The sequence below is a fragment of the Protomyctophum parallelum genome (assembly GCF_964188405.1).
Source record: "Protomyctophum parallelum genome assembly, chromosome: 11".
Taxonomy (NCBI): Eukaryota; Metazoa; Chordata; class Actinopteri; order Myctophiformes; family Myctophidae; genus Protomyctophum; species Protomyctophum parallelum.
Genome location: NC_139707.1, coordinates 39,267,829 through 39,412,007, shown reverse-complemented (window position 1 = coordinate 39,412,007; position 144,179 = coordinate 39,267,829). Strand labels below are relative to the sequence as shown.

The 144,179-nt window shown below is 43.6% G+C and overlaps 4 protein-coding genes across 5 annotated transcripts in view; 1 reads left to right on the top strand and 3 right to left on the bottom strand.

Moving 5' to 3' along the window:
- Positions 1 to 12,988, bottom strand: part of ndp (norrin cystine knot growth factor NDP) — a 27,108-nt gene extending 14,120 nt beyond the window's left edge. The window contains exon 1 of the mRNA XM_083776321.1: positions 12,895 to 12,988. The gene's annotated coding sequence lies outside the window, so the exon portion shown is untranslated. The remainder of the gene's footprint in view (positions 1 to 12,894) is intronic.
- A 9,228-nt stretch (positions 12,989 to 22,216) lies between these two features.
- efhc2 (EF-hand domain (C-terminal) containing 2) lies at positions 22,217 to 40,357 on the bottom strand (the record flags this gene model as incomplete). The annotated part of the gene is made up of 15 exons (XM_083776796.1): positions 22,217 to 22,345; positions 24,450 to 24,549; positions 27,968 to 28,060; positions 30,401 to 30,595; positions 31,802 to 31,935; positions 32,565 to 32,761; positions 34,801 to 34,943; positions 35,076 to 35,241; positions 36,674 to 36,812; positions 36,991 to 37,101; positions 38,007 to 38,258; positions 38,365 to 38,588; positions 38,815 to 38,965; positions 39,535 to 39,723; positions 40,316 to 40,357. 15 exons carry the CDS (start codon positions 40,355 to 40,357, stop codon positions 22,217 to 22,219), a joined length of 2,265 nt encoding a protein of 754 aa, XP_083632922.1.
- A 520-nt stretch (positions 40,358 to 40,877) lies between these two features.
- fundc1 (FUN14 domain containing 1) lies at positions 40,878 to 47,290 on the bottom strand. Of its 2 annotated transcripts, XM_083777560.1 has the most exons (6): positions 47,200 to 47,290; positions 46,642 to 46,801; positions 46,057 to 46,132; positions 44,483 to 44,611; positions 42,945 to 43,019; positions 40,878 to 41,754 (listed from the first exon to the last, which is right to left on the bottom strand). In XM_083777560.1, the coding sequence occupies exons 1-6, from the start codon at positions 47,216 to 47,218 to the stop codon at positions 41,677 to 41,679; spliced, it is 537 nt and encodes a 178-aa protein (XP_083633686.1). In that variant the 5' UTR covers positions 47,219 to 47,290; the 3' UTR covers positions 40,878 to 41,676. The 2 variants fall into 2 exon arrangements, with proteins under 2 accessions (XP_083633686.1, XP_083633687.1); XM_083777561.1 differs by lacking the exon at positions 42,945 to 43,019 and having other exon boundaries at positions 47,200 to 47,289.
- A 2,118-nt stretch (positions 47,291 to 49,408) lies between these two features.
- On the top strand, positions 49,409 to 121,126 carry kdm6a (lysine (K)-specific demethylase 6A). The gene is made up of 31 exons (XM_083776795.1): positions 49,409 to 49,884; positions 50,027 to 50,090; positions 59,853 to 59,961; positions 60,252 to 60,301; positions 64,054 to 64,112; positions 66,057 to 66,101; positions 70,108 to 70,228; positions 74,099 to 74,153; positions 74,875 to 74,909; positions 82,365 to 82,458; positions 90,284 to 90,410; positions 93,236 to 93,334; positions 94,131 to 94,350; positions 94,955 to 95,089; positions 97,595 to 97,681; positions 98,017 to 98,100; positions 98,737 to 98,844; positions 99,480 to 99,986; positions 100,799 to 101,775; positions 104,166 to 104,295; positions 104,705 to 104,810; positions 107,376 to 107,581; positions 109,435 to 109,487; positions 110,510 to 110,584; positions 112,684 to 112,832; positions 113,562 to 113,676; positions 114,348 to 114,535; positions 115,544 to 115,685; positions 116,781 to 116,907; positions 118,939 to 119,109; positions 120,008 to 121,126. The coding sequence occupies exons 1-31, from the start codon at positions 49,715 to 49,717 to the stop codon at positions 120,032 to 120,034; spliced, it is 4,635 nt and encodes a 1,544-aa protein (XP_083632921.1). The 5' UTR covers positions 49,409 to 49,714; the 3' UTR covers positions 120,035 to 121,126.
- Positions 121,127 to 144,179: the final 23,053 nt, after the last annotated feature.

Genomic DNA, 144,179 nt, shown 5'->3' with positions numbered 1-144,179 from the left:
TATTATATTTAAACACATTTCCAGACAACAATCATTCAGCGCAATAATGCAATCTCACAAAGACAGGCAGTGTGCAACAACGAAGCATAGACAATAGAGAATACAGAATAGACTAAAGGTATAATTCCTTTCCAAATTCTGCGCCAACTTTATTGCAACACCACCTATCCTAGCTGGGCATAGGATCACGCTGCGGTACGTTGTGAGCTTGTAGATCTGTTATTTTTGTCACATCCGGTACACATTAGCTATAGGCTGCAATCACGCTGCGCGTTTGGCGAAAAAACTACTTATGCTACATATTTCGTGTAATATTATACCTATTTTGGAAAATGTTTTTATTAACTAAGATCAATGGCCAAAAACAATGCATATCCAAATACTTTTTCTAGGACCTTTGATAAATTCTGGAAAATGTTTTTTCCATGGAATCTCATGACCGTGGGAACCCTGAGACCTGTTTGTAACCTATACGTTTCTTATACCTTTCAATCCTGGAGCTTTGTGTCTATAGAATAAGGCGTTTTTTTAGTATCTGTCTCAGGTCTAAATGGGTTAATGTGCAACATTAAGTGCTTGTCCTGGTGGGAGTTCAAATATATTTGAGAAAAGTCCCATTGTGATGTGATGTGTGACTGTGTGTGCTGCCCTACCGGTATTCAAAAACCTCACATATCCCTTTCTCTCAAAATGTGTGCTGTGTACTGTACAATACATGCTATACATTACAAAACATCCAATCAGAGTCATACACTGTAATATTCCAACATTGACCTAATTCATGAATAGAAAATGTCCATGTAAACAGCATTTTCTGATTAATACGTGGAGTAATTTTTCAAGGTATAGTTGGATTAATGAAGGGGATTTCATACATGTACTGTAATTGAATAATGACTATCTGCGTTTTTGCAGCATTATGCAACACATACAGTATTGCTCCTTGACAACACATGTTCTACCTCCCAGCTTGAAATCATGCCGTAACTTCTGTTGCACATCTAATGTAACCCTTATTAATGGACCCATCGCTAAGAAGCCCCACCAACTCCACTCTCAAGCTGTATGCTTTTCACCAGGACAATATGCAGACCACAGCCATCTTACCATATAAGTGCTAACAAGGTGCAACTTCCCATTGGCAAGTCCATTCATACATAATTGCAGCTGTACGAAAAGCTTGAATTATTCTCTTTCTATCCTCAAAGTGTTTGTTTAATACAAATCCACTGTAGACATTCTTTTTCTATTAGTGTTGCCGTTTGGAAGTGCTCGTTAGATATCACTCAACTGCCCTGCGTACACCACCTGTTTTGAATTGCAGGAGGCAGCAGGACATGAAAACGAGTGCTTCCAAACTCTGATGGCAAGATGGCCGCGGCCTGCAAATGGTATGTTAAATGATGGGATTTCTCTGTATAAATAATCAATCATTTCATTAGCAAGAGCGATCAAAATGCCTTCTAAATCTAGCAACGAGTCCTGCAGTAAGCTATGCACTGGAAAAAATGTGCATGCCATTATTTCAATAAACTAGAAATATAAGAGAAAATGTTAGAGGGAGAAACAGTATCCAACTCAATCATCCGACAGGAGTTTTCATGTAATGCACGGTAAGACTCCGGCGATTAGTATTATTGCCATGACCTGGGTGGGTGAGTCGCGTCATTTTCCAGACATTAGTTCATCAACACAGCCATGCAAAATAACACTGACAGCTATGATGAGGTGATGGAAGCTTGCCAGAGCATATGCCAGCTTAGTCGCTATAAACTATTTGGATTGGCATTGGACAATCGCTTGTTTTGGGGTGAGGTTCAGCGAAGGGTCCATTGTACAATATTTGCACAGCATATGGGCACTTTAGGTATTGGCACTTTATTCCTTTGCACAGTTTTATTTTGCACAGATTTTATTGTTGATTGAATACATTTTAGCTGAATATTTTGAATTGTGTTTCGTGTCTTTGTTGAGCTGGCCACTCAGCTAATTAGTTCCACCTGTGTGGGCAGCCATGTTAGGTGGTAATCAGGGGGCGGATGTAATGTGTATAATGGGAATGAGTGCAATTGGCCATATGCAGATCACGTTCATCTTGCCAGGAAGGTGGTAACTAGGTGCAATTTTCCATTGACATCCAAACAGAAAAGTTGTATCTGATTGTATTAAACAACGTCAAACTCACCAACATGGCAGGTGATTATATTTCTAAGCGTTGGAGTATATGGAAGTGCTTGATGGATATCACTTAACGGCCCTGTAGCACCTGTTTCGAATTTGCACATAATGCAGGAGGCAGCAGGACGTTGCTTTACTGATAATGAGCGCTTCCAAACTCTGTCTGACACAAAAATAATCATCTTCAAGGAATTTCTTGACAGGAATAGCTCATAACATGTGGATTTTGTTTTTAATGAAACAAACACTTTGCAGATAGAAAGAGCATAATTCAAACTTTTCGTACAGCTGCAATGTTGGTGAGTTTGACGTTGTTTAATACAATCAGATAGGACATTTCTGTTTAGATGATTGGTCTGTCAATGGGAAATTGCTCTAGTTACCACCTTGTTGACCAGATGGACACGGTCTGCATATGGTCAATAGACCATATTCACACCATGTTGGCATTTTGTATCGAAAAAGCAGGGTGGCAAAAGGGTGGCATTTCATTAATGTAATGACAAGATGGCAAACTGTGTCAATAATTATGATCTATATATAGAGATTTAAGTGTAATGTTGAGTGACGATTGGAAGTTTAACAGATTACGATAAATTCTGCTATTCTGTCCAGTATAATTGGGCTGGACCAAGTCGGGATAGCAAAAGGGGGTTGTGACATGTGTTTTAGTCAGAGTTGCTTATGCTTTGTTGTAGTAGTGAGGAAGGAGTACTGTACTTGTGGGGCTTAAGGGTATTTATTTATTCATGGTGTATTTATTTATGTATTTATTGTATGCTTTATCCAGGTTTAGAAATAATTCACCCCAGAGTGGTAGTCCACACTGGCTCATTACTATAGAGCGTCGCAGTCCCGCCCCCTACCAGGGCCCAGGAAATGATTCCCCGTTCATTTTCCTCATAGACATTTCAAAAAGTATTTTTTAAAGACTTTTTAAGCCTCGTACAAAGCCAACTCGAGTTGTGACAAATCATGACAAGAAAAAAAAAATTGGGGCCGAACAAATAATTAGAAAGAAGAAAAAGACGGCAGGTTACAACACTTTTTTGTTGTTGTTTTTCTTCTTTGCAATTATTTGTTTGGTCCAAAATAGTTTGTTGTCATGATTTGTCACAACTCGAGTTGGCTTTGTACGACGCTTAAAAGGTCTTTAAAAAAATACTTTTTGAAATGTCTATGGGAAAAATGCATTGGGAATTATTTCCTGGGCCTGGCGTCGTCATGAAAGGCTGCCACTTTGCCAGTTGAGTTGATTTGAGTCTGTTGAGGGTGAATTAAGAGCTACATGTGGTGTTCTTGTCTGTTTTGTATTTTCTATGGTGAATAAATACACCTTCTGGTTGCAACCTACAAGGCTTATAGGCCTCTGTCTGTACTAATTCCAGAAGAACTGAGGGACACAGCCAGGAATGAGTTATCACAACGTGTCCAAAGCGTGTCCTATACCCAAAAGGCCCCCCATTATATTAATGTAAGGAAGTTAAGGCCTGAGTTATACTTGGTTGCGTGCTGTGTCGCGCACAGGAAATAGCAGATGTTGTATGGCTATTTGCAGTGCGCAACACCGGCGAGCTACAAAGTATAAGAACACCCATAAGAGGACCCTGAGGCACGTTTTGTCCAACATGGCAATGAGGGAGGCCCGTCTCGACTCCTACCTACCTCAGAGTTCCCCAGTGATGGATGTAGATTTACAGGAGAAGAGGTTCAGTCAGGCATTTATTTAGCCTCCTAAATTATCGGGTGTTGGTATTTAGCACCCTACATACCTATTAGGCTATAGGCAGCCAGTAGAAGCTGTTCTTAATGCCAAATCATGGGCCAACACATATCACAGTCTTAACTAGAACAATGTCTATGGAGAGCTGTGTTATTTAATGGCTGAATGTTACAATTTGTTTTCTACGTTAAAAAAAGAAAACTTTGCATACATACTGTAGGTATAGCTTATTGTGGGGCCAGCAATGATTACCACAACACATGACTATAGAGATAATGTGTACCAATTGGAGTAATATAAAATAATAATGTAAAAAATGGTCCGCCATGGTGGAGGTGGATGTGATGGTCCGCCTGGTGGAGGTGGATGTGAATGGTCCGCCTGGTGGAGGTGGATGTGAATGGTCCGCCTGGTGGAGGTGGATGTGAATGGTCCGCCTGGTGGAGGAGGATGTGATGGTCCGCCTGGTGGAGGTGGATGTGATGGTCCGCCTGGTGGAGGTGGATGTGATGGTCCGCCTGGTGGAGGTGGATGTGATGGTCCGCCTGGTGGAGGTGGATGTGAATGGTCCGCCTGGTGGAGGTGGATGTAATGGTCCGCCTGGTGGAGGTGGATGTGAATGGTCCGCCTGGTGGAGGTGGATGTGATGGTCCGCCTGGTGGAGGTGGATGTGATGGTCCGCCTGGTGGAGGTGGATGTGATGGTCCGCCTGGTGGAGGTGGATGTGATGGTCCGCCTGGTGGAGGTGGATGTGAAAGATTTGGGGCTGAGGTTATTCCTTGGCCTCCAGGGAGTGTGCACTGTGCATCATGGTCCAACGTGCCGGAGATTAGCTGCTCACAGAAATCGGCCTGTTATAGCACCACCATGAGGCTGATTTAAAACAAATTGCACAATATTTGGACAAAATCTGTATGAATAACATTATATTATATATGAATAACAAGATTTGTTTAGCAAAAATTGGCCACCTGAAACATTTGGGTTCGTTTCAGTTTCACGCTGATCGGTCTAACGGAACCGGAGATTAGCTGCTCATAGACGGATGACACACACGTGCGCGCGCGCACAGACAAGGACGGACGGACGGACGGACGGGGGCGAAAACATAGCCTCAGCAACGCTGAGACAATTAAAAGATATGTCATTATGGCTCAATATAAGACGACATATCAGATGACATGACTAAATCAAATATTGCACATTCTACTACATTTGGTGAGCTGCAACCTGGCTTGAGAATATTCCGGGAGACGTGCAGGCATACAACCACACTACAATCCCTCCTTTCCTTACATATACTGCATGTACAACCACAATACAATCCCTCCTTTCCTTACATACTGTACAACCACAATACAATCCCTCCTTTCCTTACATACTGTACAACCACAATACAATCCCTCCTTTCCTTACATACTGTACAACCACAATACAATCCCTCCTTTCCTTACATACTGTACAACCACAATACAATCCCTCCTTTCCTTACATACTGTATCACATTCCCTCTGGTTTGGAGGTTGTAGTTATGAGAAGGTAAAACAGAGCTTTGGTGTGTGCAGACATTATGCTGTGTTTCCCAATTCCCATGCAGGTGATGGCAGGCTTGCACGCACGCACGCACGGTCCCACGCACTTACTATTATTTTATTTTTCCTCTTATTTTTAACGAGTGTTAACTTCCCTCTGCGGTTCATGCTTATACTGGGGTGCTGCTATATCAACTGAATGTCCTTCAGGATAAATACAGGTCTGTCTGTGTATCTACAGTACCTGTACCAGTGTACCAGTATCAACACACGCACACACACACACACACACACACACACACGCACGCACACACACACACACACACACACACACACACACACACACACACACACACACACACACACACACACACACACACACACACACACACACAATCATTCACTCAAGTGCTGTCCAGAGGCAATACACAATCACGACTATATGCAAACCGATTACAATAATTGTAATCGGCTTGCAATTGTCGTAATCGCGATAATTACAATATTATTTTCACTCTCACTCTCTCGCTCACACGCGTCACAGACAGACTTTCACACGGAGGGTAACACACGGCATTGATGGAGGGATTGGCATGTGTGAGAACTTCTGAGTAGTAATGAAAACAAGGTCAAATGCAAGCCGTGCAATGCCAAGTTGTCCTATCACAAATCAACAACAATGCACACGCATTTGAAGCATCCAACACAGATGCCTAAAGAGAGTTCACAACAGCTGTCCAACCATATGGTTGCGTCACGCGTCAGGTGAAAACACAGCGCCAATCACATAAAAAGTATACACGGAAAACATGGCCCTGTCCCGTAAAACGTTATACCGCTCGTTTGATCTGTACAAAAGCTTAAAGGAGCACTTCACTCATCTTCATAAAATTGGTTCTCATGAATGCTCTCAGAAACCTGTCTTCTCGCTCTGTGTCTCAGAGGAGGGCTGTGGACAGTTCAGAAACCTGTCTACTCACTCTGCGTCTCAGAGGAGGGATGAGGACAGTTCAGAAACCTGTCTACTCGCTCTGTGTCTCAGAGGAGGGATGAGGACAGTTCAGAAACCTGTCTACTCGCTCTGTGTCTCAGAGGAGGGATGAGGACAGTTCAGAAACCTGTCTTCTCGCTCTGTGTCTCAGAGGAGGGATGAGGACAGTTCAGAAACCTGTCTACTCGCTCTGTGTCTCAGAGGAGGGCTGTGGACAGTTCAGAAACCTGTCTACTCGCTCTGTGTCTCAGAGGAGGGATGAGGACAGTTCAGAAACCTGTCTTCTCGCTCTGTGTCTCAGAGGAGGGATGAGGACAGTTCAGAAACCTGTCTACTCGCTCTGTGTCTCAGAGGAGGGCTGTGGACAGTTCAGAAACCTGTCTTCTCGCTCTGTGTCTCAGAGGAGGGATGAGGACAGTTCAGAAACCTGTCTTCTCGCTCTGTGTCTCAGAGGAGGGATGAGGACAGTTCAGAAACCTGTCTACTCGCTCTGTGTCTCAGAGGAGGGATGATGACAGTTCAGAAACCTGTCTTCTCGCTCTGTGTCTCAAAGGAGGGATGAGGACAGTTCAGAAACCTGTCTTCTCGCTCTGTGTCTCAGAGGAGGGATGAGGACAGTTCAGAAACCTGTCTACTCGCTCTGTGTCTCAGAGGAGGGCCGTGGACAGTTCTGAAACGTGCCTATCAGTGACAGTGACTTATATAATCAGAATTGTTTGATGACCTTACTGTAGTAGTAGTATGTGAAGATGAGATTGAAAATGGGTGAAGTCGAGTGTTCCTTTAATCAACTGACCCAAAGCTGTCTCTATATAACCACAGATGCACGGACAGTACTTATATTTTTTGATTGATTGCAGGCCAGCTGAGCCAATCAACATTATGACGGATTATTCTGACCCCGGCCGTTAATAATACAATAATGTGTCGTTGTGCATGCATGGCACACAACATTAAAGACGAAGGGCAAGACTCACCCGAGTATAACCTTGGTGAGTAGGATGAACCGAGGCCGTGCCAATTTCTCTATGAATTATATTGCTCATTAGCTGAAGCAAAATGACAGGATTGCTGCAGTGGCTATGATGAACTATGTGTGCATGTGTTTTTCGAGCTGTTGATGCACAATCTTTGCTGTGCAAGGCACGTGCTGTTATGTCGTTTTCTCATTTATCTGTTGTAGTCGTCAGATCATCATCAAACATAAACACCTATAAATAGTCCATCCGTCCGTCTGTCCGTCGTTAAGAAAAGTACCCTAAAAGAAAGTGGGATCTTTCACAGACCAATACAGACTATAGCAGAGGAACTGTACTGCACTGTATGTGTTCACTGTTTGAGAGTGATTGTAATTGTTAAGGCAAACACATCAACAACACATCGCTGCGTGCCCCGGTTGTTTGAGCCAAAGTGCAACTCCTCCAACTGTTGCAGCCATATGTTGTGTGTCAATAATATCTCTTTCATACCAAGTTTAGATGCACAATAGGTGGGCTGCATCTATGCTATATACTGTATATATAAATACCCCCTGCCCACCTCACATATATGTATGGGTTTCTGTTTCCACGCACGCACGCACCATACAGCCAGTAACACGCCCTGAGGGCAAGAAGCGACCGTGTGCACGCATCTGCCTGGGTGACGGCAGACGGCAGACTGCTGGCGATTTGGCATGGAGGGTCAGAACAACATATGAATGAATCCTGTACTGGCCATATATGGAGCGTGTCTTGAGTGTACAGGGTTTGATGAGGTCAGATCAACATATGGAATGTCAGAACAGGTCAGCTCCATATATGGAGATCTAAGGGTTTGAGGTCATATGTAGAGTTGCTGGCCGGCTCCATATATGCAGATCTATAGGTGATGATCCAGTCTTCTCCATGTATGGTTATCCAGGGTTTGATGAGGTCAGTGTCGTGATCTTCATATATGGAGATGGCCTTATATGGTTGTGATGTCACGAGGTGTGGCCATATATGGAGGCGTGACCATATATGGTGGCGTGATGTCATGAGGTGTGACCATGGAGGCTTAGGGTGACTAAGAAACTGACGGACGGGCGGACGGACGGACGGACGGACGGGAGATGCAGGTTTTCATAGTAAATGCGACCTATAGGTCACAACAGGTCGTCCTATTGAGAGGTAGAGCAGGTCGTCCCATGATCCATGGGTCGGTGGTTCGAATCCCGGCTCCTCCTGTCCACATGTCGAAGTGTCCTTGGGCAAGACACTGAACCCTACACCTATACAGTCCCTCCAATGAGTCGTTCGGTGCTAGCTTGCCGCCATTGGTGTGCGAATGTGGGAAGTGAGGACGCTGGCGTCGACTGTTCGCTTCTTCACCTCCTATAATGTATCAATGAATGAACCATTGTAAAGCGCTTTGAGCACTTGGAAAAGCGCTATTAAAAATGCAATTCATTTTCAAATCCTCCTGTTTTCATTTGTAACTCAGAGAGAGTATATAATGGACCCAAATGGAACCTTTACGGATGCATTGGGTTATACATTTGGTCACTCTCTGACTTACACGATGATGAGGACTATACTGCCCAGCGTAGCCAAGGCGTTCACGTGGCCGCTCTGCTGGTGCGTGACTGAGCGGAAGCATTGCTGGGACGCTGGTTTGGTGTGGTCTCTGGAGGGGGGGGACGACGACTGGGAGACAGATCTCTGGTATGGTTGTCTATGGGGGGGGTGGGCAGGGATCTCTGGTGTGGTTGTCTATGGGGGGGGGGGTGGGCAGGGACTGCTGCAGGGAGACAGATCTCTGGAGGGATCTTCCACATTGCATGGCAGCTGAGTCCACAGTTGTTGCCCGTTGGGACAGCCAGGCAGGCCTTAGCTGTCTGCATAGGGCGGCGGTGGCGGCCCCCCCCAACCCCCCAACCCCCCACCCCACCCCGACATCAGACGAGGAGAGGAGTCGGGGGGGGACGACGACTGACTGGCAGGTATATAGCGGTGCGTCACTGAGTCTGCGAAATATGTTTTGTGCTTTTATAGATCGATGCTCATGAATATCTTTCTCCTCTTCCCTCTGCTCATTAGTATTCATTATTCGCTCTCGCTCTCTACCTCTACGTCGTCTACCTCTCTCTGCCCAGAGGTTACGTCATTGCTTTCTGTTTGTCGCCTCCCCCCTCCTCCATCTCACCTCCCTCCATTGTTTCACCAGCTTTTAATAAACTAAAGGGCAGATTCCTGACGGGAGAGCGGGAGGGGGACACACGCACGCACAGTGTCGCACACACACGCGCACACGCACACCCACACACACGCGCACACTCAGACACACACGCACGCACACACACACACACACAGACCTGCAACACAACACACAGACCGCTTGGCATACCAAGTACCAAGCTGACCACTGTCGATGTGTGCTGGCGCCAAACCCCCAAAACACACGCACGCATTCGCACACACACGCGCGTGCACACACACACACACACACACACACACACACACACACACACACACACACGCACATGCACACACACACACACACACACACACACACACACACGCACACACACACCCCGTCTCTTTCCTTCTGCTGTTATTTAAGCCTAAACCTACATAATACTTCGTCACCAAAAATAACGTATTTTCTGTTGTTTGGGGGCGAGCGACACCGCCGTGCAGTGGAGTATATAAACGAGGCTTCGCGCTCTCCACACGCCGGCCTACTAAAAGCTAAGCTCCCCACTAAATATACCCCGCCTGGTAAAGATAAGACAAACAGCGTGGATTTGAGGGCAGTCCGCAGCCAATGACAGGCAGCCATGTGAGCCCGGGCTAAGCTTATGTTAGCTTTACAATTTGGGCTTCTCAGAAACACAGACAGAGAGAGAGAGAGAGAGAGAGAGAGAGAAAGCACACAGATGACACACACACATATAGTATGTTACACATTTCTGCATTATAATTTGTGAGTCTGTGCATTTCTTCTACTTATATATACCTCCGTGTCTGCCTGTTATGTCTATACCGTGTGTCTGACCTGTTCACATCATGGCGTTAACCTTGCTTTGATGCACAGACCTCCTCATCTCCATAGCTCAGTTGTTAAGTCTCTCACACACACACACACACACACGCACACGCACACACGCACGTCGCACACGCACACACACACGTGAGTGCCGCACACACACTTTTCCAATTAAGCCCTGCCACCAATCTCCTCTCCTCTCTTTACGCCACTCTGCACTGCTCTATATCCACATCAGAGTAGATGACAGGAGGGGGAACACATTGCCCCCGAGAGCTATTTCTTAACTTATATACACTCCGTCACACAATGGCGATATACTCTCTGAAAACAGCAGATCTACAAGCCTGCACTGTCATGAGGTATATATAGTCAAGCCTCTATTATTAGGTTATAACCACAAAGAGCCTTATAGCATGTAAAAATCAGGGAGGTGATTGAGGATTCTCTTTTCTTCTTTTTTTTTGTATCACACTGGAGCAGGTTTTCCTTTGGGGCATGTGCTATGGCGCAGATATCTGTCACGCTAAAGACATGTCTACGTGGTCACTGGTCGGTGGCCCTGGCCGGTGCGTGCGGAGCATCCATTTGTCAGGAGCGCAGCATTCCTGCGGCGCTGAGAGACACTGCTGTGAACTGCCTATCGCTAGTTTCAACACCCACCAAATAAATACACGCATGCACAGCGGCCTCTATGTGAGCGAGACGGAGACGAATATGAGAACAGATGCACACAGACATGCGGGTTGACGCGCACACACTCACGCACGCACGCACGCACGCACGCACGCACGCACGCACGCACGCACTTGAAACAAACCTCAATCCAGTCTTCCCCCCCTAAACAATACAAGGGTGATCAAACTTTTTTTGTTGTTGCTTGTTTCTGTTTCTCATCTGTTGTCACATTGGCTTCTATATAGTGGAGATATATCTGGACAGGGATGTCTGCATCACTTGGTCTCTCTCTCTCTCTCTCCCTCCTTCTCTGTGTCAAGAACTCTGTCACTGGCACCTCCTCCTCCAGGTCTCTCCTCGACTCTGCATCTCACACGTCTCAGTTTCATTCTGTTTCTTCTATTTATTGTTTCCTTTGGTCCGCGTCCTCTTATGGATTTTATCGTTCCAACCTCCCCCCACGCTCTCTCTCTCTCTCTCTCTCTCTCTCTCTCTCTCTCTCTCTCTCTCTCTCTCGTTATCCAGAAACTCGTTACACTCACTTCATTTTTCACTCAAACACCTTCTCTCTATCCTCTTCCGTCTATATTGCCATCCACCCACCCTCCCTCACAGACAGAAAGACACACACACACACACGCACGGACGCGCACACAGTCACACACAGACGCACGCTCTTTTTCTCCTGCAGTTAGTTGGATGGAGGTGGCGCTCGTCTCTCACTTCGACCTACCACAGAGTCCATTACATCTGTCATCATCTCCTTCCAGCATAAACCAGCAGCCTCGGGGTCTGACAGAACAAGAACAGCCCCCCTCGTACACTACACGCATGCACATACACACACATGCCTCCATACACACACACACACACACACACGCACACACACACACACACACACGCCTGCAGTTATCAACGCAGTTACTAACCCATGCATTTATTACGTGTTCACATAGGCACAGGCATGCACAGTGCACGTCTAATATCTCTCATATACACAACTGCTCTTAATCTCTGTTTCAACCAAAGGCTCTGTCTTTCCAAACTGTGGCTGTCAGACCCTATAAGTCTATATACCACACAGCCAACACAAACACGTTGCCTTTCTTCTAATCTACACATTATTCTGTCTTGATCACAACCACTCGCAGCAGAGAAAAAATACCTTCAGTGAAGGAGGAAGGTGTGCATATATAGATGGACAAGGACAAGCATATTATAGACGGTCAGGTGGACCCTTCTTGTTAAGATGAGCAGAACTCAAAACTCAGCAGTATAGACTCTCACTGCTTTGACAAATATGACATGATAGCTGACCACATGCTCTCATATTCATCTCCATTCAAATATTAACATCATCCACGTCACAACCTATAGTAATTGAATCTTGAAGCGTGCAACATGCATGCCCCGAATAAAATAATTACATCCAGCCGAATAAAACGTTGGATGATGTCAGCTTCAAAGCAACACACATGGTCTACACTGAGAATAACCGCGGTGACGACGAGTGACCGCAATACATTTTGAGGAAAAGAAATTAGGAAGAAAAAAAAAAAGACAAGAAAAAAAGACAAATATCCCAGCAAACAGGTGGGCGTGCACAGTGACATCCAGAAGGTTCATTTAACTCCGCCATGTGTCAAAGGTGAGCTAAATGAGCGCCCTGGGTTTGACTACATGTGTACTGTATATACAGGAGAGTCCAGGTGCACTATAGATCCTTGCATGGGTGCAGGTTGGCAGTCAAGAGGAGAAGATGCAGGGGTTCCTTGAGGTCCTACCTTGAGCAACTCCAGCACAGCAAGATGACCAGTTGGAGAACGGACGGTCTTCGCCCACCCAGCCAGGCCCGGCCGGGGGGGTGGGGGGTGTGGGGGGGGGGGGGGTGGGTGGGGGTGAGGGAGGGAGGGAGGGGGGGGGAGTCTGCAACGCGCACTCACAGACACATGTATAGCATCGGATAGGATAGCCCCCCCTCTCTCTGCTCAAACTCTTGTTTTCTCCAAAGCCTCTTGTCTCTCTGTCTGTGTATACCAGTTCACTCACACACGTGCAACTGCTGTGTACTGACTGATTGTCTGAGCTCTGCTCTCCCTTCCTCTGTCTTGCTCTGTTTCACGCACCCCCTCCTCTCTCTCTCTCTCTCTCTCTCTCTCTCTCTCTCTCTCTCCACTAAACTCTATATACTCTCTTTCACAGTACTCTCTCTGTATCTCTCTTTTCCCCTCCCCTCCCCTTCCTCGACTCCCTGTCTCACACAGTCCCACTCCCTCTATTTAAGAGGAGGAAACTCTTGCTAGAAAACAGAGAGGGCTGAATGCATTGCCTCTTTGCCTCTGAGGATGGCTGTCGGATGTGAATCGTGACACAGCAGTCATATATCATGGACATGCACACATGCACACAAACAGGCACGCACACACAAACAGGCACGCACGCACGCACGCACGCACACGCACGCACGCACGCACGCACGCACGCACGCACACACACACACACAAACAAACACATTAATTTCCTATATTCGTCATGCGCACACATACACACACAGACACACACATACACACACACCTGTGTGTGTTGACACACAGACGCACACAGACAGACACACACATTGTTATTTTCTATATTCTGTCTGTCTCTCGCTCTCACATGGACTCGCACACGCACGCGTGCACACAGTCACGCACACACTCTCTCTCTCATACACACACACACACACACACACACGCGCGCGCGCGCGCGCGACGCGCGCGCGCGCGCGCACACACACAAACACCAGCTGACGCAGTGACACGATCCACAGCAGCAAATGGGAATTCCAGCCCTGCACTCTCTGCTGTGGAGAGAGAGCTGACCAAACGCTGTGGCTACTTTTACGAGGTCAGCGTTATAAAACTGTTAGCGGATTTAGTTTATTTAAAAACAAACATGTCCCCCCCCCCCCCTCCCCCCTCCTGTCCCTTCCTCTTCACGCGCTTTCACCTACTAGGGGATGGGGGGGGGGGTCAAGGGTCATCGGGGGAGGGGGGGTGATGGGTATAGAGGAAGGGACAGAGGTGAGAGGAGGGGATAACTCACCTCAGCCCACGAGGGAGAAGAAACCTCCCTCCTCCTTGCACTGGACCGTGAAGTTCATAAAAGAAAATTAAATATGAATATAATCTTTTGTACATGAATCATAAGAGAGATTTATGTTACATTTCCGGCTTCGGAGGCTGAGAAAGCATCTGGGACGAGACAAATCACTTCATTATAGAGGAAGGCCACTGGGCCTGTGAGCGACTTATCTTGTCGCTGAGCGTCTATTAGGAAGGCACGGGGATCACGTTGGAACCCAGAGGATATATATTACAGCCTTTAATTAAATTTCACAAACGGACAGAACAGTCCTTGGAAAAAAACGCACGAAAAGGGCTTCAGGGCCAAAAAAGAATGTTTTGTCTGCGCGATCATTGGAGCGCCTCGACTAGTTCAGCCATTTGTAGCAATAGCAGCAACGATTATATTTTGCCTTTTGTGTGTAAAACAATTAAGAGCAACTTTGTTGACATGCCCCGGGGGGTAAGTCGATGCGGCCCCATGTGTCTGTGTGTTGTGAAAATAGGAAAACCAGATAAATAGCTCCAAACTATAATGACCTCACCTATCCTAGCTCTATTGGCACCTTATGAAGAGAGACAGAGACCCTCCAGACATACAGGGGAAACACTGTATAAGAAATGGAAAGCTAATATTGAGGGAGGCATCATTGATATACCGCTGTGAGACAATTGCTGCCATACCTTTCTCTTAGGCTTACATGACTGCTGCCAAATTGTGACAATATGTATATATTACATTCAGCATTACCCCCCCCAGTATCTCTGGAATGTCAGCAGCCTTTTTGGAAAGTCTAGAGCAGTTTGAGTTACCACGATGATCAATGCTATATCACAAACTGGCAACCGACGATGGCAACGCCGGCGTAATCCCCTAATTGAGGTGTGGACGGAGTCCAAGGAGAGAGAGTGAGAGGAACAAGACAGAGCCAGACAAATATGTCATGCCATCTCACACTGCTTTAGTATCACAGTAGACTCGTTCCCTTTCAACATCGTTCACACAGACGGAGGGAGAGAGAGAGAGAGAGAGAGAGAGAGAGAGGACATGGGGGAAAGGGGTGGGTGAGACGTGTCACTGTGTGAACTCATGTATTTTTCCCAAAACCTGATTTCTCGACAATAGGCCTGTCAGGCAGCGTGAGAATAACAATGAGGCCGATGCCAAAATATGGTGAAAAAGAAAAACCTGAGCCGTGTGTGGCTGACAGCATACAGATTATGCTTAGATACTCGCTCACTATAGTCACTATTAGCATGCACACATACACACGTGCGCACACGCACATGCACACGCACACCCACGCACGCACCCCACAAACTCACACACCCTGGTATGTGGAGTCGAAACTCTCGGGGGAAATAAGGAAAGCAAGCTGCACCGCACTAAGTAGGGCTTAGTGGGTCAAGAGTTTAAGCAACACAATTACCTGCAAGACCTCGGATGACCCCCCCAAATTTCTCACCTTCTGTTCCCTCCCTCACACATGGACACACACACACACACACACACGCACGCACACACACACACACACACACACACACACACACACACACACACACACACACACACAAGACACACACCTTCGACAGAGGCGATTTACAACCACCAGTGGGTGGAAAGATATCCACCGACAACAGATGCCTTGAGAGAGAGAGAGTGCACAGTTTGTATTTTGGTAACACTTTGGAACCGTTTTAAATGATCGCCCCAGTGAATAGCGTCAAATTAATAGGTAATAACTCACCGGGACGGCATCGGAGAGTGTCTCTCCTTGGCTTCCCCCGGCATGTGTTCAACATGCGAGGTGGTGACAGAGACTAAATGGCTTCAGACGATGTATCATAATATCACATTAAGAAAATGGGCCTGCAAAAACCCAAATGCGAATCCCATATGCTAGGACCTCCAGGGAGACGATAGGGGGGGTTGAACAGGCAGAGAGGATGAGGAGGAAAAGAGCGGAGCTAGGGAGATATATTGAGCAGAAAGAGGAGATATATCGAGATTGGCTGATATATTACCTCAACAGCAGCTTTCTGACAAAGCACAACTTGTAAAAGTGCCTTAGCAGAGGCTGGGGTCTTTAAACGTCCGACAATAAAAGAAAAAAAAGTATAAGGCTTTGTCATGTTGGGCCTGTTGACAAGGACCGGGTTATTACTATTACAGATTTACAACAGACTACTCTTGTTTCTCAGCCCTTTTCATCCAAAATAATATCCTTGTACTCCCCCCATGTTATTGACGACGACTTAGAGTCAGTTTAGTGTAGCTCACAACAGGCCTGTGGCTGTTCACGTGAGGGAAGACAAGAGGGCTCAACAGAGGCCCAGGTACGTTGTATACATCTTGTTACATCAGCATAGCCAGGGAATATAAGCTTTATTTCGCTTTATAGTTTTTATAGTTCGCTTTATTGTGAACTATACACATAGCAATTGAAATTGGTCATTTTTGCCTGTCCCTCCTGGGGGGGGGGGGGGGGGGGGGGGGGGGGGAGGCTGCAGTGCCTTGTTCATAAACACAAGTATCTTTCTGTTTTCTTTTTGTGTTTTCTTTTGTGTTTGGTTGTTTGTTTGTTTTTTTTTCTTTTGTTTTCATGTTTTCTTTTAGTTTTCTCTCTCTTCTGTTTGTTTCTCTGTCTGTTTTATGTCCCCCACTCCCCCCCCCCCCCTGGGATAGGCACAATAAGCCATTGGCTTCAGCCTAAACCTTTTTGGTCTCCAAAAAGAAAAAGAAAAAAATAATACATGTAATGTAATGTTTTTGCTTTTTGACCAAAATAAAACTGAACTGAACTGAACTTTGGAAGAGTAGCAGCCTCAATGGCAATATAGGTATGCACTATATGCACGTGACATCATCATACCTGGAAGTTATGCGGGAACGCCTAACTGAGTGGCAATGTATGGGCATCGACAGCCCATACATCCAAACAGAAAAGTCCTATCTGATTGTATTAAGGAACGTTAAACAACGTTAAACTCGACTTGACAGCGGGAGCTATAAGCAGCTAAACCGTGCCTCACTGCCACCCAGAGCAGAGCTCCTGTAGTTGTCCACTCTATATCGACGGAGCCCCACCTGGCCTTCAGGCCGCCACGCTACATGTCCCCCACGGGCGGCCATGACGAGACAGAGATGTGACTGGACACGACAGCATGGCCATGAGTCATCACCTCATCAGAATGGGATTAACAGGCCCGAAGGTCACATAGCAGCTCCCTCCTCTCCTCCTGAGTCACGCAACACATCATCAGCCCCACAGGCTAGCATTCCCTTAAACAAGCTATGTGCATCTAGCTAAAATAAGACAATGGTATAAATGCTAGTAATGCTAACATACGGTATTCAGTTTTTTTTTTTTTACAAAAGCCTGCTCTGGCTATATACCTTTCATAAAGAGTTAAATGTTTTCATCTGTGTATTATTAACTGAACTCATTTGCTCTCCTCTTCAGTCGGAAGCCTGTTTTAGACCCGCATTATGCCGTGAGAGCCACGGGAGATTGACTGACGATGCAAGGACACGTTCAGTCTTCATTTATGTGATTGATTTCCAGCCTTATTTCAAGGTACATGAAAAAAAAGGGAAGTGGGGCTATAATTTTGGGAGATTTATGTGGACCGGCGTGCATGGAGAAAAACAGGCGTATTCGCCCCTGAAAATGGGCTCCGCCGGGAAGCTCCAAAACTCCAACAAAAATAGTCCCATAGTTCTAATTTACAGCCGGTGTAGAATAACTTCTCTTTTCTCTTTTAACCAGGTAGAATAATGTCTCGGCGGCTGCCAAAGACAACCAGGTCTCTGATGAGTGTACCAGGCATGGACTCTCGATCTGGACTGCTGGGGGAACATACACTCTAGTCGGTACATGTGTACGAACGAGATCGGCCTCTTAGGCAGAAGGAGTAAATGGATGATGTCTGCTGAGGGACTGAGATGGCTGATATCAAAGCAAACGGAGCACATTTCAGAAGCATGGGACACTGTGTTTGTATGTGTGTGTGTGTGTGTGTGTGTGCGTGCGTGCGTGTGTGTGTGTGTGTGTGTGTGTGCGTGTGTGTGTGCGTGCGTGTGTGTGCGTGTGTGCGCGTGTGCCTGTGGCGGACCACCGAGATGAGAGCTGGTGATCTTTAACACTCATATACTGTACACACACACGCACGCACGCTTGCGCGTGTATATAGTTGTATGTGTGCGCACGCCCACATAAAACTGCATAAGCACGCGCACATACACACAGTATACAGCTGCATAAGCGCACGCATGAACATACAACTGCATAAGCATGTGCACAGCATGTGCACACACGGACACGCTCACACCCACCCACCCACCCACCCACCCACCCACACACACACACACACACACACACACACACACACACACACACACACCCACCCACCCACACACCCACACACACACACACACACACACACACAGACAGGCATAAGCATACACATATACACACACACACACACAGCCATGTGCCGGTTATATTTCAGCGTGTGGAACGAGAACAGCAGCCCTTGCTGCAACTGGATGGGGGATTAGTAGAGGCGGAAAATCCGGAAATACAGAAGGATAATGGAGAGAAAGTGAAAGATTCGGAGAATAAGACAAAAAAAGGGCCCGGGCTGGAAGATACAGAGAGAGAGAGAGAGGGGGGGGGGGGGGGTAGAGAGAGAGGGGGGAGAGAGAGAGAGCGAGAGAGAGACTAACTGTTTCCCCATGTGCACCTGGGGCAGTGGCTGACCCTGTAAAGCGGGGGTCTACTACTCTACGCCTTAGCCCTCTCTCTCTCTCTCTCTCTCTCTCGCCTCTCTCCCTCCACCCGTATATACTCTCTCGGTGCCAATGCCCATAGGCACCGAGGAATCACTGGAATGACTGAGGGAGAGCCAGAGCCAGAAAACAGTCTGCTAAACTCTCCTCGTCTCTCTATGGAAGTGCCTTTTAAACAGGAGACCTACAGTATACACTACATTATTACAGCCCCGGCCGTACAGAGAAGACTCAGCACAAGCGCAGCTCAATCTGTCCTCCTCCAGCCTCCCCGAGGGACCATCAGCAGTATACGCAGTACGGTCCATCTTCAGATAAGGCAGCCGACAGTATAGGCCACGAGCCCTTTGTCTTACTGGGCCTACTGTGGCGTTTCGGCACTATTGAACCAATTTGACACGGATCATACATTGTTCATATAAAGCTGCATGTCATATCCTCGCCTGACTCGGAGACATGACAATAAATTGCTATAAGAACCTTCAGCTTTGCTCGAGAGTATGAACAACACGGGCCTGCAGCGTTGTTGATCCTCCAGGGAGAACATGCTCAGAGGGAAAATGTGAACACACGTTTCCCCCCATGATATGATGAGTGTATGATGATCTGCAGGTTATGGATTTTGTTGTCTTGAGGAAAGCGAGGGAGACAGCCAGTAAACAGACACACTTCCCCTCTTGTTCTCGGATGTCTCTAACGGTTTAGGACTTTATAGATTAGCTGTGACATGCATCGGACATGCAATTCGTGTGTGCGCTCGTGTGTCTCTGTCACACACACACACACACACACACACACACACACACACACACACCCCCAGCACACACACTTCCACACGTGTGTGTGAGTGAGTGAGTGAGTGAGTGAATGAGAGAGTGAGTGACACAAGATCCTTGTAATCCCAGAGACATTTAAGACCTTCCTGCATATCATCTTTTACAGCGCTGTAGTGGTGAGCAGAACAGCGGTATAAAGTGGAACCGATATAGGATGGAGAGGCAGAAGAGAGTCTTTTGCAGCGCTGAGACTCCCACATACTCTGTCTCCCTCATCCGGGGAGAACGCCAGGCGAAGAACAACACTGCGTGCTGTGATGAGGCTAAGCTGGACACATTAACAAGGAGACTGATTTGTTTATTTGCTCATTTTTTTACCATCTCCCCCCTTTCTCCTAAAATACAAAATGTTATACGGACTACGGTTCACATGCACGTCATGTGTGGAGACTGGAGAGACATACCAAATGTTGCGTTCCAATTCAAATGGCGCGTGACAACGTCGCCGTTCTTTCAGAGTTCAACCACAGTTGCTCAAGTGCCACATGCCATGACTGGGCACAATGTGGGAACCCGCGGGTTGCGTGAGAAAGACAGATATAGAGAAGGGAAAAGGACATGCAGACAAAGATGAGAGGGGGAACCAAGGAGACACAGAAAGAGGGATAGAAAGAGAAAGATACGCGCACGCACACGCACACACACACACACACACACACACACACACACACAAAAACAATTCTCCATCTACACGCCCATTGTCCTTCCGTGTTTCAGAAGGCATAAAAGGCTAAGTATGTGCTGTTGTGCTCGCTCGGGGAAAGCTCCCCTATGCCCTTACTCCTGCACCACCATAGCATCTATGTCACTCGGTGACCATGTGGCGGGTCGTGACTCCGGAGGCTAATATTTTAGTATGTGTGAAAGCAGACGGCGAGGACCTGATAATGCCAGCAATGATGTCATGCACTCTTTCTGTTGCCCTGTGGTGTGAAGGGGAAGAGGCACTGGGGGAGAATGTGAGGGAGAGAGAGAGAGAGAGTGAGTGACTGTGTGTGTGTGTGTGTGTGTGTGTGTGTGTGTGTGTACGTGGGTGTACGTATGGTGGTTGATTATCAAATGTTTGAGTTATCCCCAGAACAGCATTTGAGATGGAGGCTCGGATTACACGTGGCGCCCCAACCTGAGCAACCTGTGTCTTTTTATACTCGTAATGACACACACACATACACACACGCACGCACACACGCACGTTGCACACGCATGTCGCACACGCACGCACGCATGCACGCACGCACACACACACACACACACACACACACACACACACACACACACACTAATTCAAGGTGTGTGGGAAACGATGTGTTTCCCATATACGTTTGACCCTTCACCTCCGAGAAGTGTCCAAGTGTTCAAAACCATCCCAACCCTCATCCTTTATGTTCCACTGTTTAAAACAGAAACCAACATAACGACCACACTGACCACAGTAAGACTCTCCCAGGATTTCAACGGAGAGCAGCAGTAAGAAATTGTGACAGGCTTACTAGAGAATTTTCTCCATTTTAATCGCTTACATTCCCATTTGCATTTTACGCCAAAGCCTGTCAGGCTGCGCTGGAACAGCTTATAAAAATATATTCTCCAAGGTATGAGGTATTATATAAAGGGCTCTTTTGCTCTAGACACGCGTTGCAGATATTTTTCGGTGTCAGTATTGCTTATCGCCTGGCCGGGGTCTTCAGAGCTGCGTGCTGACTGACAGTGGAGCTGGCTCCCGTCTTGTTGGTGGATTTAGCCAGGGTATACAGTCATTCTGTACACTCATGCATTCTGAAGGCAATTTCCTCTCTTATCAAGCTAAAACCACGGGGCTGGGGGATACAGTGCACACTGCGCTGCAATCATAACGTGTGTGCGTGCCTGTCTGCCTGGAGCTGAAATATGGTTCTGCTTTAACGCCTCATATCTTTTACTGTGTCTCTGAGGGTTTCACGCAGATTCATGTCCGCACACACACACACATGCGCGAGCGCACACTCACTCACGCACGCACGCACACACACACACACACACACACACACACACACACACACACACACACACACTCACACACACACACACACACACACACACACACACACACACACACACACCTAAACGGTCCCTCCAGCTTTTCACATTCCAGCTTTATGTGTCTTTGTTTTACACAAATTTCCAGGGGCGGAACCGAAATCAAAACACAGACGTCGCCTTTCCAATGCAACCACGTGTTCTTTAATTTAGGATAAATATTGTTCGTGTGAGTGAGTGTGTGGGTGGCGACGTGGCGTGGCGTGGGAGCGGCGGGGTTGTGTTTTGAAGAGTCAGCGTGACATTCACCTCCCCTCTGCGTATAGCTCTCTGTCGAGATGGTTGACGGTGCTGAAGGCTACTGTGGGGGGTCAGTGACGTTGTTGGGGGGACGACGGCTGAACGTGTCCTCCAGCAAAATGGAGAAGTTGACGTTCTTCACAGCAGGTCCCTTATTGGCCTCGTCACCGCTCCAGCCCACGTTGACCTTGGAGACACGCAGAGGAACACACAGCTTTCACTGTTTATTATTATTATGAGTCTGGATGGATGTACAGTTTGTACACTCTAGTATACCCAGACTCTCTCTCTCACACAACACAACAGGAAAGAACACTCGTATACGGACGTGTACACTACTGCACACATGGTCCTGGATATGCCATGGGAAGAACAACTCACAAATGTTGGCCACTATGTATTTATAATGCTTCCATTTTACACTTACTACTACTACTCACATAGCCCCTGTAGTAGCCCCTACGCCCTACCTACCTTCTATCTCCATGTAACAAGTAAGACGCGCAAGCGCGGGAAGCCAACGCAGCTCGTAAATTGCAAAAACAACTATTAGAATAAATTGCCGTGGGGGGTACTGCGCCCGGGTGCGTTTGTAATTGACTAATAAATTCATTAATAATCATTAATGTGTGAAATCGAAAGAAGGGCTTCGTTACGCCCTCCATATTCATATGGTCAATGCCTGTGTGAAAAGTGGGAGTGATTGGTGCAGGCAGTAAGGAGCTACGGCAGTGTTTCTGACACACACACACACAGACACACACACACACACAGACACACACTCAGACATTGTTAGAATTATAGTATGATTATATAGTATGGGTTTGTTTGCATGACCAAAGTTGAGAAACCACTGTTGACGTAGAGATGAATAATAAAAGGTGAACAGAGGTCTAGAATTGTGAATTTCATGGCTCACCTTTTTATTGGTCGTTCGACAAAGCATTCATAATGGTTTGTCAAAAGATAATGAAACTCGACGCCACAATATTGGGGTATTTACATATTTGAAGAGATAAACAACAACATAGTTCTCCGTAACTTGAGATAACAATTCACACGTGTAGTTAGGGTTTAACACTGTTTAACACTGTAGTTGAGGTATTTATGAATTTCATGAACTGAAAATAAAACACAGAAAACAGTCTGGAATGAACAACAAGAGAGGAGAACAATGTGTTTATAGGAATTAGAGCGGGCCAATCAAACCAACACAGTTTGGGATATGTACTGTATGTCAGTGCTGCATGTGCTTTCACTGTTCTTCTGTATTTCCACGGATATCGTTGAGGAAGCCAGAGTAGTTGATGGCAGACCGACGCATTGGTTTGGGCATAGGACCGTGAGAGGGAGAGAGCAGCTGGAAACCAGTGAGGAAATAAGAACATTTAGAGAGCTGAGAAAGAAGTGTGGTGCATGCAAATCTGCACTGATCTCATTAAATGACGGTTGACCCAGTATGAAATGCTCAGGACTGAAATCCGTCCCCAGGACTGAGAACTTTGAGCCCTGCACACACACACACACACACACACACATTCCCTCATCTTGTGCCAATGCCTCTCTCCCGCATTTGCCATCTCTGCATCGTGTGTGTCCCGGTCACCTGTTTCTGTTTAGCTCATGGCACGCTAAATCAGCGTTACATAGTAAACACACAGACCTGGGAGAGGAGATCAGAGGGACTCTTGTTCTGTTTTCTCCTGCCCGTCTTGTCTCAGGTCATTTTCCCTGACCAAAGTGACCATTAAATTGCTTCACTTGTCTATTCAACTGATGGTTCACTCTTGAAAGAAATCAGCTCACCCTTATGGCCATGGGTTTTCAATTATATTTCAGCAATGTTCAGTTCCCACCTATACACACTATCAAGTCATGCTTTCAGCTTATTTCACTGTCAACTTTAGTTTTTTAAATTTTCTCTCTAACATTACTTCAGTTCTATAAGTAGCCTTGCCGAGCCATGAGGCCCATAGGGCAGGAGCCTATCTCCTGTTTCTGTAGCGTGAGGCAGCTTGATGTACAAGTACACCCCCTGGACATGACGCTAGTATGTCGCAGGGACTTACCCCCAATCCAACCCTTGATGCTGAGTGTCAAGCAGGGAGGCACTGGGTCTCATTTTGACAGTCTTTGGTATGACCCGGCCGGGGATTGAACCCCGACCTCCCAGTCTCAGGGCGGACACTCTAACCACAAGGCCACTGAGCTGGTACTTCAGTTCTATGGCTATTCAAAAATGTCGTGCATGAGAGTACGTCGCTCTCCATTTTAGTCTCTGACTTTCTCACCTTCAGGATTTCATCAGGCAGGACCGGGGGAGCAGGATTCTCCCTCCAATTGATGCCAGCCAAGAAGGCGTGGTAGCCAATCTCTTCTCCATCTGTGTACCTGTACAGCAAATATGTATCCAGATTACACACCGAACATACTGTAAACATTATTCGTATAGTATTCCCATGACATTTATTCATTCATTCAACCTTCATTTTCTCGGATATTTCTAAATACATTGTAATACATCTCGAATACATTGAGGGCAGGGCCCTCATGCTTTACAAAAGATTACAAAAGGCACAAGTATAAAAACATTTTCAAGGTACAATAATGCTGTAAATGTTTATGTTCACTCTCCTCCCAGTTCTGTACAACTGTATAAATGAGTGTGCTTATCAATAAACAGAATTTAAAAAAAAAGAGTATAAAACAACAAAACAATAAGACACCTTAATTAAAACTATAACAATTTAACATTAATGAGCAGGTTTCTAAATGGCCCCATTGAATCAAAGAGTTGATTTTTAAAGTGCGTGAAAACTCATTCCAGGTTGAGGGAGTGCTAAAATGTTTTGCCATATATTGGCCAAACAGGTGATTGCAGTCAAATAGCAATCATTAAAGGACAACTTTAGTTTTTTTCAACCAAGGTTCATGTTTTAGGTTGTTATTAGAGAAAGTAAAAGATGAGTGTACATTTTTTTTTCATTTGCTGCTTTCTTTCGTTTTAGGGATTTCAGCTCTTTTTGACAGGGGGGCGGGGGAATTCGAGCATGGGGCTAAATATGTATTTTTTTACCAAATTTTATGGCGATTTATTTTTGTATTATTTACTAAAGTCCTAATAAACCCCAGGAAATTACATCTGGCCACAGCAGATCACAGGATCTACTGAATGTGAAGGTAGCCTACTGGGGGAAGGCTTATACTGTGTGTATAGGCTCAATATGTCAGTTTGTCACATTCAATAGATCCTGTGATCTTTTGTGGCCAGATGTAATTTCTTGGGGTTTATTAGGACTATAGTAAATAATAAAAATAATAAATCACCATAATATTTTGTAAAAAAAATACATATTTAGCCCCATGCTCGAATGCCCCCGCCCCTGTCAAAAACTGCTAAAATCGCAAAAACGAAAGAAAGCAGCAAATGAAAGAAAATTAACACTCATCTTTTACTTTCTCTAATAACAATCTAAAACAATCCAAAAAAACTAAAGTTGTCCTTTAAATGACAACCATGTCCAATGAGATGTGCCAAATTGTACGGCAAAACACATCATGAGAATACAAAGAATAGATGAAGACAGACAAATACAAAAAAAGAAAAAAAGAAAGGTCTGGAGAGTCAAATGTTTTCCTCAAACAGTGACAGCTGGGAAGCTGCAACCATGTAAAGGAGTTTATGTAGGCCTATTTGTCATAATGAAGGGTTTTAGTTTAGTCATGCTATGTACAGTAATTGCTGGTTTACAGGCCCCCTTCCAAGAAGAGTATCTGTATCTACATGGAGCTGATCTGACTTAAAAGGCAAACTGCTTCAATTGATTTATTATCCAGCTCAAGCTGTATCTATGTGTGTGTAGTGTTCAGTATTTTGTGTTTTTCTATGAAATACTGCGTTTTATGTTTGTTGTTTGTTGTCATTTGTGTCTGTAAGGCCCCTTTATAAATGAGAAGATATATCTCAAGGGGCTATCCTTTCAATAAATCAAACTTTTAATTCAAAGGAATAAAAATGCAGAGCGGAAAACACTAAGGGTTAACAGAATGGCTGTGTAATATGGCGAGGTTGGCAGCCAGCAGCAGCACCTACAGTACAGTGTTATCAGCCAACTCCCTCCCCACAGCGTCAGGAAATCCCAGCAGGACTAGCATTTCATTTGCTGGGCTCAGTTCCTCGTGGATTGTAAAGGGAATGTATTTATTCAAATAAAGTTTACTCTCTGCCATGCGTTGTATTTCTGTCCTTTCAGTTCACACCTTATAAGATTTCAACCACGGACTATAGTGCATGATATTCACCTACATTGACTGATCTTTCAATTCTGTTTATTTGTGTATCATTTTAATTTATACCTCAATAGTTACTTTTCTTTTACCTTCCATTGTGCCTGTGTTTCCTCATTTTGTTACAACCGTGAGTGAACACGATACAGTACATTTCCTGTGTTGCCATATGCTATTGTAAAACTGCGAAAACAGCCAGCACACAATACATGTCCATTTCACATGCAACCGTCCATGGAGAGGAAAATTAACTGTGAAAAGGACTTTTATTGTGTGCTGGCTGTTTTCTCAGTGATATTTATTTTTTATTTAACCTTTATTTAACCAGTACAATCACATTGAGACTGCGTCTCTTTTACAAGTGGGAACTGGCCAAGAGGCAGAAATAAAAATTACACTTCAATACCACATCGTCAATGTTACATTTTGAACCAGCAAATAGAACATCCATAATACACCTTAAAGTACCTATGCATAAATACAACAAGTCACCTGTCCTACTTTTTAGTAGCAGGGCAAAATACACCATATACACAATCTACACGATCTGAGCCGATATAATAAATATATAGGCATGAACATAGGCTAGTACATATCCACACATGTGCAGGTGTTGGACTGTACATCAAAGATGATCCTTTTGAAACTTCTCAAGGGAACTTTCAAAGCCAATTTTAGTCTGGACTGTAGATCATTCCACGACCAAGGGCCAAAGAAGGCCAGACATTTTTTACCCCCCCCCCCCCCCCCCTCGGTATTGTTGACACCTTGAGACGTTTGTATGATCTTTGTATGATCTCGTTCTGCTTTCTCTCAGCCAATGCTATTGTACCTATACTGGCTCATGCCAGTAGGAGGCGCACCCCCTGTCCAACACCCTGCGCTGAGAGGTGAGACAAAGATCGCCCTCCCCCACCCTGCTTGGAACCCTCCCCCAAACACGGCCAGTTGTGTTTTGCGCCTGATGCACCGTATTGGAATCGAACACCCAAGGGCCCTGTTATATGCAGAGATGTCTTATTTCCAGATCAGACTCCATGCCGGTGGACAGGTACTTTATCCGTGCGCTGAAGAACCTTTTTTATGACCGAAATAAACTAAGAGCCTGTATATAATTATTGAATATATTTTCATACTGTATGTATGTGAGATGGAGGGTGACTGATTTAAGCAGTCACACCTGGCCTGAGTCAAACTAGAACTGGACTCAGAGCTGGGTGTGGCTGCGCACCTGTTGTGCATCATGGACTTGATCAAGGCACAACAGGATAAATCAGTCATCTCCACAAACACTCAGGAGATAGCCTCTGTCCGGACAGTGGAGAGATCGCCTCTCCTGTGTAAAATAATATTATTTTACAGTGCCAAGGCCAAGGCCAAGGCCAGGTGTGACTGCTTAAATCAGTCACCCTCCATCTCACAATGTATAAATAATATCTGCAAGAATATACACATGCATGACATGCACACGCACGCACGCACGCACGCACGCACGCACGCACGCACAATGATGTTCTCTTACTTCTCAAGCAGGGCTCTGAGCAGGTCATTGGGCAGAGGGAGCTGGAAAGCTTTACAGATGGTTCTGGTGTCCTTGTTGGACAAACGGCCAGTCCTGGAGACACAGGGAGAGATGGGAGAAAGGTATTCAACATCAGGGGAAAGACTGAAGAGAACCACGAGTCAGTCAGTATACCCAGGCTTCAAGTGAGGCCCCACAAAAAAATGTGTATTTTAATAAGCCTTGAAGGACTGACATGCCGTGCGATATGTGGACTGTGTGGAGGGATAAGGATGGACATTGGGTATTGCTGACAGAGAAATATTTTTGTTTTTGGGTATTGCTGACAGAGAAATATTTTTGTTTTCTGAAGGCTTTTCTTTTTCTTTTTTTTTGTATTTTATGATTTATTTTGATCAGTCAGTGTAGAGAGACAGGAACCCAAGGGCAGAGTGAGGAGAGACATGCGGAACGAGACAGGGTCAGATTCGAACAAGGGTCCTCACAAGGAGCATATGTTAGTGTTAGTGAACAGACCATATGCAAAGCCACCAGGGACCCCATGCAGACATTTTTGTTTTGATTTGATTTGATTTAATTTGTTTGTTTTCTTTGCCCATTTTGGTTTTGATTTGTGGCTTTTGTGTTGTGGTTTTGTCTTCGTCTGTGATCATCATGTGTTGAAAACAATAAATAACGTGTTAATTACAATTTACAATTTAGGCATTTAGCAGACGCTCTTAATCCAGAGCGATTTACATTAAGCAAGAACAAAAAAGCATGGGAATACATCACATAAAAAGCATTTATCATGAAACACTTATAAAGAAATCACCACTGCCACATGTCTGAAATACAATTAGCGGTCTATCACTTTGCCTACGGCACTTTCAAACGTAAGGATTTAGTTTAGCTCGGTTTATTTGCACAATAGTAGAATGCAAAGCAATAAACTGAGACATTGATTGACACAGGGGTGAAAAATGGGTTACAAAATCGTGGGATAAAAAATAAAATAAAATAAAAAAAGAAAGAGACATTGAAGGGGCTTTGGATGTTTAGTGGTTAATTGGAGTAGTCAGCTGTAGAGTGGGTTTTTTTTTTTTTTGTATTTATGGACATATCCTGATGATTCTTTGAAGATTTTGTTTAGTGTTTCTGCTGCCATGTGGGTGTGGGGGGAAAATATATGTGAATAATTGCTTTGAAGAAAGAAAAAGAACACGATAAAACCATACAGCAAAGGAAATCGTTCACAGAGGCACTTCCTCTGTTCACAAAGGGAAATAAAATCACACCTGTGTGAAGTGAGGGGTGCTAATATATTAAAGTCTAAAACTCATGTTGATTAGTTGATGTAATGGTGATGCAAACCAAACGGTGTCAAAACAAACATTAAATTCTCTTTATTGTTAATGGCATTTAATGTTTGTGTTAGGGACAAGATGACGTGAATCTTCCCTTCATTGTCAATGGCGTTTTTAAAACAAACATTGAACTAAAAATATACATTAAATCTGTATATAGGAGGGGCTAGCTCAAAAAGGGATTAAAACAAGTCGAGACAAACGGAGACAAAAAAGAGACAAAACATGAACCAAAACAACAAAGTGAGAGACGGAGACACAACGGAATTGGATAATAAGATCACAACAGTTTTCCACTGTCATGTGCATGGGTTTGGGGCTCATTCTTTGTCATGCCATCTTCACTACGGGGAGGGAGAGAGGAGACCGCTGCCGAAAAGCTCCAGCAAACTTGTCTACACGCGGCCAGATAAACACGCCATGCTGCTTGACCCCCTTGCACCGTGAACCATCCATTTACCCAAGTCCCTCTTAATCCCCCCCAGCTCAACTGTGTGCGTGTGTGTGTGTGCGTGTGTGCGTGCGTGCGTGCACATGTGTGTGTGTGACTGTGTGTGAATGTGTGCAGTGGTGGTGAAGGAGGGTATGTGAAAGTGAATGATTGGGGTGTGAGAAAGAGAGATAATAAAAGAAAGAAAGAATTAAAGACAGAAAGAAAGAAAGATAAATTGTGTGTGTGTGTGTGTGTGTGTGTGTGTGTGTGTGTGTGTGTGTGTGTGTGTGTGTGTGTGTGTGTGTGTGTGTGCTTGCGTGCGTGCGTGCAGAACCTGGCCTGCAGAACTACACGCCATACAGGTCTTTGTGGGATCATCTGGTTCCAATGCTCCACTTTCACACTGCTGGAACAAATCGCTCTTCTGAGATATGGGGCCGCTGGACGCACGATTGATGGCTGACTGTGACATTATCTGTCTGTGTGTGCATGTGTGGGAGTGGGACATTTGTGCATGTGTGTGTGTGTGTGAGCACCTGATGGTGTGTGCATGTGTTGTTGCTGTTGCTCGACGTTGCTGATTGCCAGTATGAACCTGAATCTTCTTTATCCTATCGTGTGTATTTGCTTGTGAGTTTACAACCACCTATATACCTTTGTCTGTCCTCCTGGATGAAGGCTCTGGCCATGTCAGGGAACTTCTCAAAGTGCTTCTTCTTGAGGTAGTCCTGCGCCACCGCGAGCATGGAGCCCACGTCCACCTCGGGCTGCTCTCGTACCGAGAAACAGCGGCCTAGCATCATCACCTCATGCTCCGATAGAGCACACTCCATGCCAACCAGCAGGCCCCTTTCATGCACAAACACACACACACACACACACACACACACACACACACACACACACACACACACACACACACACACAGGCAAAGTGATGAACACACAAAGATATTATTGCCCATGTCTCATTCGATATCATCGCTCACATCCTACTACAAATGAGTCGCTCCCATATATATACACATGATCATATACTGTATAGGCATAGCGGTCGGATCCGGCTCTAGACAACTCTGTATATGTCACTTCTTGTCCCTTTTATGCCCATATATGGAGATTGCTGATGTCACCAGGGGGCCTATTTCACTAAACTTGTATTATTAACTAATCCAGGATTTAAGCCAAAACCAGGCTTGTTAAATCCTGGTCTGTACAGCCTGGTATTCCGTTCCACTAAAGCCAAGCGAGGCTTAGAATGGGCGGATTTGGCGAGCCAGGATCATCAAGCCTGGCTAAATGCACAGCCTGGCCCTTTCTCACTAGACCCATTCGGTAGAACACAGATTTACTGATCCTTCTTCTTCGCGGGGTATTATGGCATCCTGAATAGTTGCATTGCTGCCCCCTTCTGTATATCTCAGTATCTTTAATCTATTGCAGATTTACCGATACAAGGACTTAAGCTTCTAAAATAAATACTGCTGCTGTAATTAAAGAGAGAAAATATTCTCAATAGTGGATAGACTGAATGATTAACTACCCCAAAAACATAGTCTACATTTTACCACTACTCTTAGCTTAAAACTTCAATGAAATCGCCATAAGAAACAGAATTCTTAATATTGTAAGCATAATATTATTGTAGCATTGTGATATTTGGCCATAGCTCCCTATATTCCTCAGCTACATTTGGGGAAGGGGGTTGTTGCCCAGACAGTGGCCAGACTGGTGAACCGTGGGTCATGGCATGGGTTCAATAGTGGGTGAAATGGGTAATTCACTTTTACAAAAAGAAAATAATATAATATAATAATTCTTCTTAAACACTTGCACCACCACCTATTCTGGGGGAACATTCACCAAAAGTAGCTGATCTACAAGCTCACAAGCTGTCATGATGAGGTTGTGCAGTCTATATTTTGGTTCTTTGATTTTGTATATATGCTTAAATTAGTCCTTTAATGCATAAGCCATAATAATTGAATAAGTGCATTTAGATGGAAAATACATCATGAATTTTCCCGCATAGGTTTCAGTAACATACAGTACATACCTAAAGGGCTCATATGGGATGATACCAGTGTTGTTGGGGTCACTGAGAGACAGGAACTGCCTGATTTCTGTCTGCTTATCCTCCGAGATGGAGTGCAGTTTACTTAGGATTGTGCCGATGTTGGCCCTGGGGAACTACACACAGAGAGAGACACATATACAAATAATTATGCTTCACACCTCAGTCACATTATACACCATAGACCGAACCATGAGAAAAGGTGGCACTTTAGTGGTGTCACACCTGATGAAGTGCCACTGAGAAGGCACCTAACCTCAGTGCATACTGTATGTCTACTAGTGCATATGAGTCGGGACCCATTTGTGGGTCCCCTTGGTTTTTGTTTTCCTACATTTGGTTAATTACCGGTATTATTATTTTAAAACAATTTAAAAAAACATTCCCAAAAAAGCAAAACCTTTCATGAAATAATAACAAAATCTTTGTCGCAACAGTGACAAAGCAACAGCGACAGCTCGTAGATCTGCTATTTTCACTAGTTTGGGTCCTGGTCGAATATCCAATTTCTGTTTTGGGTCAGGGGCTGAAAGGTTTGGGAACCACTGGTCTACTGTACCAAGCTGTTTCAATGGGTTTTGTTTTTATATACATCAACATTCTACCTATTGTGAGAAGGACAGACTGTTTATGCACTGGCAGCATGCAAACACAATTAAGTCACCTGTAAAATTATTATACATTTTAGAGTGAGTTTTTGAAATGGACAGACATAGACCGTGTCCTCTAGTGTGTTCTCTCCCACCTCCTCTGCATGCTGCTCCATGTAGTTGAAGGCATATTCATCTGCATCCACCACCTGGAAGAGGTGGTTGTTGAGGTTGAGTGTCGCCCCCACGTACATGTCCTGGGCTGAGAGATACTCAGACATCTCGCTCTTGAACAGCTCCTGACCTGGCTTCTTCACCCGACTACGCTCCAGGAACTTACCTCCAAGCACACCTGATTGATTGGCAGGAGAGATGAAAGAAGGAAGAATGAAGGAGATGTCGAGGTAAAGCTTGGGTGACAAGCCGGCAGCAATACCAAGATTACTGGAAGACAAGTCAACTTGGCCCTGATTTATCAATGGACTGTACAAACCATCGTAAAAGCCCGACACATCCAATAAGAAAATATAGAATAGAATAGAACATGAGCTTTGGCATCAAAAGCCAAAGTCATGATGGAATGATTTTTTTGGTCTACATCACTTTGTTAAATGAGGGCCTGGGGAGAGGGGGAAGTCATGGCTGATATAGAGATCTTGGCGACTTGGCAGGGTGCATCTTTATGCAAATAAGCAGTGACATAACAACAATTTGGCAATGGCCAATTGGGGGGTAGATACGTTCATCTGATGTTCTCTGTAAAGATCATTTTGACTTTAGATTATATTTATCACAAAATGGAGGAAGAACTGTAGCCATCACATACTCATACTCTGTCCATTTAGGACATAAATAAAAAAATATGTTGTGTTGCATAACATACTGTACAGTGAGCATAACATACAAAATTAGAACACTAAAATTTAAGCTGATGAATACTCTCCTGATAAAGCTAAAATTGGCATCCCACCTGAAAATACCTGATGAGACGATGTGATCAGAGGCATCACTGACAGGTGGGAGTCATTTTATAACTTGTGGAAAAAGCTGAAGCACTGATTACATAAATGGTGACGTTAGAAGCATTGACTGTAATTCATTACATAATAATAATTATGTGATGTTTTATACATATGTACCGTACATACATGTTTTGCATTAAATTAAATTAAATTAAATTAAATTAAATTAAATTTGGATGGTACACTTTCTCAAAAGTTCACAAAGTGTAGCGGACCCGCAGTCTACCTTTTTATTGTGATATTCAGGAAGCGTTGACATGCTGGCCCTTTAATTTGACATGGGTCTAGTTAAGGATAATTGGTGATTGGAACCCAGGTAGCTCAGCTGTGGAGGTGGAGACTGGTTTAAAACAGTCCTCCATGGTTGAGCATCAGAGACACAAGCACAAACATTTGTTGACTATGGATGGAAAGGAGCCAAAGTAAAGGCAATGGAACGTACAAACATAAAGGAGAATCGGAAAACAAACCATGGACACACTGACTCAACAATTAGCACCCAGCTGGAAAGGGGACAAGGTGAAAATCTTTTGTTTATTATGGTCCGATGGTCTTGTGTTACATTCTTTGAGGTTTATTGTTTTCATACTGAGTTTGATATCTGCACTGTATGGATTTTATTGGTTATGTAAATATGGTTTAAGTGAACAGCTCGTGCTTATATATGTCGTTCATTGATTATTGTCCGATTTATGATGCATATTATGTTTTTATTTTATTTTAGTTCTACGTTGATTTAATAAAGAAACCTCAAAATCATCAGTTCAGTCTTCAACCTTTTCATGGCCAGCTGGGTCCGCTACACTAAGTGACAGCTAAGGCCCAAACCGCAGCAATGCAACTCCAACAGTTTTAAGGACATGTCAGCCATTGAGGATAATGGTTTCATGCATCTACATCCAACTACTCGCAATCGTCACGCGGTGAGCCTGCATGTAGATCTGCTATTTTTGCCTAATGTTCCACCCAGAATTTGGATGCTGGGGTTCAAGTGGTTAAGGGCAAGTCTTCCTTACATAAATATGCCTCACAGGCTACAAGAAATACAATCTAGGTATTGCCTTTGTACCTAACTGACAGCTAACATTTACTCCCCTGGCAAGAAAACGTTCCATGACGATGGTGAAGCCAAGCTTTGATAACTGATAAAAAATATCAAATATCAGCTGGAAAATAAGCTGCTCTCAATTCCTGACAAATGAAAGGTTGATTGATAACAGGCTAACTTTTTATCTAATTACAGTGGAAATTTGGAAGGCCAAATCGCGTCTGGCAGCGCTAATGTTTTTGATCATACATTTAAAATATCCCTTATAAAGCCCTGTAAGTCCTGGGACGTCTGTGCTCTTAAACGAGCAAACAACCCCACCTGAGTTCTTCTGTGCGGGCTCGAACACGGCGATGGTGTCATCGCAGAGGTAGAAGGAGATGATGAACACCCTATCTCTGTCAACGGGGTCAGTGGTTGCCATTTTAGCGAGGAAACGTAGCACATTACTCTCAAGGCCATGTCTGGGGAGGTACACATATACACCAGGGTGGGGGTTAGTACGTGTGTACACACACACACACACACACACACACACACACACTTTGGCATTTCAGTGAGTGAACTGTTTTTGTTTAGTGGAAACTCCATCCAACCTGTCTTTCTCCATGAGCTTGTGGAAGTCTTTCTGCGGGGGCCTAGGCAGCAGGCCCTGGCAGGAACACAATGAGTCCTCCTCTGAGCCAAAGCCATTGTAGGGGGGCACGGGCCTGGGGGGCTTCCAGACCGCGGCAGCCTTGTACTGCACCGGGTTGAACTCCTCTGAGAGACAAGAAGAGAGGATGTAGTCTTAATTAGGTAGTGCATTTATGTGGATAAAGGACTTGATGAAAAATAAAGCATTTGAAAAAAAGAACGAATCAGAGAAGGGGATGTGAGAGGGGAGCAAGGTATAATCCATCCGTGAAGGAGCACACTGGCCTGGTTTGACAGTTTACCCTGTGCTGACCTCTGACCAACCGAGAGGCAGACAGGGTCCTCCATCACAGTGGCCTGTCAGTTGGGGGGCTCCGCCTTGGATCACTGCTGTGACTAATGCAACGAGCCCTGCAACCTGCCTGTCCCAGGGTGGCAGACACAGGCAGGGCCCAGCTTGGGTTACTGTTGCTGGGGAGGCCGCGTGCCTCTACGTGGCCCCCGTGACTATACAGCCCTAGAGGTATGGGAGTAGAGACCTGTGGTGGTGGGGGTGATGTGGTGTCTGGTGTCATGCAGACGTCAAGGCCGAAGACAGGACGTGGCTGTATAGGCAGTATATACATCAATGAAGGCAGGGCCTGTTAATTAAGAGCTCGTATAGGGTGGGGGGGGGGGGGGGGGGGACTGAAGCGACCAAAGCATATCGTTGGGCTGCTGAGTGTAACGACACTGGCTGAGATGCATTCTGCATCTTTAGCGTGATTTTGCAACTGTTGGTCATGGTTATGAAAACATTACACACTCCGGCAAACCCCAACCAATCCAGGTTCAAACACTTCAGAAATACCGTATGTTAACGTCAGCCAAGGATTAGAGAAATAAGAATGACATATATACATTTTATAATAACTATAAAGCATCCTGATAAACTAACTGTACAGCTACAAACTAATAGCAGGACTGTCGTTTCAAAGTTTGCAGGGTCTTTTACTGAATACTCTTACTGCCCCCAAGTGGTCATATGTATATAATACAATCAACTATTTAAAAATAATATATATTATAAATAAATATAATTATGCAAAGCAAAGCTGTGTCAGCCTGTGTGGTACTTAAATGCCCAGTAGAGTAAATACATTTGCTAATATTAAAATTACAACAATTCCAGGTACCAGTACCACTATGGCAGTGTATTTACATGAGCATCGATGTCTCAGTTCAATGAAAGAAAAAAGTACAATATTTGCAGTAGCACTATTGCTGAAGAATAAATGCAAGGTGGTGGACCTCTACTTTTTCAAAGTGATTCTTATTTAAAAGTTGAACCGGAATGTTCATGCCATGAAATAACTATGTTGTCACCAAAGGCTCAGGCCGGTACAATATGACATCTCCGATGCTCTATAATTCAATGATAAAACACTAAAGAGTAGAGATGTGTCATGCAGCACTATCTCTATGAGATACCTGATATCTCTATGTATATATATATATATACTAGATCATCTCTATCTATGAGATACGCAGCACTATCTGTATGAGATACCTGGCTTACCTATGCCATATTTGGTGCGGTAGTATTCTTTGGTGAAATTGTCACAGTCACAAATGACAACTTTCCTGCCCCACACATGCACCACCCCTCCCAGAGTCAGATCACAGTCCTCGTAAAATTCCTCAGGAACAGCTCCTATCTGCAGGACAGAGAGAGAGAGAGAGAGAGACACACACACACACACACACACACACACACACACACACACTTGAGTGGTACCGTAGGTATAGCACGGTGAAACGTGACAATGTAATTCTAATAAAGTTTTTAATAAAGTGCTAATCTTTGATCTGTTCCTCTGCACAACGGGGACATACTTTGCGGTTGTCCAGAATGTAGCGTCCTCCCTGACCCATGGGGCCAAACACATTGAGCACCGTGCGGTCTGTGATCTCCCCTGGCTGCCGCATGGTGGTGGTGGGAGCATGCTGCCGAGAGAGATAACAAACACGCTGAGAAACAATTGGTTACATAAAGATCACACATGATACAAGGTAATAATATACACACAATAACTGAACGCGATAAAGGCATGCACAATTTCATTCATTCATACGCTACCAATGTAGCCTGAGATGACACTTTCGGGAAGAAATACAGGGAGGGGGGGGGGAGAAAGACAGATAAAGACAAATTATAGCAGTGGTTTGTCTTGAAGGACAAATTTAATTTGTTTGTGGGGATGTGACGCTTTCCCATTGGATGGAACAACCAGCTCAACCTTTTGGGCTGACATTTAATAAAAGGCATGCGTGCGGACATGCAAGCACACACGCGCACACACACACGTACCAAAAAAAATGACAAGATGGATGATTGAGGCCTGGCTGTATTTCAAGATGTGCTCTGGACATTAACTGAATGGTGAAGCCAAAAGGCTGGAGGGAGGAGGGATGCTTCAGCAGCCCATGTCAGAGTGGATGAGAGCTCAGATGAAAGCAGGGATATGGGAGGAAGATAATTAAAGGGACTCGCAACACCCAGCCTCTAATATCTGAAATATCAACGTCAAAAAAAGCTAATCCTGCTTTAAAGAATGAAATGCCTCCATTTCCTTTTGTCATCAGTTTTTACTGCTGTCACTTCCAGTGAGATTTCTTAAGAAGGGACAGACCACCATGTGGTAGGGGGTTTAAGGTTTTTGATTGATTGATTGAAATATTTACTAACAGTTTGCAGAATTACAGTAGGCCTACAATGCAAGCACAACTCAATACAAAGACTGTTAACTGTGAGTGGACGACCCAATAAAGCATTTCACTTGTTTACAAGAGGGTCCATCTTGTTCAATTCATCAAAAAAGGTAGGGGTGTGCGATCACCTCCAAGCTCACCTTGGGCAATTTGCTACGGTGCAGGAACTTGGCAGTGGCGTCTCGGCCCGAGTTTGGGTGGATAACCTCTCGTATCTCTATGGTGTCATCCCCCAGGAAGTAGTGCAGCGTGAGCTCGCGTGGGTCCCCGAACATGCTCTCGGTGTCATCCCAGAAGCAGTAGAAGCACAGGACGTTGCGATCATTCTCTAGGAACTGCCTCAATGTGTCCTGCCTCTGGTACGGCCTCAGTGGCTTCATACTCTCCCGCATCTGGGTGGAGAGACACACACAGAATGAAAACGTATGCACAGAATCGTTGGAAGTGCACCATGTGCCCCTACTAAGGGTCTCACTTTCTCTCCCTCTCTGCCTATACCTGTTCTCGTAGGCTGCTGTACGGGTCTGGGGGTACTGAGGCAGGGGCATTTAGGCGTACCCCCAGCTTGGCGAGAAAGTTCCTGGTGAAAGGGTCACAGTCGGTTATGGTGAAGGTGCGCGAGTACAGCACCATCTGTTGGTTAATGTTGAAATGGTGCACATTGTAGAACATGTTGTCGTGCGGGGGTGGCATTGGAATGCGGTGGCGACGAATAAATGTTCCTGTCACAGGGATCAAGAGCACAGTTGTTAGCAAGCATATCTCTGGAGAATATATACTGTCCAGTGCATGGTATCCTCAATTTGGCACTTTTCATCAGCTTGGAAGTAAAGCAACAGAAAGTGGGTATACAGAAGTGGTGAAATTCAGCTTTAAGCACGCGAACATTTTATATGTATAGAAGACTTCAGCCATACAGCGGGTGAGATAGAATAGCCCAATATTAACCTTGAGGAATGCCACTGTTTTTGTACTCTGATTCCACCACCTGTATGGTGTCATCCTCCAGGTAGAAGTAGATTTTACACTTCCTGATTCGGTACGTCTCCTCTCGTTTCTGAAGCACAGCCTCCTGGAAGTGCGCTTCAAAACACAGAACCTACAATGGACAAGGGTGGCTGGGCATGAGACAATTAAAGGAATCCAGCCAGAGTAAAATGAAACATATAACCAACAGCTTTATTTTTTATTTTTTTTAAAAGATATTTTTTTGCGGCTTACGCCTTTTATTGATTTTTTAAGGGACAGACAGTAGGCTGACAGGAAACGGGAGAGATGGGGGGATGACATGCGGTAAAGGCCGTGTCGGGTTCGGGAGTCGAACCCGCGGCACACCGCGACTGGATCACCAGTCCGGTGCCCAGACCGTTACGCTACGGCCTGGGCCACCAACAGCTTTATTGTTAACCACTTAAAACTGTATACCGGACTCTCCCACGATCTATAAGCTCACAATTGGGACGTTAGGGTCTATGTGGTTATGGTAGCCCAATGGTCCAGACCAAAAGGGTCATAGGATGTGTTTGATTAAATAAAACACTATTGACTGAAATATCAATGTTGTCATCTTGTGTTAATTGACTTCAATGTCGGCAATATTATCAAAGTCATAAATATGATCAAAATCAGCATGGGAAATACATTTCTGATGAGTAATTAAGAGTTCACCTGCTTGTCAAAGGCAACCCATGACGGGAGAGCGTTACCCTCTGCTTGTGGGTAGATGGAATACTTTGGTAGGATCTTCTGGCCAACTAACAACTCTCCTCCGATGCCTGGCTTCTCAGACCCCACCAGCATAGGGACACCATTAGTGTAGTCAAAATGTTGAGACTTGTGGAATCTCTCCTTCCCCAACTAGAGTCAGAGTGTAGGAATGATAGTCTTTTATAGTATAGTTTCAGATATAGCCAAGTAGCCTAAATAGCCTACAAACATTTTTTTTTACATAGTCTTGTCTTGATGCATTGCAGGGCAGGCAACTCATACAATAGGCTTGTTTTAGGCTATGACATCTCAATATGAACATTCTATTTTATTCAAACATGGCTAGCCTGTTACGCACAATACATTATTTGTTTAAATAGGCCACGCCACGGTCTGTTTTTGATTGATTGAATACTTAATTAACAGTTTGCATGGACAAGCATAGGGAAGTACAGTAGCCTAATAGGCTATAAACTCTGCTAAAAGGATGAATCCGCCTATTGGCTTGTTTCCATTATTGGAGTCCTCGTGCAGACCTACTCAAAATAAATAATCTGTGTATAATGATTATCTGTGTTACTTTAATTGCTGTGGTCGTGGCCGGTGTAACTCTTTCGTGATCGCAGCAAGGACTCACCCCCACCTCGTACAGTTCAGAACAGTAGCAGCTCTCATAATCTCATACCCAACCCAATCAGTGTTGATAGTTGATACTGTGGTTCATTAAATTATCACTACTTACATTTTTGTTGCGGGAGTTCCCAGGGAGAAATGGCAGCGGCATATCAGTACTAGTAGCAATCACCAATTGTAGCTGTAGGGGTAGTTTTGAAATAAGCTACGTGCCTTGTTTGCGTTCGTTTCCTAGCAACGTCCATCTTCACGTGTCGAACTCATTGAGCTGTGTTAAACAAATGGCTTACTAAACAAATAGGAATTTTCAAACAATAATTAAGTCATTGATAAGTAAAATAAGTATACATTTATATAGGCCTAATCTATCATATCACTTAGGCTACTATATATTTAAATATTTATAGAATCCTCTCACACAAAACCTAATGAGTCCCTAATCAATGTGTGAATTTGTATGTTATGATAGTCCTTTTCAAAAACTAAAAACAGTAGGACTAAGTAAAAACTTCACCTACTGTAGAATTTAAATGTAGGCCTAAACTTAGCTCTGGTCCATAGCACCTTTCTACATTACTGATTATAATTTAATATATAATACATGTAATTTATAATCAATAGCATCAGAGTATGTTATAGCAGTTTGGTAAGCAATAAAAACAAGTTTGAAATGAATGCATTAATGCACGAGCTGCATTGAAAACTTTTATTCGTTCAACAGCGTTATATATAAAATACAACAACCTAAAGCACCAATATCGTATTGCTAAAAAATAAAATTTTGGCTAAGCCTTCCTTAGAAGAAAAGAGATGCATTGGAGGCTAATATATATCACTTGCATTTATCACACCTGGCTCTACTAAAGGCCAACACCCTGTTTATCAGCACTTAGAATACAATTCAAGTCTCAACTCTGAAAATGATTGTTTTGACCCAGCACTAAGCAATGTAACACTGAGTGACACTTAGGGAATCCCATGGACACCATCACACATACAGTATGAGGTGTACTTACAAATACCAAACAGTTTCCAGCACTCAGCACTGTAATATTATTTTTAACTGCCGGCAATAATAGTGCAAACGTTTCCTTATAGACGCCATTATTCATTTTAAACTTCATATAAAAGGTTGCAGCATTTTTTTAAATATATATTTGGATGTTGCCCTAATGAAACATAAAACTGGACTCTTGAACAGTGGGAGTGTTATTGTATTATTATACCACTTCAGTGCATAGTTATAGCAAAATGGGAAGATCCTTGGTCTTGTCGATGATGCTAATTTGAATTAGAGGGATATTCTGGTTTATCAATAAGTCCATTTAACATTATCAGTATTAAGGTAGACAAGTATGTGCCACTTATGTAGACACACACACACCTACTGGGTAATGAACTGGTTGCTTGCAATCAACAGCCACAATATATTGTATTTTTATTTGTTCTTCACACTTCACTTGAGACCATCTAAGATGCCAGGCCAAGCAGGAAGCCTCCGATGAACCCACTGGTGACCATAATGTTCTTCTTCACAAACTCTGTGGACTGAAAAAGAAAAGAAGGCATAGGTAGGTATAGGTACAATATAGTAGATATATTCCTGCTCCACTCAAACCATTTGGATGTTACCCACTCATCTGAATGAGCACTGGGGGGGATTCTCTGTTTCCCAATAATGAAACAACTGATAAAGATGACAAAAAAAACATATGAACTGTTTACATTTAGAGAAGCCAATTATTTATTAAACCCCATTTCTACACACTTTAGTTATGCCAATTAATTCCTCCCATCACTGTTGTGTCAGCTGTCTCACCTGCCAATAATGATAGAGCCTTTGTTCTACTCCTCCTGCCAGTGGCGTGCACAGACATTTAGAGGGGCAGGTGCTCAAGTGAAAAAAGGGCACCTTGTGCAGCGCGTGGAACTGGCCTTAATAGTGTGAGATACTGAGATTTATAGATTTTGGGGCCTAATTTTATAATATATTAGATGTCACCATTGTCCACATACTGTACAGTGTACACCTTTTTTATTTAATTTCTTTTTTTTCCAAAAGGGCACATTGCTGTCCAAAGGGAAAGGGGCTCTAGCACCCCCTAGTGTCTATCTGTGCACGCCTCTGCCTCCTGCGCAACTTTACCCACATGCATGCAGTGACAAACATCCCCCTTCTCGCCCGGCTTCCCTCCCCCGAACACGGGTCAATTGTGTTCGTATACACGCTCTGCCAAGTGACAGCTAGTGGTCCTGTGGATAAAAAAAATACCTAGACTACGCTCTGGTGGGCACTGGGCAGGTACATTAACCCTGTGCCAACCGATTGCTAGTAAATTTGAACATCCTCTGTGACTGAGTGTACGTTTTTTTCTGATCTTAAGTGGTGTTAAGATCTGTGTATGTGTACTGTGTAGTGTTGTTGTATTATGTATACTATATGGTCCGAGTTGTGAGGATGGAGTAGTTGGTCATTAACCCCTTTTGGACTGAATTAATTTCTAATGATGAAAAAATAAAATCTTTGTGTTTCTGCCATCAATTAGTTGCTATATTAAAGCTGTATCATGTGAATGTGTTTAAGGCTGGGGTTTATAAATGCTTTGTGCATGTGTGTGTGCCTGTGTGGGTGGGTGATGAGGGTCAAGGGATTAGTGTATTTTGGACACTGTACTTTAACAAAAATAATAGTATCTGTACATCCCATGTGAAATCCCACTTCCCCAAAGATGGCATACCCGTTTCCTGTTCAGTTTCCAAAAGTTTCGCGAGCCCGACTGTTGCCTCCCACAATTTTCAAATCCTTCCGTCATCTGAAAATGTTCAGAGGATAAAGCGGATGTGACGCCCCGCTTCTGTTTTCGTCTTTACAGTTGCGCAAATTTGTCCTCATATGAATTCTAAATAATCAAAGCATAATATAACTTGCTGCTTTTCAGAAATGCAATTAAATGTGACGGAAATGACGAACAGATCATCTGAGAGCTTCTGTTCTCAGCTTTCTGGAGTTCCAGACTCATTTGGAGATTGAGGAATAGGCTACCGGTAGTTGTCTGGCTACACAAGACTACGTTTCCATAGCTTGCTTGATTGGAGCGGCACCAGATGTATTACATTATACGTATTATGAATGATTATGACCATACCCTTAATAATTTTATAATTTCTAAAAATAATCATCTACAAACTCACAACATATCGCATGGTGATGAGATTTTTTTGCTTAATTTTGGTATTCATTTATCAACATTTTTCAAATAAGTGGCACTGATAATGATGGACATATGACATTTCTGGTCATTTCATCCATCTGTTTAATACAAATGAATGGAAACATTCTAACAATCATGCAAAATAAGTGTGATTATCCCAAATAATTGCGATCAGGCGATTATGTAATAATTATGACTGAATTCACTGAGCCTATTGCCTTTAAATAAGTTGTCTCAAAAACAATATTGATAGTGGTGGAAAACGAGTATCCTCACTCTATCCAAGGATGTACGCAGAATTCAAAATGTTGTTTTACTGATGGAGATACACTAAAGGGGCCTTTGCTATAACTCACAGCACATTGCAAAAATGTATGTTCTACTGAATCTACTACTTCAGAGTACATGATAATGACTTTAGTACAGAAAGGCTGAATATGTCAACATTTTAGGCATTTCCCCCTATCACTAATCTATCAGGGCAGAAGAGGGGGCAAGACAGTGTCTCCATAAAGAATAGAACTGGAGCCGTTAAAAGCATGTGGCTAACTTGCCGCAAACCTCTAAGTTGCAATGCCACAACAAATGATTAAATGTTTAAATTAAGTGTTGACAGTGATAAAGAGGATATCCCAAGCTGTCGTAAAGGTGAAATATTCGTGGGTTTATCGTCATTTAATACATTCAGATTAATGGAGCTGGGGCTGTCAATGGAGGAGGGTAATGGGTATTAGAACAAGAGGTTGGATAGCCTCAAAGTCGCTTGCGGGTAGTGGCTGACTGACATTATCATGTCAACATTTTTGACAGACTGGTTTATCAATATCCAGTCTGAGTTAAGGCTCATTCATAGTCTAGATTTTCGGTGGTGAGGTGACCACCGCTCCGGTGAGTAAAAACAGAGAGAAGGGCTGGGGCGGTGGCGGTGGTTTGCTCTTCACCGTGGCTCGTGACATCATGTTGTAGTTCGGTGGTCACCTCACCACCGAAAATCCAGACTATGTATGAGCCTTTAGGGTGACTAAATTCAGAGCACATAATAAGCATGACATCTCTGGACTCACCTTGTCAACAAAAGAGTTTAGCTCTGGGACAGCTTTATTAGTATTCTTCTTAAGCTGTTTCTTTGCTTTATTGACATCCTTCTCCACTCGCTTCCAGTCCACTTCGATATAACCAGTATTATTGGCTATCTGGAACAGAGGCGAGGGGAAGCAGTGAAACAAAACAAATGATTTATTGAAATATATGTAGCCTAAACCCTTTTGTGACTGCCAAACAGTGCCATAGCCACAATTTGCAACAGTATTTTTTTTTAAATAATGGGATGAATCTAGAGTTGCAATACCCTCCATTGACATCCCATTGATCCAAATTGCATTTCTGATCTTCTTGTAATATTGTATTAAACGATGTTAAACTCAAACATTGCAGCTGTAGGGAAAGCTTGAATTATCCTCTTTCAAATGGCAAAGCGTTTGTTTCATACAAACCCACCGTAGACATGTTATGAGCTACTTCCTGTTAAGAAATTGACAGGAATTATTTTTATAAGTGTTGGAGTTTGGAAGCGCTAGTTTTGAATTTGCACATAATGCAACAGGCAGCAGCACGACCCATTAAAAGAAACGAGTGCTTCCAAACTCCAACACTTAAAAAGGAAGCAGCACACCACGGAACTAGAAAAAGTGCCCTTCCGGGCACAGGTCTCCACCAGGTTATCCACAGATCCGTGCAGTTAGAGGTAAAAACACTTTTCGGCCAGTTATAGCGCCACCTTGAGGCTGAGTTGAAATTGTTCATGTGGCATTTCGTCCTCGGCCTAGTGGGAATGTGGGTGCACAATTTCACGGAAATCACGCGATGTGTTCATGATTTGCAGCATTTTGTTTGAAACTGAGCACTCCTGTGAACTTTGGAAGCCAATCTTAACCAATCAGGATGGAGTCTGATAAATCTGAAAGACCCGTTTCGTTGAATGGCTCTAGAGAGACTGTGTACCAATTTGCGTGATGTTTGGACAAAATCTGTAGGTGTACTGTGCAAAAACGTGTTTTTCACAAAGCGGCCTCCTGGTGGCGCTATAACAGGCCGTTCTGGAAAGTTTGGGGCAGAGGTTCATGGTTGGCATCCAGGGAGTGTGTGTGCAAAATATGGCATTGAAAAACTTGTTTTGCACAAAGCGGCCTCCTGGTGGCGCTATAACAGGCCGTTCTGGAAAGTTTGGGGCAGAGGTTCATGGTTGGCATCCAGGGAGTGTGTGTGCAAAATATGGCATCGACCGGGTTAACGGTGGCCGAGATTAGCTGTTCACGGACACACACACACACGGACACACACGCGGACGGACGGAGTGCAAAACATACTCTCCCCACATGCCTTCGGCCTGGTGGAGACAATAACATGTCTATTGTCTACGGTGGATTTTTATGAAACAAGCGCTTTGCAGTTAGTTAGAAAGAGGATAATTCAAGCTTTCCCTACAGCTGCAATGTTGGTTGTTTAATACAAGCAGATCGGAAATGCAATTTGGATCAATGGGATGTCAATGGAAGGTATTGCAACTCTATTCACCTCATTCATAGCCCCAGTCATAGTGGGTCATAGTATAGCAGTGCCAGTAAGTATTAAGTAATACCTGTAACAGCAGAAGGCCTCCTCCCACAGCTGTAGCCGCAATCTTTCCAACCTTCTGACACAGATATCCTGCACACCTAAAATTGGAAGTTAGCCATTAGAGTTCAGTATAATATGTCACCACTTTTTTTTTACTTGCCAGCCCATAGAGCCCCATTGTGAAAAAGGCTAAAACGGCCATAGCCACTTGCCCAAATGTGCTGACGGCTATGGCCGTTTTAGGCCCAAGGAGTGTTTTTTGTGCAAAACTAATGCTTGGAATGGATTCATCATCATGAAAAACCCCTATTTTGACACGTCACATGCTACTTAAAGCATGATGAATTTTTTCTTCTTATAGGTTAGGTTGTTATGGCATGGTCACGTTATCACATATCTCAATTATGAAAATTGCTCAACATTATGCAAGTTAGCATCCGGCAGTTTCTACATGCTGGCAGTGCAGGGGACACACCCATACTCAACATTACATTTCTAACATACAACTTTGGTGCATCATGCCTGGGTTGGTAACTTGGTTCACATTCTGGCAAGTGGACCATTTTATTGTTTATGTCCTTGAAAAAGGTAATGACAGACTATTTACCATCCACTGACTCCCCCTAGGGCTAACTGTGTTCCCACGTTGTATTTCTCCGCTATGGGTCCGGAGTTGTTCCCGAAGATGCGGTTCCACCATCGCTGACGTTTGGCATATTCTGTCAAATCTACGACCTTGTCATAAATCTCCTCTTCAATCTCTTGAACTGAATAGGAACATAAAGAGCCATGATGAAAACTGTCATATTAAAGGCCCAGCACTAACGGCTACAATGAACCAGTCGACTCATAACTGACATTCAGCCGGTCCAGGGGTGGCAGTAGCTTAAACATTGTCATTTACGTCGTTTTCAGTATCTCATACAATGTCATAAAGCCAGTGATAATGAAAAATTGTTCGAGTTAGTCCCAACTCTATGGTTAGTCCGCCTCAACAATAGCATGACTACTTAAGTACGCTGAACAGGGTTCGACGTGGTGTAGACTTATAAAGGATACTCAGACGAAAGCTAATTGCACAAACATGTATGTTTACATTTTCGATTCAGACATATGCTCGTAATAAATAGCTCAAACACAACGTTGTTATTAGTTTGTAACTTACCCTTGTCACGGTTCGCCATTTTGGAAAGTACTAGTCAGCCCTCTGCTGTCCAACTGGCGCATCAGGATCACTGCACGTTGAACGTCATTTTTAGAAATTAGATCCTGTGTCAGTGTAGATAAGATGTATATATTTATATATAACAAAAAGTTAAATATTAATTTTAATATGCATGCGGCATGCAGAAAAAAAGGAACCCCACTTCAAGCACGCACGCACGCACGCACACACACACACACACACACACACACACACACACACACACACACACACACACACACACACACACACACACACACACACACACACACACACACACACACACACACACACACACACACACACACACACACACACACACAATATAAAATTTATATCTGGAAAATTAGACATGCTATTTTAAATATAAATATAGATGACAAAATAAGAAATATACATTACATTACAATACATTAGGCTACATATCAATCAAATCATAATCATATGCCACAGAGGTCCATGCAAACAAATTACAAATATTACAACATAAAGGCTAGCCCATTACAAAATACAGAGTAGGCGGCAGGCCTATGTATTTTTTAATGTAGCCTAATTCCAAGAAATATTAGCATAATTATTTCAAGAATGGCCTATTTAGATCATAGGCTTCATTCCTTCAGTCTGGTAGTCTATGTCTGTTTTGTTTGACTGAATTTCAATGAGCATCAAAATCTCAACTTGCTCTGATGAAGGCCAAAACAAATGTTACATTTTGTTACAGAATAAAGAACATGAGCATTCTATTTTGTTACAGAATTTAGAGTACCGTTTTCTTTTCACCTTGGTTGATGTTTTTCATATATACAGTAGCCTTTTCACACTTTTCTTACAAAAAACATATTCTACGTGAGTCTAAGTTTAATAATTCCTTTGTTGTTACGTTTGATGTGCACAACAGTATAGCTGACAGGAAATAAACTTAGATGGACGCAAGTCCCTGGCCACGCATTTCCACTTTATTAATTAATTGAATAAACACGACCACAATGGAAACAAACCCCTTGAGATATCCTTTTGAGTTTTGACTTTGTAAACCATAGGCCTATACCTCTGTACTCTGCAAACGGTTTATAAAGTGTTCAATCAATCAAATACTATACTGAAAAGGGATATATTTCAATTTGCTCTTCTTGTAAGACATATCTAATTGATTTAACTTTAAGTCATGTTACACATATTTGGTTCATATTCAACTGGATTTGAATCATGTTGTGGGCAGTGACTACCGTATTGTATTTATTCAGTTAGGCCTAGTGCTTGATTTGATCCTTTTTATGTCTCATATTTCATCCCTGCCTGTCCAAGCAGGGTGACAGTCTCCATCAATTCCTGATGCTCTGACAGTGATGGCAGATTTACAGCCCAGCCGGTCTCTGGCAGTGGGGCTTCTGTACTCCAATCAAACTAGAAAGTGACCTCTGGTTTTCTTCATAACATCTCTCTCACCATATCTGAAGCATGGAACAAATGTTGTGAAATGTGTCCATCAGACAAACATAGCCTACTACCTCTTGTGTTATGTTTATGTTAAATTAAAAAAATGTGAGTGATCAAGCAGAAAAGCATTGTAAACAACACAGGGGGCTTCTGTGATGTAGGTTATGTTATTATGTAGCCTATCAATTTGATCAAATAAGACAACAGCAAATAATGGTGTGTGGTGTTGTAGCATTGGAGTTGAATACCGTCATAATACATTCTGCAAGTATAATAAAGAAATAACCAAACCAACAAATTTAACTATATAGTGAAACAGTTGGCCGAAAATAATGGCAAAAGATAAACCAAAACCAAACACAAAAATTGTGGAACCCTCAAAAAAATCGGACTATAACTGCATATTCTACAAATTATGTGTGGGTTTGCAGATCTGTTAAAATTGCAAACGTAATCCTTGACAGCCCTTTCCTCCCAAAGGCCAATACTGTAAGTGACTGTTACTTCGACCAATGAGCTGCTCCAAAGCGCAGTTACGTAATCATAACAGAATGCAAAAGCCAATCGTAGTGTTTGAGATAGATCTCGATGTCCCTCCTCTGTGTGCGAGACTGCCAGTGTGTGCGCGCGCGTGCTCGCGCGCGTGCAATAAACACTCAAGACAAATCAGTCACGTGACTCCACACGATAGTCGTTCATTGGTCAGAGGAGACCAGAGGGCGTGCCGACGGTGGCGGCGTGCGTTTGCCTATGTGACACAATTACAACAACTTTGAGCTGATGGTTGGGGAAGTTTGCGACATTATCAAATAACACCCCATCGTAAAACCCAACTTTCCATCAACTTCATGCATACATTGGCATTGGAATACACGCTATGTTTTGGTGTACAATGAGGTGTGTGGAAGATAATTTGAAGGGATCATTTCCTTGAGGATTTGGCAACAATTACGCTACGCCCCACTTCAGTCCTGGTGCTGCACTTTGGTTGTTTTTGCATTTTGGTGGACCTCGTCGGCCGTTGCCCCGTTCCATTTCCATGAAATCGTGCGGAGTATCGCTCACCGCCGCTGCCTCCGCTGCTGCTCGGAGTCTCAGCGCTGCTGGTGATGAGGAGAAGAAAATGGCGTCGGGAAAAGCGAATGAAATCGAAGAGGACTTTCCAAAGCTAACAGCGCAAGAGAGAGAGAGCTTGGCCGGAATTGACAGGTTAGATTATACGCAATCCAAGCAGTCTACCCGTTCTATTTTTTTATATATTGTATTCCTCCAACGCCGCCGTGTAAAACATATAAACGAATGCCCCTCAAGTAATACGGAACCGCCTGTGTTGTCTGTCCTCTACTTGCAGTTCACTGTTTGGATTTCAGAGGCTTCATGAAGATGGCGCCAGAACGAAGGCCTTGCTGTTAAAGGTATGCCACTGAATAGGATCACAGTCGCAGCTCTCCGTTATCTCCCCTGATTTGTGCAAATCCCACCTGGAATGAGTGGTACAGACCTCTCAACGGCATGCTAGTTATGCCTGGCCACCACTTTACACAAGCACCAATTTCACCAACTTTCATGCTGAATCAGACAATTGCTTTGGCAGTAAACCTGCTTTAGATGATCGATGCATTGGGCAAGCAACCTGTGCATAGGCACTGGGCAGCGTTACAATTGTGTCGTAATCTCTATATTGTTTATGTACACATACGAATGAGTTCCATAAAGGCTGGCACGCATAGTCCACAGTTAAATGGCAAAACGAAAATAATCCCCATTCCCCACCCTGTTTAATTCACTAGTGGCACCAGGTGCCGTAAGGCAACGAGTTGGGTGATGATAACAATGCATCGAGTTTTAAAATGAATCGTCATCTGCATTCTGCAATGTCTGTACTATAATCAGCAAAGCCCTTCGTGATAACTAACAGATTAAGTCGATTTTACACTATTACTGTGCTAGCTACATTTGTTGAAATATTTAAGCAGCCATTATTTGTAACGTAATGAGACTCAACGAGAACGCAAATGTGTGTATATAAAAGGAACCTATGTGCGTGTAGCACGCAAACGTAATTGAAACATGAACATGAATTATTAGAGCGATTGCATATCTAACAATTTTGGAAGGCGACAAAGTGTACTGGCACGGGACTGTTTGTTCCACCGGTGCCATCTGTCCATCCTTTCGGAGTCCAAGCGACAATACGACGGCCAGAGTTTGGCTCGTACGTCAGCCCACTTTTGCTGCATTTATACTTGTCGCACGGGCCTTTCGCTCGACAAAAATAACGTAATTTTCAACCGATAAAAGTGTTGACGCGACTCGCGTCGCTACTTTTCCACTTGAAAAAACGTCATTTTTGTCGACAACATTGACGGAACGATCGAGTCGTCTCGTCCGAAGAGCTATAAATTAAGCCCAACAGTTTTGCTCCATTTAACGATCACGCCGCCAACAGTAACCAAGTGTTGTTAAATAAACAACATTGTTAATTGTCAGATAAACAAGCGAGCGTTTTTAGTTGTACGTTAGTAAAATAATGGCTGCTTAGCTCGGCCCAAGATGGCGGGGTAGACAGAAAAATACCTAGCCTAGTTAGCTAGCTACTAGATAGCTGTCGCCGCTAGGCTAACCAGTCCGCACAGTGCGCACACGTAAAGGAAGACAAAAAGACGAAACTACAACATCGGGTCTAAATTGACCAAAAACTGCTACATAAAAGTAGATGGCTGAGGCACTGACTAGACGGTGCAAATGTAATTTTGTTCACACAGTTGCCATGACGTTTAGAACGAGTATGTGTGTAAACTACCTCTAGTCTGTTCGGTGTACGTGACATCAACATGTGGCTTCTCGTTATATTGGAGTTGTGTCTTTAGCCTGTTTCATTGTTGTTGGGGCGTACTTTCAGCCCTGGCCTAGTACTGCTCTGAGTCAGTTAAGCATAGGGTTCTTCTGGTTGCTGCTGTCCTGCATGCTCTATTGCTAGAACAACTAAGTTAAGTTAGGCCTTTCATAAGCATAAATGGATTTTCTCACAAGATCCTTTCACAGGGGCAGCCCTCTATACATCAACAACAGGATTCTCCTCACTCTCTGGACTATAAATTCATACTGAATTAATGCTTTTTGAATCTAAGCTATTTCCTGTTTCTGCTGCAAATGTATGAGACGAGTACTAATATTATGATATGCACACCTGGATAGATATTGCAGGTTACAACTAACATTAATTTATACATTTTATCAATGACCGTGAGGAATACCCTCACAGTATTCATAGTTGGTTAAAGATTTTCTGATCTCATGTGTCCCTGTAGCTGCAATTTCTAATAGTGGAATGAATCTAGATTTGCAATACCCTCCATTGACAGCCCATTGATCCAAATCGAATTTCCGATCTGCTTGTAATAAACGACGTTAAACTCGCCTACATTGCAGCTGTAGGGCAAGCTTGAATTATTCTCTTTCAATCTGCATAGCGTTTGTTTAATAAAAATCGCAGTAGAAATTAAAATGAGCTACTTTCTGTCAAGAACTTCTATGCAGGTGTTGAAATTTGGAAGCACTCATTTTTTTTATTAATGGGTCGTGCTGCTGCCTCCTGCATTGTGCAAATTGGGCGGTACGCAGGGCTGTTCAGTGACTTTGACGAGCGCTTTCAAACTCCAACACAAAAAGAATCATCACAAGTTCTTAACAGCTCATAACGTGTCCACGGTGGGATTTTTATGAAACAAACGCTTTGAAAGGATAATTCAAGCTTGCCCTACAGCTGCAATGTTGGTGAGTTTAACGTCGTTTAATACAAGCAGATCGGAAATTCAATTTCGATCAATGGGCTGTCATGGGCTGTCAATGGAGGGTAACGCTCCGGTTTGATCTCTATCCTTTTATTACTCTATGAGACACAGACATAGGGACAGAGAGACACACATCGCTGTTCCAGAGTGGCTGCACTACCCAAAAATCTTGTGTCCCTGTAGAATGTGTTGCTGGGCCAGTGCTGATCCAATGGGATAACTTCATACTTAATAGTATGGGAAAGCAAAACATCCCAGTTACTTGTCAATGACTGCGTTCTTTATTCAAGCTTTTTGTATTTTAATTGGCTGTAGTTCATTGGCTAAATTGCTGGGATAAATGTATTTGAATGTAGTATACCGGTAATGCTCTAAAGTTATGTTACAAACGCCTCTACAGTCTGTCTCGTTAAAAGAAAGCTCACTTGAGCTACTTTTATGCAATAAAAAAATGTTAGTTTTAACCCATTCTGACCTGAGATCAGATTCTAAAAATGTCTTCTACATCCTGACAGTTTTCTGAAAAAGCTATTTTTCAATGTCAGTCGTTCTTCGATTTTTCAACACGCTCATAGCGCGCCACCGAGCGGCGCACTATGAGCTTGTAGATCTGCTATTTTTCAATAGCTAAAGCATAGCATAATGCTAACACCAAAAGGGGTTCCCGCCCAAAATGGGTTTTTGTACAACCGCTCTTAGAAGATAGGTCATTGAATGGTCAAAGGGTCTTTTACTAGATCTAACACTGAGGTCTTACAAACGGCTGATAATTTATTTTGTCCAGTTAGACTTTGCTCCTAGCATTATCTTCATATTATTGGTGAATAATTTTAATGCAAGTTAACACAGTGTCCTTCTAATCACTGGGAATGACATAGCTGAGCAAGCTTAACAAACAAAGCCCACGATTCCTTGAAGATGGTGCTCCAGTCAGCAGAAACGGTTTAGCGCACTGCTGGTCAGTGGTCACCTGTAGCTGCTGGGGACGACCTTTTACGCAGAGTCGATGGTCACTGAGCGGGGCGACCGGATTAAGGTTGGTGAGGGGTCTGTTAAAACGACTGGATTAAAGGTTGGTGAGGGGTCCGTTAAAACGACCGGATTAAAGGTTGGTGAGGGGTCCGTTAAAACGACCGGATTAAAGGTTGGTGAGGGGTCCGTTAAAACGACCGGATTAAAGGTTGGTGAGGGGTCCGTTAAAACGACCGGATTAAAGGTTGGTGAGGGGTGTGTTAAAACGACCGGATTAAGGTTTGTGAGGGATGCGCTGCTCTGTGCTTGAGGTTAGGGTTAGGTTAGGGTTTGAGGTTGGTTGTCGTTCGGTAGTAGCCGGCGCTGTAAAACAAGCGCCCCCATCAGTACCCATTGAAACTGAGGCTCTGCGCTTAAGGGCGTCCCGTAGCGGCTGCTCTGCCCTTCTCTGTTCACTTCCCTCTGCCGTGAGTTTTGAGTATTTTGATGGGAAAACTGTCGTGATGGAGAAATCGCAGCCAATATAAAGTAAACGCCTAGGCTACTGGATGTGATGCGTTACCTTGTACTGCACACTCCCCAAACCCCCCCCCCCCCCCCCCCCGCCTCTGTGATCCGCGATCAATTTGAAGAATTAATCCAACTTGTTGAGGTGAGAACATGGAGAAGGACTTCAGTGAGGCTTGCGGAACTCGACTTCGTCTCGTTCCTGACCACATCACTGTCGTGGCAATAATCACGTTAAACCACACCCTCTCATGTAATATTGCTTAAATATAATGCACAATCTCTGTAAACTGCCTTGGATAAAGGCTCTATATAAATGCACCATTTACCATTTTAAATGACTTTCATATACTTTTTTTTTCAAATGTTTGGCCTAATTGAGGGTATGTGCGTGACATCATCATCATCATACCTGTATGAGTGTATGCTATTCTGTGAACGCCTACAGAGTGGCAAAACAAATACTTTCTGGCCTTGACAGCCCATGCGTCCAAACAGAAATCTGATTGCAACGAAATGACGTAAAACTCACTTTACCACTCGATTTGCCACTGACTTTGTGCATACTCTATAGATCGAAATGTGCTCAGTTTTGGCTATTTTCTGTGTGTTCATTTCAATAAATAAATAGATTCATTATTACATTTTCGACTTTGAATAAACAATAAAAAAATGTTGCGTGCACTGCACGTCAGTGAAATTAACCGCTAGGAACATCCCTAATATAAAGTTCTATCATTGGGTGGTTTTCTGTGAATGTAATGCTGCCTGCGTTTGCATGGCCGAGGAACGCATGTGGGCCGGTTAAAAATCCCCCCCCCCCCCACCTTGGTAGCCACAGAAATGTCTGCTTTTGCATGTGATGTGACAGACAAGGTGGTGCACATTTCATTTCATTTCCTATAGACCGATTCCGTAGCGCGTCTCATTGTCGCAGCCTACGTATTTCCTGTAGGCGGAGACGACACATCTGCGGTTTCCCCGCACCAAGCTTCTACTACAGTGAATGGAAAAGTGACTGATGTTAGTCTGCTTCAAACGTTACTTTTTTACCTGCTTTTTACTAACACTAACATTACAAAGATGCCCAGAACATTGGGATGAACCTGTGTAGTTTATGGCTGCTCCAACAGTAGTGGCAACATAACAAAAAAAAAAAAAACGTAATGTCAAAATATCGGGTGGCTGAGACCAGAGCCATAGAGTAATGGTTGAGACAAAGCAGTGAAAGATACTTAACGTCAGTCTTACCCAACACCCAATCTTTCTGTTTTAGGAACACAAGGCTGCTGTACTTTATACCTCATACTAAGCATTAAAGTATGAGGTATAAAGTACAGCAGCCATGTGTTCCTAAAATAGAAAGATTTGGTAAGACTGATGTTACAGTATGTATTTTTCAGGACCTTTCACTGCTTTGTCTCAACCATTACTCAATGGCTCTGGTCTCAGCCACCGTGGTAGATATTTTGCCACTACTGTTGGAGCAGCCATAAACTACACAGGTTCATCCCGATGTTCTGGGCATCTTTGTAATGTTAGTGTTAGTAAAAAGCAGGTAAAATAGTAACGTTTGAAGCAGACTAACACAGTCACTTTTCCATTCACTGTAGTAGAAGCTTGGTGCGGGGAAACCGCAGATGTGTCGTCTCCGCCTACAGGAAATACGTAGGCTGCGACCATGAGACCCGCTACGGAATCGGTCTATACAACGATGCCATTGCCTGGCCCTGTATCTCAAACGGTCATTTGATTAAGGGATATAATATGCCCTATGTATTCTTTCTGTATATCAGCAAAATGTAGATAACAAAAAACATTGCATGGATGCACCTGGGACGTATCCTCAGTGATGTATCCTGAGGTCACTGAGGATACGTCCCAGGTGCATCCATGCGATGTTTTTTGTTAATATAATATAATATAATATTTTGTTAATATAATATGCCCTATGTATTCTTTCTGTATATCAGCAAAATGTAGATCTTTATGTTAGACATTGAGGGATATTAAGATTCTCAGATGAAAAAATAAAAAATAAAATGCCGCTTATCAACTAACCGGTTAATTGATTGATAAGGTTATCGATTAAGTAATGAATCGATAAAACACACACACACACGCACACGCACACACGTAGCAGTATGGAGTGATTTGCTTAGCCGTTATTTAAATTCTGAGTGACTAGTCCAATGCAAAACAAGCTAGGATGGGAGGGAAACAATTCAGTGTTAGGGTATTAGTTTAGTTTTTTGTCCAAATCCCTTAACTCATCATGTTTTGCCATAAACCTCTACCTCAGCTAATGGATTTAATAAGGTTATGTTAAAGCGTGTATGAGAGGTATTGGATTCAACTATAACATTGAAATTTGGTAGATACTGTCTATGTAGCAATGACTCTGGTTGAGTTACCAGGACTGGCACTTGGGACATCTTCATGAAATAGTATATAATTGGGCTATTTGTGCCTGGCTGATCTCCAACAAAGCACACAATGGATTAGCCTGTGTCGATCCCTTAAGGAAAGGGTAATTGTTTTTTTTAAGTAACTGTACAATTTCACACTGAGGAAGGCTCACACTGACACGTGTACGTTATGCTGTCTGCCCGTAATACAATATCCTAAAAGGACTTGAAGTGAGTGCTGATGGTCTTTTTTTTTAAATGGTTTTTCAACCCAGACCTTATTATTGGAGTCTAATATTTGATGTAATAAATGGATATAAATTTGTTGATATGCTATGAAATGTATATACTGCACAGGCGTTGACACTAAGGGTTGCTCACCTGCCCCTGGTAGGTAAATTACCCTACTAAATCAGCTTATCACTGAATATGGCCAGAGCGCTCTGTCTTCTGGTCTGTGGAATGTAAAATAAAAGCACGGTCTACCTATAATGTGCTGTTGCTACAATTACAAATATAAAATAACAAGTGTGTCCAGAAATTTTGGTAGTTAAAGGACCACTTCACCACTTTTCAACCTCACTAATGTTCATGATAAAATGCCACAATCGGTCTGTGTCTCATAGGAGGGCTGTGGACAGTTCAGAAACCCGTCCAAGCTAATAGAAACTGCAGGCTTTCTATTCCTGAAAAGTTTCAATGCGATAATGGAAGTCATCGTTCTCATGATAATAAAAATCTAAATATATATACTTTTTAAATCTGCCTAACGATGATGACACTGGATGGGTTTCCGAACTGCCCACAGCCCTCCTATAAGCCCCCATATTACCGTAGTATGATCATTTATATTTTAGTAACGTGTATGTTTGTGTGTCACAACCTCGCGCCTCACAGCGGTTGTTTGCGTGTTTGGTAATTATTGTAGTAATTGTATTGTATGTTTGTGTGCCACGGCCCACATTAATGGCTTAATGCACGCCGGACCCGCATTTTTCAAACTGTCCACTCGGCGCGACGGATCCGACGGTATAAAAGATGTTGTGAGTGATTCTTGGAGTGCGTCTGACTGACCGGATAGCTGTAGTAGGCAGCATTGGCTCTGCCTGTAGCAGGAGTCCTTGCTGTCCCATCCCATTGGCCAGAGGTGCGTGGATGCAGACGGTAGGCGGCATTGGCTCTGCCGGTAGCAGGAGTGCTTGCTGTCCCATCCCATTGGATAGAGGTGCGTGCATGCATGGATGCAGACGAGGCAGCCGATCAGGCTAGAGTCTAGGCCTTCGGTATGACTAGGGCTAGAACAGGTCGTCTAGTTTTCATGAGCTTTCATTAGTCAGGTGGTTTTACCTGACACACAAATGTGGTATTTTATCATGAACATTAGTGAGGACCAATTATATGAAGAGAAATTGAAATGTGGTGGTCCTTTAATCTCAGTTTAACTACCAAATTGTCCACATCTTTGACATAATTTATGATTGCTCTTTTCAGCAGTTTCATGCATGTTTATTTGTATCTTTATTTGTATATCACACCCGACCAGTGTTGGGCGTGTTACTTTTAAAAAGTAATTAGTTTTAGTTACTAGTTACTTCTCCAAAAAAGTAACTGAGTTAGTAACTGAATTACTCTATTGTAAAAGTAACTAGTTACTAGGAAAAGTAACTATTTGCGTAAAAAAAGTTGTAATATGTCTAAGAATTTGGATTGTTTTTGGGAGCAGGTTTCACAAGGTGCATAGAGTAGAACAGCATAGACAGGTACTTACAAGTTACAACTTACACATAAGACATAATAACCTTTTGCCATGAGGGAGAAATAAACTTCAACTTCAATATATGTATTGCACTTCAATATAATATTTATTGAACCTCAACAGTAAACCAGGTGTAATTGCCAACACCAGTGGCTCTCAAACTTTTTGGACCTCAAAAGTCCAACAACTTCAGACAAGACAACTGGTAGACAATACTGTCTAATTAAAGACACAAATTGGCTCAGAACTTAAGACAACTGGTCAGTGGTCAGTCACACACACACACACACACACACACACGAGAGGCCCTCCCCTGCATCTCTCTCTCTCTCTCTCTCTCTCTCTCTCTCTCTCTCTCTCTCTCTCTCTCTCTCTCCTGCAAGCACGCATGCAGTCAGGCTGTCAACAGTAGCTTTAGCATTAGCATGGTCTGTGTAGCATCAAGCTTTCACAACTGACTGCTATGTTTGTTTTATTCTAACCGTGTGAAGCCCAACACACACCGGCTCCGTCCGACGCGGCGCGGCGCCGCCTGGAAAATAGAACTGGTTCTATCGGTGCGCCAGGCGACGTGGCGCGACGGAGCCGGTGTGTGTTGGGCTTCATGTTTGCAGCAGCAGGATGAGCAGCAGCAGCAGCCCCATTGCACACTCGCACACACACACACACACACACACACAGAGTCACAGACACACACACACTGTCAGCCGGCCCGTGGTAACAGAAAGCTTGGGGACGCTTAACATAATAACGGAGCACATTTCATTGTCAGTAACGGTAACTGCGTTGTAACGATGACAATTGTAATTAATTAGATTACCCGTTACTGAAAAAAATAACGACGTTAGGTAGCGCCGTTTGTTTAAACGCCGTTATACCCAACACTGCACCCGACCAATCGGAAAACGTTAACAATGCATTGCGTGTTGTGAATTCACAACATTCATTTAACATTCATTCCCATTCATTTAACTGTATCACTGCCCCCTGGCGACTCAAGTGCCAACGGATCTACTTGGTTTTAGTGTGATGCACGTCCGTTTTGGCCGTCCATTTTACATGCTAAAATATTAGCGTAAATTCTAGTGAGTTCTAGAAAAGGCCAATGTTCCAATCGGGATCACCGGATAATCAGAAAAGAGCTCCGAACATCGGCGCTTTGTAAAAAAAAAAAAAAAAGCTCCGTAGATTTAGAGTTACCGTAATTTCCGGACTATAAGCCGCGACTTTTTACCCATGATTTGAACCCAGCGGCTTATACAACGGTGCGGCTAATCTATGGATTTTTACAGCTAACGCAGAGCCATCTAAGGCTCTGAGCTAACGTAACGGCCACTAGGGGGTCACCTGCGGCTTATAGTCCGGTGCGGCTTGTATAACATATTTGGGATTTTCCCTAAATTTGGCTGGTGGTGCGGCTTATATTCAGGTGCGCCTTTTCAGCTTTTTAGTCAGCCTGTATACAAGAAGTTAACGGCACTGTGCATGCGCAAAACCGGACTAGGATCGCTGAAGAAGGAAAGCAAAACAAAAAAAAAAGAGAAAAGAAATCGGCGATCCGGTTTGATATCAATAATAAAGCTTATACGACGGAGCGTTCCGCCAGGAGCAGTTGCCGGTTGGATTCTAATTGGCGGAACGTTCTGTCACGATCAGTTTTTGTGTTAAGGATCCCCTTTTGGGGGGTTGAAAATATGCCCACCCTACTTTAACCACTATATGCCGTTCACCCTCTTCTAGGCTGTCAGCTGCTATGATGCGCTCATCCTGAAAGCAGAGGGAAAAGTGGACGCAGAGATGTTCTGTCAACTGGGTCACTTCAACCTATTACTCGAGGACTATCCAAAAGGTCTCTATCCCTCTCTCTATTTTGCCCACAGTGTTTTTATATAGATCCTACAAAAAATATTGTCTATTTATCAGTATATGCTATGTAACTATAGAAAATCTGATCATTGAATTTAAGCGATTCTGTATGAGACCCAGCGATACACAAATTGGGTAATGCTCAGGCACAGCTGATTTTAAATATGTAGGGCATTTGTGTGTGTGATATTGTGACTAACGGCACCCATCTTCCTCTGTTGCCTTCTCTCTTTCTGTATCATGTTCTTTTTTCCATCTCTCCATTTCTCTCAGCATTATCTGCATACCAGAGGTACTACAGTTTACAGTCTGACTACTGGAAGGTGAGTTCAGTCAACACTGCACAACAGCGCTTGTATCTGCTTCAACTGTTTGCATTCAATGCACCTATTTTTGTACAGATCTCTTGTCTATACTTGACACTGAACCAATGATGGGCTTTAAAGTTTGAAACAATTTATTTTATTGCAGACCAGCATATTTGTTTGGATGTAGCGAGCTAACCAAACAGTGTTTTGATTTGGTTTCAGCAAAGAAATTAAGAAAACCACAGCCATTTTAAAATTTAGATTAGTGTTTGGATTGAATGTTTTCACTTGTCATTACTAATGGTTTTCAAAGAAATGCACATTACTGCAGGGCTACATAATAACTATTTTTTACTGTCGTTGCAATACTGGTGCATTTAGGTGCGCCCCAAATCTTTCGCTTTGTCTTCTCTCTTTTTTTTTTTATACATTTCTTTATTCAGGGAGAGGTACAAGGTTAGTTTAACATCGTTATTTTTATTGGTGACATTCTCCGTTTTAGTTTTTGTGAATGACTGTAAACGGGAATAGCTTTCACTTATTTTTATGACATTTTGATGGCTATTTTATGAAACATCCCCTCAAAGTGTACTGTTGACTGTGAAATGGTTAAGTGGTCATAATTTAATAGTTTTCAGGCATAAGCAAAAAAGAAAAGTGTGTGTGTGTGTGTGTGTGTGGTCATCTAGCTTAACTTTGACTGCTTTTCATATAATTCTGGTCATTTAAATTCTTCTTAACCTGGACCTTTTATGATGCATGTGTCTGAGAAAGTGGCGGCATTATATATCTAGGACACTTTGATCTTATGAACTGATTTTAAGTCACAGATAAAGAGCACATCCGAATGTCGAAATTATTACCGTCATCTCATCTGTGGGCAAATGTCTACAGTACCAAAGTTAAGTCTATTTGTGTCCTAGAGATAATCGATCCAATCAGCCCTGATGTGACACTGTCTAGCCTGTCATTTCCTGGCTACCAACGGGGGTGCATGTGCATGTTGGGGTCTTACCAATAGGAGAGGTGTCTGGAGTTTGACAGTGAATGGGACTGGCAGCCATGGGCTCCCAAGTCTTCACTGACCTGTGGGTGAGAAGGTTTGCCCTGGACTGGGTTGACTCACTCGCTCAGGCCTTTTGTATGAGCTCTCTGGCAAGGCTTTATTGATCATGTCACGGTTACTAGGACAGGGCTAGTGTGGCTGTCTGAGTGAGTCAGACTGTAATAAATGTTGGTTCAGTAGATGCTTTTATGCAGAATACTGGTAGTGTACTCCCTGAGTATAGGCATTTATTTTATTCTATATGCATCCAAACTGACCATGGTGGCCCAGACCAAGTATTGAGTGCAAAATGTATATATATATATATCCGTTCTGTATAGTCTGCTTCGGCTAGCATTGAAGAACAGTACAGCTGTATTCGGCATTCAAGGTTATATTCTAAAGATTTCTCCAGCCATTTAGCCTACCCTTCGTATTTAGGATGGCTCTTATTTTACTATGTAACCTGTATCCTCAGACGTCTGTATTTGAGACCATGTATCCACTGATGTCTGGTGGTGACTATGGAGTAATGGTACTGAATGTGGGACTTTGTGAAAGCTACAATATAATGGTAACAAAAAGTGGTTTGGTGGTTGAAACATCTCAGTGATATCTTGGATGGTAAATAATTTCCTGCTATAATACAATTACAATTGAGACTAGAACAGTAAATGGCCAAAAGTAAATAGACCTTTATTGATCCCGGGCCGAAGCAACAGTTAAGACAAAAAAATATGGCCCCTCCCTATGACTGAATCCATTCAATCCAAAGGTGTTGCTTGCCAAAAATAGCCGATCTACAAGCATCATGACACATTGTGTCTTTTCGGCAAGCAACGCTGTCTGATTAATGAGCCTATCATTAGCCTATTCCGTTGTGATGTCTGTTGTTGTCCTTTCTACTCACTGTGACTTCAGCTCGTTCAGAAGTTTCGTTATTTCCAACCGTACTCCTCGAACAAAGTACTCAACATAACAACAAAGAGGGCCTCTTCTTGTAAGCGTAACATTTTAAAATACCTAAGTTGTGCAGAGATTAAATGCAGAAGTTTTATTGTCGTAGAGCCACATTACTTTCCCCTTAACCCATTTAGACCTGAGGCTAAAGTAACATTGCGGCGACACCCAGTCTTAACTCATTGACCGCCTTCTAGTGGTGGCTCAGAGTGGCGCTCTTGCCACACATAATAACTCAATGGACGAGGCTCTTAGATTGTCATTTAATCCTCCCAAAACATACTTTGGGCGCGTTCGGAAATAGCACACTGAGCGCACTGTGCAATGCAAACTAATAGGCGAGTGCGCTCCCGGTGCGCATTTCCGAACGCACCCATAATGTAAGCTAGGATCATATCGTTTATAGAGAAGGGAGACGCAAATCAAGCCCGTCTTTGGTCTAAAAAGAAGAATCTGAGTTATTTATGTATTAAGAATATGCGTCCCGCCCAGGCGGTGGCGTAACCGTCTGGGCACCCGACTGGTGAACCAGTCGCAGTGTGCCGCGGGTTCGACTCCCGAGCCCGACACGGCCTTTACTGCATGTCATCCCCCCATCTCTCTCCCGTTTCCTGTCAGCCTACTGTCTGTCCCTTCAAAAACCAATAAAAGGCGTAAGCCGCAAAAAAAAAAAAAAAAAAGAATATGCGTCCCCATAGACTGCATTCCATTTCCGTTTTCTTTCCACCGCACTGGAACCGGAGTGTTATGACTGCATAGTGCATACACAACGCTAATATCAACTGTAATCAATTGATAATAAAATAGGCGTCCAAAGGCGATGCTAAGCACCCTGCAGTGCAGTAGCCTAGTTATCTTTATAATTTCTCCAATGATTTCAGGATGTACATGTTCATGAACTTCATGTGTGTAACATCAAGCCATCATAGGCTAATTTCAGCACCATTACCATAGCACAATGTTTAGCATTGTCTGTGTCGACTCTCAGGTGCATTCAGCTACTTTTCTTTCACACCTTCCAACCAACTGATCCCCCGATTTTATTCAACTGCCAGTCTGTAGTCGTCTGTTTGGCGGACCTTTTGGGCCGATTCATACTCCTATTTTACCGCTGTTTCAGCGCTGTAGTGCAGAAATGATTTAGGCTCTTCAGAAATTTTCAGTAGCAGCGAAGAGCCGACTTTAGGACGGTACCCACCCCCCCCCCCGAACCTCAAATGACGTCAAATTGTAGGCTCTACAGCGCCGAACTGACTTTTATTCGGCTCTAAAATAGGAGTATGAATCGGCCCTTAGTCCGAAGGACCGTTATAAGAAGTGACCAGTCTGCCAGTCTGGCAGTGTGCCGCAGGTTTGACTCCGCATCCCGACAGCCTTTACTGCATGTCACCCCCCCCCATCTCTCTCTCCCCATTTCCTGTCAGCCTACTGTCTATCCCTCCATAAAAAATAACCTAAAAAATGTAAGGTATAGAATATAGAATAGGATTTTGTAAGGTTAGGCATAGTTTAAATGCTCACAGTCGGACCAACGCTACTAAAGAACAATGGGCTGTCAGACGAATGCCATGGCACCACAATACTTGCATCGAATATCTGCCTGCCTCTTTTACACTACTAAAGAGAGGTCACAGTTCATGACTAGGCTAAGAAATAGTGTTGAGAATTTTGGTTTCTGAACAACTATTACTTAATGTCTGATTTATTCTGTTACAACACAGTTACTATCCTTGTTTTATGTATTTTGTTTTCTTTCTTTCAGAATGCTGCCTTTCTATATGGCCTCGGCATGGTTTACTTCCATTACAATGCATTTCAATGGTAAGTACTTCAATGTGAAAAAGCCTCTGTGTTGATTTCTCCGCTCGCTAGTTCTGTTCCTATTTCAGATTCTCAATCCCATTTTTTGTTTTGGCCGCCTCTTTGTGTGATTGTATTATTAATGCTCTCTAGGGTCACATAGCTTTGTTAATAACATGCACATGTTTGTTTGTTTGCCTCTCTGTCCTAGTTTAGCTTAGGTTTGTAATTTGGAAAGAGATAATTGTCCAAAGCGGGAGGAACAAGGAGGCAGTATATCTGCTTCATATTCTATTGCAGACCTTGTGTTTGCAGGGGAGTGAGTTTGTTTGAAAGCTGTCGTGCACCTATCGTATCCTCTGTATTGACTTTGGGGGGCCAGTTGTAAACTAACGTGCACAGGCAGACACACAGACACGCGCACGCACACAGAGGAAGGGCACTGGGGTCGGTGTGATTGTGTCCCTGTTTGAACTATCCTCTTTGGAATAATGGGTTCACGGTCACCTTAGAAAATGCATTCAGTCCCCGCTGTGGCTTTCCACCACTTGTGGCCTTTCAAGCAGCCCAGCTGTTTGGCCAAGTTCAAGCACTTGGGTTTGTTGTTTTCCAAAGTTAGTTCTATGCGTGTGTGTGTACCGTGTTTACCATAGATGGAGATGCTGGCTCAGGGTTTTCAAACTGCAGCCACCATAAGTCTTTGCTCAGCAGTGTTTTACGGTTGGTTGGACTTCCTCGTGGAGAAGTCTGCCTTTGTAAGGGCTGGAGTCTAACATGACGAGCCACTGCTTGGCTCAGCTCAACTTTGTCACCCAGATTTTCATCCTGGCTGATAGTGATTTTTATTACAGTTTTGTGTTTACTGTTTTGTATGATTTGTTCCTTTTAGTTAACTCTATTTTAGTTTATTTGTCATGGTGTGCTTGCTAGTTAAAGTTAAGTCTGGATTTGCAATGTTTTCTACTTTGGTGTTAGTATCTCCCCCCCCCCCCCTCCCCCCCCAATGTATTTCAGTTTATAGCTGACATGAGATGTTTTCTAGTAAAACAAAGTAAAAAGAAGAAAATATGGTCTTTTGTGTGGACAAATATACTCAATTATTTTTTTTGTTTCAGCTTTAAAAATGTTTTATTTTTTCTCCACAGTTTTTGTTCAAACTAGGGCTGAACGATATGGACAAAATTTCATATCTCAATATTCATGTCCAACTATTTCAATAGCTATATGATATGATGGGTTCACATTTGTTGTTTGATATTTTATGTGTAGCAACCTGTGAAAATGTTTGGTTTTCTACGACTCGATGAACACTTTTTTTTGAAGGCTGACCGGAAGTCAAAACATAACTGTTCATTTGATGCATGTGAAGCAGCTCCATTGGCTCTGACTTGATGAACATGCTAAGCTAAGTCATTGCTTAATTACTGAACTTGAAATAAACAGATGTCAGTTCCGACCAACCAACGTAAACAAACTTTTCATACGGATTGCGCAAGGTTTTGGCAAACGGCTTGCTGCATTTAGGACTGTTCAGATGGCACGCAGAAATTCATTTTCTTTGAGAGCTGAGCGAGCAAGTAGGAGGAATGAGCAATCTGAGACAAGCGTGTATGCTCATTGCACGCACATGCTCAGTGCCCACCTGTCCCAAGACTCGACGTGCAGAGAAACAGAGGAGTGATTCTCCTTTGGCACTGGCGAAAAAACAAAGGGAGTTGTTATTGACTTAAGCGGTATATTCCTGTAGCTTCTTAGCTTACATGCACGGCAAGGGATTGACATCGTCCATATCGTTGCTTTTTTTGCGATATGGATCTCTCGCATTTTCATATCTAGATAACCATACGATAACGAAATATCGTTCAGCCCTAATAAATGTGACACATTGTAGTTTAGTGGTGGAAGGTGTCGATGGCAAGGCTTAATATTGACTGCTGCAGGTCCCTTCCCTCTCTCACTGTCCAGGCCAGAGCAGCCCCCCTCAGCAGAGGCCCAGGCAGGACAGAGAAGGTAGGCCCACTACCTACCTTGGTTTAGCTCATGTAGAAGCCCATACTGTAGGAATGTGTGTATATTGGGCAGTTTGTACATTTAGAGCCCTAATGGTGTGTAGTTTGTAGAGTGCATTAAGCCACATCTGTCTTGTCTCATTGGACCCTAGCTAGTTCAATGCTGCTGCTATTTGGGCAAGAACTGGATTAGCTGTAGATAAAATATTGTGATTTTTTTCTTTTTAGCATTTAACTAAAGACTGCTGGGGTCTCTTTCATCAGAATGGTGCAAGTCAATGCTGAGGCTCCATTGCGTTCCCCCACCGTGGCTGTGTGGTCCATTACCATGGCTAGGCTAATGAGGCAGCATTCATCTGGTGTACACGCTGCACTGGTTCTGAACCGGGCCTCTCCTCGCCTCCCTTTTGCTCTGTGCCCCAGCTCCCCCACCCCCCCCAGCTCCCCATGGCCTCTGCTCCCTGCCTCCCACTCTCCACGTTTCTGCTTGACTTATCCCCCCCCCCCCCCCACCCCCAAAAGAAAAAAAGCCACTGCATCCTCCGCCTTGAAGTCTTCCAATGCTGTTGCTCTGCCAAGTTTACATGTCCCAATCTCCCAGGCCAGGGAAATGTGTGTGAGCGGGGCTGGGGGGGATGGGAGGCTAGCAGGTCAACTGGGTTTCTCTTCTCGGGCAGAAATTACGTCACCCAAAAGGAATGCTGAGCTGTCAGATGGTGAATGTTACTTCACAGCTCTGGTGCAGCGCTAGCTCACCGACTCTTCATTATGGAGAGGCACAAGATATGAGTGGTCCTGCTTGTTGGCTACCGCCAAATTAACTTGTATACATCACATGGCTGTAGTAGGTCATGTAGTAGGCCTGAATGAGTTTTGGTGGTGACCGTGCAAGACAAAGCTGTCCAAAGTTGGATAATTTGTCACGTAGCACTTAAAGTGCCATAGCTATGGAGGGTATGCGCGTGACACCCTCATCATACTCTTGAGGTTATGCAGGAACGCATAGAAACATACTTTCTGGCCTCGACAGCCCATACAACCAAAAGAAAAAGTCTGAATCTGATTGCAATAAATAACGTTAAACTCAGTCACTTTGTCACTCACATTGCCACTCGACTTTCCACTCATTTTATGCATGCGCATACCCTCTTATTAGCAAAGCTAAACTGTTATTCGGCAGACATTGAGAGTTAGACCTGGTGCTGTCCTCAGCTGCCCTCCGTCAGAGGGAGGCTAGGGTATTCCTTGGTTCAGGGGTTCTCAACGTTTTTGGCTGGCGACCCCTGGAGAGATGCTTTGGCCGTGTCTCGCAACTCACCCCTCCCCCAATACAAATTGACCGCTGCAATAGTCTTAATAATAGCGAAAATACATCACAATTAAATACCGAAACCAGATATAATAATTACGGAACGTTTATGCATGCACTATGTGTACTAGCATGTACACTCTTAATTTCCATTTTCCAGCCATTCAGTTGCAAAAATGAAAGTAAAATCTTTTCTTTTTTGTTGGGGACCCATGGAGCAGATAGTTTATCTGCTCGTTAGTCAGCCTTGTGCTCGGTGCCGCAGCCTATCGAGTCCTCGGCATACATGCATACATGCTGGAGCCAGGCAGGGAGAGGGAGAACACGGGGAAGGGAGGAGGGAGAGTGGGAGGGAACAGATAACCGAGGAGGAGGGAGGGAGGGAAAAAAGGGGGCCAATGAGTTCAGAGCGTTTTCCCTCGGAGTAGCACATTGTGTGTGTGTGTGTGTGTGTGTGTGTGTCTGTGTCTGTGTGTGTGTGAGCCAGCAGAGAGCTCGGTACTCTTCTATCTCCTGCTAGGAAAGGGGATTCATGCTTTCATGTGACTGCCATTGTTGTTAAAAGTACTCAGTAAGTGGCTTCATTTGGAATCATTGCAGGGGAGTGAGTTTGTTTGAAAGCTGTCGTGCACCTATCGTATCATTAGTCAGTTTTTTTTTTGTTTTTGTGGAGGAGAGGCTTTTTGTTGTCATGGTGATGGCAATGCTTGCACTTTACTCATCATTTCAGCCTCTCTTCTCCCATTCTTTCCTGCTCCCTGCACCCATCGTCACCACCACCTGTTCCTTCCCCTGGTTTAATTCAAACTAGAAATCTAGTCGAAATTATGCCGTGATTCTGGCTGCAAACAGACTTAACACAATCCCCGCCAAAAAACGTGGCCTACGTTCATTGTCGACAAGCGCCAAAATACGTAGGTTACGTTAATTCAGTTGTATAAATGTGTTTGATTCACTCTAGTGGAAAGACTACTCACATTATCTGTTAGCCATAAGACTGGACTCACTGCGCCATCTTGATTGTGCGTGCACACACAATTTCAGTCGCTTTAGACTCCAAATCCCCACTCCAGGCAGCATTTCTGCGCTTATTGCACGGAGCCTAGCGGTCGCAGTAATGGCGCCGGCCTGTACTTCTCATGCTCCAGGCAGAGAACAACAACCGGTCGAGACAACACACACACACCATTAAGTTGACACAACATCCAGTGTTTTGGATCTTCAAAATAAGGGTTGAACGTGGGGGACATCCTGGCATATAGTAATCTTTCTTTAATTCATCCTGGCGGGGATTGTGTACAAAGCCATTGCGAGCTCCTATCTCGCAATCATACACTCACTCTTAGAAAGTCGTCAATGTTTTTGCTAAAATCAGTGTTGGATGAAATCGCCCTTTTTTTTACTGTCTGTTGCATAGAAGTGGTGCTCTGTGTATTCACTAGAGTGCAAAAATGCATATCTTGGGTCTAAATGGATGCTACAATCGTCCATTTAGACCTGAATTGCTTCTCTCACTGATACAACGTAAATGGTGAAAATGTGCGATTTTTGACCGTGTTTGTTAACCCTTGGCCTACAATTCACGGAAAAAACGGAATTAATCGAAAAATCTAAACCTCCCGTTAACGAAAAAAACGGAATGACAATCAATATCAGTTATCGCGGGGTCAAAAGAGCAAAAATTCATATTTTTTCGCTAATATCACTAATGTTGGATGTATTTACCAAAAAACGGCCGAAATCCGTGTGATCGTGCGCTATCGTGCACGCGCGCCGTCTCTATGTGCGTCGGTGTAAAAAATGTGATATTTTGCGATCTTTTGGGGTTGATTTGAGGTTAATTTGACTTAGTTATGAAAAATATAGCATTAGCTTAGCAATCCGGACCAGCCAAACTATTGACTAGGGTCAAAATACTACAGGATGTTGTTGATCGTTCAACCGGAAGTGACTTAGGAAGATCCGTCTATTTTAGCCAAAATCAGCATAATGATGCTTTCCCGCCATCTGGTGGCGAATCGAGAGAATACATTTGCAATGAATGAACAAAAAAAAAACATCTCTTCAATCCACCAGATCTTTCTTGTATGTTAAAATGATGAATTAAAAATATGCCAATTTGTTACCCAAACAAAAAAATTGGGACTGGCATTCCAAGGGTTAAAATCACCCTGACAAGGGGACTTGTTTCCAGAAATCCAGATGCAGGGATGTTCATTTTAGTGTTAAACATCATTATTACAATACAATCGGCCTCAGTGTTTCCGGCAGGAAAAAGCTTTGGCATGGTGCTGGGCACGGGGGGACCTTCTGGCCTTTGAAATTTTTGATTAATTAATTAATGAATGAATGAATTAGTTTAATTAAGATTAATTTGTATTATTGCTCTTGGAGACACTGGGGAGGCACTGGGCGGGCACTGGGGAGGCACTGGGCAGGTACTGGGCAGGTACTGGGGAGGCACTGGGGAGAGACACTGGGGAGGTACTGGGGGAGACACTGGGGAGGTACTGGGCAGACACTGGGCAGGCACTGGGGAGGTACTGGACATTTCATATGATTCACTAGCCCCCCCTTTCTTTTGCAGCTAAGCATGGCGCGATTTATTTCAAGCATGGCGCGGCGCCATGCCAATAACATTGTGCAGGAAACCCTGAGCCTGTACTGAATGTGTGCCGTCTGTCTCTGTCCTCTGCAGGGCGATCAAGGCTTTCCAGGAGGTGCTGTACATTGACCCCGGTTTCTCCCGCGCTAAAGAGATCCACCTGAGACTGGGCCTCATGTTCAAAGTCAACACAGACTATGAGTCAAGCTTAAAGGTAACGTATATAACGACACATGGCATTGCGGTGAATTTTCAGTTTTTGGTCAGCTTGACGGCAGGACTGCAGCAGTGATGGAGACGTCAGTGTGGCAGAATAAATGTCCTATTCATCCTCTTTTTGTGTTGTTCGCGATTACGTGTAATCATAAAAGGCTATTTTCGGTCTGAAGAGTGTTTGTTTGCCTCTGTGGCCCTCGCGTGAACAAAGGTGTGTGGATCATCTGTCCTGTCTGCGTGTCCCTGGGCCTGGGCTGCTGTCTATTGACACCATGTCCAGATTGTAACGGAGAGCTGTGATCCGGCTGGAGCCTATGGATCCATTGTTGTCTGAGAGTGCTGGTTCCCTTCGGGGGACGGGAGGAGCTATCTGATCCTGGCCTTTGTCCTGCACACAGACGGACCTCAGGCCCTACAGCAGACCTACCATAACTGTACGTCTGACTGGGCTTGAATAGGGGCATGCTACTCAAGTGGAATACCACTGCATTACCTGCCCAAAGGACTTAGTTGGCAGTTTGGGATTTCTTTTACCCTGAGAGAGGCAGAGCATCGCTTTGCAACTATACTCAAAGGCAGTGTGGATAATTGAACACTTTGGAATATATAGACGTTGCAGTGTGGAGTCTGCAGGATCTGACGGTTTGCCTGTGGATTTGCATGTCGAAAAATTTGAGTATGGTAATGTCCAAATAAGGAGTGGTTAGTAGTTGCTCCATTGTTAGTGAGTGCACACAATGCATGCGTGTGTGTAACAGATTGAGCCAAGCAGGCTGCATGTGCTGCACGTCCTCACTCTGCCATAGACACACCCCTACACACTGACACTGACTGTTGACTCACTGCCAGCCACACACACACACACACACACACACACACACACACACACACACACACACACACACACACACACACACACACACAGAGAGAGGTTGCACTGCCCCAGTTGTGTGTGTGTCATGAGCAAGTGGCTAATGTTGGAGTGGTGAACAGAATTCAATCATTGTAAAGGGAGGCAAGAAGTACTACGTCAGCACAGGAAAGAAAAGAAAAGATTGAGTGATTTGTTTTGGAAGGGGGCACACGGACAGTGTCATCCTGCTCCTCCTTCCCTAAGAATAAGCTCAGATAAATTAAGCTTTAAATGACAATGAGACATTGGTAGTTTCAGTCAATGAACTTTAGGCGAGGCTCCAAGCCAGCCTGTTGTAAGTGTTGCATTTTGCACTGTTTGGATGTAGTGCCTTATCTGCCTATGCTGCCTGCCCACTACCCCACACACACACACACACACACACACACACACACACACACAGCACGCAACACTTTCAACACATAACCATAAACATGCATGCCTAACCCAACTACAATTTAGCCTTAAACCCAAGTCCTCAACCTAAAAGGGACACCATGAAAAGTTAGGATAAGTAAATTGTCCTCATCTGTCCTTTTCCAGGAGTTTTCCCTTCATCTTTCTGAGGACATTTGGTTCTTACAAAGAAGTACACATGCACGACTCTCCCCCCTTTCATTTCCCCCAGTGGCTGCTAATTTAAGCATGCAGAGAAAAAGCGAAAATGAGAGCGAGCGTGAGAGAAGACAGATTGTGTATAGCATGGCATTCTTAGTCAGGTGATGAGTCTACTGCCTCTACTGTGCCGCGTGTATCCACAGAGACCACCTTTTCAGCTGAGGGGAAAAAGGGAGCTAGGAGGGGAGGGGAGAGGTGGTTGCACGCGCCCGCCCGCCCGCCCGCCCTCTCTAGCTTTGAGGTATTGTGTGTCATCTCGCTGCACTCTCCACTGCAACCGTCTGCTGAATAGTAATCAGTGACACCGGCATAGGAGAGAGAGAGGGAGAGAGAGAGAGATAGCAGGGAGAAAATCGAGGGCGGGAGGCGAGACAGTGAGGGGAGGTGGAATGCCAAGCTGACAATCCTGCTGCATTATCTGCCTAGTAGTAGAAGGACTGTGAAGGAGAAGAGAGAGAGAGGGAAGAGGAGAAGGATAGTGAGAGACTTGGAGGGAAAGATCTGCTGGAAGATGCAGCCGGGGTGCCAGGCAGGAGGGCGATGTGCCAAAGGTTTAGGTAAGGGGTGTGTGTGTGTGTGTGTGTGTGGTCGCCTGTAGTATGCATATTTGTCGTGAACCTAAATTGTGGTTGTCATGCCTGTTTTCCAAAAAAAGGTCTATTTGTGGCTTATAATCCTCAGTTATGTGTGTATACTACACCATGTACACCTGACCATGCAGGTGCAGGCATGCAAAGCCCTGGTGGCCGAGAGCGAAGCTTTGCAAAGGAAGAGCCAGCTGGGCTACTGTTTTATATATCTATCTAATCTCTTGACATTTGACTACCTCAGCCGATGCCATTTGCTAACCTTTTTGTGAGTGTGCGTGCTGATGCTGGTAATGGTATTTGGGTGGGGGTGGGGGGGGGGGGGGGGGGGGGGGGGGTTGGCCTAGATGGCACATACTGAATACTGATACAGGCCATGGCGGGTCTGTTTAAAATGACACTAAGGAAATCCACGCCGGTATGAAGCGTGCCTGCCCACCTCCAAGCCTTAAGCCCAGTCGTGTCTCATTGTTTTTTGGATGTGCTGCTGTGGGTTCTCACTGGGTTCTTCTCACTGCTCACAGAACCCGCTCTCTCCCAGCCTGACCCAGATACTACAACAAGGTACCAGTGGCGGTAGGCAGCTGCACTAATCATGTGATGCAACATGCTCACTGCACCGTGTCACTGTGCAGCTTGAGGACACCAAATGCACTTGTCACCTTGAAGCCACCTATTTGTGGGTGTGTGGTTGGGGGCCCGGGGGTAGGTGAGTTGATTCTAGTCTACTGGATCACCCGGCTACCGGTAATCTAACCTCAGGCGGATGCATGCCGTCTCATTCGTCCTGGAGACCATGCACGTGGACCTGTAAGATGTCGGATCAGCATATATACTCGTGTTCCTCAACTTTAAATGTCAGCTCGGTAACCTATGTGATGCGTTTGGGATCACACCTAAAGAAGAGGGAATTGGTGGGTTTTATCTGGGCTTCCAGGAGCGTATAGTCTCTGAAGCTGGATTTCTGGTTCTCACAGGTTAATGGGTCCATTGACCCTGGGTATGCATTGTGGCTGGTGGTGGCTGGCCACGCCTAAGCAGCCACGCTAAGCCTCTGCAGACATCTGCCCTGCCCATAGCAACCCTGCTCTGCTGGCTACTAGTACTGATCACACACACACACATGCACGGCACGCACGCACAGCTGCTGGGTCTCAGCTTCTCGGGATGGACAGACAAATCTAGGAATAAGAGCTCCGCCTTCCCCTCCTCTGTAATCTCTGTGTGCTACAGTCAGTGAGGTTTGAGAGCTGTGCTGTGGATCTCAAGAGGCTCAAGAGAAATAAATCGCCTTCCAACATCAACTTGTCTCTCGTTTGCATTTAACCCATTCTGAACGGGCACCCATTTTGGTGTCAGCATCATGTTATGCTTTAGCTATTGAAAAATAGCAGATCTACAAGCTCATATCGCGCCACCGAGTGGCGCGATACGAGCTTGTAGGTCTGCTATTTTTGAAAAATCGAAGAGCGACTGACATTTTTTAGAATCTGATCTCAGGTCAGAATGGGTTCATCAGGACCAGTGTGTGTCCGGTGGAAACCTCGTATGAATCTGATCTCAGGTCAGAATGGGATAAGCAGTAGGATATCTTGCATACATCAGGCACTCAGTTTTCCTTATACCGATCCGATGTCATTTTTCATCCTTTCGTTCTTATTAGCAACAATGATGTGCAGATGCTTCACAAAACCTCTTGTGTTTACTTTACTAATGTCTGTCCTTCCTCTCTCTCTCTCTGTCTCCACAGCATTTTCAGCTGGCTTTGATTGACTCAAATCTCTGCACTTTGTCCAAAGCTGAAAGTAAGTGGGCATTACTAATAATTACCTCCCATGGATGCTATTGCTAACAACACATGAATGTACACAGTGTATTGTTAGATCTGGCTTTCAGCCATTCAGTCGGTAGCTTGTGCATTTTAAAAGGGCACAGAAGTAGGTGGAGGGATTATTTTCTTTTTTTCCCTCTCCTCTTTTCTTATTTCAACCAGTGCAATTTTTCCTTTCTGCTGCCATTTCCCCGCTGACTCTGCCTGAGACAGTGGTTGCCTAGGAGACTGCACAGGGAAAGCAGAGCTGGAAGTGCTTTGCCTCTACAGTGCACCATAACAAGCTGTAATTTCACATCACACATATTAGGGCTGGGCAATTATATATATATTTGAACCAAATACTGAATAATCACACGCTTTTCTTAAATTGTGGTTTTGTTTTATTATATCAACGACTCAACAGTTCGAGTTAGAATATATATATATATTTATTTTACTAAATCGATTAGTTTGAATAACCACTTATGCATTATGCATCATGCTTCGCTGTACAATGGTGACTGAAAAAAGTCCTGTTAATTGTAATCCAGGCAAAGGTTCGAAGCACACACACACACACACACACACACACACACACACACACACACACACTCTCCCATCTTTGTCCATCTGCATCCACTGAGTTCCACAGGAGAGAGTGATGTTTTACACCCACCATTCCTAATTATCCCTTTCTCTTGTTGTCTCCACAGTTCAGTTCCACATTGCTCACTTGTATGAGATTCAGGTAAGCACCGTATTCCCATTCTATATCCAGTTTACAGAGTGCAAGCTTTTGTACACTCTTCTTACTCCTCTGGCGATTGATTTCTTGGCTTGTTTTGTTTCCTCTTTATTTTCTTCATTCCAATAATATACACGTTAACAATCCAGTCTTGCTGTTGGGATCTGTGACGAGGACTGGTCGTTAAGTTCACGTCCGAGCTTGAAGTGGGAACAAATGATTGCCAGTACTCTTCTTATTCACGTTGGTGTGTATTTCTGCCGGTATTAGGAAATTATTACATTTCTACAGCGAGTAAAATATACTGAGACATTGCTGAAGTTCACAACATACACTTATATAAATAATTATATAAAACGAAAACAAGTCGACGTTTATTAGCTTTAAGTGCATGTGGTGAATGAACTCATCAGGCTGGGACGCCCTTGGTTGTACTGTATTAGCAGTGTGACATCCCTGGATACTTTCCTTTCTCTACTTTTGGTGTGTCACACAAACTAAGCACCTCTGCATCTCACCGTGCGTTTAAGAGTGTGTCCAGTTGTCCTTGATTCTATCTATGAGATCTCTGGTGTGTGTGTGTGTGTGTGTGTGTGTGTGTGTGTGTGTGTGTGATGCAATGAAGTCATCAGGCTTGCAACGGAGAACTCCGCTGGGGGGGCTATGAAAACTAGGTGACTCTACATCCTTCAGAGCAGACGTGTGGTTGTCCTTTATCAAACGGACACTCCATGTTCCCTATGAACGCAACTGGGACGAACTCGGAACGAAGACGGAAGGAAAATTTGTTGTCTTTCGAGGGGGCAATGAACTCAGGGAAGAGACATACGATTAACCTGATGGCTATTTTAACCCATTTTGGGCGGAAACCCCTTTTGGTGTTTTAAGCATTATGTCTACTTAACTATTGAAAAATAGCAGATATACAAGCTCATAGCGTGGCACAGAGTGCCGCGCTACGAGTTTGTAGGTCTGCTAGTTTTGAAAAATCATGAAAATGTGGCCCAAATGTTTGCATATACATTCTTTCAGAGCGAAGATTTTTAACTCAAATCTTTGCTTCTGGGAGGTCCCTGGAACAACATATTTTCAGTGTAGACCATAAACTATACTTACAGAAATGCAACCAGTCCAGTATGTTCCGCAGGTGAACAGAATCATACGTTTATTTGACTGTTTAATGAAACAGACTCTGTGCTGCTGAAGGTGCGTTCAAACCTGAAGATGTATGTTGTTGATGTTGTTTCCAGTCGCTGCTTTGGTCGCGCAGGTCAGCGTTGGTAAAATGTGAGATCTGTAGCGCTCCTGGCCCTCCCCTGGCCTGAGTGGTGAATTGTATTATTGATTGATATATTGTTGATATAACGGATGCAAAATGTACACGGTAGGCCGACTTTAACTTTGAGAGTGTAACCAAGTCCAAATGGACCCGCTCGTTCCATTTTGTATCTCAAAACACCTACAGCCAAGTTAGAAAACACCAAAGACGGCTCGGTTAAATATATTTAACATAATTCCTGCTACTATATCGTTTATTTGTTCTGACCTATGTAGTTGCAAAGGGCTTGTACATTGTTTTTGGATGAATTAAACGCCGATTGGCTGTCGGGACACGGTTGCTTCAGTCTGATTTTTCCAGCTGGGGCGAAGATATCAGTCGACTGTTCGCTTCACTCACGTCGCCCTGTTCGCCTCCTTCGTGCCGCGTGAGACACGCAAGTGGGAAATGAAATGTATCCTACAGATTTCAGTTATTCTTATTTATTGTGAGAAATAGCATCACATTCATTGTGAGTTTTTGGTGTTAGAATTCTTGTGCGCAAGCATTAAAGTAGAGCAAAGTGTGAATGGTAAAATATAGAAGTGGTGGTACTGTGAGCCCTAGTTCCTTTTTTGTCTTAGAAATAATAAGCAGTCGGTAATAATTGGTCTTGCGCGTTCATTCATCTAGTTGGGAGATAAGTGAGTGATAATTTATCATGCCTTGTCATCGCACGCACGCACACACACACACACACACACACACACACACACACACACACACACACACACACACACACACACACACACACAATGCACCCAGGCTGCTTCCTGTGTTGACCCAAGCAGTAAATAATTTGTTACTGGAAAGACAAATGAGGTCTCTACGTACATTTACCACTTGGTCCATTTTGGTCAATTAATTTGCTTTCTTTTCCCTTCTTCCCTCAGTTCTTCATGTTAAAAACAAATAATTCTTAACACAGCCACCAGGGTTTACTGGAGAACCTATATACTAGTATTTTATTTCAACATTTCCAAAGTGCAATGGCTATTTCGCTCATTTTATTTTGAAGTTTGAGTCTGAAACGGAAGGCTGTACGAGTGTACGTTTCTTTAGAGCATTGCATCCCTTCAGGCGATGGGACGGTAACTCTGCTACCCCGCATGGGATTAGGGCTGCAACTAACGATTAATTTCATAATCGATTCATCTGCCGATTTAAACGATGAATCGATTAATCGGATTATGGCACCTTTTTGCAATTACTTAAAAAAATTAGCTTAAAATTATTTTAGGCATGTTGTAACTAACAATAAAGACAATAAAAATTAATACTCATTCAAAATTAATATTTTACCCCCTTTTTATCCAATTTGATTTAATTGCCATTCCTACTTGTAATGATACTGTAATCTGTAATGTTGACCGTGTATAGCTGACTGTCTCTTTCCATTTCTATCTCTGGGACCCCAATTTTTATTTTTTAATTTCTATGGTAAAATCAATTGTGAGAGTCCATTTGGTTCCATTTTTGCACTCTGTTACAGACCCTTTAGGGTCCACTTGGTTTACTTCCTAACTATCTGGAACTCCCACTATGAGAACCACTGTCCTACACAGTCTGTGTGGACACGCACGCACGCACACAGTCACACAGTCACACACACAGTGTGCAGTATGCACACAAGTTACAAGTAGCATGCTAGCTGATAGGGGAAACCGTTCTTATAGCAGCCATATTGGCATGTTCTCTAGGGTCTAGGCTCTAGTATCACATATTGCTAAAGTTAAACAGCACTGAATAAATCATTGTTAAGCAAAAACGTTCACGGAGATTTTTGCCCTGTGCCCACTTCAATGCGCTGCTGTGATTACACAGGTGGAACAAATGAGGAGCTAACGATCGTTAGCAAGCTACACTGCTAGTGCTCGTCGTAGCAAGCTCACAGATTCAGACATTGTGGAGCATTTTTTGTCATAAGACAAACAAATATGGACAGTGGTCGTGCTCACAAATGCCATGTTTTGGGACCTGTTTAGGGCATTTTGCAAGCAGATCATCGCAGCCACAGAGCCACTTAGCTGACGCTCTCCCTCTCTGTGTGTGTGTGTGTGTGTGTGTGTGTGTGTGTGTGTGTGTGTGTGTGGGGGAGACTGAAGTTGGGAGAGAGAGGAGTAGATGCGGAGCGGAGCGCTCTGGTCACGTTCAAGACAATATTGTGTTGTTTATACCGACCCGTTGCATATTGTTCGTTCAGCCTAGTGCCGTTACTGAATGGTAAAAAGAAAGCAGCTTTACGTTACATTTTAATGTTGGAAAACACCCGCGATAAAAATCGATAAGATAATTCGTTGGCAACGAATTTAATTATCGATTTTTATCGATTTAATCGATTCGTTGTTGCAGCCTTACGTGGGATGCATACTTAGTTTAGACTAGTCATTGGTTAGACATGGGTTAAGGTCTTAGAGTATATATGAATAGAGATGGCATCCGAGTTCTCCTTCCATCTACTTGCATTAAGTTGCTCAAAAGCGCATGAGGCGATTTCACTCCTCCTTCCGCGTAGTAACAGAGTGCATTCTGGGATGGATTTGCCCCAAACACATGAACACGCTGCCGTTGAACGTGCACGAACGCGCACGAACTTGCTGCCGTCGTGAACGTGCACAATGATAGTCAACTTTCATGTGTTTAAGTCCACGCTGCAATACCAAATTCGGCCACTATGTCCATTTCGCCTCAGGGTTTCCTCTGGGTGCCGTCTCTATTCATAAATACTCTAAGGTTAAGGTTAGGTTTAGGTGTGCCACGAGGAAATGACTCATGGTGATGGTTTACAAGCCAGTTTGGGTGCATGGCAGCGCACCCATTCACTTCCTTGTTTACAGCCCAACTTTAAATCCTATTTTCTCTGAATCTACGCTGCATCTGTGCTGCTTGACCATAACGTGGATGTTCTAGGCTAATTTCTGACTTCATATGTATAATATTAACACTTATTCTTTTTCCTTTATTTTTTTTATAAAGATTTGTTTTAGGCTTTTGTACCTTTATTGATAGTTACAGTGAAGACGGACAGGAAAGGGGGGAGAGAGAGAGAGAGAGAAGGGGAGAGACATGAAGCAAAGGTCGTCATGAACGGGACTAGAACACGCAACGCAACACGTCAGGCCAGAGCCTATGTGGCATGCGCCTGGACCACTAGGCCAGCGGCTGACCAATATTAACGCTTCTAAAGAGAGATCAGACTTATGCTATGTAGAAATGGAACATTTCACTTGCCGGTTTTTTGGGGGGGGAACGGACAGCAGGCGTTTTCAGAATAAATCTCGCTCATCTGCTTGGCACTCTAGCGCCTTAATTCTGAAAGATTCAGTGGCACTGAATCTTGCACCAACAATTAAGGGGTCATTGTTGGAGTCGCTAGACACGTTTTCTCTTGTATGAGGTAATGGCTCAGTTCCTGAGCCATTACCTCATACAAGAAAGAAACTCAGCCTCAGGTTGTTTGAATAGAGGACAGAGGTTAAACTGAGCTGTGATTTGAATGGAATCTAGGACATGAGAAATTCTCATTTCATTTCACTGCAATGTATCATTTAGCATATTTATGCTTTAATGATGATGTCCCATTTCTGAAAATCTCATCACCTGCTGCTACGGTGGCTCCGCATAGTGAACATGCGCGCACGATCACAAGCACGCTCACACACACACACGCCATTCACCACTAGGCTTCTACAAACGGACCATCGAAAGGGTTTGGTACTCCCACAGTGCATGGTTTTCACCTTCTCAAAAGGGAATGTGTATGCCGATACGAGCAACGTTGAGAGAGCCTCGATTATATCTAGAGAGAGAGCGTGTTTGTGTGACGGAAAGTTTGCCTGCAAACCTGGCGAAACACTGTCCGACAGACAAAATGCTTCAGACCAATATTGACGTAACTAGGTGAAAAATGCAATATATATCGTCTCTGTCGGGTGGAAACCTCATATGTCGAGCTCAAAACGTGTCACTTCGCACCACATTTCAAGCTTGTGTATCTGCTACTTTTGTAGCCCTGGAACATGACTGCCATGATGATTATCATGACAGTCATGCAGAAACTTTGCCCTGTTTTTTGCGCTCGCTGCATTTACAAGATTTCCGTATATATAAACATTCAGATGTCAAATATAAAGTACTCAAAGTGTCCCACGGGTGTTAGTTAGTAGCAGCGCCAGCGATTAGAATTGCTGCGTCCCACGTTGTTTAATAAAAAGCATTTTTGTCCGAGCTCCCCGGCTACTTTTTTCAAACGGGGTTCGTTTGGGAAATCTACAGTTGCACACCGGGAGCGCACTCGCCTATTAGTCTGTATTGGCAGGGCGGTCAGCGTACCTATATCGAACACACCAAGTGCCACCCTTTACCAACAAGAAGTTCACAAGAAGTTCAAATCTGGTGACCGGTTTCTTTCCGACAGAAAGCTATGTTTCATGGAGATGGTGTGTGTGCAAGTTAAAGTAGTGTAACTCTGTTCATTACGTGTGTGTGTGTGTGTGTGTGTGTGTGTGTGTGTGTGGGGGGGGGAGCAGGGAGATCGCAATCTACCAGTAGATCACAAAGGGTGTCGTGTGCAGGTATACCACATGACATGTCCCATATATATACCACATGACATGAATTAAGGTGACTTGATTGATATCAAAATCAGCTTAAACACACCCATGCAACACTTTGTAATGCTACTAACATTTGTGCGCAACACACAAGTTATATACAAAAATGAAAACGGCGTCGCAATCTTCAGCAATGGGATAATGTTTTGGTGGGTAGATCTTGTCGAGCTGGTCATTTTGAAAGTATCTCTCAAGTCAAATTAGTCTGGCCACCCCTGGCGTAGAGAGTGAGTGGGAGACAAAGAGAGGGGGGAGAGGCTCTACTCTGTGACCAGAGTAGAGTTAATTAGATGGTCTTTCAGCCTACAGATAGTAACGGTAGGAACAGTCACATGATGGTAAGGAGGTTGATTTTTTTGGCTGGTAGTTGAGTCAAGTGTAAACGCTGCATAATTATTTTACTATATTATCAGAATATTTACTGATACACAATGCTTAACTAATCATGATGCATTGACACAAATCAATCTCAAAGTCATACGATTTGTCACACACGTTACCGCAGTGAAATTTGTTCTCCGCATTTGACCCATCTCTTGGAGCAGTGAGCCGCAGCCAAGGAGCGGTGAGCTGCAGCCGTGCCGCGCTCGGGAATCATTTGATTAGTAGATTTGACCCCCCAAACCAACCCTTTGACGCTGAGTGCCAAGCAGGGAGGCACTGGGTCCCATTTTTACAGTCTTTGGTATGACCCGGCCGGGGATCGAGCCCCGACCTCCCAGTTTCAGGGCGGACACTCTAACCACAAGGCCACAAGGTCTACCATTGCACTCATCATGCCCTTGAATCACTTCCTGCACTTTTACACAGTTACCTGTTAGAAATCTCATGGTGCACTGTTTGTCTAGTTGTCCTGATCAGACCTCATGTCGGTCCCATACTTGTCTGGAACCAGGAAGGAACCACATAAGTGCCAATCTGTCAAATGTGGCCAGTGTTTACCCTGAGATGACATGTGTGTGTGTGTGTGTGTGTGTGTGTGTGTGGGGTCGTGCTGCACACGCTGAGAGATTAAGGGTCTGCAGACGTGGCTGTGGTGATTGCTTAGTTGGGACTGATAACGGCACAACACTGATGTTGCACACATGCGCGCACGCACACACACACACACACACACACACACACACACTCCGGATCAGTCCCAAGGTCAATAAGGTCACTGAGGAAAAAAAAACTGTGGCCTCACCTCAGTTGGCAGCTCTCAGGTTTCCCAAAATACAAAGCATGCACCTCAGCGAACACGCACCTAAACAACACACATTTAAAGGCTGCCAGACATGTTGAGTCTGGCCTGTCCTGTTCACTTCTGACCCTCCCCCCTATGTGTGTGTGTGTGTCCGTCCGGTCATTACAGTGGGTGTGAGAAGATCTCCAGACTCTTTGTGTCCATCTAGCGAGACCATAAAACACACTGACCCTTCTGTCTGGCTTAAACGACCACTCTTGTCTCTCTCCTGTCCGTCTCTTCTCTCTCTCTCTCTCTCTCTCTCTCTCTCTCTCTCTCTCTCAATCTCATTCTGTCTGCAGAAGAAATACCGAGCAGCAAAAGAGGCATATGAAAGTCTATTACAGACGGAGAATCTTCCTGCGCAGGTGAAGGCGACCACTCTGCAACAGCTTGGTGAGTTTTTCTTCTTCTTCTTCTTCTGAGCCCATTATGGTTATGGCCGCCTTCACAGAACATTCCTGTGCCTGCGTTGTCAAACGCAAAACGCGTCATGTCCCCGTTGGCTTGAAAAAGTGACTTGAATTCTTGTCGTGCTTTGATCGATGACTGCCTCCGACTGACCCACTGAACTGCTATCCTACTGGAATTGTTCATTCATGTCACCACTCACTTGATTGAAAACGCAAGACTTGCTTCTCAGAAGCAAGATAAAAGACAAGGAATAATTAGACTTGGGTTGTCGTCCTTGGTCGTCTCAGACAAACAAAACGATGTTAAAGACTAATAAAAGCTATTTTGCGATACTAAATGCAATGTAAAATACATAAAATTTATTATTATAACACGTGAGCCACAAGTTTACAAAATATCATTTTCACACTCTTCAGTCCTAGACTTGTTTTTCTCAATTAATTTCTTCTCCTCCTCAATTCATTTCTTCTCCTGATTCAATTTAGTAATGGGGCTTCTACTACGTGTTGTTGTTTGAGTGCTGGTCTTAGGCAGTGAATGAACTGGTGTTGCATCATGCTTGTTGGCTCTGAGCTCCAGCAATTCCCAAATGGCTTCTCGCTTTCCCTTCCTCTCATCCCACTATTGCCCAAGTCGCTCCCTATGCTCCAGAGCCTCTGGGATGAAGTCTGTGCAGCTGCTCATTGATTGTTTTGTTTTTCGCGGAATTGCGGAAAAGGTTTTAGGCACATTTCATATTTGGACTTTATAGCTGCACTAACTACAACCTAATTTCACCAATGTTTCATGCAGCCTGAAACATAGTGCACTTAATTTAAGCCGTGTTGACGAATAAATGCAGCCATTCCACCCATACCCTCAGCTCAAGATGGTCTTCATACGTAATGTTGGTTTCGTTGAAACAATGGGATCATTTGATAGTTGCTGCATCGTTGTTGCTATATGATGAAAGACATACCATTTGTGGATGTGTGAGTGCTTCTGAGGCACTAAGAGATTTTGATTTTGTCACGAGTGGTTAAGGTTGAATTCTGATCATGAGATAAAAAAGGGCTATATTGTAGAGATGTCCCGATACCAAATACAAGTTCCGCCAATACAGAGTAGCAATACGAGCACCTTTTAGTTTTTGTTGAGTTTCAGTTCATTGTCATGCCTTGTACTTGTAATAATAATAGCCTGAAACGATTTTGAGAAAATATCTAATTCCAAAATGTTCTCTTTATTTAGCTTTTTGGCAATACAACATTTTGTTCTATTCAGACGCATTCTAAAATGTGTACCTTGTATAGCTGACTTTCTTTCATTATGCTTGAGGCAAAAAAAAAATACAATTATTTTTATATAAACATAGATGCAGATGGATCTACACTTGTCATTTATGCTTGTAGATCGGCTGCTTTTGGCCATTTGCTGCAGTGTTTTATATAAACACTGGATCAGACTTGCTCCCGTTGCATTCGGTCAGCCTAGAGTCTATCAAATGTTTTGGTACTCGAGTCTTATCTAGAGTATCTCGTCCGGTTCAGAGTACGAGTACTTGAGGGTATCAGGCCGATACCAGTATCGGTACATCTCTACTACATTGTTTCATTGAACGCGTGGCATGATTTGTGTTCTGTACATTTTGCATTTGCAATGTTGAGTACAGGGCTACTAGCCTCGGAAACCCAGGCGTTTTTATTTCCAGGGAGAGAAAAAAAAGTCTGGGACCGAGTCCACTTCAATTTGGCATAGAGTAGCGCAAATGTCCATCACTCTCTGCTGATTTCTGATCGTCTGCACCTTTGTTAAATTGACGCACACCCGTACACACACACACAATTAATTAGTCTCATGTAGCGCAGCTGGGTCTAGATTCTCCCGGAGGAGCTGCCTATGCCATAGAAAGCATAGGTGGACCCCAGGCTACAGGGCTACAGGCCTACCAAAGCATAGGTCGACCCCGGGCTACAGGGCTACAGGCCTACCAAAGCATAGGTCGACCCCGGGCTACAGGGCTACCAAAGTGTGACTGCATTATTGGTATTGATGGTAATGGTATCTGTTATCATTAGCCTGATTGAGGCAACGGTTATGTGGATGCATGGAATGCACGGAATACATGTTTTTCCACAATTTATGCTTTTTTTATAGTTAGAAAATAGTTGACTATCAATTTATCGTTAATATTGAAGTATAGTAATTTTGGACGCTTTTACACACATCACAGTATAACCCATTCTGAACGGGAACCCATTTTGGTGTTGGCATCATGTTATGCTTTAGCTATTGAAAAATAGCAGATCTACAAGCTCATAGCGCGCCATCGAGTGGCGCGCTACGAGCTTGTAGGTCTGCTACTTTTTTGAAAAATCGAAGAGCGACTGACATTTTTAGAATCTGATCTCGGGTCAGAATGGGTTAATCAGACCAGTGTGTGTCCAGTGGAAACCTCGTATGAATCTGATCTCAGGTCAGAATGGGATAAACGTCAAGGACTGCTGGTCACTCTGTTGCCTGCAGTGTTCCCAGACTAGGATTAGGAAGCAGGTTACTAGGGCTTGCTGACACAGCTAATGCTGCTAATGTTGGTTACTCTGTAGTCAGCACTGCCATATGTGATTGTATGCTGCATGCCAGCTTAGTAAAGGGGAGAATTTAGTAATTCTTGAGCTAATCTCCTCCCTTCCCTAAAGTCATTCGATATGATGTGATATACTTGTTGCTCTGTGCATGCAAATTGAAATTAATTAAAAGATGAAAAGCAGTTCCTGCAGAAACTTTGTGGGGCTCGCTGAAAACCCGCAATGTAATTTGATGTAGTACATTAGAGAATGTATTAAAGCTGAAGGAAAAAAAGGCTATGGGCATAATGACGTCAGGGATCTCCATATATGGGCATAAAAGGGACACAGACAGACGGGTACAAAGCCCCGGCACTATAACACAGACACATAATTGAATATTGATCGGATAGGTGGAGCAACATACTGTGGGGGGGGGGGGGGGGGGTTGTCTAACTCATCCTATTTATATTTTGTCACGTTTTAGTCGACTAAAAGTCGAGCATTTTAGTCTTAGTTCAATAATCCAATCCATACATTTATTTGTCTAGTTTTGGTCAACAAAAACTGTTGGCATTTTAGTCTACCGGTAGTTTTAGTCTGACAATTATTTTAGCCACTTTTTTGTCAGCCAATATGTTTCCATCTAATCTAAAAAATATATTTCACATAGCATTTTCTTTTGATGAAAAACACAATTGTAAGGTATACATCCAGGAATGGAACACATATACAGTTTGTTTTCTCAACTGATTCTTGTAACTTGGGGTCACTTTTTAACAATTCAAGAGGTGCAATCAGTTGCTCTGAATTTCAAGGCTGTTAAGCTCAGCATATAACTGAAATAACATACTTGACCATTGACGAAGTAGAATCACAATCAGAGGAACTTTCACAACCATTCAACCAAGCCAATTTAATGGTAAATGTGCCTTTTAATAGTTTGAATAGGAGCACAATTGCCTAATTGTGCTTCAAGCGAGAATGATGGAAAACCTATTATAATGACTCACTCCCACTGTAATGGGTTCAACATTTTATACATCATTTCAATAACTTAAAACCTATTCAGCGTTACTATTTAATGACTCACTCCCACTGTAATGGGTTAAAATTTTTATACATGATTTCAATAACTTAAAACCTATTCAGCGTTACTATTCAGCAGTCCTTAGAAGGTCTGCACAAACCTTAACTCTTAAGCAGATTCTGGTGAAATCACTGTAGTTGTTGGCTTCTGCTGATTTATTGAAAATTTGTCTTGTCTCTGTTGTGAATGTACAACGAAAGACCTTCAGAGAAAGCTTGACGTGTGTGTGTGTGTGTGTGTGTGTGTGTGTGTGTGTGTGTGTGTGTGTGTGTGTGTGTGTGTGTGTGTGTGTGTGTGTGTGTGTGTGTGTGTGTGTGTGTGTGTGTGTGTGTGTGTGTGTGTGTGTGTGTGTGTGTGTGTGTGTGTGTGTGTGTGTATTACATTCCAAATCGCCGTAGTATGTAACTTCCGGGAGTCTGATCGGAAGTGTCGTGTGACATGGTGGCGTCTGGGAGCCAATATAAATACGGGAAGCATGGTTGCCAGGTCCGCGTATTGTAAGCGAGTTGCGTTTTTGTTTGCAAGGATTTCACTGTGCAAAGAGCGTAGGTGACACCAGTTGTTGCTTGTACAGAAGCGTGCGTAGTTTGTGTGGTGGATCTGATTTCACTGTGCAAAGAGCGCAAGATGTTAACTTCCGTAACACACCGTGTTAACTTCCGTATAACACAGCGTTGACACCAGTTCTTGGTTGTAATATAGTGTGGTGAATTCAACAACAACAGCAGCGCGCTCTGAATGTCTCTATGGGGAGGACGGAATATGTGGACAGATTGCTTTTCTAGTTCATTATTAGATTATTAAAACTAGTCCTTACCCGTTCGAAAGCCTATTATTAATATATGCATTTTGAGGCAGGTGGTCCACGAAGCAAGCAAAGCACTGTCTCTGCCTCTCTGTTTCTCTCTCTGACACACACACACACGATGATCGTTGAGAGAGAGAGAAAGAGAGGCTTGCCTTGTTCTCAAGAGATTGTGCATTAGTAATCATAACGCAGTTAGCACGCGACACACACGTGCTTGTAACATGTCAGCGGACACACGCGCGCGACCTCTTCATTTGTAAACACGTGCAGTTACTCGAAGGCAATACAATTCGGTAGGAACAGAAGGCAACAAACGTTGATAGGAAACCGATTCTGGTGTAACGCAACAGGCATTAAACGCTAATAAACCAGAAGAATAAATACGATGTCCTGATACTGTATATCTTTATCGGAAAAGTATCTGCCCTTTTTTTTCCATATCGGGTCATATTGGTGCGATCCGACACGGGTAAGGGGTTGACACTATGGCAGGTAAATTCAATGTTGGAGCATGTGGAGTTTGCTTTGGAGTTGCCCAAACTACAAGTGCACATTTGAGTGAGGAGTCTGCTATAAACATAACATAACATGATGGTTGGAATAACGTGTTCCTTCCACGCGCTATGTCCAACCAGGGAAACTCCCCCTGTCAGGTGTAAAGGAGCAACTTGGACACTCAGGCATGAAGGAAGCATGAGTTCAAGTCCGTTGCTCTCCCCAGGTTGGCGGAGGGTGTGTAGAGCCCAGGATCACATTAGATAATTGACACAGGGGTGAAAAATGGGTTACAAAATCGTGGGATATTTAAAAAAAAAAGTAAGTAAGGGTATCTAGAATATCTAGAATATTTTGCTTGCCTGTCATTGGAGGTAGAAATATAATTGTAGTCACAGGCTAGTGGCTACTGTACTGTTGGCCCCGCATTGGGGTTTATGCTGGCTTAAATACAGCATGGAACATGTGCATGCTGCAGCCAATCAGTTATACAGAATAGGCTGATAGGCTATGATAATGAATTACTGTGGTACAAGAGTTGACTCTACGTACATATTCGTACCCCCCGCCTATGGGACGTTATCTGCCAGCTCCGTACATATTCGTACCCCGCCCATTTGAGCCCCACCCAGTTGAGCCGAAAATCAGCTTTTAACGTTGGTCCGGTTGCTAGGCAACGCCTTCGTCAACCCCCAGCACCAGGATCTTTGCACACAGCCCCATAGACCTCCATTCAAAGTAGGATTTTCAAAGCCTTGTAACTCTGGAAATGCGAGCGCTGTCCATGGTGATCGGCATCCATCCAAGGTGTCATTTGTGATTTTTGTATCGCATCGCTCCCGAAATGTTAACGTTTCTGGCAAAAGATAAACGGCCTGCGCAAATAATAGCCGTTCGTTTCAATGTTGGTCTACTCTGGAGGCTGGTAAAATGCAGATCTACAAGCTTGTTTTAAGAAGTTTGTTAACAGTACAGTCAAAAGTTATACTAAATAGACATTGCATAATACATTTCCACTGTGGTCCTTTATCAATTCATCAGTAATGCATAATGGTAGAAAACTTGGCAGCATCAAAAGGTATATTTTCAGAGAAAGGTGGGCGGGGAGCAGAGGATACTCACATTACCTTTTGTAAGCGTGTTCTCGACATTCAGATGGCAAGTGTCCTCTTGTGGATGTGGCTGTATTGACCAGTTCTGAGATTACATTTTGTGCCTCCATTTTCTATGCAATGAATCAATAATAACATATTATAATAAAAACAATCGGCCAACTTTATTAGCTCAGTTGACAGGCTGTCGGATGGTTTCTTTGTGAGAGGACAATACTGGCATGTTTTTTGCAGGTGACCAAAATTAATTCACTCGATTCACTGAAATATCGCAATTTAGAATGCCACGATTTTGAAATTGAATTTTGAAGTTTTATTTTTATTTTTATTCCCCGATTTTCTTTATTTTTGAGTGGTGCAACCACTCCCTTACGGAGCTGTGTGTGGGTGGGTGGGTGGGTGGCTGGCTGGCTGGCTGGGTGGGTATGAGTAGGAAAACAGCATTGTTGTTTTTCACCACCTGTGTTCAACCTAACACACACACACAAACACACATGCACATATTAACTGTATATATGATGATTTCGGGTGTGCCAGTACAGTACAGTAGAGGGACCGCCAACACACTGTAACTCTGTTATTTCTCTACCGTTTCGGACGCGGGGCGGCTCGCCGGAACCAGGCCAGCACCCATGGTGCCTTCCTGTGGGTCTGGAACTAAATATAATAGTTTTAAAATGTTGTCTAGTATAAAAAAGAAAAGTAACATTGGAGGCTAAATCACAATATCGAATTGCTGTATAATTAAGAATATCGATCGAATCGGCACCCTAGGTATTGGGATCGTATCGAATCTGGAGGTGAAGTGAATCGTCCCACCCCTAAAGCACACAAACCTCCCACTTTCAAGGCTGGAAGGAAATGTTTTATCTGTACAAATCAAGTAATCAATCTATAAATAAACCTGTGAGCTTTCAGATGAACCGCTTTAAATCTACCCCGCCCAAGTATAACACACACACACACACACACACACACACACTTCTGCAACATCGCTCTGTTCAAACACAGACGGAGGTTATTAACCCTTTGCATGCAGTGTGCACAATGTTCCTCCCCGTCGTTAAATCTCATTCTCTCCTGCGGGAGTCGTCATGGCGACCCATGAGACACGCCACAGGTGTTAAGGAAAATGAATGGGAGTTGTGTGTGTGTGTGTGTGTGTGTGTCTTCCCTCAGGAATATGACCGACACAAACTTCCTCCTTAGCAGCTTGTTACTATCCTATCCTGTCGTGAGTGTGTGTGTGTGTGTGTGTTGAGTTGGCATGTGGCCAGAGGTGTGGCGGTGACCAGGGATGAGTTGTTTGTGACAGTTTTGGCTTGGTTGGGAGTCTTGGGACGTGTGTGTGTGTGTGTGTGTGTGTGTGTGTGTGTGTGTGTGTGTGTGTGTGAGAGAGAGACAGCCTGCCTCGCTCTCAACTGCGGTCATCAGAGAGCTGCAGAAAGATGAGCCATTTGTTCTGTTTATGAGACTTGGGGAAGCATTTACACATCAGACAGCAGACCGGCTCACCTCCCCCCTTTGGCTGGCTCTCCCTGTGTCTTTACTCTAGCTTTCAGCTTCTTTTAGCCTAATGGATCCTTCATTATGATCTAGTACCCTCTGTAAATATACGTCCAGTAGCAGCTGTTGGACATTGCTGAACCCACCACTATATATAGTGGTATTTTATTTAGTTTAGTTTTGTTTTACGATTGTATGATTGGAATTATGGTTCTGTATGGCTCAGCCCTGTTCTGCTCTGCTCTTCCAGGCTGGATGCATCACACGGTGGAGCAGCTTGGAGATAAAGGCACCAAGGACAGCTATGCCATCCAGTGTCTGCAGAAGTCTCTAGAAGCAGACCCCAACTCGGGCCAGTCTTGGTACTTCCTTGGCAGGTAAAGATGAGCGCGGTCGGTTGTGACAGTGACACCATGTCACACATTCTGTCTCTGAATGGAGATTTTGTGCTTGTTAAAGGAGAATTCCATACTAAAAGGCTTTCTTACCTTTATTTGTAGTTGTTGCGTCCCCACCAAAGAGGTCCAGGTGTTATTTTGTGCAAAAGCGCATTATTGGCTATTTCCCCTACCATAAGCCCTCAATGAATTGTATTGAATTGCAACGAATTGAATCGGTCTATGGGGTGTTGTGCTAATTCGCTTATTTCCATCGCTCACAAATCGTTTTTTTCTGTATATATCCTCTCTTCATAATGTAAATAGTATCCCAAGCGGCACACTTTACTACTTATTTAGATGGAAATAAGTGAATTGGCACAAAAACCCAACCCCCATTGAGGGCTTATGGTAGGGGAAATGGCCAATAATGCACTTTTGCACAAAATAACACCTGGACCTCTTTGGTGGGGACGCAACAACTACAAATAAAGGTAAGAAAACCTTCTAATCCTTGTATCCTGGTCTCTAAACTGCCTCCCCCTGGCCAGCCGGGACTCCTGATGGAGGGGAAAGGAACTGTTTGGAATAACGTGCTCCTTCCACGCGCTACGTCCAACCAGGGAAACTCCCCCCTGTCAGGTGTAAAGGAGCAACTTGGACACTCAAGCATGAAGGAAGCATGAGTTAAGTCCGTTGCTGCTCCCTAGGTTGGCGGAGGGTGTGTAGAGCCCAGGATCACATCACAGGATGATTGACACAGGGGTGAAAAATGGGTTACAAAATCGTGGGACAAAAAATATAAATTATATAAAAATAAAAATAAACCTTCTAGTATGGAATTATCTTTTAAGTGCCTTTTGAGAGTTAAATAAGTGTTCACTATCTACAGGCTAATTTACATGTTTGGCTTATGTAAGATATTTTTGAGAAAATGATTGAGATGGAGAGAAAAAAAATGTGAGGGGCGCTTTACCAACCCTTACCATCTTACATCATTGCGATATCATAACATAATATCATAATTATGCAGAGTTGTTTAGTGACAGACAAAACAAACATTAAACTCTGTTCATTGTTAATGGCATTTAATGTTTGTGATAGTCACTTTATCCATTGTCAAACATTAGACCTGTATATAGGAGGGGCTAGCTCTCCTAAAAAAGAAAGATAATGAATGAAAAAAAATCAACAGAACCAAGGACAGGTGAATTTGGCAACCTGCTCAATATAAATATTTGAAAGGGGATCAAAGGGCCTACAGGCATATTACACACAGGGTTGTCTGGCTTACAACTCACTGTGGATGCCTTCCCATCATCTCAAGCTTCTCTTATTCCCTGGAAGGTTCTTGCATTTCCATCAACACTGGTGACTCCTATTCTCACTGACACTGTACAACGTCTAGAGAATCAGTCCCTTCCTCACAATGAGTCTGCTTGTCTCCTGGATTCCGGTTGTTACCTGCAACCGGTCCAATAGTTTTCAAAGTTGAACTTTTGTTCAACTTTGAACGAAAGTTGCGCTAATAATTTAGAAATGGGTCAACAATACAAATGACGTTAGTTTTGTGAATTAATTTACTTTTACTGCGTGGCCCCAGTGCCCCCCCACAAAATTACCGGAACTACTTGAGCAAAACCAGAGCAGAACTCCCACCACGGGACTCGGGCAATCAATTAATACTGTTGCAACCACTATATGAATGGCAAGTATTTCAAACAGCTTAAGTTTAAAAATAATCTGACCTATCCCTTTTTAGTGGTATCTATTAACCCATTCTGACCGGGCACCCATTTTGGTGTTGGCATCATGTCATGCTTTAGCTATTGAAAAATAGCAGATCTACAAGCTCATATCGCGCCACCGAGTGGCGTGATACGAGCTTGTAGGTCTGCTATTTTTGAAAAAAATCGAAGAGCGACTGACATTTTTAGAATCTGATCTCAGGTCAGAATGGGTTCATCAGACCAGTGTGTGTCCGGCGGAAACCTCGTATGAATCTGATCTCAGGTCAGAATGGGTTAAAATCATTCCACACGTTTTCTTTCTAAAATAGCATATCTACAGGCTTGCAGTGCAGCAGAAAGTGAGGCACTGTGAGCTTGTAGATCTGCTCTTTCTAATAGCCAACTTGTAGTACTTGTATTGCACTGTTGCTTTCTCCTTTTTGATGGGTTAAAAACGATGACGGTTAATATGCCCCCAAAATGTTTAAAAGTGGAATATCCCTTTAAGCGTATTCGTGGCAAAATTATGTTGGGATGTCTGTTACATAGGCCACACAACAGCGTGAAAGACTGAATCGATGTTGGTCCCTCTGGTTGCGTCCCCCGTGTCCAATCTGTCCCTGCAGGTGTTTGCTAAACTAGGTTACATGCTGTGTGGTGAACGCTCTCACTGATCTGTGGTGTGTGAGGGGTAGACCGGTGATGCTAAAGTGAAGCTAACGCGGCATAGCATTTCTCCCTTTAGTTTTTGGATGAAACACTGGCTTCAGAGTCAGAAAGACTTCATTGTCACACCTTTACTGTAAAAAGGGGGGAAATTAATTTGTCAGGGCTCTTCAGACTTGCAGTCCATTAATAAAAAAACAGTATAGGACTATATCAAAACATCATTACATAATAAAAAAGCTCACACCCACAGATCGTCTGTCTTCTCCACCCTCTCCATTGCAGAGGAGTCGGAGGAGGACGACGTCCAGTGTTGTATTGATGTCCTTCATCAGGCACGTGACGGCGCTTGAAGTGTCTTGAGTTGCTGTTGTCGTCTCTCTCTCATGTCCTGTGCTCTTTCTCCCTCTCATCTCTCCCCCCCTACAGGTGTTATTCCAGTATCGGGAAGGTTCAAGATGCCTTCATCTCCTACCGCCAGTCCATTGATAAGTCGGAGGCCAGCGCTGACACCTGGTGCTCCATAGGGTAAGTGACCTGAATTGGAACCACAATCTGTCGCCAACAATTAACTGCAATGTATATTGCCCCTGTAGAGGAAAGGGAGAGGGACTGTATAGCCTCTGTGCCAGTTAAGACGACGAGGCACACGCGACTGCACTGCGACAGGGGACCACAGGGAGAGTGTGGATGGGAAGGTATAGCGGAGGAAGTGTGGATGTATAGACTACGGCGGGGGGGGGGGAGGCGGTCCTCCGTGACCGAGAGATGGGACTGCGACGATAAGGACTTAAATCCAGCAGGACAGACCGGTGGTGACTGTGTTGATCAGTGTTGTTTTCGTCGACTAAAACTTAAGACGAAAAAGGTTCGTCGACTACCTTTTTCCACTGACGAAAATTAAATGGAAACTAAATGAAAACTAAGCTATGATGACTAAAACCAAGACTAAATATACTGACAATTTCGTCAACAAATAAAAACTAGACTAAAATGTTAGGACTAGAGATCCAGTATAAGTCACAAGTCAGCAAGTGTAAATTCAGCCATTACGACGGCATCAAAACCCGCCAAAATACATTTTAGTCGACTAAATCAACTGTAGATTCAGTCGACTAAAATCTTATGACATTTAGTCGACTAAAACTAGACTAACACCAAGACATTCCAGGTGACTAAAACTAACTGAAAACCTTTCAAGAAACTAAACGACTAAAATCAAAATTTGCTGCCAAAATCAACACTGGTGGATAAGGACTTAAATCCAGCAGAAACAGACCGGTTGGTGGTGACTGTGTTGTGATTGCGTGGGCCCGTGTTGCAGGGTTCTGTACCAGCAGCAGAACCAGCCCATGGACGCGCTGCAGGCCTACATCTGTGCCGTGCAGCTGGACCACAGCCACGCCGCCGCCTGGATGGACCTGGGCACGCTCTACGAGTCGTGCGGGCAGCCGCACGACGCCATCAAGTGCTACATCAACGCCACGCGCAGCAAGGCCTGCCTCAACACCGCCGCGCTCACGCAGCGCATCAAACTGCTGCAGGTAGGGGGCGCCGTTGTGCGCGTGGCGGCGAGTCGCGGCTATACCACTTGTTGTGTCTGTTAGATGTTGTTGTGCAGTATGTCGGTGCCTGTGCATATAGCCTGCATTTAAAGTTGTTGTGCATAATGCAAGCATTGCCAATGGGCTATTGGCTTTGTTTTTTTATTTATTATTTTAATGATCTATTTTTGATTATATGGTCATCACTGAGATATGAATAGTAATTCATATTGGTGTGTTTGAATACATTTTTTTTTATCACCTGTAATTGTAAAGGCATAACTCCATGGCATTGAACATTGTTTTTGACAAATTTACTTTTCTTTAATTTGATTGTACTCATCTCCCAAATGGGGTTACACAATGTTTTGATATTAACTCTACACAGTAAAAATCCTCAGTGTAAAATTTACTCAGAGGGGGGGTGTTATTATATGGACCCTGGTGCATTTGGTTACATTTGCACCATGTCTGAGTGAAATTGACACTGAGAATTGACAGTGCAGATATCTCTGTAGGTAGCTCTATAGAAGTGACTTTTCTGATTTGAAGCCAATAAGAGCAGCCACTGAAGTCCATTTGTCTCACGCGGTTTCTCCTATAGGCTCAGTTGTGTAACCTACAGCCAGGTAGTCTGCAAAATAAGAGCAAAATGCTTCCTAGTATTGAGGAGGCGTGGAGCCTACCCATCCCCGCTGAGCTCACATCCAGGCAGGGCGCCTTGAACACTGCACAGCAGGTGAGACCCCCAGCAACAGAGTGGAAGATCCCAGTCCTTTCAGGGGAAAACCCATCTAGCATACTAAAAAAAGTCGCAGTAGCTAGCTTATGGCAGAGGCTCCGTTCCAGCACTTTCAAATGTTTTTATTGATTTTCTTTTTCTTTTTTGTTGTTGCTATTGTAACCCATTTTGACCTGAGATCAGATTCAAAAAATGTCTTCTACATCAAGACAGATTTTTCAAAAATAGCAGACCTACAAGCTCGTAGCGCGCCACCTGTAGATCTGCTATTTTTCAATAGCTAAAGCATAACATAATGCTAACACCAAAAAGGGTTCCCGCCCCAAAATGGGTTAAAAATCCACCCCCATGTTGTCCCTGTCACTGCTGACCTCTACTGGTCGGTGCTGGGGAGGTTGTAGACAACCACGTTCTCCTCTGATAAAACATAACGTTGCCGGCCACCTCTTTTCACCCGACGGCAAAGAGTTTCACTGGACGGTAAAAGTTCTCAGTTCTGCTCCTTAAAGCTAAAGTTGTATTTGGTGCTAATGCCGGGGGACGGAACACACTTCCCACCCGCAAATGCAGCCATTTGTTTGTTTGTTGTCACACCCGGCCAAGCTGGATGCACCGTGGATGATTCGAACAGCCCGTCTCCACAGTGATGAGCAGGAACTTTACTCCTGCACCACCACAGATGCCCCATTTCAGTGATATTTAAGTCCTCTGTTCTATACTGTCAACTCAACCACTGTAAAAAGGGGGGAAATCAGGACACAGTTTGAAAGAACTGGAACGGGGCCTGTAAGCATGAATAGCCTAATTCCTAGAGTGGTAGATAACCTTCATGGTGCCTCTTCCTTGTCACTTCCTAAGTGTAAAAATAATTAGGCAATGCTATTACCACTCATCATGTTCCACACACTGCACTCGTGTTTGCTGCCAGGAACGGCCCGATCCCGTGCGCCTGGGATTTCATTTTAAGTTATGCTGTTTTAGTCATACAAGGATGCCTTGTCATTGTACATTGTAACTCACTCAGTTAAGCTGGACATGCATGCTTGATGCATATTTATTCATTCACTATATTCTGTATGTCTTTTTTTCTTTTGTTGTTGTTGGACTGCAACGGCAGGGCCAGCCATAGAAATGCAAAAGTCTCTGACTGACTGACCAAGTCACTGACTGATGAAGTTACACGACTGGTAGTCCAGTAGAGTTTCGGATTTACACATTGGCCGTTGCTCTTTCGAAATGACGCGTGAACGGTTTCCTATTATGTCACCAGGGGCCGTTCTACAATCTTGCATTATGCCCACAGGTGTCTTCAGTTATGTTGATTAGGAATTTACAGCAGCACGGCTCATTCCAAACTTCTCGCAGGCTAAGAGCAGAATATTTTAAAATGCAATAAATATATTGTTAAAAAAAGAACAGAATATTTTGCTCCTCCTGGATAATATAATATACTGATTAACTTCATCCCTCAACTCGGCAGATTGTCGCCACATCCTGTATCCGGCATTCCGGCCCTCTAGCATTTCAAACTAGCTTTTAAGCTAGCCTTGTTTTTTTTGTCGATTTGATTTTAATGTCAAAACATGGTGACACCATGTTTCCATCCCAAAGAACCAAGACTTTGAACAAGTGAAACCACAACAGTCTTAAAGATGACTCCCACACACAGTGATGTGTCGGTCTATATAATTGACATGCACATGTACATTATTAATTTAATAAGTTATTGATACACTTATGGCACTTCCTGTGGCTATGATAATAATTGCTAAGCAGAACAGTGGGTGGCAGAGAGTTTTTATTCAATCTGCCAGTTGCCTGTTGCCCTGTTGGCAACAAGTAGCCAGTAATCAATACATTCCCATCAACTTCAGTCATGTCTGCTGACACTGTGATATTGACACTTAACATTAAAATCTCCATTCCAGGCCTGGAGATCTTCCCAAATAAACTGTAAAATATGTCACAGATTTTGCATTGCCATGCATCTTAATCACAGTATGAACGATTATTACCTTAAATAACCCATTTAGGCCGGACCTCAAAATAAAAAAAAGATCTTCTAAATCCTCCAGTTTTTCACGATATTTTCACAATAAAAAAAAAATAGCAGACCTACAAGCTCATAGCCCGCCATGAGCTTGTAGATCTGCTATTTTTCAATAGCTAAATTATAACAATATTTAAAACACCAAAAGGGGTTCCCGCCCAAAATGCGTTAATCCAAGATGCACAGAGGGATTAAGGTGTTTCTGTGGCTGGTGGAATATTGTCATGGCTGCATTATGATTATTGGCTTGCATGTAAATGTAGTCATACTATTCAATTTTAATTTGCAGAAAATGTGTGATTTGTTTCTGAATGTTTTGTATTCCCCCCCACCCCCCCTCTTCCCATCCGACTTTTGATATGCTAAAACAATGAAGAACTAGAGCACGGGTTGAATAAGGTTTTCTGCTCCTTTTTAAATGATTAAACGGTGTCACGTTATTGGTTGTCCAGGCGTGCAAAGGAGAGGCGGGCCAGTCCTCCAGCTCGGATACTCAGGCCAGTCCAGCCAAGAGGAAACGCACCGGCAGTCCCACTAAGGTACGCCTCGCAATCTGACCTGAGATCAGATTCTAAAAATGTCTTCTACATCCTGACAAGTTTTCTGAAAAAGCTGTTTCTATGTCAGTCGTTCTTCGAGTTTTTCAAAAATAGCAGACCTACAAGCTCGGCGCGCTATGAGCTTGTAGATCTGCTATTTTTCAATGGCTAAAGCCATAACGTAATGCTAACACCAAAACGGAATGTGAGTGAACTTTCTTATAGCTAACGACTTATAATTGCAACTGTCACTCTTATCCAGAGCAACTTGTAAATTAACTCTCGTCAACATAATTATGACTAAAAATAAATGATGCAAATGTCTTTTTACACAGGGGACTACAGAGTCCTGGGCCACGACGAACCCAGGGCAGCAGCAGCAGATACCTAGTTGGTACCTGACGCCACAGAAACTTCAGGTAGGGAGACACATGAGAGAATGCTTTGCCCCATAGCGCTATTATTTTGTAGTGTGGTTAGAAAGCTTTACGCCGCTCCAGGTGGTTCGGTCAAGAACAACAAAGCAGGGTTGAGGGTTTTACTGAAGATCGTTGAGTTGTACAGAAAGCATGCGTGTGTGTGGTTCTGCAAACACACAAAAAACATAAAATTACAATAATTTCCATCAACAAAATACAACTGGCTAAACATACAAACATCACCTGCCTAAAACATGCACACATTTCCAAACACTTTTACAACAGCACATAAAGAAATCAGTACTCACAACTACAAGTTGTCACAACAAGGAGACGCACACGCTGCTGTGGTCTGTACAGAATGAGCAGAAATCCAGGCTTGACAAACTCTAGAGTGTGCTGTGCTGATTGCAGGGTGGATACAGGTGCTCACTAATTGAGAACACAGCAGTGATAGGCTAAGGTCAATTTGCCCTCTGCCAGCCAACAGTTCCTAATTGAGGAGGTCAGCATGACCTCAGCTCAGTACTTGAGTATATTTGAGCTGGCCTTTTTCACAGCTATCGTAGTTAATTTATACACAGCGTGGCTATTATGAGTTGTTGTGAATTTAAATGGTCTGGTTGTTCCATGTAGCTCCTGGATCACTTGCGGACCAACCGGGCTAGCCTCAAGCCTCTCCAGGTGCAAATGCTGGAGCAGCTCGAGAACCAGTTTTCTCTCATGCAGCAGCATCAGCAGCAGGTAAATTAAACAAACGCACTCGCACACCTGGATTAAACACAGTAGAGATTATACATGGCATTGCATTGACTACTTAAAGGTAGCGTAAGTGATATTTTTTTGGTTAAACGTGTTGCGTTAAAAGGTTAAATCACTATATTGTGATAGTGTTTGTTCAACATCCTCCCTGTCTCTCCAGCTCTTTAACCCATTTTTAGGTGGGAACCCCTTTTGGTGTTGGCATTATGTTGTGCTTTAGCTATTGAAAAATAGCAGATCTACAAGCTCAGCGCGCTACGAGCTTGTAGGTCTGCTATTTTTTTAAGAATCGTGAAAAGTGTTTGAGAACGACTGACATAGAAAAAACATCGCTTTTTCAAGAAAACAGTCAGGCTTTAGAAAACATTCGCAGAATCTTTCCCAGGTCAAAATGGGTTAATAAACAGGAAAAAAAACATTTTCAGTTTTTTCAGTTCAGACAACATTTCAGCAAAAAAAAAAAGAAAATTAACACTTATTTTAACCAAAGAAAATCACTTGCACTACCCTTTAAGCCCTCTGTTAGTTTTAATTCAGCGAATTAAGTAATAATAAGGCAATTTGGATCAGTTCTTGGCCAGTGGCTCCTAACGAATCTAACGTCTTTCCCCCGTCAGATGAGGCAGCAGTCGGCGGCAGCGGGCCAGTCGCAGCGACCCAGCAGCCTTCCCAACGGCCCCTCCTCGGCGGCCTCCCTCTCCTCCTCCCACGCGGCCTCCCTCTCCTCCTCCTCCCGCACCTCTCCCCTCCTCAATCACGTGGCCGTCCGACCCCCTCCTTGCACCGCTCGGCCCACGTCAAACGGACCGTGCAGTAGTACTCCGTGCAGCCCCGCGGGGGGGAAGCCGCCAGCGCCGGGCACTGGCTCCTCCCCCTCCCCGGCCAACAATCACACCCCGGGGGTGGGTGGTGGTGGTGGTGGTGGTGGGGGAGGGGGCGGCGGCGCGAGCAACGGAAACGTGCCTTACCTGCAGCAGAACTCTCTACCTCATCACTGCACGGCCACCACCGGTCACCCCCCCAGCACCACCACCAGCAGCAGCAGCATTATTACCAACAGTCCCAGTCCTAGTGCAGACGAGGCCTGGAGGCGCCAGCAGCAGCAACGCAGCAACATCTCTCAGGTATACCTGGCTGGACCTTAACTTAACCCCATTCTGACCTGAGATCAGATTCTAAAAAAATTCTTCTACATCCTGACAGTTTTCCATTCTGACCTGAGATCAGATTCTAAAAAATGTCTTCTACATCCTGACAGTTTTCCATTCTGACCTGAGATCAGATTCTAAAAAATGTCTTCTATGTCAGTCGCTCTTCGATTTTTTCCAAAAATAGCAGACCTACAAGCTCGTAGCGCGCCACTCGATGGCGCGCTATGAGCTTGTAGGTCTGCTATTTTTAATTAGCTAAAGCATAACATAATGCTAACACCAAAACGGGTTCCCGCCCAAAATGGGTTTATTTTCAATAGCTAAATTACAACATAATGATTATGTTGTAATTTAGCTATTGAAAAATAGCAGACCTACAAGCCACTTTTGAAAAATCATTCAAATGTGCCTCACATCTTTCAGAAAATTGTCATGATTTAGAAAACCTTTTTTTTTATTTATTTCGACGTCTGGCCTGAATGGATTAACCCATTTAGGCCTGAGGCCGATTCTAAAAACGCCTCTAAATCCTGACCTAAGGTTTCTGAAAAAGAAGTTTTTACATTTTTGAATACTGTACATACTGTACAGAACCCAAAAATGGGTTCCCAGCCTGAGGGGGTAAAACACCAAAATGGGTTCCCGCCCAGAATGGGTATACTCTTCTTTTACCATCATCCTTTTCATGTTTTCATTTCTGCTTTTCATGATTATATTTGTATGATTTTTTTTTTTAAATTTATATATATATAGCTGATTTACTTTCTCCTCACTCTCTCTTCCAGGGGCTTCACAAAAGTCAGGGTTCCCATTCGGCCGGTCCCAATGGAGAACTCCCCTTCTCTTCCTCCTCGTCGTCCTCCCCTCAGTCCTCCTCGCTGCCCCACGCCGGCGGCCCCTCTGGTGCTCTCAATCAGGTCGGACATTCCTCCTCCGGGCCCTGCACTGCCTCCTCCTCCGCCTCGTCCCTGTCCCCCGCGTCCCCGCGCACCACGCCCACACACCACTTGTGCTCGCCCAACCCCCACTCCTCCTCCTCCGCCACTACCTCAGGGGTCCACACCACCAAAGAAGCCGCTGCGGCCTCAGGGAGCAACAATGGCAGCGGTGGCTCCTCCTCCGCCCCCGCGTTGTCCCCCTCGGGTCCCGAGAACGCGCTCAGGCATTCCACGTCGGGGACGCCTCTTAGTCCCGCCTCCGCCTCCGCCGCCGCGCAGGGATTGGCTAATCACGTCCAGCAGCGGGTGACGACGACGGACGGCGGCACAGCCAGCCTATCGACGCCCGGCTCTCCTGCACCCACCGGTTCAGACAATCCTCCGCTCTCGGCCTTGGTAAAGGGAAAAGCCAACGTCAGCAGCAATGACGATAACAATAACTGCAGTAATAACCACAGAGAAGGTCAACCGGAGAAGGTCAACAACGTCCACCCGGGGGGGGTCCACGGCTCCGTGGCCTCCTCGCCGCTCTCGGCCATGTCCACGTCCGCGTCGACCTCGCCCCGCTCGGCGGACCCCCACCACGGCACCACCACCACCAACAACAGCCTCTCCTGCCTTAACAGCCCGTCCAACACCACCAACAACAGTCAGGGGCCCACGCTCAACGGCAAGGGCCCCGACGTCGACTCCGACTGCAGCCCGGTCAAGGCTGAGCCTCCCGGGGGAGCTAGTCTCAACAAGCACTCGATACCCTCCGGTCTGGCGCCCTGGTCCTCGGTGTCCATCTACCCCAGCTCTAGTGAGGTGCTCAAAGTATGCAGGTGAGGCCTTAAAATGTCTTTTACTTTTCAAGCTGTGGGGAAATTGACATTTTGTGCGTTTGGGCTGTTGCTGCCGAGGACTGCTGGCATCTCTGGCTCACAGTTGTTTTTCTTCTGATTTTAGAATTCGGGTCATTGTCAATTGTATGTCCATTACTTGGCATGAAGTAGATTCTGTCAATGCACTGCATGTCAATGTTTTCGGTTGGTTGTTGCTGCACGGACGGGGACCCAAGTGGGAAAACATATGTCGTTCATTATTATGAAATTGGTACACACGCATGTGTATATATAGAGACCAGCTACAACCGTAATGAACAGTGCTTAAGTGGTTACAATATGTCATACTGTAATATTGTTGAATAATATACTGCTAGCTTGACATATCTTGCCTTTTACCCGCCTCGACGTTCCTTTACCATCCATTACATTACACCTTTACACCAACCTGGGCAATGGAAAACTCGTTTTTACACACTGAAATGGGCAAATTTATCATCCTAATCATATTTTCTTTTACCGGAATGAGACACAGGTAAATGCTTCAAATTATCTGATGTAAACTGGGTGTTGTATTGCTTTTATTTCTTCCCTGAAGGGAATCTCAATTTAAAGACTAGACTTACCGTATACCTGACTTCTAAGACCAGCGTCACTAGTAGACTCCCACCTTTCCCACAGCAAATTACATGAATCCATGTTGTGAGATTGACAGTGTTCGGTGACAAACGATAACTATACGAGAGGTGGTAAAAGGATAATTGCAGGTTGCAGATCCGGTCTGTGTGCCTGAATGTGTTTAAGTGTGCAGATATGGAGATTTGCGGATTTATAGATGTCCCGATACTGTATCGGTATCGGCCCTTATTTGTCATATCGGGGTCATATCGGAATCTGTGAATTTGCCCGCCGATCCGACACAGGGGTAAGAGGTGCTACCATGGTTTTATCCTTGGCTTCGGGTTCTTGGAAACGCCCCCCAGCCACTGCGTTAGTTTTACTGAGGTTAGGTTTAGGTATAGTTTACTGAGGTTAGGTTTAGGTATAGTTTACTGAGGTTAGGTTTAGGTATAGTTTACTGAGGTTAGGTTTAGGTATAGTTTTACTGAGGTTAAGGTTAGGGTTAGGTTTAGGTATAGTTTTACTGAGGTTAAGGTTAGGTTTAGGTATAGTTTTACTGAGGTTAGGGTTAGGTTTAGGTGTAGTTTTACTGTGGTTAAGGTTAGCTTTAGGTATAGTTTTACTGAGGTTAAGGTTAGGTTTAGGTATAGTTTTACTGAGGTTAGGTTTAGGTATAGTTTTACTGTGGTTAAGGTTAGGTTTAGGTGTAGGCTGTCAATCACAGCGACTGGCCACTCACAGCGCACCCTCTACGCCACTCTGTACTCAACCCGAGGATAAAACCATGGTAGCGTAAGAGGTTGACACTATGGCAGGTAAATAAAATGTTGCGGCATGTGGAGCTTGCTTTGGAGTTGCCCAAACTGCAAGTGCACATTTGAGTGAGGAGTCTGCTATAAACACATGCACAACACGAGATATATAGCTAGATAGCTGTGGTATCGGGATCGATACCAACTCAGAAAATCACTCCCTCTGGTCCACGGCGATACATATGAGATATGAGGGGGACAGACAGTATTACTGCGGTGAAAAAGCAACTTGTGACTTTGTCCCGGCATTTGGGCAGCTAACCGCCGCCAACCCCCCGGAAAGCCTGAAACCGGTTTCTTTAGGAAATAATAGCCCCTCCTTATTCCCAGCTTTGTGAACGTGGTGTTGATTTGATTGGCTGAGCAAGGAACGTGATGTATGATGATAAGAGTGCCCCTCACTTCACACACGTGTGATTTGTAAACTGTGTAGTTGTGCACCCGCTTGTATCTGCATTACACATGGCTAGCAGATTGTAGATTTGGCTAGTTAAATATGTGTGAGAAGTGAGAACCTGTGTGTGTGTGTGTGTGTGTGTGTACCTTTAGTTAAGTGTGTGTGTGTGTGGTGCTATACATTTGTTTGTGTGTTTTAGCCTCCCGTTCCTTTTTATAGAGTTGCCTATATGAATACATGTTAGTTGAAGTGGTTGCCATGTCTGTTCCCGTCGTCATGTGTCACTCTCATATATGAATACATGTTAGTTGAAGGGGTTGCCATGTCTGTTCCTGTCATCATGTCTCTCTCTCATATATTATGAATACATGTTAGTTGAAGTGGTTGCCATGTCTGTTTCCGTCAATGTGTCTCTCTCATATATGAATACATGTTAGTTGAAGGGGTTGCCATGTCTGTTCCCGTCATCATGTGTCTCTCATATATGGATACATGTTAGTTGAAGGGGTCGCCATGTCTGTTCCCGTCGTCATGTGTCTCTCTCATTCACTGGCCTGAAGGAACCTGGGGAAGAACGGGTTGTCGACCAGCAGCGTCCTCCTGGACAAGTGCCCCCCACCGCGCCCTCCTCCCGCGCCCACCCCCACACTGCCAAAGGACAAGCTAAACCCCCCGACCCCCAGCATCTACGTGAGTACAAGCACAGCTGTGAAATCGACCTTATTCTTTCGTTCATGACCCACACTTCATGACCATAGGTGAGAGTAGGAACGAAGATTGGCTCGGTAGACGGAGAGCTTTGCCTTCTGGCTCAACTCTCTATCATCACAACAGTGCGGAGAATGTGGTGCAAATCTTTGAATATATATACTTTCAGAGCGAAAGTTTTTAGCTCAGATCTTTGCTCCTGGGGGGGTTCCTGGAACAACATATTTTGAGATGGGGGGTCGGAGGTCAAATAAATATAATTCTAGGGGTCCTTGACATGAAATAGTTTGAGAGGTCTAAATGGGTTAAAACAACCTATGGTAGGCCATGCCACACACAGTTGAACCCGTCCGGCACTCCCCTGACTTTGCCGTCTCTCTCCTACGTCCAGCTGGAAAACAAGAGGGACGCTTTCTTCCCTCCCCTCCACCAATTCTGCACCAACCCTGCCAACCCTGTGACCGTCATCAGAGGACTGGCCGGAGCCCTCAAACTGGGTAGGACATGCATCTCATGTGCACACACACACACACACACACACACACACACACACACACACACACACTCACAGACTGCATGAGATACTGAAGACGTCATATATGGAAGACCATGTTCATTTTGTCGACTAAGACTAAAGACTGAGTCGACTAAGGTTTTTGATATTTCGTCGACTAAGACTAGACTAACAAAAAACTAAATCACAAGACTAAGACTTTTTCAATTTTGTATTTTTCTTTTAGATTTTGCACCTGTAGACAGTAAAAGACAATAACTTTTTCACTTGTTCAGACTTCAGAGTTACTGTATGTGTTCCTTGGATCTATGTTTTTTTCCATCAGGCCATAAGATCAATGCCATGTACATGAAACATGTCTTGTTTTATTTTTTTGTATCAAATGACTGAATAAGTATGCTCATGGTTTCAAGACATGCCCTCCCTCACATGGCCATGTGTGTGTCTGTGTTCGCTGGATGCATGTGGGTCTCTAATTTGACACGTGTGACAACAGCACCACCTGCAAGTAGAAAAAGTTATTGCACACACAACTGTGGAGCTGCAGCTGTTCTGTAGCCGGCCTTCTGCAGGTAGATACGTGGCTAAGCTGCTGTAGTTCACTTGAAATACTTGTAAACGTGTCCATAGCAACATAGGGCTGCAACTATCCATTATCATGTTAAAATTTATTTTATCCATTCCTCTTTCCATTAATTTAAATGTTATAATGAATCGACAGAAAAAAATCCAATCGATTTTTTAAAAATATATTTGACTAAATTTGTGCTTGTATTGCTATTTTCACATTTTATATAAAAAGTATCATTTTTGTAATTGATAAAAAAATAAAATAAAAAAGCAATACAACGCAATCATAACTGATTGCCCCACTTCTAAATGTAAAAGAGAGTGGGGAACACTGACAGTAGGGTCTGCCAAATGATCAAATGACTAGTCCTGGTACGTTAGCAGCCTTAACCCATGCTGGGCGGGAACCCCTTTTGGTGTTAGCATTATGTTATGCTATAGCTATTGAAAATTAGCAGATCTACAAGCTCATAGGTCTTGTAGGTCTGCTATTTTTGAAAAATCGAAAGAAATTGAACGACTGACACAGAAACATAGCTTTTTCAGAAAACTGTCAGGATGTAGAAGACATTTTTAGAATCTGATCTCAGGTCAGAATGGGTTAAAGATGCATTGATAGTCCACCACTGGGCCAGGATTTAAAATATTGTCTCCTGGCTGTTTTTCATGTTATGAACAATGAACATGGAATATATTTGTACTAAACGTAGGTTACATAGCTGTGTATTTGGTGGTCATCATAAGCCATAGCCACACCATAATAGCTATATTCTTTAATAATAATGAATTGAATAATGAATTGGAGCTTTTCCAGGTGCTCAAAGCGCTTTACAATTGCATTTTTCTGCCTAAAATCGATGATTATTCAAAGTTTTGTTATTTTACAGACCTAATGTGCGCATCATCCAGTTTTAGTTGTCAAATAGACGGTAGGCTACATATTGATTTGTAATATTATTATTTTTTACAGCAATACCATTTATGCATTCTCCTATGACTTGTCTCTGCCCAGACTAAAGGAAAAGCTTCAACAGCCACACACAGACCACATGCACGTACACACACACACACACACACACACACACACACACACACACACACACACTCGCACACGCCGGTGCTCACATGAAGCAGCTCTGCCTCTCATTTAGTGTTTGTCTCCGCAAAGCTTAAAGATTCATCAAGTAATTCATTTTTGGACACACAGCGAGACCACACAGAAGGCACGGGAATGTCGGCACGGCAGCGCTCTACAATGTCTTTGCTCTGTTATGCCAATGAGCAAACTAACTCCACACTGACTACATACCCCCAGACTGCCTACTGTCAGCTCGCAAGGCACATTTTTGAGATGACAGGGGAAGTAAAATGCGTATCTCAGTTCACTCCATGTCCCACTTTGATTTCACCACAATTAATTGCACTTTTATTTTGTTGCACAGGTTAAATATCGAATTTTTGAACAAAATGGTTGCAACTTTGAGCACTGGAAAGTGAAATGGCTGGATGGTTTGCCTTCACAAATGTTCTCTAGCACAAACAAAAATGTATGCTCAGGTCAGGTTGCTGTAGCCTGGAACTCACCTATGCTTTTTATGGCATAGGCAGCTCCCGAGAAACTATGCGCAGCTGCGCGACATGAGACTTAATTACTTAGAGCGACAGAGAGAGAGAGGAGTGGGTGTGTCTACATGTGTGCGTGTGTGTCAATTTAACAAAGGTGTAGACTATCAGAAATCAGCAGAGAGTGAGCAATGTTTGCGCTACTCTATGCCGAATTGAAGTGGACTCAGACTTTTTTTTTCTCCCTGGAAATAAAAACGTCTGTGTTTCCGAGGCTAGGTTGCTGTGCAGACCCAACGTTCTACAAAAGTTAAACATCGCTTTGAATATCATGACTTCTATAAGTTCTATTCCATGCTGTCCCTCTCCTCCCTCTTCATGCCTCTTTTTGCAACCCTTCTCCGCCTGTGTCCAGACCTAGGGCTGTTCTCCACCAAGACGCTGGTGGAGGCCAACCCGGACCATCTGGTGGAGGTGCGGACCCAGCTGGCCCAGCCCACCGACGAGAACTGGGACCCCAGCGGCAGCAGAAAGATGTGGCGCTGCGAGAGCAGCCGCTCCCACACCACCATCGTCAAATACGCCCAGTACCAGGCCTCCTCCTTCCAGGAGTCTCTGCGGGTCAGTGTGGCACACGGAATACGCACAGTAGTCGTGTGTACATTTGACACACGACTAGCACTTATACCACAGACTGTTAAAAAAATATTTTTATTTTATAGTTCTCTGTGTCTGATATGGACGTAAGATGAAGCCTGTCAGTCCTTGAATTGTAAATCGCCATCTTTCTAGATCCGTTTTGGCCCTGCTGGCCATTGGCTGGCCCAGACAACGAGGCGGGACTTCCCCCCTTCTTCGTTGGTTTTTATTTTGACTCGAACGGGGGGTGGCTCCCGATCATAGACTTTAACGGTAGCCACGCCCCTCAGAACATACTCTACTTTATGGTCATTTTTTTAAATAAATGGGACCATAATTTTCCAAAAAGAATATTATGACATGAGAAATGAGACTTTAAACTAGTGACTCGAAGCAGAAAGTATTCATGACCATGTTTATTAAGGTAATACAGTCTAGGTGAAGTTGATGACAGCGCCACAACAGGCCATTATATGAACTTTCAGGAAGTCCCGATTTCCTTAGTGGCTTCACAAAATATCTGCCTGACTGCCCCCCTGACTTATGCACACGACAGACGTGCTTGTGGGAGGGAGAGGCCGAAAGAGTGGGACCATAGTCCAATGGTTTTCAAATGTGTTCATGTCATCGACCCCGAAATGGTACCATAGTCCAATGGTTTTCAAACTTGTCGTGTCATCGGCCCCCGAAATTGACTTTAATCCTAATACGAAAAGATTTTAGAAAGAATATTACATTACACACAATAATCATTTCAACTCAATTAAAAAAAGATGAAACTGCTCCTCTGGAACCCTACATGAACCTAGTGTAATGCTTTGACAAAAGGCGATCAGGTGGTGCAGTGGTAAAGTCCCTGACCATCACCGTGGAGGTTGTGGGTTCGAATCCACTGTGGTGCGTGCGGCACCACAGTGGAAAAAAAAAAACTTCATCAAGATTTAGAAAATTAGTCTAATCTGGTGTTCAGGTGATGATATGCACGTTACATGCACAATAATATTACAAATTCTTTATTTTATTTATAATGTGCTTCGGTGGCAACGAGGGCCAAAACTGGTGTCCACCTGGTGGCACCTAATGGTTCGACTGAAAATAGAGAAAGCCATACACTCTGATCAGGGTGGCTTTTGCGGACAGTTTTTGTTAACAAAAACTAAAATTGTTTATTTATTTGTACCCACACATATTTGTTTTGTGTAAAAATGAAGGGGGAAAAATGTCCAGAGGGACTGAAATACTCTAATCCATTTAAAACGCCTGTGGAATGCACTCCACAACCATTCGAGAGCCCCACAGTCTACCGTTTATTTCTTTTTGAGTGGTGCAACCACTCCAAGGAACAGCAATGTCCGTGTTCACCTATGTGTCCGTGTGACGTTAATGAGCACAAGAATGAGTACCAGTAGGGGCGCTGTTGTGCCAGAAACAGAGAGAGAGAGAGAGTGCTGCACTGTTGCCTGCTAATGGGGGGGGGGGGGGGGGGAAGAGTTGCACCACTCAGTTCACACGGGTGTGATTTTTCTTTTACTCTATGCCTTAATTTGTTTTGAATCTTAGACGTATCCCAAGAAGGGTCTTTGTTGTTCCTGATGTTCTTTGTTTTGCCTTTTCTATTTTTATGCCATTTTCTTTTTTTAAAGCCATGTCAATCACTTTAAAAAATCTAGCGGTTTGCTAGCAATTAATGGTAAACGTGCCCCTTGTTTTGCGGTTTCACTTTCATTACTGGCAGACCACTAGCATAAATGTAAACCTAAATTGTACTGACTGAAGTGTTGCACCTTTTACAAAAAAAAACCCCTTATCAACTATGATCTGTATCTGTTCCTCAGGAGGAGAATGAGAAGAAGAAGGAATTGGAAGCAGAAGCAGCCACCTCAGAGAAGTGAGTTTCTGTCACCTCTTAACTGATTATATGCCCAAAGTAAAATGTATTCCAATGGGAGAAGTGAACGTTTTTATGCTATTATCTGCCGATTTAAATTTCGGAAGGACGATAATATCGGACATCCTTGCTTCTGACCCGTTCTTTAGCTCCGCCTTCACGGTCACTGAATTCGATATTGGAACCATTCTTTACAAGCCACTCATTCTCCAAATATTCTGACACTAAAATTCTGAAACACAAATCAGGAGAAAATGTACTTTGTTTTCGACTGTCACGGCAACAACTTTTCGTGATATCTCTAGCAACAGTAACGCAAGATATGCGTTCATCAGATGGTGACCGGTTATGACACCATGTGTGTACCATTTCGTACCTATTGGTGAAGATTCTGATGGTGGATCTTCCTAAAACAATTGAGCATCCTTGATTATGTCGCCTCATTGCTCGGGAAGCCCTTTCTCAGCTTCCTCTACCACCAAGATACCCATGTACCTGTCTAGATACTTCCTTAATGTTAACGAAGTCCACACCCACACCCAACACCAGAGGAAGTGCAACAAACCATGTACAACCCAGATTCGGCACAAACAAGGGACTAAATTATTTTCGCTCCTATGCCACCAAAATGTGGAATGCCCTACCAACAGTCATTAAGACATGCAAATCCCTTGACTCCTTCAAAACCGCTCTCAAAGGGCACCTACGGAGGGCTGCAATTCGAAACTGGCCTCCGTCAAATCTGAATCCCAACCCTTTTTCCCCTCACTGTATATGTTTCTTTTCCCTTTTTTTTACCTCCTTTATGATGAATTCTCGTTCTGTTCTTTGTCTATTTGTACGTCTCTAAATGTGTTGATGAATTGAATAAGGTGGACCCTCTTGCAAACAAGTGTAATGCTTAATTGGGTCGTCCAATCACAGTTAACAAGTTTGTGCTTGAAATGTACTGTAATTCTGCAAACTGTTAATACATATTTCAATCAATCAAACTCTTAACAAACTTTCCCATAACCCCACAGTGCGGCACGGCGGCGGAAAGGGCCATTGAAGCACATCAAGTTTGGCACCAACATTGACCTCTCTGACGAGAAGAAGTAAGTGAACAATATATATTTTTTTAATTAACATGATGTCCATAGTTTATAGATTTTGGAATGTTGGAAAAACCTTTTCAGTTTTTAGCTTTCACTCAAGTATTTTGAAGTATGTAGTACATACTTGTATGTAGTATGTATGTAGTTGAGTTGAACCAGCTTAGTGGCCTTGTGGTTAGTGTCCGCCCTGAGACTGGGAGGTCGGGGTTCAATCCCCGGCCGGGTCATACCAAAGACTAAAAATGGGACCCAGTGCCTCCCTGCTTGACACTCAGCATCATAAGGGTTGGATTGGGGGTACGTCCCTGCGACATACTAGCGTCATGTCCAGGGGGTGTACTTGTACATCAAGCTGCCTCATGCTACAGAAACGGGACATAGGCTCCTGCCCTATGGGCCCCATGGCTCGGCAAGGCTACTTACTTGAGTTGGATGGTTGCTGTTCTGCAAGTCTGCCCACCTCTAAAGCGGGCTTGACACTACACAACTTTGTTGTCCTTTAGGAAGTCAGGAGATCAGTCAGTTGAGAAGTGTGGAAAAAGTTGCTGAATCCACACCACATTTAGCTAAACGGATGGTGTGACGTTCGCTTTTCAACAACAAACACATGAACATGCAATGTGTGCATACTTAACCCATTTTGGACTGAAGTCGATTAAAAAAAGGCTTCAAAATCCTAACATTTTTCTGAAAGAAATGTCAGTGGTGCTCAACCTTTTTCATGTCAAGGACCCCCAGAATTATCTCTATTGGACCCCCATCTCAAAATATGTTGTACCAGGGACCCCCCAGAAGCCAATATTTTAGTTAAAAATGTTCGCTCTGAAATATATATTCAAAGATTTGCGCCACATTTTTAATATTTTTCAAAAATAGAAGACCTACAAGCTCGTAACGCGCCACTCGTTGGTGCGCTACTATGAGCTTGTAGATCTGCTATTTTTCAATAGCTAAAGCATGGCATAATGCTAACACCAAAAGGGGTTCCCGCCCAAAATGGGTTAAACCATTTGGAAAATGGATACAGATGACCACTGCACAGCAGGGGGCTTACAGGGCATAGGCACAAGGTTATACTTAAAATAAACTACCGGTAGTTAGACTTTTTGGTTTATCATATCTCTTATTTCATGTTAAAACGATAAACACAGCACAGCTTTACCTGGAGCCAAAGAGACACACACACACCATGTCATTTTTCTTCAACTAATGAGCAAAGTATTATCAATAGCGAGAATGATTATGAAGAATTTACACAGAGGCCTGTCATTTCTATGTAAATCCAAGTAGGCTACACATGCTGTAGCGACATATACAGTAGATATACAATCTATATGTGCTGTATTCGGACAAAATAAATGTACTGCACTTATTACTGCAATAATGCTATAATGAAAACATAGAAAAGCAAACAAAGTTGGTGACTTTATATATTGTCAATTACTTGCATGAGAGGAGGAGAGGTGAAGTTAGTTGCTTTAGCAGACAGTTTGAGTGTCCAATGGAGTTGAGAGGTTTCGTACAGAGCGCTTCTTACTACTTTTCATTGGTTCAATATTTATAAGTGGTGCACTTGGTTTTTCACAACCAAGTGTCACTGTTGCGCAGCCTAACACACACACACACACACACACACACACACACACACACACACAGAGTTGCGCCACTTACACACACACACAAACACACACAGAGTTGCGCCACTTACTTCACACGGAGTGATTTCTTTCCCCCCGCCAACACAGACATAAAGGGTGTTCAATAGCACTGATTTAAATCAAAACCTCAAAAATTTAGTTAGGTGGTTTCCTCCTGACGGCAACGATTTGTGAAAGACTGTTGAAACCGACTTGAGCTTGCTGGGTCACAACATCTTGCGACACGACAGGGTATACACCGCCTATTCAAACTAGAATAGAATACAACAGATATTCGGCTAAGAACGCTTTCCAAAAACACATCGCCGCTGACGTCGGTTTGGTGTGTTGCGGCCTTTTGAAGTGTACTCGCCAATGACTAATACGTTGAAATTAAACTTTTAGTTGCCACAGGCACAGCTGTGTAACGCTGACCTCCAACATTTTGCCCCCCTTTTGCAGGTGGAAGCAGCAACTCCAGGAGCTGAGCAAGCTGCCGGCCTTTTCTAGGGTGGTCTCTGCTGGCAACCTGCTCAGCCACGTGGGTCACACCATCCTGGGAATGAACACGGTCCAGCTCTATATGAAAGTCCCTGGGAGCAGGACTCCAGGTAGACACTCACTCACTCTAAGAAAGTCTCTTACTGTCTGTCATAACGCACGCACTGTGGCAACCCAGGGGAGAATAGGCAAGATTCACAATAAAACAAGAGGCTCAGAGTCGGATTCAACATGTAACTTAAATTGTCTTTCATGAAATTGTTGGGGAAAACGGGGCAAAACGTCAACATAGGGTTCCTCCTGTCAGGGGCTTGGGCTTCTATTCAGTCCTGTGGGCAGAGCAGAGAGAGAGCTAGTGACTACTTTGTTCAGGTGGGGGAGAGTGCTGTATGCTCTCCCTTATGGAGTTCAGTCGGCCTAGGAGGGAGGGAGAGAGAACGAGACCAGGTGAGCCACAATACACGCACAGCGCATCCAAGTGGGTCCAATGGTTTGAGTTAAGTCTTGTACTCAGATCTCCCTCATACCAGCCTCCTCATGAACAGAGTGATTCCTGCTTCCTCACTCCTCCATTAGTCCAAACTGACTCACCAGACAGCTTGGGCATCGGCTTTTTAAAAGCTTCTGGTGATTGCCTTACTGGCTGCAGGTGCGTCCATGTCCAGGCTCCCATTGGCTGCAATACCTGTACAGGGTGATATACTCCCTCTATCACCTCCCCCAGCCTCCTGTGGGGAATAGGCCCGGCTGTTTCCCCTGGTTTGCCACAGCACGCACGCACACAGTATTTACTCTATTCGAACTTTTTTTTAATACGAATTATGCATGTTTCTATGCAGGACACCAAGAGAACAACAACTTCTGTTCGGTCAACATCAATATTGGTCCTGGGGACTGTGAGTGGTTTGCCGTGCCTGAACCATACTGGGGTCTGATCAATGACTTCTGTGAAAAGTAAGTAATGTAAAGGGAGCAGTGATACAGCAAGTATACAGTACAAGCAACACCGGTACTTTAATCATTATTAATCAGAATGTCTTAATACTTTTATTTATTCTCCATTGTACGACTCGGTGTCCAAAAAATAGCCGATCTACAAGCTCGCAACGTGTCACATCGAGCTTGTAGATGGGTTCTATTTTCATTTTCATTTCAAGACAAAGTGTAAATCAGGCTTAAAAGGATAGTTCAGAAGTTGTATGAAATACTTGCCATTAATATAGTGGTTGCAACTTTATTAATTGATTGCCAGAGTCCTGTGGTGGGAGTTCTGCTCGGGTTTTGGTGAAGTAGTTCCGGTCATTTTGTGGGGAGTACTGGGGGCCGCGCAGTAAAAGTAAATTAATCCACAAAACTAATTTCTATTCTAAAATATTAGTGCAACTTTCGTTCTTTTTCAAAGTTGAACGAAAGTCACGCTAATATTTTAGAAATAGGTCAACAATACAAATTACGTTCGTTTTGTGGATTAAGTAACTTTTACATGCGTGGTCCCAGTGCCCCCCACAAAATGACCGGAACTACTTAATATTCACTAATACCAGAGCAGAGCAGGGACTCAATTAATACAACTTAAGTTAAAAAAATCTGAACTATCACTTTAACACACAACCTCACATGTGTAGGAACAACATCAATTTCCTGATGGGTTCGTGGTGGCCCAACCTGGAGGACTTGTACGAGGCCAACGTGCCGGTGTACCGCTTCATCCAGCGTCCGGGGGACCTGGTGTGGCTTAACACGGGCACGGTCCACTGGGTCCAGGCCATCGGCTGGTGTAACAACGTGGCATGGAACGTTGGACCCCTCACAGGTGAGAATGGTTGATTGCTGATTGCAGATTCCAAACTGGTGTGACTGAGTGATCGTGTGATGAGCTGTGAACTGATGCAGATGGTACCGTGACCATACAAACAGAGATACAAATACAGACATACAATTATAAACCTGGGTTACATGTGGCCTTCTGATCCTTTATATTTAAGCAATAAGCCACGAGAGGTCTGTAAAATACCCGGTAAGCTGGGGCCTCGAGTGGCTTATTGCTTTTCTAAAACGGTTACAAACATATAGCAATATTAACCTAATAAAACTATTAAATTCACAAAAGTAGCTACGCTTTGCTCCACTAGAGCGAGCCACATCACTTCCTTGTTTTGCTGCAAGTAGCCTATGTGACGGGAGAATAGCGCTTGATATCTTACGGGGCTGCCTGGAGCCACACATTCACAGTCATACAGTATGAGCCGGGCAGTGCTTAGATGCCCGCACGGCATGTGTTTGTAAAGCAATCAAGCGCTCCCCTTCCCCAGTTCAGCTACAAGGCTGCAGGATGATACAAAGTGATTGAAGGAGTGTGTTATCGGGGGTTCCAGCCCAAAATGGGCTAACCCCGGTTGAGAGTTTGTATGGTCTACGTTTTGTGTCCCTCTCTGACGCTGCTGCGTCTTGTATTTTTCAGTGATGTGTCTCTGTTTGTGTTGTGTTTTTGTTTTTTTTACTGTGTTCTTGCAGTTTCTTTTCTGTGTTTTTTGCTAGTGTATTTAGTTTTCTGTACACGCGTTGTTAACCGTGCGTTGTATAATGTGCTATATAAATAAAGTGGATTGGATTGAATATCTCCAGCACTCCAGGGCTTAGATTGCAGGACTGCTGATCCAATGGAGCAACTAATATTAGAAAGCTCCTGGTCTATTAGGCAGCTCCCAGGGGTGAATAGACAACAACAAAAGCCCACTTAGATGAATGGGTTTTTATAAATAAATGTGTACAGTCGGACGGAGATGAAAATGAAAAGCCTTTTCTTCCTCTGCCCCCCCAGCCCACCAGTACAAGTTGGCAGTGGAGCGCTATGAGTGGAACAAACTCCAGAGTGTCAAATCCATCGTTCCCATGATCCATCTCTCCTGGAACATGGCCAGGAACATCAAAGTGTCTGACCACAAGCTGTTCGAGATGATCAAGTGAGCGCGCACACACACACACCTTATTACTGAGACTTCCTATAATTAGCCCTTCGCTAAACCCCACCCCAAAAAAGAGATTGTCCAATGCCAAATCCAAATAGTTTAGCAACCGTTGCTATGCGGGACAAGCTTTCGTCACCTCATAGCTGTCAATGTTGCATGGCTGTGTTGTTGAACACATACACAGCTTAACGTCTGGGAAATTACACGCCTGATGTGATATATATATTATTACAATATTACTAATCACCGTAATCTTACCGTGCAACATGAAAACTCCCGTTAAGAGAGTTGATTGTTGGACACTGTTTCTCCCTCTGTAATTTCCTCGTATTTCTAGTTTATTGAAATAATGTCATGCACATTTGTCCAGTGCATGGCCTACTGCAGGCCTGGTTGACTAGATTTAGAAGACATTTTGAAGATTTTGCTACTGAAGCGATCGATTATTTGGAGAAATCCCCGTCATTTAACATGCATCTCAATGGGGGAGAAGGACATGCTTGCTGCTAACGTGGCTATAGAGCGTCACAGTCCCGCCCCCTCGAGAGACCCGGAAAAGAAATCCCATTTTCCTCATAGACTTTTCAGAAAGTATTTATTTAAAGACGTTTACGCCGCGGACAAAGCCAACTCTTGTCGTGACAAATCATGACGACAAACACCATTTTTCGGGCCAAACAAAGAATTAGAAAGTAGAAAAGAAACACTTTTTTGTTGTTTTTCTTCTTTGTAATTATTTGTTTGGTCCAAAATATTGTGTGTGTTGTCATGATTTGTCACGACAAGAGTTGGCTTCGTACGACGCTTAAAAGGTCTTTATAATAAAAAATATAATAAAAAATATATAATAAAAAAACCTCATAACATCCAATCAACCTCAAATTGGAATCTAATGTGCAGCTCCAAAAGTGTCTTCTCCTCTGTCCAAAGGGGTTGCCACAAGTGTAGTGTGGCAATCTAGTCTTAGATTGTTTTTACAATTTTGTTTTACAATCAATGTGGTATTCAGTCGATGCACAAACAATGTGCATTGGATAGGAATCCTTGGCTGATTCTTCCTCCGTTTATGTCTGTGTGTGTGTGTGTCAGATATTGTTTGCTGCGAACTCTCAAGCAGTGTCAGATGTTACGGGAGCTGCTACTGGCCGGTGGGAAGGACCTGGTGTGGCACGGGAGAAGCAGGGACGAGCCAGCACATTATTGCAGCATCTGTGAGGTACAGTAGTAAGGCAGTAAAGGCACCCCCCTCTTCCACACACACACACACACACACAGCCTAGATGTGGTGCATGTGAATCGATCCATCAACCCTCACCGCGTACAATATACACAGTAAAATACTCATTGTTGTTTTAACACATTTAGGGCCGATTCATACTCCTATTTTACCGCTGTTTCGGCGCTGTAGTGCCGAAATGATTTCGGCTCGTCAGAAATTTTCAGTAGCACCAAAGAGCCGACTTTAGGACGGTACCCGCCCCCCCCCCCGAACCTCAAATGACGTCACATTGTAGGCTCTACAGCGCCGAACCGACTTATTCGGCTCTAAAATAGGAGTATGAATCGGCCCTTAGGCCTGAAAAAAAACTTTCTGAAAAATGTTAATGTTTCTAGGCCTATATCACTCAATATTTCATGTCAAGGACCCAAAAAATTATCTGTAATTGGCAGACCCCCATCTGAAAATATGTTGTTCCAGGGACCTCCTCAGAAGCAAAGATATGAGTTAAAAACGTTTGTTCTGAAAAAATATATTCCAAATTTGAGGCATATTTTCACGATTTTTCAAAAATAGCAGACCTACAAGCTCGTAGCGGCGCTATGAGCTTGTAGATCTGCTATTTTTCAATAGCTAAAGCATAGCATGATGCTAACACCAAAAGGGGTTCCCTCCCAAAATGGGTTAACTGACAGTGAGAGAACTCTCGGCTCTGCCTCGTTCCTGCGCATCACTGGCGTGCCAATTATCACAACGACTCACACCCTCTCGCGTAATATTGGACTCATTCGGTCATTCACACCTACTGTACGTTCTATTGATATAATATCAACTACGATAGTTAAGAAACCATCAACACATGTGTGACCACCTCCACCCTGCCCATCTCAGAGAACGAGAGAAGTAACGCAACACTACCCCAGTCCAATTAATCTCTCTGTGCTTTTACTTAGTTGTGGGATGAATGAATTCCATATGATGACAGTGCATCAGTCAGTATGCCAAACCGGGTTGGGTCTTGGCCACTGAATGCTCTGTAATGTGTCGATGCACAGGACTATTGTTATAGTGTGTTTATTATAAAGAGAATAAGATTTATATTGCGAGTTAATAATGAATAGACTTGCATGTTATTGTATTGTACCTATTTCAGGAGGGCTGTCTTACTGAGACAAGAAGGAAGTGAGACCAGTGTCTGCATGTGACATCATAGACACGGCTAAAATAAAAAATATCGATAACCACATAATAATATATCGATAATCGATAATACACAAAGACCCCAGAAAAGTGTTCTAAATCTTCTAAACGTCACTTTTAGTGCCGGAAGTGCATCAAAATAGGAGCTCTGGGGTGCCGGAGTTGTCTGATCGCTTTTGCTCTGAAAGCCATGAACCGGAAACACTTTCCTAAAAAAGTTGACTTTACAGAGTTGACCTAACATCCCGATCATTTTAATTTATACGATATATGATCCAAAAAGCGTTCATATTTTGCGGGAGAGACGGATGAGGAGCAGAAATGAAGCGCCAGCATATCGATCCATTCATCACCACGGAGAGAGCCCTGGATTAGGAGATACGAGTCATTCTTTCCGCCACGCTAACATGCGAGTCAATGATAAGCTAATAATTGCACAGAGCGTTAGCGTACGGCAAGCGAAAAGCGAAATGGAAAAATAGGAAAAATTCTGAATATTCTTATCTCGCCCCGTATCATTGAGGATGCGCTATGACGTACAGACACGTTCAAGGCTACAATCGTTTCGAATCCTTATGACGGCCTGAGGCGTCGTATGTAAAAATTAAAAAATGCAAAAAGGGTGAAGTGTCCTTTTAATTGAATGTTGCAACCTTTGTGAATTCCCTGTATGCATGTTTTGTAGGATAGCTAGCCAACAAAAAAATCTTTAGTATTATTATTATTATGTGGTTGTTTTAAATGCTAGTGCTAGTGGTCTCTGACAGAATGGATTTTTGTATGCGTCTGATTTGTTGAAACAATTCCAAACTCTTCTTGTCCCCACAGGTGGAGGTGTTTGACCTGCTGTTTGTGACCAGTGAGAGCAACCGCAGGAAAACCTACGTGGTGCACTGCCAGGACTGTGCCCGTAGGGGGAGCACTAACCTGGACAACTTTGTGGTGCTGGAGCAGTACAGGGTAGAGGACCTCATGCAGGTCTACGACCAGTTCACACTTGTAAGTACTAGAAAGAAGGGGCGCCTGGATGTTGTATACGGCAGTGGTCCCCAAAGTGGGGGGTCCCCCAGGGGTCCTTGAGGCAGTTCCAGGGGGTCCCCAGCTAAATTATAGTTAAATTAAAATTGACTTTACAATATAAATTGGGAGTCCTAGAGATAGAAATAACCTTAAATGGGGGTCCGTAGACTAATGCGTGTCAAACTGGGGGTCCTTGAAATAAAACGGGATGAGAATCATTTCTACAGCGGTAAAAAAATCTTCTCTTGTGGGGTGTCCCTGGCATATCTTTTCAAACGGGGGTCCGCACAATGTGGTGGTCACACAATGTCTAGCACGTAATCCCGGTAACAGTAAGAAGTTAGAAGAGATGTAGTGATTATGATTGATTATGCACAGCTGCTACTGCTGTGGCAGAACGTGTGCTGTGCTATACGGCACATGGCATCGCATGGCTGGCTACCAGGCGCTCCCCAGCAAAATTAGTTAATATAGAGTCACAGATATTTTATCCACTTTAACCATACTTTGGCTATTCAAAAATAGCAGATATACAAGCTCATAGTGTATCACAAATGTTTTAGATGGGGTCTGCGACCAAATCAATTCTGGGGGTCCTATCTATCTATATGATATTATAATCAACTATATTGGTTAGTATGATTAACCACCTAAGCCCTATTTAATTACATACTTAGCAACCGTTATGCACAAAAATAGAAGGTATGTGTGTGTGACATCATCATTTCCCACCCGAATTGCCACTCACTTTATGCATGTGCATACCCTCTATATGACATGTGACCTACAAGCTCACACGTCAAATCTCATTGCCTTTATAGTCCAAAATGGAAGAACAGATCGAGCGTCATTGTGTTCCTTCTTCTTTTTTCTGCAGGCAAGCCCTCTACCTTCCTCCTCCTGATAACGAACAATTGTTCTGAGGACAATTTTTAAAAGAGTTCTTGGCGGACTTCTCCGAGAGAGACCCTACTTTCTTTTCTGATATTCAGGAAGTAAAGCCCGGCAGTCCTTCAAACTGCGCTTTTGTAGCTATCCCGTAAGGCAGCTGTGTGAAAGCTGTTGTGTCTATGCAACCTGCCCAGAGTGGTGTGGCTCCCCCCGGTGGACTGGAGGGGGAGGTGGCATCAGCCTCTCCCACATCAACCATGACTGTTCTACTGCTGGCCCAGCTGGACTTCTCTAGAAAACACCACCCCCCCCCCACCCCAATATACACAAAGTAACGAAAGGAAAAAAGGTTTTGTATATATTATGTTACAACTGGCATCAACATCACACAAAAGACTACTGACTTGAGGTTTTCTTTCCTTTTCTTCGTATTATGTTTGTGTGTTGACACGAGTTCTCATACTTTCGTTACCTTAAAACACCCACTCCCTCTCCCCCCCCCCACCCCAGAGATGAGTAAACTAGCATAGCTGGTCTTTTGTATGTTGGATAGATAGACATCTCCTGGGTCAGGAAAAAAGAAGAAAAAAGTGTTTTGTAATGTGAAGAGTCGAGTGACATGTTTGATTGAAACATTTCCCCTCGTTTTTATTTTATTTTTTATTTGGTCTTATGTTTTGATCTCGTTTGTCGGAAACCACGCTGAGCTTTTATTATTATTTTTTTTAGGTTTGCTTGTTTCTTGGGTATAAAAGATTAAATCATTTTGAGAGAAACAACAGCCAAGTCACAGAGAAAATGGGTTGCACATAGACAAAGGAGTAGACTTTAATTTTTTTTTCTTTTCTAATTTTGATGTAAATGGACACTATTTATAAATGCATATTTATTGCTTGAAAATATTTGTTGATGGAATGCTGTAATTTTTTCCCAGAGTACCTGCCATTAAATTAGAAGGAGCCATGAAATTTTAAGCACGGCCCTTCGTACGTTTTCTATATAAATGATACTGTTTAGTAAGCATTGTACAGAGACCCTCCTTGAAATGGGTTTATTGTTTGAAGGATGTTTTATGCGTCAATAAATAAAACTGTCTTTATTTACACCTTCAGCTCTCTTGTGCTCATTCTGCAGTTGAAATCCATTTTGTTGGATTTGCTGCTTCTCCGCCTGGAAAGGAGCCAGCTTAGGCATCTGGTTAGGATGCCTCTCAGGTGTCTCCCTAGGGAGGTCCTCGAGGCACGTCCCACTGGGAGGAGACCCCCGGGGGCAGACCAAGGCGCAGTTTGAGGAAACTCATCGACTCACTGGCCTTGGAACGTCTCGGGATCCCCCAGGAGGAAGTCACTAATGTTGCTTGGAGAGGGAAGTCTGGAGCACTCTGGTGGAGCTGTTGCCCCCGCGACCTGACTACGGATAAGCGGTTGAAGATGGATGGATGGATGGATTTGAATGACTCACCAAGTCGCTGGTTGCCGGAGGACAAACTGAAAGTCCAGGTGGATACAGTTATTCATTTGTCATTCATCCTGGCTTGGTTAGGGACGCACAGAGGCGAGGGCCTGAGGGTGCCCAGCACCAGCACGCACCTGTGACTATGGCTTAATAATACGCACGAGGCTCACCTCGATAATAGCGACGCGATCTCATGTGGTTGTTCATGTTTGCGAGTGGAGTTTGTGAACTTGTGGTCAAGACCTCTTGACCACAAGTTCACAAACCCCCACTCGCAAACAGAAGACTGCTGCCAATGCTGGCTATGTCCTCTATATGGGACGTTATCCCATATAGAGGACATAGCCAGCACTCGCAGCTTTTATTCCATCCGTTCGCCTTTTTTAAATCGTAATCTCCCATCAGCGGGTCCAAGCGACGCGATCTCATGTGGTTGTTCATGTTTGCAAGTGGGGTTTGTGAACTTGTGGTGAAGACTCTTGACCTCAAGATGATGCCTCTCATAGGGATTGCATTGGCAGCTGCAGTACACCGTTGAAACGGACCAGAAGTGGGGCCGCTGTCTCATTTGGTGGGGGCGTGGCATTTGTAGTCCCCGTGTGTCTCTATAGCCAAATTCCAATACCCAATATCTCGGCCACTCGCTCACTCACACTCGCTCACTCCAGCATGGCAAATGACGGTGAAATTGGTGACCTGCCAAATATGTGACCATCTTGTTCACACAACTATTACATGGAAGTCTTTAAATACATGGCCTAAATACAGTTAGGTTGAACTCTGCTAATGAACAAACTGCAACAATTGACATTAGGACACATTTACATTATGTGATTGTCTACACGGTTGTCACATATTTCAGCAGGTCACCAATTCCACCATAACACCACCTTGCTGGAGTGACTGAGTGCGAGTGAGCGAGTAGCAGAGATTCTGGGTATTGGAATTTGGCTTATAAAAGACGGTTGCACTTGAACTTGCACAGTGTTGTGGTTTTCCTGTCCATCTGTCTCCTAGTCCGTGAGTATTCAACATCCAACATGGATTATATGTTGTGGCAACATTATTTGGCTGCTTTCTGTTCACTTTGGAAACACATCATTACAGACAGACTTTGGATTTCCTTGTTGCACGATGTTTGTTGTATGTTGTTTATTTAACTGTCTCATTCTGTCGTGTTCTGTTATCCTTCATTTAAAGATTTGTCTTGTTGGTTTTGATTTAGTGTTATTTTCAATGATTTATTGATGATGAATAGGGTTGTTAATCTTTTGGTATTTGATTTGATTCCAATTCTGGATTCAAAATGAATCCCAGTCAATTTGATCCCTTTTCATTCGCAACTTGCCAATACATTGTGTGCATCATTTGATGTTCATTTAATAAGCCTGCTTTATGTCAATGGAGTTTCCCAAAGTGACTTCAGGTCGTCCGTAGATTTCGCAGATGCGTAAGATCTCCTAAGGTATTTAGCAGCAAGCCGGTTTCCTGAAAGCCTTCTGAGCATACGCAGTATCTTCATTAGTAGTAGCCCTAGAATGTCTCCTGGTTGTGTTCCACATACAGGAGCCATAGATCCCTTCCATCCGCTTCTGGTTGTGATGTAAACAAAACGGTAGTAACGTAGCCCTGATATGTTCCCTCAGTCCCTATGCTCATACAAAAGCCAATTACCGACGAAGGGTAGATGGGATCAATGTGTACTTTTTCCTCGTAAAAGTAGACTGATTTATAATGAATAAATAGCTGGAGTTAACTGGTTTGGCAGATAATTTAGTTTCAGGATCCAATGGAGTGAGGAGGAGCATTGATTTATGAAAACGATAATTAAAAACAAAAAAAACTACGAAATTGAGTTGGGTGGTTTCTTCCGGCCAGCAACAATGTATAGGCCTACCTTGTTGACCAGGGTCACCTTTTGTCCCTCTACACCAAATATCTTTGCTGAAAATAGCCGGCCTACAAGCTCACAGCGTGATGCATCGTGAGTCCCCATGTTTGTCCAAATTGACTTAGAAATTAAGTAAAGAGAAGGTATAGCCAAAGAGCGGCAAGTATCAGTTTATGAAAGTAATTCACACTAGACACACACACAGGGGAGACAACATAACCTAGACACACACAGGGGCGACAACATAACCCGAGAGTCTATTGGGTTTATACAACAAATATATAAGAACAAGTGAGGGGGCAGAGGAAAAGGGGAAGTTTGTCAATCAACGGTTAAGAAAAAGAGGAACAGACTGCGTAGTGCGTACAGTAGCCTACTTCCCTCACAAATCATGAACGCTAGAAAAAAAAGAAGAAAGAAAACAGGACATAGTTATGATACTGGGATTTGTTTCAGCTAAACCGTGAGGGACGGTGGTTCTTATATTATTCTGAATATTCCACAACACTGCGCACGTAATTCAGTCTGGCACTGTTCTTGCCATGGTCAATAAGAAGGGGGATAACACCCACACCGATATGGAATAGAAATTGAATAAGCTGTGTCTTACGTTCCCAAGCAGGGAGGCAAATTGGGTCCCATTTTTACAGTCTTTGGTATGACCCGGCCCGGGATCGAACTCACGACCTCCCAGTTTCAGGGCTTCTGTCTAAGAAGTCTTCCTTAATAGATCATGCAGAGAGCCAATACTTTTCTGCCAGTTTTATGTTTTTAAGAGCACCACACCTGCAATCGACCCTGTACAAAGGCCAACAGTTTACCCTGTTCTTTTGTATCTTGTAATGGAAAATGATCTTGCAAAACCTATAGATATTGTGCTTGGTGTTCTCTTTGCTTATTGACTCCTCCTAAAACTGATGGTTCTCCTAGTTTTTGCACAGATTATCGCAATGGGAATTCTGTCACTGGGCCAGATTCCTTCCCCTTACCCTGCATGTAGGACTGTGTGATGTTGGGTCTGCTGTTTTTATTAACAAAACTCAATCTACTAAAAGGATACTGGGCAGGGCCCTTTTACTTCTTGTGCCATTCGGGATTTCAAATGTACTTTTCGGCACCTAATGAATATGGTGCTTGGTGATGTCCCAATGTGTAGCATACTTAAACTATGTGTCGGTGTATTGCTCTGATTTGTCTGAGCATATGAAGTTCTTGGGTATAGTATTCAATCGCTTAACAAAAGTGTCTCTGAAACTTACCCTGGCAAAGTTTGAATTTGTAAAGGTGACTGGCCATGGCAGGTGCGCCCTGTTGATGCGAAGGTAGCAACCATCCTTACATACATACTGTACATGCATCCACTACCAGATGTGAGCTCAAGCAATCGGGGAACACAGCACTGCATCAAAAAGGAAAAAGCTTGAGCACACAGATCATCTTAAAAACTTTTAATAGCTGCAAAAAAAGATTAATGACATTTCGACAGCACAGTGTCTTCTTCAGAGTAACTCAGAATGGGTTGTTCTCTTCCTTATTAGTTATTGATAAAAGCATGTTGGCTGAAGGGGGAGGAGAGAGACCAATTCAGCAGTTGTACTTACCTGATGTGCTCCTTAAAGAGTTTCTTGTAGATCGATGTACTTATACGCAGGCGTTGCACCTGTCCAGGCCAAGGAACAGGTGCAACGACTTCTCTGCTCTGATGTGACAGCCTCCAGACCCACTTGAGCCCACGACAAATTGACAAAACCACCACAACACACGCCAACATCCGCACAGACCTCACCTCACAGGTGCTCACCCTGAGCCCCATCAAATTGAGCGATACCCTCTCAACCAGTGAGACCCTCAGCCTTCCACTTGCTTTGGTTGTACAGAACTCTGCTAACTGACGTGTGCTTCTCCACCCAAACAGAGTTGCAGCTAGCACCTCAACAGGAAAACACCAAGGATACAAGATAACTCTGTTGCCATGGGTGCGCTTCCTGACCATGTGACCTTAACATCCTTATTGACCACACTAACTGAGATGGCACCATCACACAGTGAAGTCCTTAGTGTTATAGTAGTTTAAAAATAGGCTATACCCATAAGGGTAGGGTGCTTGAGGAAGCTATTCTCCAGAGCCTGCGGACCAGCTCAAGCATGCTGTGACAGGGCTTTGGCAAGAGTGTATACATGTGTCTGTTTTGGGGTGGCAGTACCCTCACCTGCACACGCAGAGAACATGCAAACGTATTGCAGAAGATTTACCAAAACCTTTTTGTTAAGCAAGATATCCAAATCACTGAACCTAGAGAACCAGCGTACTGCCAGTAGGTGTCACTCTAGTTATGAATGAGATGGATTCACAGTGATTCTCATGCACATGAAAACACACACACACACACACACACACACACAAGATATTAAGAATGCGATCAAAGCTTTCTAAATCCTGAAGGTGTATTCCAAATGTCTTAGTCAGTCCAGTGACTCAGCTTGTATTTCTTCCCTTCCTATTTGTTTTTGCTCTTAAACCAAATGACTCACTCACATAAGTTAACGCAGAAAACACATGCAAGTATTTTAGGACAGGAAGTGGATGTACAGGAGTGCAAAAATTATATTTATTTTGTACGTGTGGGTCAAGTGCTTTCATTTCAAGAGGAAATCATAGTAATTTTGTGGAAGTGCTGGGTTTGGGAGGAATGTGTCGGAGGGTAGTGAAGACTACCATACTGTATCTAGTCTACTGTACTAGCTGGCAAAACAGTGATACTTTTGTTATGTATTTGATGTATTACCTTGTGTTGTTCTTTCTTGGTTACCGTAAGTCACTCTGGATAAAAAGCGTCTGCTATGCCTAAATTATAATTAATTGTCTCCTGAAATCAGACTATGTAGTGACTAGTTTTATTTAATATATTAGGGTGTGTTCCTTTTTTATGCAGGCCTACAGTAACATGTAAATGTAGCTTGTCTTCAAATAAAAGACACTTTCACATTTTTTGAAGCTTGCTCGTAACATGTTGGCTTAATAAAATGGATGCACTGTTGTTCTGCTATATATATGCCTACAGTGGTGGAAAGTAACTAACATAAGTACTAACATAAGTACAATTTTGAGGTATTTGTACTTTACTTGAGTATTTCCAATTTCCAGTACTTAGCTTTAACTCCACTACATCTCAGAGCCAACATTCTTACTTTTACTTCACTACAATTATTTGAAAACATTAGCTACTAGTTACTTTGGCGATTTTAATTTTGATTAGAAAACATACATTAACCACTTCAACCCTATACATTTTGGCCATGCGTCGCAACGTGACACATTGTGAGCTTGTAGATCTGCTATTTTCAATAGACTTGTACACATTGTGAGCTTGTAGATCTGCTATTTTCAATAGACTTACTTGTACACATTTTGAACTTGTGAAATGGGACATTCTGCAATAATGAGTACTATACTTTTAATACTGTAAGTACATTTTGATGTCTATACTTTTGTACTTTTACTCAAGTACATTTTCAATTCCGTACTTTTACTTGTTATGGAGTAGTTCTAAATTGCAGTATTGGTACTTTTACTTAAAACAATTGAGTACTTTTTCCACCACTGTATGCGTATCCTTTGGCCAGTTAGTGACTCATCACAATCAAAATGACGCACCCCCCGAATTTGCATACCAAAGGTGCATCAGCATGCCCTATTACGTTAACATACAGTACTTATGAATTATTTGTAGCCTATAGTTGAGTATATTATCTAATGTAGGATCTGATCAAAGTTCTACAATACATATACATTCATTATGGAGCTCATATAGTTAGGCTAGATTTGACAGCTATGAATATAATATATTCTATACTGATTATTTACAATTATGAGGTTGAATGTAGGCTACACAGTTAACTCTGGTCCATAGACCATAGCCTTCTACTGCTTCTACGATTCTGCCCTGCGCAGTAAATGAAACGCAATTAAATTAAAATGAAAGTAAATGCGCAGTAAATGAAACGCTAGAGCTATGGACCAGAGCTAGCACAGTACGATTAAAAATGATTATTTTACTGTCAGAGCATGGGCCATTATATGACACTGACACAAAAGGTCGTATAGCAGCCTACATGTTATAAATAGAATTATGGTAGCCTATTCAGTGGTGATGTTGAAACATATTGTTAGAATAGCAATGCATACATTATTTGTATTGTAGTCATTTTAAAGGAATTGTAATTCAATTAAACTATAGTAGCTCCTTTGGGTGGTATAGCCTACTATGGTCCCCATTTAGAAAAGGACTCAGAACATTTATCTTTTTTAGGAATATAAAAAAAAATATATATGCCATGTATTGCTATACTTCCATAGCCTATATTTTGAAGAGAAATATTTTTTTATGGAATATTTTATATTGGGTGATGGTGTAACAAAACATATTATGTTTAGTGTTCTAGGGTTAAAGATTAAAGATTTATTTTCCCTTGTAAATCAGACTATTTATTTTGTCTTTGAGTCAGACAGATATTCCATTCCAGACTGTGCTCCTGTGCTACAGTGCTGCTGTTCTTATACGGCACAGAAATAGGCACAGGCCTGGCCTGTAGCGCCTCGGTGACTCACCGGGGACTCATCGCCGTTGCGGTCGGTCGCGTGTGCTTCGCAGGCGGCAACGCCGTTTACTGTTGGAATGAATAAATAACCGCAAAGTTGAAACGGCCGCACACAAGCTTTAATACTTTAAAGATTATAATGGAGCATAATGTACTGTAGCCTATTTGAGTAAACTTATAGATAGGTTACCGGATGCGTGCGTTGCGCCTGCTTGCTGTCATTTGTTTGTTTAGTAGGCTACCGGATGTTATTTGCACATTAATTGGCATTTTGGCAACATATCGAGTATCGACAAAGAACTTGAAAGAAGACAAGCACTGCGAATCTGCGACACATTGACTTAAAATTGCAAAATTGAGGTAAGGAAGCGAGCACAATCCTATTGTTTGTGGGAATGGCAACTTTATAATAGCCTATACCACTTACGAGGTTCGAACAATGTTTAAAACATATGGTTCTGTCAAATTCCCAGCTAAGGTCCCCATGTGGTGAAAGTCCCCTGGATTCCTCTCAGATTAGTGGTTACTGGTGGTTTGAACTTGACGCTGTGAGTCATATAGTCATAGGCTACACAAGTTTTGCCTTGTTTTACTCACATCTAAGAGTTACTGTGTGTAGGTAAATGAGAAATATGGGGCTAAATTGTCACGCCCACTAAACACATGCACTACAGTAGTAGCTTATAATGCTATTAGGCTACACAGAAAACAAGATTAGAAGATGGTACTGAATGTGGAAATGATAGGCTGCCTACATGGAACATGATATGCAAAATGTGCAGAATGTTAAGCATAAAGCTGTATAGTACCAAAACTGTAGTTCAAATGCCATAAGCAATGGCAGTGGAGCAGAATAGCATGCATGCAGGGCCCCTGTGTGCCCCAGGCACAGGGGTTACATCAGGGGGCCCTCACCAAACTTGCCACAAACACAGTTCAGGGGTCTGCCATGAGTCATGACATTCACACCTAAGGCACACATGTTGCCCCCGGGGCCCCCAATCCGCACCAAACTTGGTACAAAATACAAACACTGTTCAGGGGTCTAACTAGACATGGCCCCAGGGCAGTGTTTAACATTTAAAATGCCCAGAACTGGGTGACCATTGCTCTGATCAGCGCAACAGGACTGGATTCAGTCCAATCTAGTTTTGTGTAATATAAACGTGCACTGCCATAGCTAATGGTTGTCAAAATAGAAAAATCCATTGTTTGTCCATAAAAGAGGCACAAATTACATGACAAAATCATAATATTGTCAGCAATGATGACAGTTTGTCAAAAGTACCTTTTTTTCCTAACATTAATTTCCTCCAATTGACATTCCTTTTATTTATTTAATGATTTTTATTTCAAGTTTAGATCTGATGTCAACACTTGAGTCATAGATTAAAATGTAGAGAGGGCAACATTTGGCTCTCTGTAGTGTATACAGTGCCAGATCCTCAGTATTAATTTAACTTTTTGGGCTGTTGTCTTCCTGGGATGGCCACTTCACAGAACTTGGTCCAATGTTTCGAAATGGTACCAGCAAGGGCTGACAGCCTGACATCGGAACACCAGCTTCCACTTTCTCTATTGCCTTATAGTTATACTGAAGGGACAAATGTATCTTTCCAATGGGCAGTGTTGGAGCATATACTGTAAGATCCATAGTGGGGGTTAACGAGTCCTATACAATGCACCTGTGTGTTATTAGGAGTTTAACATGGTAGAATGCAACTCTGGGAGTTCTGAGTTAATTGTATTAATGAGCCTTAGCCAATGGGATGCTCCTTGCTAGTTGATTAGTAACTCATATTGTCTGGGGGGTTTTCTGGCAGTGTGAAGTGAAGCAGCTTTGGAGCAACATAGTTTTTGACCACGCACACACACACACACACACACACACACACACACACACACACACACTAACACAAACTAACATTTTCTTTTTTCTTGTATATCCCGAATTGCACAATCCTTTAGTTTATAGCTTGTTGTAAAGGTGACTAATCAACAATAACAATGATTATACAATATTTTAAATTGGTATTATTGAAGGCAGAGAAATTATTGACAGTAGTTAGGTTTCCAAACGTTTTTGATGAGTTTTGACAGAATTGTATTTGTTGCACCCTCATCATTCGGATGGTACTATATTAATCATGTTAGCATCTATTCTATGGCATGGATTAGCTCTGGTCCATAGCTCTAATGTGTTTCATTACGCATTAGAGCTATGGACCAGAGCTAGGCATGGATGAAGGGATAGCCATCAACAGCAGGATTTCAAATCAACATGTTTTATTAGTATTAATTCAGCTTCATTCTACACTGTTAAATGGATACCACAACATAATTATTTGAAAGTCTTGACTCTTTTCATATGTTATGTTGGATTTCTGCATAAATATAAATTAATAAATATCTAGCTCAGCAAAACCATTGGCTTAATCTTTCAGGAGAATTTGAGTGGAACCTTTCAAACTCTTTCATTATCATTATGTTTTAATTCTGTATTTTAAAATGTTTTGTCATAAGTAGCTGAACCACTTGGGGTTACTATAATGCTGTAAAACAACACCCTTTCTAACCCCATTCCACTAATGCACCTGAATTAAATGTTAAATGTTTCCTAATCCATGTTTTGTGCATACTTTGTGTCTGGAATATAGATGGATGCTCAGTGAATACAGGACTGCAGAGCCAATGACCACCCACCATCTGGTCACTGGTTGCAGCCAGGCTCTCAGATTTGGATGGAAGCCACATGGTGGCAGTGTCCACAAATACTGTAAGACGAACATGATCGAAGGTCGGCAGTCCATCCCATCCCATCGTCTGCAAGGTAAATAAGGACCAGTTTTAGGAGCTTTCTCTCAATGCTATGTGGCAGGAGGTATAATTTCTGTCATTGTCCTTGTGCCTGATAATAGGAATGTTTTAGTTAACGTGAGTGCAAAAGTATCATCACCATCGTTAATTTCATGAAGATAAAATTAATGGAAAAATGCAGCCAACCTGACACAGGTTAAAAATGGGCAAACTGTTACGGTTCTCTATCCCTCATGCATGAATCACCATGACTCTTCTATTCACTCACCAAAGGGACAACTGTTGTTCTGTGGGTATAATGAATGTGACAGTGACTTTCAGTAACAGTATCCATCCTCTGATGGATTACATGACTCATTTGAAACAGTGGGCATATTAATCCACTCTGGCCTCTACTTAGTCATTTTTAGTCACATTTAGGTTCCATTAGCATTACACATACAGTAGGTAAAAGGTCGACACACTGAATATGTGCCAAAACAACATGACTAGTCATTGTTGCTTTCTTTACTGAGGAACAGATGCAGAGGTGTGTGTCATCCTCTTTTACTGGCATGGAAAGCATCCATGCCATTAGCCACTTAGACCATTCGTTGGCCGGTAGTCCCTCAGGGGTCTGTACTAGGTTTCTCTTCTTTCTTCCATCTACACCAAATCTCATATAAACCGAAAATACACTAGCTCACAATGTGTTGCATTGCGACTCATTATGTAATAATAATAATAATAATAATAATACATTTTATTTGTAACACACAGTTTTTCTTTTTGTTTTTTAAAGATTTGTTTTTTGATTCTCTGCCTTTTATTGATAGTATCAAGTGAAGACTGACAGGAAAGAGGGAGAGAGAGATTGAAGGGGAGAGGCATGCAGCAAAGGTTGTCATGAACGGGACTCGAACACGCGACACGCTGTCAGGCCAAAGCCTATATGTGGCATGATGCGCCTGGACCGCTTGGCCAGCGGGCGCCCCAACACACTTTACATGTTAAGCAAATCTCAAAGTGCTACATAAACAAACCCGAAATATGTGCATGGGCATAGATCTGCTATGTTGCAATGTTTTCTGGTCCAGAATATGTGTTTTAAGTGGTTAAATCCTACAGTACTTACTTAGTAGCCCGAGGTACCCCAGGGCTCTATACTTGGGTGCACTACTTTTTCCCCCTCTACGTCAAATCTCTTTGCCTAAGATAGCTGATCTACAAACGTACGTGTTGCAACACAATCTGCTGAATGTTATAGCCTTAGAATAGGGACATGGGATTCATGTAGGCTTTTGATCTGAAGGTCGGGAATCCCTGGACCAGGTTGAAATGCGATTGAGAGAACCTCAGCCTTCTTGAACAATATTGTCAAGATGCCCTTGAGCAAGCAAACTATTCCCAATGATCTCCTCTGCTTATAGGTCAGGTTAGCTCCAGTAGGGTGTGTTTGTTGCTCAGTCAACGTCACCTGTGATGTGCAGGTGTTCTCCTACCAGAAATGGCAGGGGGAATTCCACTGATGCAGCAGATGGTCTCATGTTAATGCAGACAAATCATCTCATTGGTCCAACGCAACACAAGTTGTTGTGTACACTATGCATATGGATGGATGGATGGTTAGATAGATAGAGCACACAAATGTTAGATTGTTTCTCTATTGTAACAATGCTTCTTGGCAGTAACTTTTATAATGATGCCCAATTGCCTATGTAAGGCACATGCATTTGTTGGATGAGAAGCACAGATGAATATAGGTTTCGTTTCACCCATTAAACATGACTTCTTTTGAGCCTAGTTCTGTGTGTGTGTGTGTGTGTGTGTGTGTGTGTGTGTGTGTGTGTGTGTGTGTGTGTGTGTGTGTGTGTGTGTGTGTGTGTGTGTGTGTGTGTGTGTGTGTGTGTGTGTGTGTGTGTGTGTGTGCGTGCATGCGTGCGACTCCGTGTGCATGCATGTCAGAATCAGTCTCAGCGGAGGTTTGGACTGTATGAGTCTCCTCTCTAAACATACCACAAGTTGTGTTCATCTGAAGTAGGCTCTCGCAGTCATCACATTATCTGCCTTCTGCCCGGACTGTACGGTGCTTTCCAGCCTCTCTAATGCATTATAAGTCACCAGTCGTGATCTAATGACAAACCCTACACCTCTGTGGTGTGCCTGCTGTGTGTTCCCCTGCGTATGCATGGACGTGGACCACGGAGACTTCACATGACAGATGTTGTTTAGCCCATTCTGGACAGGAACGCCTTTTTGGTGTTTTAAACATTGTTATACTTGAGCTATTGAAAAATAGCAGATCTACAAGCTCATAGTGCGGCACAGAGTGCCGCGCTATGAGCTTGTAGGTGTGCTATTTTTGAAAGATTGTTAAAATGTGGCACAAATCTTTGAATATATATTCTTTCAGAGCAAACGTTTTTTATCTGGGAGGTCCCTGGAACAACATATTTTCAGATGGGGGGTCGGTGGCCAATTACATATATTTTGGGGGGGTCCTTGACATGGAAATGTTTGAGAACGACTGACACGGAAACATGCAGAAAAACGATTTAGAAGGCATTTAATCGTCCTCGGGTCTAAATGGTTTAGAGGATGACCACCCCGCTCCTGGCTGTGACCTGCTGTTGTGTCCCGGCACAGATAGTGACGCAGGTGTTGCACAACATTTTCCTTGGTTATGACTGTGTGACATCACAAGGTCCTCTTAGCGTTTGCCTTTTTTTCCCAGATCCCCTGACGTGCAACGTGCGCTCCCTTTAACGATTGCACTGTTATGTGTAAACACCGCAAAAACATCCCGACGAGCGCACGCGCACACGCACACGCACACGCACACGCACACGCACACACACACGCACACACACACACCTACAGTAGGGCTGCTCCAGATCCTTCTGTATCCAACGAGGCACCTGTTGCATGTGACGTCACCTATGACTCAGGCAAATACATGCGTTTCTTTCTGTGCGTACATAGTGTGTGCGTGTGCATGCGTGTGTGTGTGTGTGTGTGTGTGTGTGTGTGTGTGTGTGTGTGTGTGCATGCATGTAGGGTCATACTGGCTGTGGGATGTTTGCATAATCAGCACCGCAGCGCACCTTGGTCACAAGGTAAACTTTCCACTGTGCTCTCAAAGAAAGACGTCCGCTTCACACTTGAGTAGTCGTCGGTTGAATGGCCTACATTTTACAGATGAGACCGCTGGGCAGTAATGAGTGGCAGAGAGACAATTGTCAGGCTGTTGTTCCATCTGCAGGCACAGTGGGGATGCACGTCTCTCGCTGCGTATCTGGAAGAGGGACGGTCATGACTAGCTGACTGTAAGGGACAGGGATCAGCAGGGGACGGGGTTTCCTCAGAACAATAATTATTACGCTCATTCTTACAAGTAAAATCTGAGTGTCTACAAATTGATGAATTAACCCATTTTGGACTGAAGTCGATTAAAAAAAGGCTTCTAAAAATTAAAATCTAAATGTTCCTTGTCAGCGGTGCTCAACCTTTTTCATGTCAAGGACCCCCAGAAGTATCTGATGTATTTGGCCGCAAACCCCCATCTGAAAATATGTTTTCCCCCCAGAAGCCAATATTTTAGTTAAAAATGTTCGCTCTGAAATATAATATTCAAAGATTTTGCGACACATTTTCACGACTTAAAAAAAATAGCAGACCTACAAGCTCTTAGCGCGCCACTTGGTGGCGCGCTATGAGCTTGTAGATCTGCTATTTTTCAATAGCTAAAGTAGAACATAGTGCTTTAAAACTCCAACAGGGGTTACCTGCCCCAAAATGGGTTAACAATGAGGATTTTACTGCGTGGGGAATGTGTTGCAATGTTTTTGAAGTCAAAGGTATATGACTGCATTTTGGACAGAGATATTTAATACCTTCTCGTATATTTGTAACTCAACTATAGATCCCAATCCATTAACGACGCTGTTTTGGTGCCCCTCCAGAGGGAATACAAATACCAACTCATCAGGCTGAAGCTATAGCCTTCTCCTCTTTACTTTCCCCAGACGCCTGATACTATTTAATTGGAAAAAAAAGGCAGCGCCGGCCATCTCACAAACGTTGGGTGGAGGGATGTTATGTCACATCTCAAACTCGAAGAACTTAAATATACGATCAGGGGCTCCACTCAGAAATATATCAGAGTTTGGCAACCGTTTCTAACCTACTTTGCGGTGGTATTTTCTACGTAGTCATTGGCCACCTCCCCCCCCCCCCCCCCTTTTCATTTTTATTTACCCACTTGTTTTGTATTTTTATTTTATTTTATTTCAGTTATAGTTGATGTCATTAATGTACAATTTGTGGGTTTTTTACATTGTATTTCAGACTTTTATATTTTATACATGAATGTATAAAAAGAAGTACTGGTGTTGTTGGTTTGTCCTGTATCTGTCATGCATCTGTTGTCTGTCCTGTCTTATGTACAAACTTCAATAAAAATACTTGAACAATAATAAGTCAAAGGTATATGTTTTCATAGGGATATGTGTTGCAATTTTTTGTCCAGTCCAGTCAGATGTATTTTATTATACAGCATACTGGTCTGGATTATGAAAAACCCTTGATTCATACAGAATGTTTTCTCCCTCTCTCTCTCTCTCTCTCTCTCTCTCTCTCTCTCTCTCTCTCTCTCTCTCTCTCTCTCTCTCTCATCTCTCTCTCTCTCTGAAGAAGAGCATCCTCAGTGGATTCCAGTTGGGACCGGTCTCACATCATGCAGGTGTTGGCGCTACTACTCTGAAGGTAGGTGCTTTTTGCCTATACAGACATTGGCACTCACCTGAACATATAGACCATCTCTCTCCTATATGCAATTTCAATTAATCCCATTATGAGGCTTGAACTGTGACTGACCCCAGCCCTGCCCAGCCAGGACCAGTTAATGGTGGACCTGTTGGTAACTGGAGCGACGTGACACAAGAGATCCATCTGTTCTGCTCACTAATGGTCATCGGGCAGGGCCGAGGCATCTAAATATAGACACGATGAATTAAACTCAGATGACTCAGATGCTCAATGAGTTAGGGATGAGTGACTTGCCCCTCTTTAGTGCCTCGCTCGCGGCCGGGGCGGCCGCCACACTCCCCTTGGCAAACATGCACACACACAAGCCACGCCGACTCTGGAGTCACTTCTTCCACTCCGGGTCCCCTCCTCGAACCTTCAACTGTAAAAAGGAAGGAGGTTGCGTGTGTGTGGGGAGTGAAAGGAAGAGGGAGGGAGGCAGGAGAGAGGTGGCTAAATCAGTTGGTTGGAGGAGAGGAAGCTCTGTCATATCCAGGAGGAAGTGTGAGTCAGTCGCTCGTACATTCCTAGGGGCTGATTCAGCCGCTGAACAGGAAGTGGGGAAACGTTCGCTTTGACGCTTTAACACCAGGAGGGAAAGAAGAACCCTGTCTGGGGTGGTGGTGTAACTGTCAAAAGTGTCCCCCGGTGGTGAAGCGGGCTGCGCGAACACGTGCTCTTTTGCCAAGATTCCCCGCATGAGCACACACGCACGTTGGCATGTGCACGCATTCTGCTCACCCAGTAGAGAAACCTCACTAAACCTCAAAAAGGAGGAGTGAGGCAGCCAGGAGAAAAGAAATGCAGAAGAAACAATGTGACGGTACACGGTATAAAATTCGTAGTGTTAAAATGTAGGCATTTAGCAGACGCTCTTAATCCAGAGCGATTTACAGTAACCCAAGAACAACACAAATAGTCATCAAGTGTCATAAGTAAGCTAAAAAGCTAACATCCGTCTAACAGTATACACTATAGAATTCTAAATTGCATAATTTTAGCCTTTGTGGCGATATGCCTGCAAGGTCGTCGAGGCTAGGGCAAGTACTGCAAGCGAAGGTGGCGTCTGGAAGAGGTGAAGAGGTTTTTAGACTACGGCGGAAGATTGGGAGTGAGTCTGCAGTTCTGAAGTTCATTCCATAGTTTTGCAGCCAGAAGGGAGCGAGTATAGCTGGGACGTGTGGAGCGATGTCCCGGCTGTTTTAGTTGAAGGTGTTCATTTGAAACTCAGAGAGACGTGTGCAATATACGGAACCATCTCCATTTGAACACTCAGGACTTTACAGTGTGGGGTTGAGCAACAGAGCCACCAGAGAGTGAGGATAGTACATGGGAGAGCTCTTGGTCTTCTGCACAGCTCTCTTCCTCTTTTCTCCGGTCCCCACAGAATCTCTCCTTCCTTCTCCTTCTCCCGTCACTTCTCAGATTTCATGGTTCCAGCCATGGGAACTTAACACTTTCCTCTCCAGTGACACCCCTTCAGTTTCTTCCTACATGAAAATGCAATTTACAGTCCCCATTCCCCATGTCCAATGTGTGGTTTAGAATCAGATAAATCCATCTCTTGATTGATTCAATATTAGTCAGAAATGTAAACGGCACGAGGTACAGTCAGACATTTAGGCTAAAAGGATAACACAAAAAAAGTATTGTTTCCATTGTGGTCCTCTAATCAATAAATACATGTACATGGCAAGTGGTCTTGGCCACACAGCTGTGGGTGTACAAGGAGTAGAGCAGAAGACTCAATGCCCTCCCCTGGTGGGCTCCAGTGTTTAGGCAGTGGGTGGTAGATGTGCGATCTACAAGCCATCTACAAGCTCATAGCGCACCACCGAGTGGCGCACTACAAGCTTGTAGGTCTGCTATTTTTGAAAAATCGAAGAACGACTGACATAGAAACATAGCTTTTTCAGAAAACTGTCAGGATGTAGAAGACATTTTTAGAATCTGATCTCAGGTCAGAATGGGTTAAGTCTAGTACTGCCCATTCACTGTAGGGTTCTGTCCCAGGTCTGCCAGCTTTCTAGCCAGTCTGGTGGGGGACTGTGGCGTTAAAGGCAGAGTTGTAAATATCAGCCTAATATAGCCCCTCTGTTTTTTGTTGTCACGACGAGAAAGGGTGGCTTGCGTAGAATGAATATGGCGGTGAATATACTGGCACCAAGAGGTCAGTTTCTTGATGACCGTCCCATGTCTGTGACCCATGACTGGCTGATTTCCTTTTGAACACCGTTTCTTAGGCCTCGTTCACACGTACCAAACACCAATTGAGCAAATGTTTGGTCGTTTTTCTTTTGGGACACCACAATGCTTTTCCAATGGGAGTCACATGGTTTGATCAAACATTTGTGTTTGATTGCTGATTGCTGGTGGTGTTCTGCCCCTCCCCCCTCATCAAACAAAAATGTTTGGTCAAACCATGTGACTCCCATTGGAAAAGCATTGTGGTGGCCCCCAAAAAAAGAAAAAAAAACGACCAAACATTTGCTCGATTGGTGTTTGGTACGTGTGAACGAGGCCTCAGAAAACGAGTGTGTTGTCTGCTACAAGGTCGGAGTACTAACTTCCATCATTGTCCATAGAGCTAATCGTGCCAGCTACCAGGCCAGTGCTGGCATCTGTGTAGCCTTGAACATTCTGTAGAAAGCATTCAGTCTGTTCGCCAGTATAGCATCAGCACTCCCATCGCCTGCTGCTTGCCCTTGTAATCTGTGATTGTTTTTTAGTCCTTGTCACGGACCTTGTGTTTGTTGGAACTGAGCTTCCACATTGTCTCTATAGTTCTCATCTCCGTCCTTTTACTTCACCGCAGAAACGAGCCCAGCTCTAGAAGCTGGGCTCGTGTGCAGTCAGTGCATGCATTTGCAATTGTTATTGATGATAATGGAATAGAATAGTGACCGTGCATCTCCGAGGGCCCTTGAATAGGTGTTTTGATGCTCCCAGTCCCTATACAGTATCCCTATACAGTATACCTGTCTGTGGACAGTGAGCCCTGACGACTTGGAATGGCGCTCAAGAACACGGCCCCGCTGCCTTCAATTTCCGCCGCTCACTGGTAAACCAGAGGGAGGAGCGTGAGAAAGAGACCTTTTTTTATTTTGACAGGGGTGTGAAAATCCAGGAGACGGCTCCGGGTGTTTTATTATACAGGTTAACTGATTCAGTAGCTGATGGGGAATACTGGACAACTCACCCCGGTGCTTGCCCGTTTTTCCTCCCGGAATTTTCACCAGTGAGGGGGAAAACTTTGTAATATGCTGTAATTGGCTATTTGTATTCTTTTTGGAAAAATATAAAAAGATACTCCTGTGGAAAGACTATATTATTTTACGTATATTGACCCTATACACAATTTAGTATTATTTAGTATATGTAAGGTTTTGCCCACTCAAATGGTACCTCGTCAGATAATCCCCACATATCCTACAACAACTTCTGTGAACAGACGTCACTGTAGTAGCTTTTCATAAATTATATTTGTACTGTCTGCTGTCATGAAAGTTTATAGTTAGAGAAATTCAAAGTCCAGCCGTCTGCTGTCCAGCCTCTCCCACGCCTCACTGGGGAACATTCTGTGAGGAAAACAGAAACGGGGTGAGTTGTCTTGTTACCCTGATGAGGGGGTTGCAGAGGAGAGATGATGACGGTCCAGGGCTATATGGCGTCAGGGTTGATGTATTTGACGTTTCTGAAATGAATTTGGCGTTTTGGCTTATTGTAAGGGGAGGGGAATGGCAGCTCCATAGATGGGGCAGTCCCCCAGATACCGTAAGGTCGCCTATCTCATACACCAGCAGGACAGATTCGCTGATGATCAGATCAAGTGTATGTCCCGTGTTGTGCATTGAGACTGAGCTGTGTGTGAGGTGGAGGCAGTCCAGTAGCTCAGTGGTTACCAAACATTATAAGAAAAAAATTATAAATCTTGAATTAAACACAAATTCAATGATTTCTTGAATTGATAAAAAGAAAAATCGAAGAAACTCCATAAATTAGAAAACAAATGTTTAAGAAGTAGTGAAAATATCCGTTCTCTACGAGCTTGTAGATCTCCTTTTCACTAGTTTGGTCCCGGGCAAATTTCTCTTTTGGGTCACGGGCTAAAAAGTGTGGGAACCACTGCAGTATAGTTGTAGTAGTCAGCTGCGGGTTCCATGTGAATATTCAGATCGCCTAAAATTACGTTATTTGGTGAAAGTGATAAAGTGTTGTGAGGAGATCATGCAGTTCTAAAAAGTGAGTTTGGTTTTGGCGGCCGGTTAAATGAGTATTGCTGTGCATAATGAAAGGGGGGGTTTGCATTTAAATCCAAGACATTCAAATGAAGAATGTGCTGGCAGAGGGAGGGGAAACAGGGTCCAGGTCATTTCTGTGCAGGATGGCTAAGCCACCACCTTTACCACCAGTGCTGCATGCTTTCTCTAGGTATAACCAGAGCCATCTAATAGAAGAGTTGCGATATTGAGGGGGCAGATTAGGGACACAACTAGAAAAAGTGCCCTTCTGGGCACAGGTCTCCACCAGGAGGAGAGAAAGTGTGTGTGATGTTTGGCAAAATGTTTAGGAGTAATATAAACATGTTTTTTTGTTTGTTTGTTTCTTGCAACAATCTTCTTCATTTTGTTGAGGAAATGCAGAGCCAGATCACTCATAGCATCTCTGAGGATAGAATTCTGGATGAGCAGCATTTTGTACAAAACGGGTTACTCCTGAAAACTTTGGAAGGCAATCTTAGCTAATCAGTGTAGAATCTGAGAAATCCAACAGGCTCGTCTTGATCACATGACTACAGAGATCATGTGTACCGATTTGCGTGAGATTTGCATGAAATCTGTGCGACTAGCAGAAATGGGCCTCATGGTGGTGCTATAACCGGCAGATGTGGAGGGATGCGGGGAAAATGTTTTTCCATGGCCTCTAGGGAGTGCACATACATACGTTGTATAATACAGATCGATGCAGTTATAGGTAAAACAGGAATTGGCCTGTTATAGCGCCACCGTGAGGCTGATTTGGGAAAAAACAGTATAATTTCATGGAAATTTGACACTGTTTGTGATTTGTGGCATTTTGTTCGAAACGGACCAATCATGTGAGCTTTGGAAGCCAATCTTAGCCAATCAGGATGGAAGATGGGAAATTGTGCAGATCCGTGTTGATCACATGACTATGAGATAGTGTATACCGAATTGTGTGATGTATGGATAAAATGTGTATACGAGTTATCTACAGAAATGTGTTTTGCCTAAATCAGTCTCATGGTGGCGCTATAACAGGCCGTTGAGGAATATTTGGGGCAGAGGTTCGTCGTTGGCATCCAGGGAGTGTGTGTGCACAGTTTGGCATGGATCGGGCCAACGGTGCCGGAGATTAGCTGATAAAGGACGGACGGAAGGACGGACAAACACACGGACGGAGTGCAAAACATACTCTCTCCCCATGCCTTCGGCCTGGTGGAGACAATTAGGGACAAACTAATAGATGTCTATGTAGGAGAGCCGCCATTGGAACTGGCCCCATGAAGTGAACAGAGTTTGCATAACTCTATCTATACTCTATGGCTCTGGGTATAACTAAGAGGGCAGGCTTTGTTGAGAGAAGAATACAACCCCTGGCTGGAGCCAGGTCTCAACAAAGTACATGAAAGTGCCTGAAAGTGGGCATAGATGAGAGAGGATTTTTCTTTGAAGGTTTGTAGGTGAAAAAGTTCAATCTTGACTGTTGATGGGGTATTGAATTTAAGGGGTCGGAGTATGCTGGAATCCACTCGTTTTGTATGCCGCCTGCAGTGTAGCGGTCTCGCGGTATTCCCAGCGCTGTGTCACGCGTTCGGTTGACCAGCTGGAGTGAATAGAGGTGGCAAGACTGGGAGCAAACAAACGTACGACGGGAACTTCTGTGAATGTATCGGGGACTCTAGTTTTTGAACATCTATAATCAGTTTGTGTGCCGCAAGCCTCTGCCTCTGCTCAAGGCTTCACGTTGTGGCGTTCAGACTTCAGAGTATTCAGCCAATACAGCTTCACGTTGTGGCGTTCAGAGCAGGGCTCCAGAGTGCGACTTACTTCATTTCTTAAGGTGCAAGTTAAAATTTAACGTGCTACTTGGGGGAGGGGGGGGGGGGAGCAGTGCTTCCCCATTCCATTGATAAAAACATTAGACGTTCGCCTGCTGTTAACCCGGTGTCGCCTGAGCCTGTGTTGTGGAACGGCCACTACAAACGTCGCTGCGTCAAAATAGTGGTCTTTCGAAGAGGAGCATTGTCTTGTGAAGAGCAGCTGAGCTGTGTTATTTTTTCAGTGGTGCAACCACTCCAAGGAACAGCAATGTCCGTGTTCATGTGTTGGTTCACCCACCTATGTGTTGGTTAATGAGCACCAGTATGACTATTAGTACCAGTAGGGGCGCTGTTGTGCCAGAGAGAGGGAGAGTGCTGCACTGTTTCCTGCTAATGAGAGAGAGAGAGGGGGGGGGGGGGGGGGGGGGGGGGAGAGTTGCACCACTCAGTTCACACGGGTGTGATTCTTTTTTAATTTGCTGCTTTCTTTTGTTTTAGGGATTTTAGCTGTTTTTGACGGGCAGGGGCATTCGAGCATGGGGCTAAATATGTATTTTTGTTACAAAATACTTTCTCTAATTACACCTAAAACATTAACCTTGGTTGAAAAAAACTAAAGTTGTCCTATTTTCTGTATTGACATTATTGACTTGTTGGGTTGAAATTATTTAGTGTTTTGAAGTATTTATATATTTTGACTGAGTTAAACCAGGTAGGTTGCTGTTTTTTACACAGTGACCTTTGCAGGGTTTTTTTTGTGATTCAAATCTTTAATGATGGAAACCGCTACATAAATAAATGGCGCCCGATGTGGGTGCATGATATAATGTAATAATACCACGCTATACGAAGACAAATATGGTGCTACCTAATTTGCGGTGTACCAACTATACCAACTGAAAAGCTTGGTGGCACCAGTGATACCTGTGAGAAAGTTAGTCTACTCTGAGTTTGGGTTTTAGGCCGTTCAGACTAGGGAAAAGTCATCACTATACGGTCGCTAGCAGAGGTAGATCAACATGTAGATCAACACGCTTTCCAAGCAGCTGGCGAAAACATTTATCTTGTGAGGACCTGGAATGGTTCTCACTATGTCTATTTCTCATTCTTCTGTACTAGTATACTGTCGCACGCACGCACGTACGCACTTATGCACGCACACACGCACGCACACACGCACGCACACAGTGGCCATGGGTCTGTCCCCACACAGACTGTCTCATGGTCACTGAGTCTGTCCTCATGATAAAACACCAGCTTATCACCAGTTTCCATTCAGCGTCTTATTGGCCCTTACGTAACATCAAGCCAGGGAGGAAGTACTGTCTGCTGTGAATGGAGAATGTGTGTGTGTGTGTGTGTGTGTGTGTGTGTGTGTGTGTGTGTGTGTGTGTGTGTGTGTGTGTATGTGTGTGTGTGTGTGTGTGAGAAAAAGAGAGAGAGGCGCGTGGAGTGGAACAGGTTTCCACATGAGATTAAACCCACCAAACATTCACGGCAGTGGAAAAAGTGTACGCTGATTAGTGCGCACACACACACACACCCTCACTGTCTCTTTTACTTTCTAAATTTTACTGTCTTTCTCTAACCTCGCACCCACCCCCCCACCGATACACACACACACACACACACACACACACACACACACACACACACACACACACGCACCAACTCGCTCCCATAGTCTCTCACACTTGCACACACATTACTCTCACACTGTGTCTCTGTCTCACACAAAACCATGTTGTATTGTATGGCTGTTGCTAGGAAACAAACTAAATCCAAACCTCTTGAAACAGTGGGACTGACTCCTCATTTCTAAGCTGGTATAGAGGGAGGGAGAGCGAGAGTGAAGAGAGAGGGAGATAGAGAGAGAGGGAGAGAGTGAGAGAGTGAGAGAGAGAGAGAGAGAGAGAGAGAGAGGCGCGGTGGAGGGGGCTGTAACAGACAAAAAAGCTGTGGTGGACAAAGTATATACTCAAGTAAATAGTGTACAAAATTACAAAGTACATTTATTGCCAATATATAAAATAGTGAACTGCGTTTCCCATGTTTCGCTATTTGAAATGGGGCTTAAGTGATTAATTCATAATATATATATTAATTATTTATATATATTTGCAAGTTTGGGTCCCAAGAGTCCCTTCCCGGGAATGTAGTGGTGTCAAAAGTACAATATTTCTATTTGAAATGTAGCGGAATCATTTCTGAGCTGGTATAGAGAGAGAGATAGAGAGAGTGAGGAGAGAGGAGAGGAGAGGAGTGGAGGGAGCTGCAACAGACAAGAAAGCAAACTCTCCCACGCAGGAAAAAAAAAAGCTTTCAACCTCGGCCGAAGGAAGTCCATGGATGCATCAATCTCAGACATTGTGTCTATGTAGTCACAGCAGTCACAACTTGGGGTGCAACAGTTAATCAAACTAATCCAATTAACAGATTATAAACATTTATAATAATGTATTTTCAGAAATGGCGAAACTGGCCAATCTACAACCTCACTTTGTGCGTGCATGTGCTTACAGATCGGCTATTTTATTTATAAGTTAT

What these genes read in the sequence shown, in the direction of transcription:
- kdm6a (XM_083776795.1), top strand. Translation starts at nt 49,715, where the DNA reads ATGAAATCGTGCGGAGTATCGCTCACCGCCGCTGCCTCCGCTGCTGCT. An exon ending in TCTTGGTACTTCCTTGGCAG is followed by an intron (nt 90,411 to 93,235) that starts GTAAAGATGAGC and finishes CCCCCCCTACAG; the next exon opens with GTGTTATTCCAGTATCGGGA. An exon ending in TGACGCCACAGAAACTTCAG is followed by an intron (nt 98,101 to 98,736) that starts GTAGGGAGACAC and finishes TGTTCCATGTAG; the next exon opens with CTCCTGGATCACTTGCGGAC.
- fundc1 (XM_083777560.1), bottom strand. An exon ending in TAAACTCTTTTGTTGACAAG is followed by an intron (nt 43,020 to 44,482) that starts GTGAGTCCAGAG and finishes GAACATTTTCAG; the next exon opens with ATGACGGAAGGATTTGAAAA. An exon ending in GGAAACTGAACAGGAAACGG is followed by an intron (nt 41,755 to 42,944) that starts GTATGCCATCTT and finishes TTTCTTTTTCAG; the next exon opens with TCCACAGAGTTTGTGAAGAA.